The following is a 119811-nucleotide window of genomic DNA, read 5'->3' as shown; positions in this document are numbered from 1 at the left end:
ATTCAAAACATGAACCCTGTATCTGGGCTGTTGCGAGTGCTCGGGGGAACACGTTCTGTGCCCCCACGGGGGTGCAGCTGCTGAGCACAAGTTTGGGGTTCACTGTTGCTCGTGTTTGTCCCATTCCCGGTGCCCACAGCCTGGTTGTGCCCCAGCGGTTTGTGACTCCGCCGGCGTGGGGATGCTCAGCATCCGATTGCATTGATGCAAAGGGGTCTTGCCGCCCATCCCACCCCATGTCACGCACAGGGAATGGCAGAGTGGGGGAGCCACCCCGACCTGCCAGATTAATCACCTCCATTTCTCTCTGTGTCTCGGGAAAGGTCAGGAGGCTTTGCAAGGCCTGGAAATTAATTGAAATACCACTGGTCCTGTGCCGGATCCATACATCATCCCAGGAGCTGCACTGGCATGGAGGGGATGGGGGTAACAGCCTTCCGGGGTGCACACAAGGACAACGAGCCCCCGGGAGGTGTCTGGGTGCTGCACCCCATGTCCTGCCCACCCCTTGTCCCCACAAATGCGTCCCTTCACATCCATCTGCCCGAATCGCCTCCTCTGGCTTGGCAGATGCAGCGCTCGGAGATGGTTCTCCATCTCGAGGCAGGGAAATAAATGCATTAAACTAAACTGAACCATCTCCCCTCCCCAGCTGTAAATCAGCATAAATGCAATTTACATATTCATGGTATTTATCCAATAACTGTCCTGTCCCAGATTAAACGTGCCCTGGGGATCACCAGGGCTCCTTATCTGTGCCAGGGTGCTCCCGGGAAGCAGCAGCTCCGCTCGGGGATGGGAGCGGCGGGGGGAGCGATGCTCGGCATCCTCCATCTCTCCTGCTCCAGGCGGGTCCTGGGAGAGGCGCTTGGAGAGGGAGATCCAGGGCTGGGCAGCTGGCCTGTCCTGCAGCCCTGTCCGTCTGTCCAGGAGCAGCGGAGGGAAGGGCCCAAGGGAAGCCAGACAGGTTTGGGGGTGGGCATCCCCAGCTCTGGGGGTCCCCTGCAATGCGCACCCACTGGTGGTGCCGTGCATGGGACACCCCCCCGCCCCATATCTCCCACTTTGACAGGTCCTTGTCAGCAGTAATGACCAGCTCCGAGTCCAGCTGGGCCCCAGGGCTCAGTGCTGAGCTCGTTAGGGGGAATTTAATGAGAGCAGGAGGCAGGAGCGCCTCTGGCTGTTTGTCACACTGGCTCTGGCCTCGCAGCCTTGCTCAGACCCCGGGCCGTGCTGCGTGGTGCCCCCATGGCACAGCACAGTCACGGATGTGCCCCCGGTCCTGGGGAGGCTGCAGTGCAAGCGGTTGCACAGCTCAGATGTGCCCCCGGTCCTGGGGGGGCTGCAGTGCAAGCAGCTGCACAGCTCGGATGTGCCCTCGGTCCTGGGGGGGTCCAGTGGAAATGGCTGCACAGCTCGGATGTGCCCCAGGTCCTTGGGGGGCACAGTGGAAGGAGTTGCACAGCTCAGATGTGCCCCAAGTCCTGGGGGGCTGCAGTGCAAGCGGTTGCACAGCTCAGATGTGCCCCCGGTCCTGGGGGGGCTGCAGTGCAAGTGGCTGCACAGCTCGGATGTGCCCCCAGTCCTGGGGGGGCTGCAGTGCAAGCGGTTGCACAGCTCGGATGTGCCCCCAGTCCTGGGGGGGCTGCAGTGCAAGCGGTTGCACAGCTCGGATGTGCCCCAGGTCCTGGGGGGGCTGCAGTGGAAATGGCTGCACAGCTCGGATGTGCCCCCGGTCCTAGGGGGCCACAGTGGAAGGGGTTGCACAGCTCAGATGTGCCCTCGGTCCTGGGGGGCTGCAGTGCAAGTGGTTGCACAGCTCGGATGTGCCCCCGGTCCTGGGGGGGTCCAGTGGAAATGGTTGCAGAGCTCGGATGTGCCCCCGGTCCTGGGGGGGCTGCAGTGCAAGCGGTTGCACAGCTCGGATGTGCCCCCGGTCCTGGGGGGCTGCAGTGCAAGCAGCTGCACAGCTCGGATGTGCCGTCGGTCCTGGGGGGGTCCAGTGGAAATGGCTGCACAGCTCAGATGTGCCCCAGGTCCTGGGGGGGCACAGTGGAAGGGGTTGCACAGCTCGGATGTGCCCCTGGTCCTGCGGCCACCTGGTGCTCCGTGGCGCAGGGCTGTCCGTGGGCAGGGGCTCAGCCGCGTATCAGGGACAGCTCAGGTGCCCCAGCTCACCTGGGGGAGTTGAGTCGAGCTTTGTGCCTGGGGGGTCCCATTTGCAGTTTGCACCGTCTTTGCTCTGAGGCAGCCAGGAGTCTTTTCTTGGCTCAACAACAAGCTGCGTAAACAGGAGCCTGCGGGCAGCGTTAATTAGTTAAATATTTGGCAAAGGAGAAGGCACAGGCAGAATCTGAAAAAGCTGGGGGGGGGCTCTGCTGTCGCCTGTCCCACAGCAGCGCGGGGCAGCCCCGACGTGACAGGGATGGTCGCATCCTGCTGGGGACTGCTGGCATCTCCCAGCGCTGGGACCGTCATGGGCAGCTCAGCCTCCCCACCTCGATCTGCATTTAAAAGGTGAAAAAGGGGTCCCCAGGGACCCCCCGTCACTGCTTCGCTCCAGCCCTGACAGCCCCGAGTCCCTGGGTATCAGACCCCCCCGGTCCCCTGGTACGTGTGTTTGCCCCATCAGTTCGCCCATCACCTCTGTGGTCCAGCGACATCCCGCATGGGCGTTAATCGGGGGTAGCAAAAAGCCCTTGTGGGGAGCCCTGAGAGGGGTGGATTTGGCTCCAGGATGCTATGGGGAGGGCCGGGGGGATGTGGGGGGCTGAGCCTGGTCAGAGGGGCAATCCCTGCTCTACCTGCCCCCCCCCCCCAACTCCTGACCTGCAAACTGTGGGGTCCGCCCTCCCAAATCATTAACGGGGGCTGAACCGCCCCGAAGCCAAATCATTAACGGGGGCTGAACCGCCCCGAAGCCTGCCTGGGGAGTGACAACCGTGCACAGTGTCTGTCCCCACAGTCCCTGTGATGTGAACTAAATCCATCCTAATTAGCACTGATTTGCATGGGGAAATGAAAATTAATCTAGCTTGGGTTTATTGGAATTGGCGATTCTAGTTGGGCACATCAGAAAGGGGCAGACATGGGCAGGCAGGACTCGGGGTGGCAGAAATCCCAATTGCTGTCCCTCCCAAGCTCCCTTTTGGGGTGTGGGGGGCATCAGTGCGCCCCACATCCCCCCCCCCCCCCCCACCTCCCAAGTGTTGTAGTTTATGGAAAACAGCACCTGGGTGCCCCATGCCCATGTCTGGGCACAGTGGGCAGAGGAGGAAGGGAGCACATGCAGATGCACGTTCTCATTCCACAAGCGCCCACCAGGGACCGGGTGCCATGGAGGGACCCCCGGCTGTGCCCTTTGGAGACCTCTGGCCCCGGTTGTCCCCTGGCACTGGTGCTGCCAAACCCGGGGGAAGCACCGCAGCTCATTGTTATGGGGTCCGTGGCAACGCAGTGAGCAGAATTATCATTATGCTCATGAAAAATTAACGAGGAGACAATATCCACCAGGGCTGGGGGTGGCACAGTGTGGGCAGGTTGGTGTCAGTGTGGCGCCTGTCACTTCTTCACCCCTCCTTGGTGTGACCCTTCCAGCCCCAAAACCTGCCCATCCCTTTGGGATCAGCATCTCTAACCCCGGTAGGAGGACACAGCCCTTGGGCAGGTGTGTCCCCGTGCCCTGTCACCACCTCTGGGGCACTTCTGGACGCGGTGACACCCCGAGCTGACCCTGGGGATTTCAGGCTGGTTGACAGGAGCAAGACCTCCAGCTCCTGCGGCTGCATTTGCAAGTCAACCGCGGACTCCAGGGCTGCAGGTGGTGACGGTGGCAGCGGCCACCTGGCCTGTGTCCTGGGGACACCCCAGGGAGGACACAGCAACCCCCACAGCAAAGGGATAGGGCTCTCTGGCTGGGATAGGGGGGGTTGCTTTTCTGTAGAGCTGTTATTGTTCCCCCCACCTCACAGGGCTGTAAACACTCAATTAAGCATGAGCGCCTGGTCCTGCCTTCCCTGTCGCTGCTGGTAATTATGTAGGTTTTTCGGTGTCAGGCACCGCGGGGAAGCGCGATTACAGCTAATTGGAGCGGCTCTCCCCAGCCCAGGCCCTTCTGCAGCTGCTGGAGCTGCCGCGTGACAGCGGCTCCGTGTCCCCCCCTCCAAAAAATCTGCGCCCGCAGGACGCCTGGGTCCTTCCCACTCGCCTGCCCCGTCCTTTTGGTGCTGCAGGTTTTGGCACGGAGCCTGCAGGTGCCTTCCAGATGTGCGATGCTCCAGCATGGGTTTGCCCCCCACTTCCCTGGTATTTTGGGGACCTATTTGTGCTCCCCCAGCCCCACGGTCATCTCGGAGGGTGCAGCAGGATGGGGCGCAGCTGCGGGAGCCGCTGGCTGTGGCGCTGGGGGGGTTTGTGCCGCAGGTGGGAGCCAGCCTGGTGTCTGGGGTGCATGGAAGGGGGGTCATTGTGGAGCCAGAAGTGAGAAGGGAACCCCCCCTGCAGTGTGGGTCTGGCATGGGGACCCAAGATTTGCCAGGGGTGGGAGAGGACCTGCTGGCACCCGTCCCGGGGGAGACGCATCAGGAGTGCAGCGTCTGCCATTGATTTCTTATTATGGAGTTCAACAAGAAAAATGAGGTGCTGGGGCTGCAGAGCAGCGGCCGTGATTTGTCGCCTTCGCGCCGTGTCCTGGCGGGATGGGAATTGATTTTGGAGGCTCTGGCATCAGTCAGCAGGTCTGGGGGTGGCAGATGGGGAGCTGGGGAGGGGACGGCTGCCAGGGCTCAGCACGGGCGCCCAGGACGCGGAGACACGACCCAGAGCTGCCGGTGGTGCAGGGGGTGCTCCCCAGCCTGGAATCCCCCGCCACATCTGGAGCCACGGGGTTCTGGGGGGGACACCCGGGCGCTCGAGGGAGTTTTGGGGCTGGGGTCCGCAGCAGCGCTGCCCCATGTCCCTGTGTCTGCAGGAGGTTCCGTGTCCCCGGGCCCGATCCTGGGTCCCGCCGGCCCGACCCGCGGCCGCCAGAGGGCGCCAGAGGCCTCCGGGAGGGCCCGGGGCGGCGGAACCGGACACGGGGGTGACGGGCAGGGACCCCAACGGGTGTGTCCCCCGGGGGGGTGTCCCCCGAGGTGCGTCCCAGCAGGGTGTGTCCCACAGGGCGTGTCCCAACAGGGCGTGTCCCAGCAGGGCGTGTCCCAGCAGGGTGTGTCCCCCGGGGCGTGTCCCAGCAGGGTGTGTCCTCCAAGGAATGTCGCAGCAGGGTGTGTCCCCCAGGGTGTGTCCCCCGGGGCGTGTCCCAACAGGGTGTGTCCCCCAGGGCATGTCCCAGTAGGGATGTGTTCCCCAGGGTGTGTCCCCAGGGCATGTCCCAGCGGAGGCACATCCACCAGGGTGTGTCCCAACAGGGCGTGTCCCAGCAGGGTGTGTCCCCCAAGGCATGTCCCAGTAGGGGTGTGTCCCCCAGGTTGTGTCCCCCAGGGCATGTCCCAGCGGAGGCACATCCACCAGGGTGTGTCCCAACAGGGCGTGTCCCAGCAGGGTGTGTCCCCCAGGGTGTGTCCCTCAGGGCGTGTCCCAACAGGGCGTGTCCCAACAAGGCGTGTCCCAGCAGGGTGTGTCCCCCAAGGTATGTCCCAGTAGGGGTGTGTCCCCCAAGACGCGTCCCAGCAGGGTGTGTCCCCCAAGGCATGTCCCAGTAGGGGTGTGTCCCCCAGGGTCTCTCCCCCAGGGCATGTCCCAATGGAGGCACATCCACCAGGGTGTATCCCAACAGGGTGTGTCCCAGCAGGGTGTGTCCCCCAAGGTGTGTCCTCCAGGGCGTGTCCCAACAGGGCGTGTCCCAACAGGGTGTGTCCCCCAAGGCATGTCCCAGTAGGGGTGTGTCCCAACGGGGCATGTCCCAGTGGAGGCACATCCACCTGGGCGTATCCCAATAGGGCATGTCCCAACAGGGTGTGTCCCCCAAGGTGTGTCCCCCAGGTTGTGTCCCAGTAGGGGTGTGTCCCCCAGGGTGTGTCCCCCAGGGTGTGTCCCAGTAGGGGCGTGTCCTGGCAGGGTCGTGTCCCAGTAGAGGCATGTCCCCCAGGGTGTGTCCCCGCAGGGCGTGTCCTCCAGAGTGTGTCCCCATAGGGGTGCATCCCAGCATGGTGTGTCCCCCAGGGTGTGTCCCAATAGGGTGTGTCTTCCAGGGCGTGTCCCCCAGGGTGTGTCCCCGTAGGGCATGTCCCAGAAGGGTGTGTCCCAGTAGGGACATGGCATGTCCCCCAGGTCATGTCCCCCAAAGTGTCTCCCCCAGGGTGTGTCCCGGAAGGGTGTGTTCCCCCAGGGTGTGTCCCGCAGGGTGTGTCCCAATAGGGTGTGTCCTCCAGGGTGTGTCCCAATAGGAGTGTGTCCCCCAGGGTACGTCCCAGTAAAGGTGTGTCCCCCAGGGCGTGTCCCCCAGGATGTGTCCCTATAGGGTGTGTCCCAACAGGGTGTGTCTCCCAGGGTGTGTCCCCCAAGGTATGTCCCAGTAAAGGTGTGTCCCCCAGGATGTGTCCCCATAGGGTGTGTCCCCCAGGGCATGTCCCCCAGGATGTGTCCCCATAGGGTGTGTCCCCCAGGGTGTGTCCCCCAGGTTGTGTCCCCCAGGGTGTGTCCCACCAGGGTGTGCCCCCATAGGGTGTGTCCCAATAGGATGTGTCCCCCAGGGTGTGTCCCAGCAGGGCTTGTCCCTCTGGGTGAGTCCTCCAGGATGTGTCCCCATAGGGTGTGTCCCAACAGGGTGTGTCCCCCAGGTTGTGTCCCAACAGGGTGTGTCCCCATAGGGTGTGTCCCACCAGGGTGTGTCCCCATAGGGTGTGTCCCAGCAGGGCTTATCCCTCTGGGTGTGTCCCCCAGGATGTGTCCCCGCAGGATGTGTCCCCCCCGTCCCAGTGCACACGTGTCTCACCGTGCGCTTGTGTGTCTCAGGCTCGTGCGCGTCCCAGCCACGTGTCTGAGCCGTGTGCTCCGCTCTCGCGCAGCTCCGTCCCCACCTGTATCTTTGTCACAATGAGGGAAGAGGCTATTATGCTTATTAAATTGTATCAAGGCAGCATTACAGCAATTGGCAGCTGGTGACCCCGGTTATTTATAAAACAGCCTTCGGAAATCACAGCTCTGGGCTTGGGCTTTTCTTCGGAGAATTATGGAAAAAAAGAGTCGATATTGTGGGATGGGGCCAAGTCGGTGGTTAATTGCGGGGCTGGTTCCAGGAAACACCTCCCGGTGCCACGGCGGGTGTGGAAAAGCTGATGTTCCCCCCCCCAGCTCCCCAAAACCCCCATCCAGGGATTGTGTCCTGCAGCTGTGGGGCTGGGGGGACACCCCCCTGTCCTCAGGACCCAGCGCGGTGCTGGTGGGACAATGACGCTGCTGGTGGGGACAATGACGCTGCTGGTGGGGACAAGGATGGGCAGCATCTCGTCCATGTTTTGCAGCGGAGCGGGGGACATCAGGGTCCCCAATGCTGGTGTCCCCCGCCATCCCACAGCGGTTGTGGGTCAGCGATGGGTTGTCCCGGTGCTCATCACGCAGCGCCACATGATTAATGGGGAGAATTAGGATGATTATAGCCCTTTAAATGAAGGTGCCAGTTACAAACGCTGCGTGATGGATGGTGCGGGGCCGGCCCCTGGGTAAGCCGGCGCGCCTAGAGGCAAATTACGGCCAAGGCAGGAGCAAGGAGGGGATTGTGACGTCACAGAGATCAGTGACGTCATGGGGTGGGCGCGATGTCACATGTGCTCGAATGGAGGGGACGTGGGATGATCCCGGCGCTGCGCGGTCTGGCGTGGGGAAAGACCTGTGGTTGCTCCACCATTAACCGGCTGTACAAACCATCGCGATATGTCGTGACAGTGCTGCCCGGTGAGATTTGATGGAGCTGCTGGTGCTACCCGGTGTCACCAACCACGAGCGATCCGGACCACGAAAGTCCTTCTGTCCCCACGAGGGGCTGTGTCCCCCCAGGATCCAGCCCGTTCTCCCCACGTGTGGGCTCTATGGGGCGGTGAAATACACCCCCGTTTAATTATTGGCTGTTTGTTTATTGTTTGTTTGCTTTCACTGGTATGAATTTTTTATGGCGGTTTCCATCGCACCCCGCCAAAAGCCAACGAGATTTACAGCTCCGGCACCGGCGGAGCCTTAACGAGGGAAAGGTCCCTGTCGGCAGCGAGGGACGAGCCCGTGTCACCGTCAGATGGGGACGTGGGGTGGGGAGAAAAACCGGTGGGTGCTGTTGTGGGGCTGGGGAGGCTGTGGGGAAGCACTTGGGAGCTGTGGGGCAGCACTCCATGCAATGGGGTTGTGTGGAGAGTGCTTGGGGGGCTGTGTGGGGACGGGGGGGATGCTGAGCGCCAAGCTGCGAACCAAAGGAAACGGGCACGCTCAGGTGCAGCACGTTCCGCCCCGAGCTGCAGCATCTCCCATTAATGAAGCACTTCATCACTGCGGTGTTGCGGGGAGGGGGGGCACCCAATTCGGCATGATAAATTCCCCGCGCCGGCCCTGCGCTCGCTCGCAGCAGCCGTGATTCTCCTTCATCTTGAATAATATTTTTGGAGCGGTTGTAAAATAACCCGCCACGGCAGCTGCAAGCGGAGACACCGAAGCCGAGCAGCTCCCTCCATCCCCACCCACCCCACTCGTCTTTCCAGCTCCCCCCCCATTCCGGGCCAGCTCCCCAGTGTCACATCGGTGTCATCTTGGTGTGTGTGTGTGTGTGCACGTGTGCAAGCGTGTGTCTGCTCGCAACGGCATGTGTGTGTCCGTCTGTCGGAGCGCGTGTGGGTGCGCGCAGGTGTCCACGCACGTGTGTGTGTGTGTGTGCAGGTAGGAGCAGCTGTGCGGGCAGAGCTGCGTCTGCGTGAGCGCGGAGCCATTGGACGGGTGCGGATGTCGCTCCGCGTTGGCGGGTGTGCGTCCGTGCACGTGTGTGTGTGCGCTTCCTCAGGTCACCCACTCGCATTCTTGCCTCTCTAGGAAACGTTCGTGGGGTGTCTCGTGCGCCCCCAAAAGCGCTGACCAGATGTGCACGGTGCCAGCGAGGGGAGCCAGGACAGAGCAGAAGCTCCAGCGGTACCTGCTGGTGTTTAGGGTGTCCCCTGCTGACCCCCCCGTGGCAGCTTCTCCCGTGGGGCTGTGGGCATCGTACCCAGGGGGCTCCCGGAGCAGCGGGGCTGTAATCACCATGAAGAGGAAAGCACAGCACAATTAAGCTGTCTCTTAATTACAAGCATTAATGAGCACGGGGGATCTGTGGGCGGGGAATCCCGCTGCATCACTAGAGGTCCCGGGTGCATCCGCAGGGAGTCAGGAGCTTGCGCTGGGTGCAGAGCTGTGATGGAACAGGATCCCCAGGACACCTCAGGTCTCTAGAGCTGCCGGACACCCGCTTGGGATCCCTGCGAGTGCTCCCGTGCGGTGCTCCAAATGGGTTATGGTGAGTCACAGAATCACAGGATCCCAGAGTGTCAGGGGGTGAAGGGACCTGGAAAGCTCATCCAGTGCAATCCCCCCATGGAGCAGGAACACCCAGATGAGGTTACACAGGAACCAGGCGGGTTGGAATGTCTGCACAGAAGGAGACTCCACAACCCCCTGGGCAGCCTGGGCCAGGCTCTGACACCCTCACCCCAACAAGTTGCTTCTCAGATATAAGTGGAACCTCCTGTGTTCCAGTTTGCACCCATTGCCCGCTGTCCTGTCACTGGTTGTCACCAGCAGAGCCTGGCTCCATCCTCCTGACACTGCCCCTTTCCATCTTGATCCCCAGCAATGAGTCCCCCCTCAGTGTCCTCTTGTCCAGCTCCAGAGCCCCAGCTCCCTCAGCCTTTCCTCACACGGGAGATGCTCCACTCCCTGCAGCATCTTGGTGGCTGCGCTGGACTCTCTCCAGCAGTTCCCTGTCCTGCTGGAACTGAGGGGCCACAGTTGGACACAAGATTCCAGGTGTGGTCTCCCCAGGGCAGAGCAGAGGGGCAGGAGAACCTCTCTGACCTACTGACCACCCCCTTCTAACCCACCCCAGGATGCCACCATTACACACAGGTGCATGTGCACACACCCCACATCCCCACCCCACGCACCCCACTGCCGTCCCTGTGCGGTGAAGGACGCGCGTGCCGGTGCCGAGGGCGGGATGCTGTCTATCTTGGGGAGTGGCACTTAATCAATCCCATTGCCAAACTCTAATTATATCAACAAAGGCCCCAACACGGCGCTGCCGGCTGCAGTTCAGGTCGTGTTTATTTATTTCCACGCGCTCCAGAGAAGTTTCTCCCCTTTGTCCTTTTATACTTTGCTGAAGGAATGAGGTGAGGATGGAGCGGCACCTGTGCGGTGGTGGTGTTGTGGTTGAACCCAAGCTGGTGATACAACCACACAGCCACTCACTCACCCCCTGAATAGGGGAGAGGATCAAAAGGGAGAAACTTGGATTGAGATCAACACAGTTTAGGAAAATAACAAAATACTCACACACTACTAGTAAATATAGATAGAAAATAGAAATAAAAGATAGTCAAGGCAATTCCTCATGAACACGCTGAGCAGCCAGTGCCAGGAAACGGCACCTGGTCCCAAAGCCGATCCCAGAGAGAGAAAAGAGGAGAAAGGCAGAAAGGCTCAGAGACATCTGCAAAATGGTAAAAGCCGAACTAAACGTCCCGCATCAAAAACTCCCCCATCTGCACCCCATAGAGAGAGCGGAACAGACAACCAGAGGTTCCCGACTCTTCTTAAATAATGAGCAGGATGCTAATGGGCTGGAACAGTGTGATTGCTCCGTGTGGGTGCCAGTCCAGCTCTGTCCATCCATCCCCTTCCTCGCTGCCTCACCCCTGTGGGCAGAGCTCAGAGTGTCCTTGGCTCTCAGAGCAGAGCGATTCAAAACATGAACCCTGTGCTGGGCTGGTATCTGCTTGTTCTCCAACTGAGTGCAAATCATGAGCGTGCTGGCTGGGAAAGAGAAAGGTTTGTAATGCGGGAAGGAAATCAACCCGTTTTCAGTCACACCCGAATAAGTGTCAGGGACACCTAGACCCTCTGCTTTCGGCTGCCCATTCTGTCCGTCTCCCCAGTCTTTTGTTAAGAGCCAGTGGATACAAATAGCTGTTTTCCATATGCACAGCAGCATCTGTTACTGCCAGTGAGATTTGCATTGCTAAATGTAAATTGGGTGTTATGTCATTTATCATAAACGGGAGGGTGGAGGGGGGTGCTGAGGGGAGGCAGCAAACATCGGCGGAGTTGTCATAACAAATCACACAACTCATCGTTCGCGGGAAGGTGCGGAGCAACCTGCGCAGGGTTTGCACGTGGAGGGTAGGGGCTGGTCCGCTGTACAGAACGGGAAACTGAGGCACGAGCAAGGCTGGGGTGCAGCAGCGTGTGGGCACCTCGAGTGTCCAAACCCAAAGGTTGTCATTAAGCAGACGTTATGGGAGAGGCTGGAAGGGCGAGCGAGCAGCCACCGCTCAGCCTCGCTCTCCCCGTCCAGCCTCAGCATCCCAGGGCCCGGATCCCCATCCTGTCCCGCCCCGTCCCTCCCAGCCCCAGCGCAGACGCCTCCCTCGCGTCTCCTGCCCACCCGCCCTCATCGGACGGCGCTCGGGAACCACCGTCCAGCCGGACCTGCCCGCACCCTCACCATGATGGGCCCCCTGCTCAGAGGAAAGTTCTCCCGGCTTTGCAAGCGGCACCCGGGGGTGAGTCACCCCAAACCCTCTCCCTCCAAGGACCCCCCCCTATTCCTCCCCATCCTCCCGCATCCCTCTCCCCACCCCAGCCCCATCCCTCCCTCCTCGTCCTTGCCCTTCTCTTGCCACGTGCCTCAGTTTCCCTGTGCGTCCCCACATCCTTCTCCCTCCTTCCCACCCTCCCTCTGCTCCAGGGGCATCTTTGGGGAGGGGGTAGGCATGGAAATCAAGCCCCAGGTTTGTTGCACCAACTCTCATCCTTTCAACTCACATCTGTCCCCGTTCCCCCCGTCGTCAAAATTTCAAGCTCTGAGTTTTGTGTGTAAAGATGGTTAAACTCTCAAACTACAGAGACGGCAGCAGCTGGGTGAGTGTCCCTGCCCTGTGTCACAGGGTCCCCCCTGCCTGTCCCCACTGCCCTCCCTGGGGACCTGGAAGGGCTGGTGGCCTGGGGACGGTTAACGAGCTGAAAGTCACGTAAGCTGCTGGCAGTCGGTTGGTGGGTAGAGCGGCCAGACTGGAAAGGATGATGAGCCATGGCTGAGCATCCTACCCGGCTTGGGCAGGGAGCAGAGCCCAGGGCTGGAGCAGCACCCAGGGACGGGCTCTTGCAGGGTGCCCGGCTGCTTTTCACCTCCTTGCTGCGAGCGGACAGACAGACAGACAGACAGACAACACGGGCCAGGGCTCTCTGCAGTGCAGCCGCGTGTTTCTGAGCGCAGAGCGGGGACATCTGGGGCTTTGCTTCTTGTGCCATAGTGTCCCCAGCTGGCGGAGGATTGTGTGTGATTTGAGGGGCAGAGAGAGGCCCCCAAAGAGTGTGTAAATGGGGACGTGGTCCTGGGGGCCTGTATGTGACGTGCCTGGGACGCACCTGCAGGATTATTGCCAGCTGGGGCAATTCTTGATGTGTCATCCATTGGCTGTGATCAGCTGCAGCTGGTGCCGGGCAGGTACGTCACCGCTTTCACCTGGTAATACTGACCCACAGGAGCACACTCGGTTGTGATTAATGTCCCGGTCATGCTGGTGGTGAAGCACGGGAGCTTTGGCACGATGGCACCGCGCTCTGGGGACCTTTCGGCACCAGGTAGAGCCAGCACAGGTGCCACCGTCCGCCCGCCTCGGTGCGCGGTCCTGCTGCGGGGGGATGCTCATCCCTACCCTGGCATGAGGTGCTTGTCCCCCCGGTCCAGACACGGGGTCCCCGCCTCACCTGGTGCCTTCATGCGTTTGGTTTCTCCCTCCTGCTATTTTTGTGTTGTGGTTGAACCCAAGTGGGCAACACAACCACGCAGCCGCTCACTCACCCTCCAATAGGGGAGAGAATCAAAAGGGAGAAACCTGGACTGAGATCAACACAGTTTAATAAAATAACAAAATACTCATACGCTACTAGTAAATATATAGAGAAATAAAAGATAGTCAAGGCAATTCCTCATGAACACGCTGAGCAGCCAGTGCCAGGAAACGGCACCTGGTCCCAAAGCCGATCCCAGAGAGAGAAAAGAGGAGAAAGGCAGAAAAGCCCAAAGGTCTCTGCAAAATGGCAAAAGACCGAACTAAACGTCCCAACCAAACCCCCACATCTGCACCCCATAGAGAAAGCGGAAGAGACATCCAGAGAGTCCTGACTCTTCTTAAATAATGAGCAGGATGCTAATGGGCTGGAACACTGTGGTTGCTCCGTGTGGGTGCCAGTCCAGCTCTGTCCATCCATCCCCTTCCTCGCTGCCTCACCCCTGTGGGCAGAGCTCAGAGTGTCCTTGGCTCTCAGAGCAGAGCGATTCAAAACATGAACCCTGTGCTGGGCTGGTATCTGCTTGTTCTGCAACTGAGTGCAAATCATGAGCGTGCTGGCTGGGAAAGAGAAAGGTTTGTAATGCAGGAAGGAAATCAACCTGTTTTCAGTCCAACCAGCACATTGTAGCTGGGGCTGCGGTGGGGACTGGCCCCACTGCCAGCAGAAATGGGGGTCCCGGGGAGCAGATCGGCATCTGTGTCGATCCCAACAAGTCCCCACAAGCGCTGCACACACACACACACACAAGCAGCATTTTTACACTCTACACTCAAGGTAAAGCTCTCAATACATCTTATTTATTTTTGTGTGTGTTTTTGGGGGGGGGGGGGAATCAGACCCCACCGCCTGCACCTGCAGCTCCGGAGCCCATCGCCCGCTGCATGAGCGGTTCCCCCAGCTCCCCCTGCCCTTAATTCTTCCCAGGCATTAATTACCCAGAAGGTGTCAGCAGCAGATGGTGAGATGAACCTATCGCCCCGAATCTCCTCCAGCAGACACCACAATTCCCGGAGCTGTGGAGTTCATCTTGATTAGGCGGCGCGGTTGGGTAGCGGCTACTGCCAGATCCTCTTGGCACCCGGCCGCACGTGGCGCAAAAGATCGTTATCTGCTGATGCCTCTCACCTCCCGAATTGGCACCAGCATCTGCCGGGCGCTGGAGCCGCCAACAGAGCGCTGCTCGGCTTGGGAACGGGCACCGCGAGCGGGAATGGGGGCACTGGGGGAGAAATGGGGGCCCAGCTTGGAGGGGGACACATCTGAACGGCGAGGTGTCTTCCTCACAAACCCCCACCTCCCTGTGCAGGTCATCGCGGTGCTTGGGAGAGAACAGAGCGGGTCGGACAGACCCTTTTCATCACGTTTTAGAGACATCCCCTATCAGCCTCATCCAAGTGGGGAAACTGAGTCACCGGGTGGACAGGTTGGGGTTTGGAGGTGCTGAGAGCTCCAGCTGCCAAGCAGCACTGCAAATGTAACCCAGCTCAGGCGCTGGTGATGGAAACGATGCGGCGCTCCCGGCGCCCGCTCCCGCTAATGGGCACCGCGCGGCGCCGGCCGCGTTCGCCCTCCCAGGGGCACGAGCTGCCGGGAGGTTCATTACGCTCAGACCGTCTTCCCCGGCGCGGGGGCCGCGGCAATTTGGGGGAGGTCAAAGCAGCCTCGTCTCGGCTGCGATTGAGGCCGCGTCCCCCCGGGGCACCGGGGGATTGGCAGCTCGAGCGAGCGGGGAGCGCGGATGAGATTGAGCTGTTCGCCCTGCGAAGGCGCCATCAGAACCCCCGTGCGCATGGAGGGGGGCGAAGGGGCCTCCTGATCATGGCGCCACCCACCACAGAGCTGGGCAAGCAACAAGGGTTTGGGGTGCTCACCAAGTGCCCCCCATGCTCCATTGTCACCATGTCCCCAAGACCTGCCGGGCAGCACCCGCGTCCCTTGGGGCACACGGTGAGCTGCGGTTCAGCCGCTGCCCGGGGGCTGCGGCCCCTCCAGCCCCCGCGGGCACCGGGCAGCAGCAGGCGGAGGGGAAGTGATTTCTCATTCCAAATCCAATTCCTCTCCAATACGAGCCGATTTTTCTCTCCCTCTTTTAATTCAGTCACTCAAGCTGACAGCTACACTGTGTACCGCAGCCCAGCTACAGGATTGCTCTGCCATATTTCCCCTGTAAATCTCCCGGTGTGTCAGCTCTCCCTTTCACTCTCAAGTCGGCCTGATAAATATTCATTTTATTGGGGTATTTTTCATTTCTCTCTGTCTCTCTCTCTCTGCAGCTCATTCCCCTCATTGGCTTCATCAGTGTTGGCCTGGGCAGCGCTGTCCTGTACTTGGCGCGGCTGGCCCTGTACAGCCCAGACGTCAGGTACGGTTTGGGGTGCCCCGCGCACCCCTTGGGCGCTCACCCCCCGCTCCTGGAGCTGTTGGGGACGGATAGAAGCAGAACGTGAGCGACGGAGAGCGGGGAAAAGCAGCGCGAGCAGGGATGGGACAGAGGGACGCGGAGCCAGCGGCAGGGACGGTGGCATAAGGAACGGCCAGAGAAAGGGACGGACAGACATACACCCAGCGATGGAGGATGAATGGAGAGGGAGAGGATGGAGTGGGAGACGAGGCGCGCGGACGGATTGATGGGGACGGGAGGGTGGATGGATTGGCACAGGACGGACGAGCTGCGGCGCACGAGGCCGTTGGGTTTTTTCCCTTCTCTTTGCAGCTCAGTGGCCCACGGTCCCCGCAGCCCCATGCTGTCTAATGCCTATCTAATATTTGTTTGCTCCCGGTAAAACGTTCATTGATTTAATTTGATGCCAGCTGCCCAGGGTACTTAGCTCAGCAATTAGCAGATCCAGGCACCTTGTCTTTGATGGTGGAAGCGCAGGGGTGCGCGTGTGCAAGGCGGGGGGGGCGGATAAAACAACAGCAGCACCCCCTCGGCACATTAATGCTATTAAAGAGCTCCGGGGGGGCTGCGTTTGCAGCACATCCCCCAACACGCACACACATCTTCCCAGATGGAAAATTCTGCTCCTGGCCAACACCAGCGGATTGAAGGGGGACAGGAAGGGGGGGGGCGAGCTGCTGTCTCTAGGGTCCCATCGCACGGCTTCGCTGGCCTTGCACAGCCCCCCCGTGCCAGGATGGGATGTGTCTTCTTTGGGGAGGCTTAACCGGACCCACAGCAGCCCCCCCGTGCAGCCTTGCACGCTCACACGTCGCACGCTCACTAGTGCTGCTCGTGGTGTGTATGGGCAGCGGCGTCCCCACTGGGGCTGGTTCTGGGGGCACTAATGGGGGTAAAATGGGGCTGGGGGAGCTGTGGGATTTGGGGGGTGCGCCTGTCTCCCCCACCTCCTTCCAGGTGCTGATGGCCCCATCGCCCCTTGCAGCTGGGATCGAAAAAATAATCCTGAACCCTGGAATAAGCTGAGCCCCACGGACCAGTATAAAGTGAGCACTGGCTGAACTGGGGGCTTGGCGCTCTGTGGAAGCGGGGGGAATGGCCACGGTGGCATTTTCCTCGGGGAAGGGGCCCAGGAAGTGTCAGCCCTGCGGGAGGCTCCTTGTGCTCGGATTTGGGAAGGGAACGCTGTCCCCCCACCCTCTCTCACATCCCCCCCCTTCCTCAGTTTCTGGCAGTTTCCACGGACTACAAGAGCCTCAAGAAGGAGCGTCCCAGCTTCTGAGCACCACGGTGACCCCCACCCGCTGCCCCACAGCACCCACGGGTTGACCCGCTCCCCAGCACCCCCAAACCCGCAATAAACCTCGGCGCTCTGGGAACGACGCGACTGTGTCACCAACACTCCCCCCCACCGCCCCCGTCACGTCTCGCCCGCATTCATCTCTTAGGACAACAATGAATTATTGGGGTGTGGGGTCAGCAAAATGCTGTTTCCCAGGCCTAGAAATGTAGAAGACATTCCCCACCCCCCCCCACCCAGCACCGCATTTCCGTTCTCCCACGCTCCAGGGGCTCCTCGGGGACCCCCCCGGTCCCCACGGGAGGGGAGAAGAGCCGAGGGGTGCAGGGGGTCACGGAGACACACGTGCGCAGCTGCTGCGCCCCGGCGGGTGCCAGCGGCACCAGAGTCCTGCCCGGCGCTGTTTGGTTTGGCCAGGGCTGGAGCCAGTAAATACGGAATAGATGAGCCAGGCCAGCGGGACGTGCCGGGGAACAGGCGCCGCGGCGGCCACCGCCCCTCACGCCACCTTGTCACCGATGTCCCCTCCCCAGCTCAGCACACGCCAGCAGGCTCTGCCCTAACTTTTATTAGCGACGCCTCCCCCTAGAAAAGTGCTTGGACCAAGGGGGATGAGGCTGGAGCAAGGATGTTCCTCCCCCAATCCAAGTCTGGGGGGAAGGGGGATTCTATACCCTAATACTGAGAGCAGGATGGGGTGTGCTGCCCCCCACCCTGGGCAGGGTGTGCCCCATCCTAAAGGCGCTGGCGGGGAACAAAGGGGAGCGGGGAATGTAGAGAGGGGGGTTTAAGCCTCCCCTTGCCCCCAGGTAGTCCCAGCCCAGCAAGGAGGGGCGAGAGCCCGGTTCAGTGGTCGCTGAAGCCGGGCATGGGGAAGGCACGAGCGAAGGTCTCCACGCGCTGGCGCAGCTCAGCCAAGCGCTGCTGCGTCTCCGCGTCCTGCAGCAAGAACGTCTTGAACTCCTGGAGCTTTCCTGGGGGTGGAGGGGGAGCTGGTGAGAAGCGGGGGGGCTCTACAACAGCCCCATCCCTGCCCAGCAAGGGGTGACGCTGGGATCAACTTTGGGGACAGTCCCCGCACCCCAAAGTGAGAAGTCCCCACTGGCACCAAGGAGGGGGAAACTGGGGGCCCCCCGCTCACTCACTGGTTTTGCTCTTGACGTCCAGGGCCAGCGTGATGCCCTCGTCGATGAAAGCCACGACTTTGTGGAAATCCTCCTCGTAGAAGTGGCGGGAGGTCAGCGCGGGGGCTCCTGGGGGACGCGGCTCGTCAGGGCCAGGAGCTGCTCGGGGCAGCACCCGCGGAGCCCAACCCCACCAAGGGGCGTCCCGATAGGGCCTCGTGTCCCTCTCTGAGCCACAAACTGGCTCCAAATCCCCACGTGTCCCTCTCTGAGCCACAAACTGGCTCCAAATCCCCACGTGGAGTCCTCAGATGGGGTGAAACAGAGGGGGGATGCCCCAGGGTGACCCCCTAGAGAAGGGGCTGGATGGCAGCAGGACGAGCACCCCGAGCAGGGGGCGTTCCTCACCCAGGCGTAGCCCCCCCGGCGTGAGCGCGCTCTTGTCCCCCGGGCACGTGTTCTTGTTGGCGGTGATGGAGACGAGCTCCAGCACCCGCTCGGCCCGTGCGCCGTCGATGCCCTTGGGCCGCAGGTCCACCATCACCAGGTGGTTGTCGGTGCCACCTGGGGAGAAGGGAAAGGGGTGAAGAGGAACAAGCAGCACCAAGCACCCCCAGCCACGGAATCCCAGAGTGTCAGGGGTTGAAGGGACCTGGAAAGCTCATCCAGTGCAATCCCCCCATGGAGCAGGAACACCCAGATGAGGTTACACAGGAACCAGGCGGGTTGGAATGTCTGCACAGAAGGAGACTCCACAACCCCCCTGGGCAGCCTGGGCCAGGCTCTGCCACCCTCACCACCAACAAGTTTCTGCTCAGATTTAAGTGGAACCTCCTCTGTTCCAGTTTGCACCCATTGCCCCTTGTCCTGTCACTGGTTGTCACCAGCAGAGCCTGGCTCCATCCTCCTGACACTGCCCCTTTCCATATTGATCCCCAGCAATGAGTCCCCCCTCAGTGTCCTCTTGTCCAGCTCCAGAGCCCCAGCTCCCTCAGCCTTTCCTCACACGGGAGATGCTCCACTCCCTCCAGCATCTTGGTGGCTGCGCTGGACTCTCTGCAGCAGTTCCCTGTCCTGCTGGAACTGAGGGGCCACAACTGGACACAAGATTCCAGGTGTGGTCTCCCCAGGGCAGAGCAGAGGGGCAGGAGAACCTCTCTGACCTACTGACCACCCCCTTCTAACCCACCCCAGGTCCCATTGGCTTCCTGGCCACAAGGGCCCAGTGCTGGCTCATGGTCACCCTGCTGTCCCCAGGACCCCCAGCTCCCTTTCCCCTACGCTGCTCTCTAACAGCTCATTCCCCAACTTACACTGGAACCTGGGGTTGTTCCTGCCCAGATTCAAGACTCTACACTTGCCCTTGTTCTGTTTCATTAAATTGTTCCCCACCCAGCTATCCAGCCTATCCAGGTCTCTGGATGGCAGCACAGCCTCTTCTCACCACCCTCTCCTCCCCTCTCATCCCCCCTTGTCCTCAGTGCGCAGGAACGGAGGTGTTACCTGACACCAGGGTGTAGCCGCGCTGCAGCAGCGCCTGTGCCATGGCTTTGGCGTTCTTCAGCACCTGCTGGCAGTACTGGCGGAAAGCTGGCGAGTTGGCCTGGAGGGGGAAACCACGTCAGCACGCAGCCTGTGCTAACCACAGTCCCCAAGCCCCCTGGCCCGGCAGAGACCTCTTTGAGAGCCACGGCCACAGCAGCAATGGTGTGGTTGTGGGGCCCCCCTTGCAGGGAGGGGAAAACAGCAAAGTTGATCCTGTCCTCCAGGTCGTACAGCGTCTCCTTGCCCGTCTTCTTATCCACCGAGCGCACGCCCTTGCGGTAGAAGATCAGTCCCGACCTGGTGTTGAGAGAGGGATGGTACCACTGCTTCTACCTTCCTGTCATCACCCCGCAGCAAGGGCTTGCGAGTCGTCCCTGCGAACTGAGGCCAAGTGACAGACTGAATCCAGTCCCAGTTGGCCGCAGAGTCCAGTCCAGGACTTCGGGTGCCTGCCCTGCAGCTGCTGGGACTTTCAAGATGGGTTTTGTATATTTTGTATTACTTTTTCTATTTTATTAGTAGCATTAGTAAATAATTTTTAATTTTTCCAACTCTCTTTGTTCCTTCTTTGCCTTCTAATCACCTGTACTTAGTGGGAAAGGCAGGGGAAAGGGGGCTAAACCATCTGCCGCAGTTTATTGTCACTCTGCAATCAAACCTTGCCAGCACCCCGTGGGGAAGGGGCGGCCTCACCTGGCGCCACGCAGGGTCTTGTGCGTGGTGCTGGTGACCACATCCGCGTGCTCGAAGGGCGAAGGGATGGCCTTGGCCGCCATCAGCCCGCTGACGTGCGCTATGTCCGCCAGCAGGTACGCCTTCACCTCCTCGCACACCTGCGCCACGGGGAACGGGGTGTTACGGGCTGTCCCTGTCCCCGCGGATATAAGTGGGGTGTCACTGCCCTCCGCTCCGTACCTTCTTCATGCGAGCGTAGTCGATGAGGCGGGCGTACGCGGAGGCACCGGCGATGATTAGACGGGGACGGAAAAGCCGCGCTGTCACCTCCAGCTGGTCATAGTCAATCAGCCCCGTGGCTGGCTACAAAGGACAGACAGACAGACAGCTCGCCGAGGCACACGCACCTCCCCGCCCCCAGCTGAGCCACAGGCAGCTCCCAAGCTGGGACACGGGGAGAGCAGGGCAGGGGACCGCAGAGCAGCTTGGGCACCACTGGGATCAACAGCTCAGCCAGCAGATCCCTCCTTCCCCCAGGAACCTGCTCTCCTCTGCTCACATTAAGTTTGTAGGGCATTGACTCAAAGAAGATGGATGTTGCTGAGATTCTCTTGATGTCCGACATGTAACCGTGTGTGAGGCTGCAGCGAGAGCAGAGACGGGGTGAGGCTGGGCCTGGCAGGAGGCTGCAGGCTCCAGGCTGCCCCAGCCCGCTACGTACTGTCCCCCGTCGGGCAGGTCCAGCCCCATGAGGCGGTCGTGGGGCTGCAGCAGGGCTGTGTAGGCTGCAAAGTTGGCCGGAGACCCCGAGTAGGGCTGAACATTGACACCCCAGCAGGCAGGATCCAGGTCGAACGCCTCCAGCGCCCGCTGCTCGCACAGCAGCTCGATCTGGTCCACCACCTCGGCTCCCCCATAGTACCTGGAGGAGAAGGGAGCGGGTTACGGGGTGGTCAGCCCAACAGTCGACCTCGGTGGAGAGCACAGCCTCCCTCTGGAAGCACCTGCTCTCTCCTTAATCCTTCCTGCAGCCAAATCCTGGCTGCGGGAGGATCTCTGGTGCCACCACTGCTCTCCCGCCCCAGAGCTGCCTCCCCACTTTACCTCTTGCCAGGGTACCCCTCCGAGTACTTGTTGTTAAGGCAGGAACCCAGAGCTTCCAGTGCTGCCCGGCTGCAGAAATTCTGGGGGAAAAACAGGGTCAGAGCAGGGACAGCAGAGCCCCCACCTGAGCCGGGGTCCCCTCAGCACCCAGGACCCTGCACCCACCTCCGAGGCGATGAGCTCCAGCCCCCGGCACTGCCGATCCTTCTCCTTCTGCACCAGCGTCCACATCTCGGGGTCGCTCTCGGCCAGACTCTCCTGCCCCGTCCAGCCGGGTGTGTGGCCGGTGGCGGCAGCCGCCGCGGTGCCGTGCTGTGCCCGCTGGCCCACGGTGGCCACGCGGCCACCGCATCGCTGCAGCGCCTGCGCGGGACGAGGGGCTGACGGGACCCAAAGCGTCCCTGTAGCAGCAGGACCCAGTACCAGGAGCGAGACCCCGGTGTTGTGTCTCCAGCTGCTGGTGTTACCTCCCAGGTGACGCAACGGGGGATCATTCCAAGATGGGACCCACCCCCTCGCCTCGGTGCTGGTGTGTGTCCCGGGTGATGTAACCGCCGCTGACCCATTGCATCACCCGGGGGGCCGGGCAGGGGCCAAGGGGGGCGGTGGCTGCGCCGGCCCGGGGACTTTGGGACGGACGCAAAGTCCGTGGGGGGGAAACGGGCCGGGGGGGCGGCGGGACCGGGCACCGCTGCCCCGACACCTGCCGGGCAGGAGCTGCCGGTTCAGGGTGCAGAGGAGCGCTGGGGCGGGCGGGGGCCGGGAGAAACGGGGACGGAGGGAGCGACCCCCGCCACCCCGGCACCGGGACCCTCCGAGCACGGGAACAACCCGGGGAGCGGGACACCCTGCGGGGTGCGGGACACGCTGCGAGCACCGAGACACCCTGCGAGCACCGGACACCCTGCGAGCACCGGGACACCCTGCGAGCACCGGGACACCCTGCGAGCACCGGGACTCCGCAGGGTACCGGGAGCCTCCCGGGACCTGGTGCCCTCTGCGAGCACCGACACTCGCTGGGCACCGGGACTCCCCGGGCACCAGCGCCCCGTCCCCGGGACCCCGCGGGCGCCGGGAGACGCTGTCCGAGCTCCGAGACTCACCGTGCCCAGGCGGAGCGGCCACATCGCGACCCGCGCTCCACGGGGACCCCGGCCGGGTCCGGGTCCCGATCCGAATCCCGATCCGAATCCCGGTCCCGGTCCCGCCCCCGCCCCTTCCGGCCCTGACCCCGCCCATGCCGCGCGAGCGCTGCCGGGCCGTGGCCAATGTGATGCGGGGGAGCGGCCGAGGGGTGGGGGCGTGGCCGAGGGGCGAGGGGCGTGGCCAGGGCGCTGCGGGTTCCGCGGGAGCCGGCGGGAAGCGGGACGGTCTGGGTCCCCCCGTCCCCCCTCCCTCCGTCCCCCCGCGGGGTACGGGATCAGCACACTCCACCGCTTTTCCTTTTTCTTGTTCTGTTTTTCTTGCCAATGTTTTGCTTTATTTTCCACTTTTTTCCATTTTAATTTTCTTAAAAAAAATATGAAGCAGCCCCTGCCCAGAGCCAGGGGGAGGGCAGCCCCCCCACACCCCCGTCCCTGCTCCTGGGGGCGCTTCTTCCCGGCCAAGAGGCTGCAGGTGGGGGTGACGGGCGGTGAATCTGGGCAAGGTCCCCACCCTGGGGGGCTCCATGGGTCACCAGGTTTGGTGCCTGGGAGGGGCCGATGGGGAGGGTGCCCACGCACAGACCACTGTGTACATGCAGAGACACACACACCCCCCCCATGGCTGCAAAGACACCCCCACCCCCAGCAGCACACGGGGGGCGCCTGAGCTCCCCCCCAGCACCGTGACCCATTGGCATGTGGCAAAATCCCCGTTACAACCATCCCGGAGGTGCCACACACCCAACCAAAGCCACTGCATGGGGCTGTGCCCCCCACCAGCTCACCCCACACCCCGGGGATCCCCTCTACAGCTGGGGCAGGGTGCAGGACCCCCCGGCCCCCATCCAGCTCCGGCACCCACCGCCCCATCCCGCGGCCATCAGCCGAAATAGGGGTTGTCGTGCTGGAAGTTGTAGTCGGGGCAGACCTTCTGGACCAGCTTGTAGTCGATGCTGAGGAAGGAGATGAAGATGCAGATGACCTTGAAGGGCTTGGCGCACAGCCATGCGGCGTGGCTCTGCGTGTGCTCCGTGAAGCACACCTTGGACGGGTCGTACAGGCACGGCTTGTTCTTCCGCGCCCGGTTGGTCTTCTCGTACTCCACGTGGCAATTGAGGGCCTTGGCCGGGCGCCCCTCGGACAGGGTGCTCTGCTGGGGGGGCGGGAGCGGCAGGGCGGCCGGCACCAGCACCTCGAAACCCACCGCCTTGGAGGGGGGCACGATGCTGACCGAGACGTTGCCCAGGCTGGAGGAGTTGTGGCGGAAATAGACGCTGAAGGTCCCGTTGATGTGGTCGACGATCTTCCCCGTCACCAGCAGGCTGAACTTGAGCGTCTTGATGTTGAAGTAGAAGTCGCCCCAGCCGAAGATCTTCTTGGCGCGGCCGGATTTGAGCGAGGGCTTGCGGCGGGCGCGGGAGCTCGGCGGCTCGCCGGCCGAATGGTTCTTCTGCCAGTCCCAGGGGCTCTGCGCGGCGCCCAGGGCCGTCCCTGCGCCCCGATGGGGCTCGGCCGGGATCAGCCGCCCGGGGTCAAGCACTGGGGGCTTCAGGGTGCCGTAGGGGACATCCTTGAGGAGGCCGGAGGTGTCGAGCTCCAGGTAGCCCAGGGTCTTGGCGATGTGGCCTCCAGCGCACACCATCTAGGAAAGAGGGCAGAGGCTGCACCCGCGTCCCCTTGCGTGTCCTCCTGTGCGTCCTGTGTCTGTGGACCCCTCCTGCATGCCTCCTGTGGCCAAGCACCCCGCCGGCACCGTGCACCCCTTTGGCACGATGCCCCCAGCACCCTGCCGGTGTCACCCCCAGGGCTGCTTCTCCAGCGTCACCCATGTCCCCGTGACAGCAAGAAGCAGGACACGGGACAATTCACGCCTGCCTGCCCCACTGCAGCTGAGGCCCATTGAAATGCAGGGGGGTGGGGGGCAGCAGCGTGTACCAAGAGGGGGAAGCGCCAGAGCCCAGCGCCGCCTGCCAGAGAAGCCTAATTGCATTACCCGCTGCCTCTGATCTGCGGCTGAAATTACAGAGACCCCCGCCAGGCTGCACGGCAGCCGCTCCGCCCTCCAGGATAATTACCACGGGAGGACTGGGGTGCATTGTGTGCAGGGGGGGCACACAGGGAACCAGCGGGGAACCCCTTGCTCTGCTGGAGGGGTGTGGCCGGGGGTCGCTCTGTGCATGCTGGAAAGGGGGAGAATTTGCAGCAGAAGTAGAAAAGATGGGCAATGGAGCAGGAGGAAGACGCCAGGCAGCAGCCAGCTCCCTGCACGGGTACAGCAGCAGCGTCCCCTCCGTCGCGCTCCCCACGGCCATCGCTCTGTCCGGCTGCCGGGTCTGACACCGCGTGGCTCAGCAGAGCCAGCTGGCAGCTCTTCAGCCCCGGGACCCCGGCTCTGACATGTCCCTTGTCCCTCCCTGCCTGCTTCCCCATCCCTCGGCCTGGCTCTGCACCCCAGCGTGCCCCCGCCTGCCCTGCCAGCTGCTGCCGGCACGCAGGATGCTGCTCCGGCAGCCCCGGCCTCGTCAATCACTGTCACCGCGGGCTGGCAGGTGCTCGAGCTGCTCTGGCAGCTTTTGCTCCCGACGACCTGTTCCCCGAGGTGGCACCGAGCGGAGGCACCGGCTGGAAGGGCCTGGGGGGAGCACAGCGGGGGTTGTGTTCCCAAAGGAAACTGAGGCACGTGGCAGCGCTGAATCACAGCCGGAGCGGCTGGACGAGGGGCAGGAGGTGCTGGGGGGGGTCACCCTGGCTCCAGCCACTCCGCAGCCACCCACGCCGTTTCCCCCTTGGAGCACAGTGTGACCCTGATTGGAGAGGGGTGACCCCCCGGGACCCCTCCTGTGCAGGGGCTGCTCTCTGCTGGGGATGCAGCAGCACCAGGGGGCTGCTTAGCCCATGGGCCCCCCCGCTCGCCCCCAGCCGCTGAGCCGGATCCCCGGCCAGGCTGCGCACGGCTGTCTCCGGGATCTATCGCCTTATCCCCCCGGTGCCGCGGGCGCCCGGCTGAGCCTGTAAATCTGCTCTGGCGTGCGCTCGCCCTGCCTGCGCTGCACCAGCAAAGCGAGCACGCTGGGCAGGGGAGAGGATTTAAGGGGTCTCAGTCCGGGGTGGGTGAGGGGACAGGGAGCCGTGCGGTGCGAAGCTGCGGCGGAGCATCCCTGCAGCCCCCCGCTCCCTCCCCAATCTCTCTTTGAGCGCGGCTGCTGCTTTCGCCCTTATCTATATTTCAACGCAGCTTCAAAGCCGGGTGCCTTCACCAGCCGGAGAGAGAGGGAGCGAGCACGGCAGGACCGCAAGATGGAGAGATACGTGGTGGAGGGAGAGATGGGCAGCCCCCAGCACCCCCTCTCCGGCCAGGGGAGCGGCGTTTGGCGGGTTGGAGGGGCCGGTGGTCCCTCCCCGGGAGCTGCTGGGGGAGCGGGGATGAAAGGGAATTGCAGAGCAGGGCAGCGACTGCTGATGCAGCCAGGGCTATCGATCGCACCGGAGCGCGGGCCGGGGCTCTGGGTTACAGACCCTCCGCACCCGCACCCCGGTGCGGCCCAGGGGTGGCTCCCCCCGGCCGGGGGGCTCGGAGCCCATGCCAAGGGGTGCGGTGGAGCGGGGGCCGTGGCAAAGCCGTTCCAGCACAGCACCGCGGGGACCCAAGGTCACCCCCCTGCACCCTGCCAGCGCCGTCGGCATTCAGGGCAGGTCCCGCTCACACCTCGCGCTAAATATTAATGGTTCTGCTTGTGAGCGAGCGGCTGGGGTGCAGCGTGCACACCCGGGTACGTGAACCTCTCGGATACACTTGGAGGGTGCGCATGGGGGTCCCAACATCTGGCCCTGCACAGGGGTGTGCGGAGCCCCCTCCCTCCCCGGCCACCCCAGGATCCGGCCCCTGTGCCCGAGGAGGACCAGGCTGGTACGCTTGGTTTTTTACTGTTACGCATCCACGCGCTGCTGCATCCACATAGACATCCCCGAGACAATGATATATATATTTTGCCACTCTCCATCCCCTTGTGCACTTCTCTGTGCGCGTGCAGGGCTGCCATGCGTCTGCAGCACCCGCGTGTCACTCCGGTGTGCGCAGGCAGCCAGGCAAGGATGCAGGAAGGGCTGGGGGTGGCTGCAGAGGGACTGCGAAGGCGCTTGGTGCCGGTATCAATTTGGCTTGTCAGGCCCAGCGGTGATGGCCACTCACATCCCATTTGCCGGCGGGGCCAAGCACCGTCAGCTGCTCCCCCGAGACCCACGGTCACCTTGGCGAGGGGAGCGGATCAGCATGGGGAGGAGCGACGGGGACCGGCTCCCAGCACCCCCACAACTGACAGGGTACCAAAGCAGAGCACTCATCACCAAAACCCCATCCCTGCAGAGACACTGTTCCCTGTCCCCCCGCCTTGGTGTGGGTTGGTGGCAGAGCCGTTCTCCCGATGGGGATCTGCCGATCGGGGTCTCCAGCTCTCCCCATGGGCGCACGGTCAAGCCGGTCTCTCCCCTGTCACCCTGCCGCCTTCGTTAGTGCAAGGAGATTAATTGGAGGTGGTGAGCAACAATCCCCGCGGGCCCGCTCCCCCCGGCGCGGCGCAGCCCGGGGCGGTGTGGCATTTCCAAAGGTTAGCAGCAAACAAGGTGCCTCTGACAGCTCCCATTTATCTCGCCGGCGCCGCGCGGGTGCTAATGCGGTGGCAGGGTGACGCGGTGACGCGGTGGGCTCTGCCGGGCGCCAGGGAGGGACTCCAGCCCGCGCCCGAGCGTGCAACGGGTGCTCCCGCGCCCATGCGGCTGTGCACGCCAGCGGGTGCGCGCACCAAGCACCCCTGCAGCGAGCGTGCGGGGGGATGCAACACACGCCAGCGCCGCACACGTGCGCACCAACGCCTTCACACGCCCCTGTGCGCACGTGGGTGTGCGCGCACGGTTCCGCATGTGCGTGTAGCTCTGCGTGTGTGAGCACCCTGTGATGAACGTGCCCATTGCAGGATCGTTTCTGGTTGGGACTAAGAGTTGCAAGACCTTTCCACGTGTGGTTTGGCACAGTGTTGTGCGGCGCAGAGGCTGTGCCCTGTTTCTTGCACTGCGGCGGGGCTGCTACAACTCTCAGAGGGACTGGAAATGCTTCTAGCAATGCCCCGGCTATTTCCCTTGGACCATTTGGGACGCGCACACAACATCTTAGTACCCTGAGCAGGGTTTCCTGCCTTGCTACCTTGTTTTAAGCCTCACCGCCACATGCTGGAGCATTTAATCGAGGCAGCTCCAACAGCACAACCCGCTTTTCTAACGTGTTTTTGTGAAGGCAAATCCCGCTGTAGGGACATTGCGGCCCCAGGTGTGGAGGACGTGGCACACGCGGTCACTCGCGGCTGAGACGTCGTCTTCAAGACAACCTCCCCCATTAAATTGCAGGTCTGCGTAGAAAGAGCGATACAAATGATCCCAAGGGTGACGGTGTGAACACCTGCACCCCGGGATGTGCCGGGTACAACCGCATCCGTGCCTCTGGGCACAAGCGAGCGGCTCCGCGCCCGCAAGCGCAGATGGAGCCGGTGAGCAAAAGGCTGATAATTAAAGTCCCCGCAAGGCAAAGCTGCGGTGATGGTGACAGTGACGGTGACGGCTCCGAGCGAGCCGGCTGCTCGGGACACCTGTGCTGCGTCCAGGGCGCGGGGTCGCAGAGCCGAAGCGATGCCAAGCGGGTGACAGGCGGGGACAAGTCACGACGCGCTTATGTGCCACCACCCAGCCGCACACACGCGGCGTCGCGGTGACGGCCGGACAAACCCTTCCCCAGGGGTGAGCTCCGTGTCACCCCCCAAAGGACCCCGCGGCCGTCGCTGCTTCAGCGCCGCCACCACAACCGGCACCGGTGACACCCACCCCAAAGCAACGCCGGTGTCACCGGTGTCACGACCTGGAGAAACCGGCTTCGCGCGGACACGTTTGCCTTCACCCCCTAAGCAGACACCTCGCTCCTTGCAGACAGAAAGAATATGCAAATGCTCCGGCTTTATTAACGCGCTCGGCACGCGCTGGCTAATAAATATTTCATAGCCCGAGTAGGACTTGGGTTTTTTTTTCCCCCCTTCTTCTTTCTTTCGTTTTGGTTCCTTTTCCCTGTCACTCGTTTCCTGCCTTTTCTTTTCTCGGCTGTTATTTTATTTATTTATTAGTTTTAAGGGCTTCGTGGTGAGACGGGAGCTGGTAGGTGGTTGAGGGGGAGCGGGAAGGAATGTACATCCCCAGTCTCTCCCCCCACGGGTGGAAAGAAAAGTGCTGTTAAGAGCAAAGCAAGAAATATAATAGAAGGGAGGAGACGGCACCAGGCAAAGGATTCAGGGCTTGTGTGACTCATTGGACTCGAGGAAGAAAAGGGATTGAATGAGGAAACGAGGAGATAAACGGAGCGGGAAGGGGGAGACGGGGTGCGGGGGGGGCCGGGGAGCTAGTGGGCTCGGGGGAGATTAAACCCCACTCGCCCAGTCAATGCGTCGCCACCGTGGCCTGAAGCGCTGCCTCAGTTTCCCCACACAGGAGTGGGTTGGGGGGCTCCCTGCGCCCCCAAGGCCCCTTTGGAGGGTGAGATCTTTGCAACGGGTGCAGCGGGGTGACAGATTCCCCCCCAACGCCCCTCAAAGCGGAGGGTCCCCAACCCCCCCGGGGGACACGGCCCCCACCTCCTGCCCGGCCGCCCCCACCCCTCGCCTCACCATTTCACTTTATTATTGCAATAAATGTAGCCATAAAAGTGGCAGGTATCGGCGTGCGAGGAGATCGCTTCTCCTGAGCTATGGAAATGTAATTTCGAGTGTGCCCGGGAAATTTTATAAGATCGTATCAGGCGGGATCATAAATTGCATTTCCAGCCCCCCCTCCCTTTCCCCACCCTGCACCGCATCCCCCCCATCCTCCTCCAATGAGGCGAAGGTCACCGCAGAGAGGGGCACACGCGGGGCTGTCCCCTCAGTGGGGACACGTCCCCACGGCCCCCCCAGTGCTGTGTCCCCCCCGGGCACATCCCCAGCACCATTTATTGTCCCCAGGAAGGGACGAGCAGCAGCAGGGACACAACTGTCCCTGCATCCCCAGCCCTGATTAAAACCCCCCGGGGGACCCTCAAGGACATCGCTGGGGTGGAGAAGGGGACAACAGGTCCTCACCGTCCCCCCATCCTCTTGGAGCCCCTCAGGACCCCGGGGACAGATTCGGCGCCGCTTTGTACCACCCTGCCCAGCTCCTGGTCCCCACTGGGCGCAATGGGGTGAAGCATCGCAGCGAACGCAGCGGGGGGACGGGAGGAGGAATGAGGGGGTCATTGCTCATGGTGACACCCACTGAGGCCAGTCCAGCTGCTGGGACAACCACAGGGCCCGTGGTGCTGGTGGCACCGTACAGCAGCTCCCGTCCCAGCAACAGGCTCCGAGGGGGATTTATTTGGGGAGGGGAGGATTAATCCCCACCACGAGCGCCGGGCCCTGCAGGCTCCTTGCAGCTGATGGTTCCTGCAGGCTGGGTGCTCATTTCCACAATGATTTTCCTTTTGCAACAGCGATCAGGGAGAAAAAAAAGGCGGGGAGGGGGGACCACGGGCACAGGGACGTGATTATTTCTTTAGCAGCAATCCAAGCGGCTGGAGAGGAAGCTTCATCTTTCTTGGGCCATTTACCTTCAGCGCCCGAGCGCGAAGGCTGAGCCGGGCGGCTCTTCAGAGATGCTGGAGCTGGTCCAGTGCAGGGGGGGCGGGAGGATTCGGCTTGGGGGGGGTCTCAGTGCGGCATCACCCCATTGCTGGGACTTGGGGTCCGCGGGAGGAGGAGCTGCGGATGCAGGGAGGGGGCACAAAGGTCATTCATCTGCGCAGGTGAATTGGCAGGGGTGTTATTAACAGTGGGGTGCTCAGATTGGGGTTGCAGAGGGAAGCGCCCGCTTGGTCATTTCCCATCTCGGGCCACCCCCCCGGCAGCAAACTGGTAATTAAAAACAAGGGGAGCCGGGGGGGGAAGCAATAAAGCAGCCCCCAGATTGCAGGCAGAACAACACAGGGGAAGAGGAGGAGTGGGTCTGGCTGGGGGGCATCCCTGCGCGCCCCCCCGTCCCCAGCCGCCGTCCCCCCCTTGGCGCAGGCTGAGCCGCGCCACGCTCCAGGCTCCAGCCTTATTGAATCTCCCAGCTCGGGGTGCAAAGGGCACCACGGGGAAGAGTTATTAAAAAAAGGGAAATGAGTCGCTTGGAAACCTTCTTTCAGAATAACAGCGCGTGTTTGTTTGGCGATAGATTAGCTCAGCCATGCTGAGCACACAGCACCCACCGCAACGCTGGTCACCTCGGGAGATCTGCGGGAACAGGGAGACAGGGACACGGAGCCGCTCGGTCCCCCCGTCCTGCCCTGTGGGGTCAGTCCCTGCGGCTCCGCACCCACAGGGACCCCAACCAGAGTGGGCTTGCAGGGCTGTGCCACCACCCGCACCCCATTTCCCAACAGGGAGGCGTGAAGGGGTTAATTCAGCCCATTAATGGGAGCTGGGAGGGGGCCCGAATAAGGGGTGTCCTTGCACCAAAAGGCCGGGCAGCATCTGCTTAAGAGCAGAGCCATCTGTCAGCCACCAACCCGGCAGCCGTGTGCCAGCTCTTGGGTGACAGCGACAGGGACGGGAGCTGCTGTACGGTGCCACCAGCACCACGGGCCCTGTGGTTGTCCCAGCAGCTGGACTGGCCTCAGTGGGTGTCACCATGAGCAATGACCCCCTCATTCCTCCTCCCGTGCCCCCGCTGCGTTCGCTGCGATGCTTCACCCCATTGCGCCCAGTGGGGACCAGGAGCTGGGCAGGGTGGTACAAAGGCTCCGCATCCCTGTCTCCCTGTTCCCGCAGATCTCCCGAGGTGACCAGCGTTGCGGTGGGTGCTGTGTGCTCAGCATGGCTGAGGGGCGACTTTCCCCGGGGTCCCACAGCACCAGCCTCCCACCGCAAGGCAGGATTTTCCTCGGAAGGGTTAATCCGGGGAGGCAAAACCTGCCAGCAACACTCCAGGTGCTTCACAGACAACCCGCTGCCCGCCGGCAAGGAAGGAACCCGAGGCGAGGTGCCGGGGAGGCGCCTTCCTGCAAAGTCACAGCAGCTCAGCGAGGCCAGAGCGGGGGTGAGGAAAGACACCCCCATAACGCGGCTACACCCCGCTGCTCAAGCCCAGCGCCGCACACTGCCATCCTGCTTGTATCTGCTGCTCCTGCCCGCTGGCCCCTGCACCGCCGGTGCACACACAGGAGCGGGAGGGCTGGGGCACGGAGCTCACCTGCTCATCGCTGTGCCTGCCCGAGCGCTGCACCCGCAGCCCCGGCGCGGCGATGGAGAAGGCAAACGCTGAGCTGTGAAGGGTGGGGGGCGATGGGGAGGTGATGTGCACACACTCACACACACACACAGCGGGGACGGGCACCCGCTGGGCCAGGACAGCTCGTCCGTCCCAGCGGGGAGATGCACACCCAGCAGGGACAATCGGCAGCGTGGCGGGGGGACACCCCGGGGGTCCGGCCTCTGGCAAACACACACCTTGGACCCTCCATGCGAGCGAACGCACCCATAGGCACCAGGTGCTTGTCACCGGGGGGATGCGGCCACATCTGCCTCCTCGCCCCTCGCTCCCGCCACCACCCCGGCCCCGCGGGACACAGCGCTGGGAGCTCAGCTCCAGAGCAGCACATGGGGCTGGGGGAGCCGGCGGGGACCCCCTCACCCGCCCCAAGAAGGGCTGGGAAAGTTTCTCCCCTGCTGGCATCTCCCGGGGTTATTCCCCACGCACACAGCACGAGGCTCCTGCACCCACACACCCACCCTGCGCCCTGGGACGGGCCCGATCCCCCCGCCACGAGCCCCCACGTCCCCCCAGCGCTGCTGCCCGTGCAGGGAGGGGGCCGGGGCAGCGCCCGGCTCCTGGTTCCATCAAAACAAAACCATTTGTCTTGAAGCAGCTCCAGCACCGACAGATGCTCCGCGTTAGATGGACATGGCGGGGGGGGTCACACAGAGCCACCCCCACGCTCAGATGCGCACATCTATCCATCTATATCCATACAGAAAGGAGAGTGCCAGAGAAAGACAAGTTGCAAGAGCCTTCGCCTGGGGGGTAGGGTTGTGCGGGGGGGGGTCCCTGATGTGCATCCAATTCCCGAGAGGGAATTGACTCGTTTGATTTTATTCATGAAACACAGAAAGTAAAAATGGAGTGTCAGGAAATCAGATCTGCTGGGTGATGAGCGCGGCCCCCCCGGCAGGGCTGGGGGGGCACAATTCCCCTCATTCATGACCACCACAGATGCTGGCGCCAGATGCAGCTGGAGCCCCCAAACCCAGCGGCTCCCACTGGGGGAGAAAAGCCTCATCGGGCTCCAAGAGGAGGTGGCGGAGCGGGGGACACATGGGGGTGAGTGGCCTTGGGAAGCATTTAGTATCGGGGAGCGGGGGACATCATGGGGAGGGCTCTGCGGGTGGGGAGGGTGTCTCTGCATCCGCAACCGCTCAACCTCCACAGTCAGGCGAAGGGGCAAGAACAGGCAAAGCCGCCCACCCGGCTCAGCAAGGCCAAGCCTGGGCCTGGGGTAAAGCCCAGTGCGCCCAGCCCCCGGCTGAGGGGACACCCTGGAGCCGGGGGGACGGAGCTGGCGGGGCCGTGTCCCCCCGGGCGGAGGTGAAGGCCACCTCGGCGCTGGAGCTGAGCCCGCGCCAAGTCAGGACAGCAACGAGGCGTCACCTCTGCAGGTGGTTTCAGCGCTCACACCCCTGGCAGAGCCGCGGATCCTCGGTCCCCCCAGCTCCGCTCGGGGTGCAGCGAGAACCCCCGCCCTCCCCAGTACAGTGAGCAGCGGGGCGGGGGGGGGTCTCCTCCCGCCTCCCCCCGCAGGTGCGATGCAGGTGCGGGGTCCAAGCGCCCCGCACAACGCACAGGGAGCCCCCAGAGCGCCCCCCCCGGCAAAGGGCCCGACCTGCCCACGCGCGGCCGCCCCCACATTCACGCGCGGCTCCGTCTCGCGTGTCTTGTCACCCCCCACCCCCCCGCACCTGCCAGACGGCGCCTTCCACGCTCTGCAACGAGGGGGGCGGCTCGGAACCGGGGGTGTACGGCGGCTGCTCTCCGCCCCCCCCCAGGTACCCCCCAACTCCGCCCGATGTCCGAGCGCAGTGCGGGACAGCCCCGAGCCCGCTCCAACTTGGGGCGAGCAGGACCCCCCCCCCCCCGCCCCGCTGCGCAATCCCTGCCCGGTGCCCCCCCCCGCCCATACAACTCTCCCTGCAAACGCCCGCGTGTGTGTCCCCCCCAGGATTGCACAAGCCCCCCACAAATTGCCCGTGACTACCTGAACCTCCGCGCAATTGCACGCCGCCCCCCCCCCCCACCAAACGCACGTCTCCCCAGTAGCCGCACGTCCCCGCTTCTGCACGACTCGCCGGGGCTGCATGTCCCCCCCCCTCACCCCCAATAGCACAGACCCCCCGGATTTGTACCACCCTCCCAATAACTGCACCTCCCGCAAATGCATTCCTTCCCCCGGTAATTGCTTCCCCCCCCCCCACCCCGCCAGGAACCGCGCACCCCCCCGGTGGCAGCAGCAACTTTGCCGCCCGCGGGCGCGCCCGGTCCCCCGGTACCTGCAGCAGCAGCCAGGGCCCGAGCAGGGGCAGGCGGCGGCGGAGCATCGCGGGGCTCCCGGGATGAGGGAGCGCGGCAGGGCGGGCGGAGGAGGGAGGCGGCGGCCAAGGGGAGGCAGGAAGAAAGTTGGAGACTTGCTGGGGCCGGGCGGCGCCTCCGCGGAGCCCCGCCAATCCCGGCCCGCCGCCCCCGCGGGGGGGCACCGGGCGGCGGGCACCGGCAACCGTGCGCGCCCAACCCCTGAGCGCAGCCCGGGGCGGCCCCCGCGGCCGGGAGGGGCGGGAGCGGGCGCAGCGGCCCCATCTCCGGTGACCCCAGCACCCCGGGGGTGCCCCTGCATCTGCCCTCCTCTCCTGGGTGACACCAGCACCGCGGGGTGCCCCCGGTTCTGCTCCCCGTCTCCTGGGTGACACCGGCACCCCGGGGTGCCCCTGCATCTGCCCTCCTCTCCTGGGTGACACCAGCACCGCGGGGTGCCCCTGCACCTGCCCTCCTCTCCTGGGTGACACCGGCACCCTGGGATGCCTCCAGTTCTGCTCCCCTCTCTCGGGAGACCCCAACACCCTGGGGGTGCCCCTGCATCTGCCCTCCTCTCCTGGGTGACACCAGCACCCCGGGGTGCCCCCAGTTCTGCTCCCCTCTCTCGGGAGACTCCAGCACCCCGGGCTGCCCCGGCGTCCACCCTCTTCTCCTGGGTGACACCAACACCCCGGGGTGCCCCCAGTTCTGCTCCCCCTCTCCTGGGTGTCACCGGCACTCTGGGGTGCCTAAGGTTCCGCTCCCCCTCTCCTGTGTGACCCCAGCACCCTGTGGAGCCCCCACATCCGCCCTCCTTTCCTGTGTGACCCCAGTACTCTGGGGTGCCCCTGGTTCTGCTCCCCCTCTCCTGGGTGACCCCAGCACCCCGGGATGCCCCTGCATCTGCCCTCCTCTCCTGGGTGACACCAACACCCCGGAGTGCCCCAGTGTCCACGCTCCTCTCCTGGGTGACACCAACACCCCAGGGTGCCCCCGGTTCCGCTCCCCCTCTCCTGTGTGACCCCAGCACCCCAGGATTCCCCCGATCCTGCTCCTGGCTGGGGGCGATGTTCTGGCATCTGGGGGGGGACAGTCCTGCCCATCTCCCTCCTGTCCAGCTGCACCTGGGCAGGGGAACGGGGTCTCCTGCTGTTGGCCTCCCCAAAAGGCTCCAGCAGAGAAGGAGGACCACCCTACAGGAGGGTCGTTGGGGGGGCAGCCCCCAGGCCCTGTACGCACCCAGGAGTGTGCAAACCCCCCACCTGCAGCACACCCCCCCCCTGCATCTCAGGCTGGCCGTGCAACCTGCACCGCCCGCGTGCACACGTGTGTGCGCACATGCACATGCGTGTGCTCATCCCTTCCGCCTGGTGCTGGGCTCCTCTCAGAAGGGTCTGCCAGGTGTTCTCATCCCCCCCCCCCAGCTCAGCGGGGATCCCTCCCCAACACCATCACTTTATTGTTATTACTATTATTGTTACTGTTATTACCATTATTATCTACTCGCCTTCCCCGGGAAGCTGCCGGCGGGGGCTTCGGTATCAGCAGGGCTGGGGGCAAGCGCAGGATGGGGGGAGCATTGCAGAACCGCGCGTACGTGTGGAGACAGAATGAATAAAAGGTAAAGGAGAAATAAGCAACGGAAAAGGAGAGGGAGAGAAATGAAGGGAAACGGGAGAGAGAGGCAGGGGAAGGAAGAGGGCAGCGCCGACGCGGAGCTGGGGATCTGGGATCTCGGCTCTGCAGCTCTGCTTGCGGGGCTGCCCCACGCAATCCCCACAGCCAGCCCCACAGCAGCACGGTGCCCCCAGCGCTCAGCCGCAGCAGCTCGGGGTTCGTGGTGGGGGTACAGGGGACCCCTCCCTCCAGCCGCACTCTGGTTGCGGTGCCGGCGCTCCTGGCCGGTGTGAGAGCCACAGCCGGCCCCACAGCCCACGCTCCTGCTCCGGCAAGAGCCTCCGTGCACGACCCCATCACAGTCCCCCCATGGACCGGAGTGCTGGTCACCCCGCAGCGCTGCATTTACCCCATTTGCCCCAGGGATGGGGCAGCTGAGGGATGGGGGGGTTTGTGGGGCCAACACGGCCCCCCAGACCCGATACTGCATGGGACTTGCCCCACATGGCCCAGCAAACTGCTGGGGGGGTCCTGGGCTCCCTGACGGTCTCATGGGTGAGCAGAAGGACACAGGGTCTGCGACAGGTCCAGAAGACCCTTCCCAAGCAATCAACAGCCCACGGGCCTAAAGATGTAGGAGAGTGGGGGCATGGTGAAGGGAAAGTAGGGACGGTTTAAAAAATAGAAAGATTGAAGGAAAAAGAAGAGGAAGGGGGGGGGGAGAGGAAAGGGAGAAAAAAACCTCTAGAGGAGATATAAGAAACCGATAAGTGAACAAAGAGCCAGTATTGAAATAGATCTGAGGGCTGTGCCGCGCTCGGGCCGCACCACATCCCTTTGCAGAGGAGTTTGGGGCTTTTCAAAGGCAGCAGCCGCGTCCTCGGCTCGGCAGCCGCGGGGGGCCGGGGGGGGCCGGGGGGGGGCTGGCAAGGAGGGGACCGGCGTCACCCCGCTCTGCCGAGCCACGGGCTGGGGGTGCCAGTGGGTCCAGTCACAGCCACGGGTCCCCCGGCGACCCGCAGCGCGGCCGTGGCACATGGCGGGGCTCAGCGTGGCTGGGGGACACACGGGGAACACGGGGGGTACAGCGGGGGTACACGGGGGTGCGAGTGCAGCCCCCCCCGCTCCGTTCGCGAGGGCGGCGGCGCCACCTGGTGGACATTTTTGGGGACTGCTCGGTGCTCTGTGCCCGGTGATGCTCAGTGCTCCGTGCCCGGTGATGCTCAGTGCTCTGTGTCCAGTGATGCTCGGTGCTCCGTGCCCGGTGATGCTCAGCGCTCTGTGCCCGGTGCTCCTTGCCCGGTGGTGCTCGGTGCTCCGTGCCCGGTGGTGCTCGGCGTTCTGTGCCCGGTGATGCTCGGTGCTCCGTGCCCGGTGATGCTCGGTGCTCTGTGCCCGGTGATGCTCAGCGTTCTTGCCTGGTGGTGCTCAGTGCTCTGTGCCCGGTGGTGCTCGGTGCTCCGTGCCCAGTGATGCTCAGTGCTCCGGCACCGCTGCTGCTCAGGGCTCTGTGCCCCGTGGCGCTCGGTGCTCTGTGCCCGGTGATGCTCGGCGTTCTTGCCTGGTGGTGCTCAGTGCTCTGTGCCCGGTGATGCTCAGTGCTCCATGCCCCGTGGTGCTCGGTGCTCCGTAGCCACTGATGCTTAGGGGTCCGTGCCCAGTGATGCTCAGTGCTCTGTGTCTGGTGATGCTTGGTGCTCCGTGCCTGGTGATACTCGGGGTTCCGTGCCCAGTGACGCTCAGGGCTCTGTGTCCGGTGGTGCTCGGTGCTCCATGTCGGTGCTCCATGCCAGGTGATTCTCGGTGCTCCAGTCCCACTGCTGCTCACAGCACGGAGCCCGGTGATGCTCAGGGCTCCGTGCCCAGTGATGCTCGGTGCTCCATACCTGGTGATGCTCAGTGCTCCGTGCCCAGTGATGCTCGGTGCTCCACACCTGGTGATGCTCAGGGCTTCATGCCCGGTGATACTTGGGGTTCTGTGCCTGGTGATGCTCAATGCTCTGTGCCCAGTGGTGCTCAGTGCTCCATGCTTGGTGCTCCAGTCCTGCTGCCGCTCAGGGCTCCGTGCCTGGTGACGCTCGGTGCTCCGTGCCTGGTGGTGCTTGGTGCTCCATGCTCGCTGCTGCTCGATGCTCCATGCCCAGTGGTGCTCAGTGCTCTGTCCCCAGTGGTGCTCAGTGCTCCGTGCCCGGTGGTGCTCAGTGCTCCATCCCCGGTGATGCAGAGTGCTCCGTGCCGGTGCTTTGGGGTGTTCGTGCTCCCCGCAGCACATGGGTAGCAGGGCGGCAGCTCAGGGCCCCGGGGCGCTCAGCGAGGGGAGCAGCCGCACACACACACGCGTCCCCCCAAGTGGCACATGTGCCAGCACCCCAGAGAGCCCCCGCGCAGCACCACGTGCACGCACAGCTCTCCCTGCCCAAAAACCCCCATGCACCCCCAGGGCACCGTGATGCAGGAGCCCCCCACCCGTGACCCCCCCCTTGCGGCATCCTCAGCACGTCCCCACCAACCAGCAGCCTGCTCTTCGGTTTTTACAAATTTTATTTATAACAATATCTGTTTTGTTTAGTTGTAAAGTAATCCAGCAAAAATTATTAAAACATTTTCCCCCCAATAAAAGGATGGGGTTGCCCCCCGCCCTCCCCCCACATGCGTTTTCTTTATTTCTACTATAAAAGCTAGGTCATTTCCATGGGGTTTTTTGTGGGTTTTTTTGTCTTTTTTTTTTGTTTTCCTGTTAAAAAATGTGCATGTTGGAGAGCGGGCGAGGTGCAGGAAACAAGCCGGAGCGAGGGGCCGCGGACCCTCCGCACCACAGCAGGGCTGGGGGCAGCGGTGGGGCCATCGTCCCTGCCCCCTGTAACAGTCAGGGGGGGAAACAGTGGGGAAAAAGGTAGGGAGGGGGGGCCAAGCTGCAGGAGAAAGGAGGAGCCGGGGAGCAGCAGATTTGAGGGGGGAAGGAAACAAGGAGCTGCAGGGGCTGGGGGACACGGAGCCGAGAGCTGGGCGTGCATGCGGACCCCGACCCGCCTCCCTCCCTGCGCCCCACGGAGCCGTAACCCCGCGCGTCTCCATCAGCCCCGCCGAGCTGGTCCCGGCACAGCGACCGCGGCACCGTCCCTGCTCCGCAACGCCGGCGCGACCCGCGGTGGGGGAGGAGGAGGGAGGGAGGGGGGGGCCCAATGTAAAGAGATTTAAAATAAACCAAAGCCGGATCTGGCAATGAGAGGCGCTGAGGCCCGGTACCGGGGAATATACAGGTAATAATACTGCTCACATAGAAAAGTAATAATCCTTCATTTGTACATTTATACAGTGGCTCTCGGCTCCCCCCGGCCCCCGCCCACCTCCTGCAATGGGTGTCTGTGCCAGGCCTGGGCGCCGCGGCCCCGCGGCCCCTTCGCCCCCGTGCCGTCCCTACGCCAGGGGGTCGGCCAGGTCGTCGTCCGCGCCCCGCGACAGCAGCTCCCGCTTCTCGTCCGTGCTGGCCAGCGAGTTGCGGCTGTTGTGGGCGCCCATGTACAGCGTGGCGTACACCGGGTTGGTGAAGTTGGTGGGCTGCGGAGATGGGGGAGCGGGTGGGAGGGGGCACGGACACCCCCGTCCCCAGCAGAGCGGTCCCCAGGGGTGCCCTGCGAGAGCCGCGACCTCCTCCCCGTACAGCAACCGCTGTCCCGCCCCGCAGCCTCCAGCGCCAAAGCCTTTGTGACTCCTCAGAGCCCCCCAAAGCTTCTCTGCTCCCCGGGGAGCTGCTGCAGTAACGTGCCCCCCATCTCAGCATGTAACCCCCGCTTCATGCCGGACCCCGCGCAGCCGCCGTCCCGCTCCTCACCTTGTCGGGGTCCAGGGCGAAGTCCGCGTCCAGCAGCTCCCCCACGTCATCGTCGGGCTCCCCCTCGTACATTTTGTAGGTGGGGTTCCCGATCTCCACGTTCATGGCACCGTTGGTCATCCGCTGGTGCTGGAAGCCCTTGGCACTGGGTGGGGGGGCGGGATGGAGGGTCAGTGGGTCAGTGCCAGCGATGTGGGGTGCAGCAAACAGGGCCCACACCCCCCCAGCGGTCCCCCCTGTTTGTCCCACGTGTTCGAGTCCTTCAAGCCCTGCGAGGACGGTTTCCCCCCCGGCCCCCAGCAGCCCAGACTCACCCTTTAATCCTCCACTTGTACCAGACAAAAGCCACCACGGTGAGGAGGATGAGCAGCAGCAGGATGGGGATGACGATGGAGGCCGTTCCTGCGGGAGGAGAAGCGCAGGTGAGGGCAAAGCGTGGGTGGGGGGCAGTGCCCTGAGCCCCCAGCGCTGCTCCTGCCTCATGGGAAACGACCTGTCCCCTCCCCACCAAAGAAAAGGGGTCAGGAGTTGTACAGGGTAACCCTGGATTAACAGGCAAAGGCGCGTCCCTGACCCCCTGTGCTGGTTGGACTGAAAACGGGTTGATTTCCTTCCTGCGTTACAAACCTTTCTCTTTCCCAGCCAGCACGCTCATGATTTGCACTCAGTTGCAGAACAAGCAGATACCAGCCCAGCACAGGGTTCATGTTTTGAATTGCTCTGCTCTGAGAGCCAAGGACACTCTGAGCTCTGCCCACAGGGGTGAGGCAGCGAGGAAGGGGATGGATGGACAGAGCTGGACTGGCACCCACACGGAGCAATCACACTGTTCCAGCCCATTAGCATCATGCTCATTATTTAAGGAGAGTCAGGACCTTCTGGTTGGCTGTTCCATTTTCTCTGGTGTTGGCTCTTGTTATTGAGCCGGGGGAGTTTTTGGTGCGGGATGTTTAGTTCAGCTTTTACCATTTTGCAGAGGCCTCTGAGCCTTTCTGCCTTTCTCCTCTTTTCTCTCTCTGGGATCGACTTTGGGACCAGGTGCCATTTCCTGGCACTGTCTGCTCAGCGTGTTCATGAGGAATTGCCTTGACTATCTTCTATTTCTATTTTCTATGTATATTTACTTATAGTGCATCAGTATTTTGTTATTTTCCTAAACTGTGTTGATCTCAATCCAAGTTCCTCCCTTCCCTTTTGATTCTCTCCCTTATTGGGTTGGGTGAGCGAGCGGCCGCGTGGTTGTATCACCAGCTCCGGTTAAACCATGAAACCCGCCCCATTTGGCATCAGGCCCCGCGGTGTCGCCGAGGCAGGACTGTCCCATACGTACGGCTGCTCTGCTGCTCGCTGACGATAAAGGCCTCGCAGCGCGGCCCCGTCATCCCCACCGGGCACCTGAGAGTGCAGGGAGAGCACCGGGGTTAGCGAGGACAGGACAGCATGCGGGGCGGGGAAAGAAGTGGGGGCACAGACCTGGGGCCAGGGGGACACAGATTGCGGTCTGTCAGTCACCTGCTTGCGCGGTGCCAAGTAGCCCACCCGTACCACCCCCAGCCCCACTTACAGGCACTCGGGCATCTGCGTCTTGTCGCTGATGGAGCAGGTGCCGCCGTGCGCGCAGTAGTTGTCGCAGGTCAGGCAGCTGGGCGCGACCTTGCCGTCCTGGCAGCTGCGGGGCAGAGAGGATCAGGCACACGTGGACCCCCCGTTCTACCCCATATCCCCCCCAGCACTCTGTTGGAGGCTGTTATATCATCCCTGCAGCACGGCTCATGGCCATGAGGATGGGCTTGGAGGAGAGACACCCCCATCGCCTCCTCCCAGGGCCCTCAAGTCACCCAGATTTCTTCGCTGCCCTGAATTACCAACCCAGCATCTCCCAGCCATGCACAATCCCCAGTGATGTGGCCCATAGGGACATATAGGGGCTTTTTTCTTGACTCATCTTGCCCACCATCCCCTCTCCCTCCCTCCCTCGAGTTCCGCGCCCCCGGCACCTACAGGCAGGAGACTTCTCCGCTCTGCTTGTTGACGCTGCACTTGCCCCTCTGGCATCGGGTGCACTTGTCGTCCTCGCAGCGGGCGCCCTCGAACTGCGCGGGGCAGCGGCACTGCTTGGTGCCACTGGCCGTCATCTGGCACACGCCCCCGTTCTCACAGTAGTCAAAGCACTGCCCTGCAGAGCACGGCGGGGTCAGGGTGGGCAGCCCCCCCGGAGCGCCGCACCACACAATCACACAATCCCAGAGCATCAGGGGTTGAAGGGACCTGGAAAGCTCATCCAGTGCAATCCCCCCATGGAGCAGGAACACCCAGATGAGGTTACACAGGAACCAGGCGGGTTGGAATGTCTGCAGAGGAGGAGACTCCACAACCCTCCTGGGCAGCCTGGGCCAGGCTCTGCCACCCTCACCACCAACAAGTTTCTGCTCATCTTTAAGTAGAACCTCCTGTGTTCCAGTTTGCACCCATTGCCCCTTGTCCTGTCACTGGTTGTCACCAGCAGAGCCTGGCTCCATCCTCCTGACACTGCCCCTTTCCATATTGATCCCCAGCAATGAGTCCCCCCTCAGTGTCCTCTTGTCCAGCTCCAGAGCCCCAGCTCCCTCAGCCTTTCCTCACACGGGAGATGCTCCACTCCCTCCAGCATCTTGGTGGCTGCGCTGGACTCTCTGCAGCAGTTCCCTGTCCTGCTGGAACTGAGGGGCCACAGCTGGACACAAGATTCCAGATGTGCTCTCACCCCATGTCTCTAGAGAGCATCCCCCACAAGACATCCCCATGTCCCCAGCCCCGTGCCGGTGGCACTCACGGTACTGGCAGCGGTCGCCGATGAAGGGTGCCGGGCAGCGGCAGTTGGGCTGGTTGCCCTGGTTGACGGTGCAGCTGCCGTTGTTCAGGCAGTAGTCGGTGCACACTTGCTGGTTGCACCGCGGCCCCGTGAAGCCGGTGGGGCAGCGGCAGGTCGGCATGCCTGAGAACAAGAGGCCGTCAGCGTGCCGTCCGTCCGTCCGCCCAGCGAGCAGCCCCGGGCCCCAGGCTCACCGGACGGGGAGGCGGCACATGTGCCCCCGTTTTGGCAGTAGTCCCAGCACTGGTCGATCTGGCACTTGTCGCCGTTGTAGCGCGGCTGGCAGCGGCACTTGGCCTGCTTGCGGGCGTTGAGGAAGCAGCTGCCGCCGTTCAGGCAGACCAGGTCGCAGGTGTCGGTGGTGGGCACTGCGAGAGAGGGAAAGAGGGATGGGGGTGTGTCCTGGGTTTGTTAAGAACAAGTTTGTCTTTGAGTGAATTTTCCTTTCAGCTAAAGTCTTCTTACTAACCACGCTTTTCTGGAAGCTAGATACATGTTTTGGTAGACATAGCAATGGAATGCAAGGTCGCTGATAAGGACGCACATCCCACGAGAGGGGCAAGCAGTGAACTGAACTGGTGACCAAACTGACCAACTAAGTATTCCATCCCATTCACGTGCTACTTCATATAAAAGTGCGAGATCACGAGGATCTCGTCCCTTTTTCCTTATGGCCAACATTAGGATAGGACCTTGCAATGCATCCCTGCGAACTGAGGCCTCATGACAGACTGAATCCAGCTCCGCTTGGCTGCAGACTCCAGTCCAGGACTTTGGGTGCCTGCCCTGCAGCTGCCGGGACTTTCAAGATTGGTTTTGTATATTTTGTATTATTTTCTCTATTTTATTAGTAGCATTAGTAAAACATTTTTGGTTTTTTCCCAGCTCTTTCTCCCTGTCCTTTTGCCTTCAGATCGCCAGCCCTTAGTGGGAAGAGGGAGGAGAAGGGGTTAGCAAAACATCTGCCATGGTTTATTGTCACCCTGCAATCAAACCTTGACAGATCTGTTGGCGGCCAACATGGGGCGGAGAAAGGGTTAAAATTTGGCATTAAAAAGAGGTGAGCGGGACCTTGCCGGGTGAGACCCCCCACCCAGCCCAGCCCACCTACCGACAGGGGAGACGGTGGGCGAGGGAATGACCACGCAGGTGCCGTTGTCCAGGCGTTTGCCGTTGGGGCAGGTGCAGACGGGGCCACTGGGGCTGAGCAGGCAGAGCCACTCGCACTTCTTGCGGTCGCACGGGTTGGTCACTGCCCAGAGGGAAGGGGACGATGTGGGGTGACCCACAACGCTCCTCTCATCCTCCAGCACCCCATTGATCAGGCCCCAGACACCCCCCTCCCACCCCGGGCGCAGGGTGGGGGTCCCGGGCCCGGTACGTACCCTCCGGTTGCTTGTACTGGTGGTAGAGCACGACGTCGGTGGCGTGGTTGAGGCCAGATGTCAGGTTGGTGACAGCCTTGTGGCCAAACTTGTGGATCTTGAAGATGCGGTTGTTGATGTAGGTGACCCCGTAGATGTAGTCCTCGAAGATGTCGATGCTGAAAGGGTGGCTCAGCCCTGGGAAGCAAAGAGGGGACAGGTGCAGGCAGAGGTGACACAGGTGCCTTGGGCAGGGCTGCTTTGGGATTTTGAGTGGATGTGAGGTTGAAGGACAGTGCTGGGGGGTGTGCTGGTTGGACTGAAAACGGGTTGATTTCCTTCCTGCATTACAAACCTTTCTCTTTCCCAGCCGGCACGCTCATGATTTGCACTCAGTTGCAGAACAAGCAGATACCAGCCCAGCACAGGGTTCATGTTTTGAATCGCTCTGCTCTGAGAGCCAAGGACACTCTGAGCTCTGCCCACAGGGGTGAGGCAGCGAGGAAGGGGATGGATGGACAGAGCTGGACTGGCACCCACACGGAGCAATCACAGTGCCTTTTTCCTCTTTCTTCTCTCTGGGATCGGCTTTGGGACCAGGTGCTGTTTCCTGGCACTGGCTGCTCAGCATGTTCGTGAGGAATTGCCTCGACTATCTTTTATTTCTATTTTCTATATATATTTACTAGTAATGTATTAGTATTTTGTTATTTTCCTAAACTGTGTTGATCTCAATCCAAGTTTCTCCCTTCCCTTTTGATTCTCTCCCTTACTGGGGTGGGTGAGCGAGCAGCTGTGTGGTTGTATTGCCAGCTGGGGTTCAACCATGACCAGGGGACAGCAGTGCCCGCAGGCTTCGTTCCTGCTGTGGAGCATTTAACGAGGAAAACCCGCCTTTGTTATCATCTGCTGAGCATCCCGTGGGCACCGTCCCCAGGCAGGTCCCTCTCCTCCTCGCTGCTCCATGGGGCTTGGGCGCCACTCACCCTTCTTGTTGTCGATGGCCACGACGGGGTCGGTGCCATTGAGCCGGATGCTGCCGATGACGGAGAGCTTGGCGTCGGCCCAGTACAGCCGCTCGTTGTGGTAGTCCACAGCCAGGCCTGTGGGGACACACACCCCCGGTGAGGTACAGGCCTCCCCGCCAACAACGTGTCCAGCAGAACAGACCCCCACCACCCTTACACACTCCTGAGCCCCCAGGCTGAGCCTCCCCGACATGAGCGGGTTCTACAACCCTCCTATCGAGGCTTCCATCACCCTCGTGCCCCACCTGGCACCGTCCCTGCTCACCTGTTGGCCACTGGATGTTGTCCTGCACCAGGGTCTCGCGCAGCGTTCCGTCCATAGCAGCTGTCTCGATCTTGGGGTGATTACCCCAGTCTGACCAGTACATAGTTCTGCAAAGGACACACACAGGTCATTCCCAGCGAGGGAGCAAGGAGGGGATGAGCAGGACAGTTCGAGAGCTGGGCAGAGGGAAGGGAGAAGGGGCTCAAATTTCTCACCCTCTAAGCGGGTCGACTACGATGGCGTGGGGCTCATCAATCATGCCCGAGATCAGCGTCTTGCGATTCTCGCCTTTCATCTGCGCCACCTCGATGACATCCCGCCCCGAGTCTGTCCAGTAGATGTTCCCGGCAACCCAGTCGACGGCGATTCCCCGCGGCATCTTCAGCCCCGAGATCTGCGAAGGGCAGAAAGTGGGGAGAGATGAGGGCAGAGCACACGGCCAGCCCGGCCTCGGCGTCCCCCGCACCCCACGGCGCTCACGTTCAGGTGGGTGACGCCGCCGTCGATTTGGCGCCGGTTGCGGTTGGAGGCGGTGGAGGCAGCGGAGGAGGCGGGCAGCTCCCGGTACGAGATCCTGCCCGTGTGCCAGTTGGTCCAGTAGATCTTGTTGCCCTTGACGTAGATGTCCATGGCGTCGATGCGCACGTTCTCGTCGCCCTGGAAGGCCGGCTCGTAGGCCGAGTTGGGGTTGAAGGGGTACATGCTCCGGATCTTGTTGTCGTCCGCGATGTAGAGGATTTGGTGCTCAGAACCTGCAGAGGGGCAGAGGAGGGGGGTCAACTCAGCTCCGCGATGGGGCCACTGGGAGCTTGGAACCCCCTTGGGCTCGTTCTGCCAGGGAAGGACGGACAGACGGACGGTGCCCCCTGTTCCCTCCTGACCTTCTGCTTTGCACATGTTGTCCGTCTTCATGAAGTTCTTGGCGCAGCTGCAGATGTGGGAGCCCTTGGTGTTGTTGCAGAGCTGGGAGCAGGTCCCGAAGCGCAGGCACTCGTTGACATCTGGGCAGCGGGGACGGGAGTTGGGGGGAGACCAGGAGGGCATCCCACACCCACCCCATTCCCCATATTTGTGCCCCAAGGACACCAATTCTGATGCCCCAGAGGTGCAAAGACACATCTCATTGGCAAAAACCAACCGTAATCCCAACAGTGCAACCCCAACCCTCTCCGGCAGCGCCAGGACGTACCTTGGCAGGAATTCTTGTCCGGCACCTTCTGGAAGCCTCTGCGGCATGTGCAGTACGTGGTGGAGCGTGACCGAACGCACTGGGCCTCGTCTCCGCACATGGTGGCGTTGGTCGTGCAGTCGTACGACTTGTGGTCTGGGGTGGGACGCACCGTCAGCACCGGCGCCAACCCCGATTCCCGCCTCCCAACACCCCAGTCCCGCCACCCACCGTGGGAGCAGGAATCCTCGTCGGAACCATCTCCGCAGTCATCAAAGAAGTTGCAGCGGAGGTTGGCGCTGATGCACTTCTTGTTCTCGCACAGGAACTCGTTCTTGTCCTGGCTGCAGCTCTTGGGCTTGGCTGTGGGTGACTCTGCGGGAGCACGGCCAGCGGTTGTGACGCTCTGTGTCCCCCCACGGGAGCCATGGGGTGCAAACGGGGGGCCAGGCAGGGACCCAGAACGCCTACACTCACCACCCAGTTTTTGGGAAGGAGTAGGCAAAGCAAACCCCAGCTCCTGGGCTAAAGCCGGGCTCTGCTAGGACCAGTCCCAGGGCCGGGCCAGAGCGGGGCCCGCGAGCATCCCCACTCACCGCAGTCCTTCTCGTCCGTGTTGTCTCCGCAGTTGTCGATGCCGTCGCACTGTCGACCGATCCACAGACATACCCGGTCGTTCTTGCAGCGGAACGGTCTGTTGGGGGGACACTGGAATTTCACTGCACCAGCAAACAGAAACAAATGGTGACGGTGAAAGGAGACGCCGTAGCCAGGCTGTCACGCTTGTCACGAGCCGCCGCTTGGCCTCTGCCCGCTCTCCGGGATGGCCTGTCCCACGAGGGCGAGCAGGCTCTGGAGACTAAAGCAAAGAGACTGAAGCAAAGACAACTGCCCGGTTGCTGGCCCGGCTGCGGGAGGGTCAGCCCTCTGCCCCCCAGCCCCTGCCCCACGGCCAGCCCAGCACCTGTGTGACCCTGCGTTCTGACCGGAGCCACCTCCCGTCCCCCCCCATGAGGGGACCCATCTAGAGGGGACGTGCGGAGCTGCCGGAGGTACCCACGGCCCCCCAGGTTGTCACGGTGTCACTCACAGCACTCCTCGGGGTTCTCGTCCGAGTTGTCCCCGCAGTCGTCCTCCCCGTCGCACTTCCAGGCCAGGGGCTTGCACAGCGTGTTGTTGCACTGGAACTCGTCCAGGGGACACGTGCGAACTGTGAGAGTACGAGGGGACACGTCAGCCTGGCTGCCAGGACACGGCGCTGGGGCCACAGCTCCAATTTCAGCACAGCCGGGCGCTCCGCAGGGCTCGGGTATGTCTGTGCATGCCCAGGGACCGGTGCTGACACATGCACGGGGAGGGCATCCACCCACAGCGGGGACACAGGACACACGAGGGCACAGGGGGTGACAACCAGCCCCGCGGAGCCGCACGGCGCTGCCGTTACCTCCAGTGCCGCAGTTCTCCTCGTCGGTGCCGTCCATGCAGTCCGCGTCCGCATCGCAGCGCCAGCGCATGGGGATGCAGTGCCCGTTCTTGCACTGGAACTGGTCGAACTCGCAGCGCGGCGTGCAGTCCTTCTGCAGGGGACAGCGGCGAGGGACAGCGGTCAGCAGGGACACGACTGCACCCAGGACCCGGCTCAGCCCCGGTGGCCGGGGGTCACTGGGACGTTGTGCTGCTTGGACTGAAAACGGGTTGATTTCCTTCCTGCATTACAAACCTTTCTCTTTCCCAGCCAGCACGCTCATGATTTGCACTCAGTTGCAGAACAAGCAGATACCAGCCCAGCACAGGGTTCATGTTTTGAATCGCTCTGCTCTGAGAGCCAAGGACACTCTGAGCTCTGCCCACAGGGGTGAGGCAGCGAGGAAGGGGATGGATGGACAGAGCTGGACTGGCACCCACACGGAGCAATCACACTGTTCCAGCCCATTAGCATCCTGCTCATTATTTAAGGAGAGTTGGGAGTTGGGATCTTCTGGGTGTCTGTTCCGCTCTCCCTCTGGGGTGCAGATGTGGGGGTTTGGTTGGGACGTTTAGTTCATCCTTTTACCATTTTGCAGAGGCCTCTGAGCCTTTCTGCCTTTCTCCTCTTTTCTCTCTCTGGGATCGGCTTTGGGACCAGGTGCCGTTTCCTGGCACTGGCTGCTCAGCGTGTTCATGAGGAACTGCCTTGACTATCTTTCATTTCTATTTTATATTTATATTTACTAGTAGTGTATTAGTATGATGTTATTTTGCTAAACTGTGTTGACCTCAATCCAAGTTTCTCCCTTTTGATTCTCTCCGCTATTCGGGGGGTGAGTGAGCGGCTGCGTGGTTGCTTTGCCCGCTCAGGTTCAACCACGACACAGACGGGGTGTGATGTCCCCCCCACCACCACGTGGCCAGTGCGAATGTGCCAACCCGGAGTGCTGTACCTCGTCAGAGCCGTCCGCACAGTCGTGGTCCCCGTCGCATTTCCACCTGCCGGCGATGCAGCGCCCGTTGGCGCACGAGAACTCGCTCTCCGAGCAGGGCCGGGGCGCTGGGGACAGAGAACACGGGGTGTCCCCCTCACTGCCAGGTCAGCAGCGCGGGGGGCACAGGGTGACACAGACACGCGGCGGTGGCGCTGGGGACAGGTTGGGGTGCAAGCAGAGCTGGGGGAACTGCCGGCGAGCGGCGCAGCTGACACCACCTCCCAGCGCCCTCCCCGTCCCGCAGCTCCCTGCGAGGAAATGGGGTGTTTTGGGGATGCTTCTGGCTGCACGTGTCCCCAGAGTCGTTCTCCACAGGTCCCTGCTGCCCCACGGCACCGTAGGGAAGAGACGGGCAGGGGGATCCAGCCGGAGCAGGAAGGGTCAAGTGGGGACACATTTTGGAGCCAAGTACGAGCCATGCACAGGCCCCTCCCCGACTGTGGCTCCAGTGGAGGAAGATGCTGGTGCTCAATAAACCTGCCTGGGTTGTCCAGTCCCAGCCCCTCTGCCCTCACCTGCAATTAATCGTCTTCATTTATGTTAGCGAGACTGTATGTGGGAATTAAAAGATTTTGGCAGAAACCTACCTCTGAGCGCCCCATAACGACAGTGTGAAAATGGAGAAAAACGGAAGATGAAGTGAAATGGCACAAACTCAAAAAACACGCCATGAAATCAACAGAAAAGGACAAAAAGTTGCACCCCAGAACGCTGCAGGGACACAGAGGGACCCAGGCGGGCGCTGTGTGGCGGGAGGGGGTCTGGCTCTGTCCCTGCAGTTGCAGCGGACCTGGGGACATCCCATGGGCAGCTCGGTCCCTCTGTAGGGCCAGGACCTGCCCGCAGCAGAGCCACAAGTGTCCCCACCGCCCTCCCAGGCCGAACCGGTTCAGAATGGGGTGATGGACCAAAGCAAAGCGGCTCTACCACCAGTAGGACGAGGTGCCCCAGCCCAACGCTCCTGCCCATTGCTGGGGACAGGCAGAGGGGCTGGGGGGACCTGAACCGCTCCCTTCCCCACCGCATGGGCGCTCCCCGGATAGCGAAGGCTGGAGGGCGGTACGTACTGCAGCTCTCCTCGTCGGAGTTGTCTCCGCAGTCGTTGTCGTAGTCGCACTGCCACCGGCCCGGCACGCAGCGGTTGTTCTTGCAGCGGAACTGGTAGGGCTCACAGGTGCGTTCGTCTGGGAGGGACAAGGGACAGGAGTCAGCGTTGTGACCATGCAAGGGGAGGGATGGTGCACACGCGGTTTGGAAAAGGAGCAGCTAAAACCCCACACTGGGGAGGGAGATGGGCAGACAGCGCCAGGGCAGCTCAACCCCTGGGGAAGGGGGGACAAAAGGTGCCCCCAGGCTCGTCTCCAGCCCCACTCCCTGCTCACCGCATTCCTCCTTGGGCTCGTCGGAGCCGTCCCCGCAGTCGTCCTCCCCGTCGCACTTCCAGCGTGCCGGGATGCACCTGCCCGAGTCCTTGCAGCGGAACTCATCCACGCCACAGGTCATTTGTGCTGGGGGGAGATGGGGATGATGTGGATCACAGGATCCCAGAGTGTCAGGGGTTGAAGGGACCTGGAAAGCTCATCCAGTGCAATCCCCCCATGGAGCAGGAACACCCAGATGAGGTTACACAGGAACCAGGCGGGTTGGAATGTCTGCACAGAAGGAGACTCCACAACCCCCCTGGGCAGCCTGGGCCAGGCTCTGCCACCCTCACCATGGAGAACTTTCTTCTTGTATTTAAGTGGAACCTCCTGTGTTCCAGTTTGCACCCATTGCCCCTTGTCCTGTCACTGGTTGTCACCCAGAAGAGCCTGGCTCCATCCTCCTGACACTGCCCCTTTCCATCTTGATCCCCAGGAATGAGTCCCCCCTCAGTGTCCTCTTGTCCAGCTCCAGAGCCCCAGCTCCCTCAGCCTTTCCCCACACAGGAGATGCTCCACTCCCTGCAGCATCTTGGTGGCTGCGCTGGACTCTCTCCAGCAGTTCCCTGTCCTTGAACTGAGGGGCCCACAATATTCTAGACACAATATTCTAGATGTGGTCAATATGTGGAGGGGAGGCACATTTCTTTCTCCGCAGGGCTGTCTCTGTGCCAGAGGGCGACTCCAGACTGAGCAGGGACCGAGCAGGGACCCGCCACCCACCGGCAGACACACCGATGTGACCCAGCTGCAGAGGAGCCCCCAGTTTTGGTGTGGCCAGACCCCCCCATAATCCCCCCGCCAGGATTCTTACTGCAGTTGGCGGGTTCATCGGAGCCATCCACGCAGTCGTTGTCCCGGTCGCACACCCAGACGCGGGGGATGCAGCGCTTGGTGATGGCGCACTGGAACTGGTTGGGGGCACAAGTCACCTCCGCTGCAAGGGGGGACACAGAGTCAGGAGGGACCGTGGGGCTGGCAGTCTGCTCACCACCACCCCACAAAACAGCCCCCCAGGGCAGAGAGGCGCCCTGGGCATCACAACAAGGGTCTGGGCATCACAACAAGGGTCTGGCCACGCTTGGTGACACACGCACAACAGAGTGGAGCCCTATGGTGGCCCCAATAGACTCGACCAGCTGCAGGGAGACAGTGCAGATGCCACAAGATCCCTCAGCTGCACAAATCCACGGCAAATATTGAACCTGCCGCTCTGCGGGATTTAAGGGGTTTGTCTCCATTAGGAAATGGGACTGTCTGTGCGAGCAGCAGGGTGACGGTGGACAGCGGGTCTGTGCGGAGCGGAGGTGAGGAGAAAGCCCCATGTGCAGGGATCGGCCAGCGGAGAAGCCGATACCCAAAGCCACGGATCTGATGTAGCACTGAGCTCCTCAGCCCGACCCGTGCACGCTCCCCATCCCCAGCTCCCCACTCACGGCAATCCTTCTCATCCTCGCCGTCACCGCAGTTGTCCTGGCCATTGCAGCGGAAGATGCCAGGGATGCAGCGGTTGGTGTTGGTGCATTTGAACTGGCTGGGCAAGCAGACGTGGATATCTGGGAAGATATGGATTAAAGCTGCATCTCTGCTCCATGAGATGCTGCAGCGCTGCCGGGGCTTGAGGGGCGCCAGGGGAACCCACCACAGTTGGCTTCATCCGAGTTGTCCTGGCAGTCGTTGTCCCCATCGCAGATGAAGGCTGGGTTGGTGCAGATCCCCGTGGAGCACTGGAACTGGCCCGGCCTGCATTTGAATTCAGCTGCGGGGCGAGCAAGGGTGAAATGTTTGCTCTGGGCAACGTTTTAATTGCAAACCTCAACCTCCCGCTTTCCCCTCTGGGGTCTTCAGCAGGGACTGAGCAACCAGCCCCCAGCCCTGGGGGTCGGCACCCCCGGGCGCGCGCGGTGCCGCTCGGCACTCACGGCAGTCCTCCGGCTCGTCCGAACGGTCCCCGCAGTCGTCCTCGGTGTCGCATTTCCACCAGAAAGGGATGCACTTGTCGTTCTTGCAGACAAACTGTGACGGAGAAACGGGCTTCTTAGGGTGTCTTGGAATGGGGAAGGAGGACCCCGGATGGCTCTGCCCCAAGGGGACTCTGCCAAGGGCACTGATCCCCATGCTGTCCCTGTCCAGGCAGCCCCAGGACACTTTGTGTCCTGACCTGGAGCAGCCTCAGCCCTAAACCCACCAGGGTGTGGGGGACAGAGGGGACACTCAGAGGGTCATTCCAGAGCCAGAGAGTCCCTGCTCCCCTGGGCACCCCCAGATAACTCCGGGTTGTACATGCTGGGAAGTGCCACAGGAGGGAGGTGTTGCCCACGCACCAGCACCCAGACACATCAGAGGGGCTGGGACACGGTGACACCGCGGCAGGAGGGACACGGACGGCAGGAGGGACACGGATGGCAGGAGGGATACGTCCATGCAGCCCGTTACCTGGCTGGCCGTGCAGTTGGAGACGCAGGTTTTGCCGTCGCTGCCCAAGTAGAAGTTGGTGGGACAGGCGCACTTGTGCCCCCCGCCCGGCGAAAGGAGGCAGAGGTTGCTGCAGCCGGCGTTGTTGGTCTTGCAGGGATGGTCGGGAACTGGGGGGAACAGGGAGACAACCACGAGTCGGACCAAAGGAGGGGACCCTCAGGGTGGCACGGTGAGACCCATCTCACCGCACATCCCCTCCCGCACCCCGTGCCCGAGTCGGCGTCCCTTTGCCATCGTGCCGGGGACTCACCGTCAGGCTGGCGGAAGGGGTGGTAGATGTGGATGTCCATGGGACGGTGCAGCGTGCTGATCAGCAGCGTCTTGTTGGCTCCCGTCGTCTTGTGGGCCCGGTTGATGGACTTGGTCTCCCAGTCGGTCCAGTAAATGTAATCCTCAAAGAGGGTGAGCGCGAAGATGTGCGGGATGTCCTGGCTCAGCACTGCGAGGGGGAGCGGGCGGCTCAGGGCGGGCTGCCCCACACCATCACCTCTCTCCAGGGACAGCTCGGCCTGGGGGTGCCCCGGGAGGCCCAGAGCTCTCACCCGTGTGCCGGTTGGAGCCGTCCAGGCTGGCAAACTCAATATAATCCTCCCGCGCATCAGCCCAGTAGATCCGGCTGTTGATGTAGTCAAGGGTGAGGCCGTTGGGCCAAGTGATCTTGGTGTCAACGATGACGCTGCGGTTGGTGCCGTCCATGCCGATCTTCCCGATCAGGGAGTGGTCCCCCCAGTCTGTCCAGTACAGGTAACTGGGGATCAAACAGAAAAGCAGAGGGACGCTGAGCCCGGCCCAAGACACAGCAGCGGCCACACTCTGCCCATCGCGCGGCTGAACCGCGGCGCTGGGCAGCGGTCTCATCCCACCTCCCAGCCGCTGCGACTCCGGCAAGGTGGCGGAGGGGCCGCGGTCCCCTCCCTGCGCAGAGGGGCAGGTCCGGGTCCCCGAGGCTCTCACCCGTTCTGCACGTCCACCACCAGCGCCCGCGGCTCGCGCAGACCCGAGTTCACCAGCACGGTGCGGTAGGCACCGTTGAGCTTCGACACCTCGATGGTGTCCCGGCCCTTGTCGCACCAGTACAGGTTGCCTCCCACCCAGTCCACGGCCAGCCCATCGGGGTTGCTGAGGCCAGTGCGGTGCAAAACCTGTGGGGAGAAAATGAGACGTGCTGGGGCTGGACAGAGAGAATCAGACAAGGATGGTGCTGCAAAACATCCTGTAGCAGTGTGGGGGAAAGGGAGCTGGGGGTCCTGGGGACAGCAGGGTGACCATGAGCCAGCACTGGGCCCTTGTGGCCAGGAAGCCAATGGGACCTGGGGTGGGTTAGAAGGGGGTGGTCAGTGGGTCAGAGAGGTTCTCCTGCCCCTCTGCTCTGCCCTGGGGAGACCACACCTGGAATCTTGTGTTCAGTTGTGGCCCCTCAGTTCCAGCAGGACAGGGAACTGCTGGAGAGAGTCCAGCGCAGCCACCAAGATGCTGGAGGGAGTGGAGCATCTCCCGTGTGAGGAAAGGCTGAGGGAGCTGGGGCTCTGGAGCTGGACAAGAGGACACTGAGGGGGGACTCATTCCTGGGGATCAATATGGAAAGGGGCAGTGTCAGGAGGATGGAGCCAGGCTCTGCTGGTGACAACCAGGGACAGGACAAGGGGCAATGGGTGCAAACTGGAACACAGGAGGTTCCACTTAAATCTGAGCAGAAACTTGTTGGTGGTGAGGGTGGCAGAGCCTGGCCCAGGCTGCCCAGGGGGGTTGTGGAGTCTCCTTCTCTGCAGACATTCCAACCCGCCTGGACACCTTCCTGTGTAACCTCATCTGGGTGTTCCTGCTCCATGGGGGGATTGCACTGGATGAGCTTTCCAGGTCCCTTCAACCCCTGACACTCTGGGATCCTGTGAACCTGGGCTGATGCCCTGAACCCACTGATGACCCACAGCGAGGGCTTGTCCCCTCCTCTTCCCGGTGGCCCTGGTGCCAGTCTGGCTGCTCCAGGAGCCTCTTGGTGAGGAGGTGGGTGAGGAGCAGCTGCCCGGACCGGGGGTACCCAAGGGTACCTCAGACCCCCACCTGAACGTTGCTCCCATTGATGTGCATGCGGCGGATCATGCTGCCCTGCGTGGTGACATCTGTCCAGTAGATCATCTGCTCCCGATAGTCGAAATCCAGAGCCACCGCGTTGTTCAGCCCCTGGGAGGAAGGGAGAAGCGTTGGAACAGCCTGAGCTGTTGGCACAGGCTCACGGGGGCTTTACAAAGCCCCTTTCCAGCCCCAAATCCCAAGCACGGGGTGCTGGTGCATCCTCCTGTTCCCCCCACCTGCTTGAGCAGCGTGTAATTGGAGCCGTCCAGGTTGAGCTTCCTCAGGTAGTAGCGGTTGGCGAAGATGAGGAAGGGCTCTTCATCTGCACAGGGAAACCACCAGACGTGTCAGGAAACGCCACCGGGACATGGGCAGATCCCCTGGGGACCGGTCGCCCTCCCTACCCCGCTGCAGCCCAGCCTAAGCTTAAGCTAAGCTTAAGCCTAAGCCAGAAGAGCGTCCCCACCTCTCACCTGTGACAGCCTTACAGCTGGTGGGGTTGTCGGGTTTGAGTTTGTAGCCCTCTGTGCACAGGCACTTGTAGCTGCCCAGGGTGTTGATGCACTTCTGGCTGCAGGGGTAGGTGGTGGAGCACTCGTCAATGTCGATGCACGTCTTCCCGTCGTCCTTCAGCCGGAACCCGGGACGGCATCTGCACTGCAGGAGGCAACCGGAGCTGTTAGACACCCCGAGCCCGCACGCTGGGACGCTGCGCTGGTTGGACTGAAAACGGGTTGATTTCCTTCCTGCATTACAAACCTTTCTCTTTCCCAGCCAGCACGCTCATGATTTGCACTCAGTTGGAGAACAAGCAGATACCAGCCCAGCACAGGGTTCATGTTTTGAATCGCTCTGCTCTGAGAGCCAAGGACACTCTGAGCTCTGCCCACAGGGGTGAGGCAGCGAGGAAGGGGATGGATGGACAGAGCTGGACTGGCACCCACACGGAGCAATCACACTGTTCCAGCCCATTAGCATCCTGCTCATTATTTAAGGAGAGTCGGGACCTTCTGGTTTTGGTTCTTCTGATCTCTTGGGTCCTTCTCTTTGCACTTTTTGGCGCAGATGGGGGAGTTTTTGGTTGGGACATTTAGTTCGTCCTTTTACCATTTTGCAGAGGCCTCTGAGCCTTTCTGCCTTTCTCCTCTTTTCTCTCTCTGGGATCGGCTTTGGGACCAGGTGCCGTTTCCTGGCACTGGCTGCTCAGTGTGTTCATGAGGAATTGCCTTGACTATCTTTTATTTCTATTTTCTATCTATATTTACTACTAATGAATTAGTATTCTGTTATTTTATTAAACTGTGTTTATCTCAATCCAAGTTTCTCCCTTCTGATTCTCTCTCCTAAAGTGCAGGCTGGGGGGTGGCGAGCGAGCGACTACCGCGGTTGCATCGCCAGCTCTGGTTAAACCGTGCCAAGGAAGGAGGGAGCGGGAGAGCACCCCTGAGCACCCTCCCCTACCTTGTACCCGATCTTGAGGTCCTCACACTCCTGGGAGCAGCCGCTCAGCTTCTTGTTGAGACACTCGTTGATGAAGCAGTTGAGCTCGTCCGAGCCGTCGGCGCAGTCGTTGTTGTTGTCGCAGAGCAGCGCCTCGGGGATGCACTTCCCGTTCTTGCAGAGGAAGAAGGAGTCGTTGCACTTGTTCTCTGCGGGGAGGCGGCGCGGTGAGCGCAGCGCGGGGCGGCCGGCGGCCCCTCCCCGGCGCGGCCCCCGCGCTACCTGGGCTGCTGCAGCGCGGGTTCTTGGGCGCCTCGTCCGAGTGGTCGTGGCAGTCGAACTCGCCGTCGCACTCCCACTGCCGGTTGCTGAGGCAGCGGCCGTTGGCGCAGCGGAACTCGTGGGGGCCGCAGGTGGGGTACTCTGCGGGAGGGCAGGGCTCAGGGACACCGCGGGGGACACAAACCCCTCCTAGGGTCCCATTTCAAAGCCTGAGGCTCAGGGGACACAAATCCCTCCCAGGGTCCCATCTCAAAGCCTGAGGCTCAGGGGACACAAACCCCTTCCATGGTCCCATCTCGAAGCCTGAGGCTCAGGGGACACCGCGGGGGACACAAACCCCTCCCAGGGTCCCATCTCAAAGCCTGAGGCTCAGGGGACACCCCAGGGGACACAAACCCCTTCCCTGGTCCCAGTTTGAAGTCTGAGGCTCAGGGGACACCGCGGGGGACACAAACCCCTTCCATGGTCCCATCTCGAAGCCTGAGGCTCAGGGGACAACATGGGGGACACAAACCCCTTCGCTGGTCCCATCTCAAAGCCTGAGGCTCAGGGGACACCATAGGAGCCACAAACCCCTTCCATGCTCCCACCTCGAAGCCCCAGGCTCAGGGGACACCACGGGGCACACAAACCCCTTCCAGGGTCCCATCTCGAAGTCTGAGGCTCAGGGGACACCGCGGGGGACACAAACCCCTCCCAGGGTCCCATCTCAAAGCCTGAGGCTCAGGGGACACCCCAGGGGACACAAACCCCTTCCCTGGTCCCAGTTTGAAGTCTGAGGCTCAGGGGACACCGCGGGGGACACAAACCCCTTCCATGGTCCCATCTCGAAGCCTGAGGCTCAGGGGACAACATGGGGGACACAAACCCCTTCGCTGGTCCCATCTCAAAGCCTGAGGCTCAGGGGACACCATAGGAGCCACAAACCCCTTCCATGCTCCCACCTCGAAGCCCCAGGCTCAGGGGACACCACGGGGCACACAAACCCCTTCCAGGGTCCCATCTCGAAGCCTGAGGCTCAGGGGACACCCCAGGGGACACAAACCCCTTCCAGGGTCCCATCTCAAAGCCTGAGGCTCAGGGGACACAAACCCCTTCCCTGGTCCCATCTCAAAGCCTGAGGCTCAGGGGACACCACGGGGGACACAAACCCCTTCCAGGTTCCCATCTCAAAGCCCGGGAGACCCAGCATGGCTGTCAGGGCCAGGGCTACAGGAGATACGGCCCCTGCTGTCCCCTGGGTCCCGGGACACCCACCACACTCCGGGGACTCGTCTGAGCCGTCGCCACAGTCGTCATCGTGGTCGCAAACAAAGTGCTTGGGGATGCACTGGCGGTTTCCACACATGAACTCCCGCTCATCACACGTGTTGTTGTACACTGCAACGAGGCATCGCCGTCAGACCTCGCGCTCTCCCACCTGCCCCCCAACCCTTTATCTCGCCCCGCAAAGGCAGCTCTGCCTGCACCCCGCTCTGCCCCACCGCACACCCAGCCCTGTGGGGACTCACGGCAGCCGGCAGCGAGGGTCTCGTCGGCTCCGTCCGCACAGTCCTTGTCCCCATCGCAGAGCCAGCGCTCCGGCACGCAGACGTAGGTTCCCGGGCACTGGAAGGATCCCGTGCTGCACGTGGTCAGCCCTGGGGAGGGAGAAGCAGCCGGTCAATCCCCACCCAGAGAACCAGCACTGGGGGAGCCCCAGGAAAGCAGCGGGGAGCACGGCACAGCAAAGCGAAGGGGGAGGAAAGGATGGGCAGGGCTGGCGCGGACTCACGGCAGCGGCTGTCCTCATCAGAGCCATCCCCGCAGTCATCTGCCCCGTCACACACCCACAGCTTGGAGATGCAGCGGTGGTTGTTGCACTCGAACTGCACCGGGTAGCAGAACTTGTCTGGGAGAGGAGGAGAGGAGGGGTCAGAGCTCGGGTGATGCTGGGGAAGGACACGGCAGCAGAGCCCGGACACCGCGCTGACGGGCGCAGCAGCTGCAGGGCTGGTGTAGGGATGTTCCCCAGTTCCTGAGCACCGTCTGGGGTTTGTTCAGGGAGCTCGGAGCTAAAAGCATAACTCAAGCGAGCCGTAACTGGCCGCCTTCCATACAACTACAGACATCCACACTCATGCTGAGCAAACCAACGCAGCAGGATACTTGTGTTGGTCACAGTTACAAGCCCCAGCTGGTGCAATAAGACCCCAGAGGGGGAAGAATCTGGAGTGTGGTGCTTGGCAAAGGGATGTCAGAGAGAAGACGGGGTCCTGCCACACCTCCAGCGCGCCCGCCGCCCCCTGCCATGGGCCGGACCCCCGTGCTCTCCCCACCCTGCCGCTCACTGCAGTGCGTCTCGTCTTCTCCGTTCTCGCAGTCGTCCTCTTTGTCGCAGGTCCAAGTCATGGGGATGCACCTCCCGCTTGGGCAGGCGAAGTAGTTGGCTGGACACTTGGGTTTCCTCCCGCCTGCTTTGTGGGGGAAACATCAGCGAGGGTGGTGGCACAGATATGCCCTGCGCCCCCCCAACCTGAGGATTCCGCCCCAAAATCCCGCTGTGACCCCGCACCCTCCGTGCAGGAGCCACGCGGGCGAAGGACGATGGTCCCGGTGCACAAACAGAGCACCCACCACCCAAATCGACCCCAGCGGGTTGGCGCGATGCCCCCGCTGAGCCCCATTCCCTCTCCCCGCCTCACCCGGGCAGTTGCGCTCGTCTGAGTAATCTCCGCAGTCGTTCGCCCCGTCGCACACCCAGCTGGGCGCGTAGCACAGCGAGGTGTGCTCGCACTTCTGGAACGTGGTGCCTTTCACCCCCAGCTTGAAATAGCTGCTGCAGTCGGTGGCAGCTGCGAGGAGGAACAGCGTGAGCCCCGGGCTACGGTGCTGCGCACAAACCCGCTGCTGCTGCCCTTCCCTCCCCACGGCTGCGCCGCGCCGACCCGGCCCCACGCACGCCCCGAGCTGCTGGGACCGTGTTAAACCCCTCTGGGGGGCTGTGGGTGCTGAGCGTTGTGCGGAGGCTGCGGTGATGGGCTGGGATGGCAACCAGAGCCCTTCTCCCCAACATAGCACAAGTCCCAGACACCCAAACAAGGTGCAGGGACCCAGACCCAATCCCATAGGAGCATCTCCAGAGCTCCATCCGGGCAGAGCTGAGGGGGCTGCGGAACGCGGGATGGCAGCCGGGGCACTCACTGCAGTTCATTTCGTCCGAAGCGTCCTCGCAATCGATGAACTGGTTACAGCGGCTGGAATTCCCAATGCAGCTCCCGTCTCGGCAGCGGAACTCGGTGGCGGCGCAGCTCGTTTCTGCAAGGGGGAAACCCCCGCTGTGGATGAGCCGGGGGACGCGGAGCACGCAGCCACCCCACGGGCCCCACTCGAGGTGTGGATGTGCATGAACACCCCCCCACAGCTACGGATGCCCCCCCGGAGCTTGTCTCATCCTGTCACCCGCAGGGCCGGACGGGCTCAGCGAGCTCCTGACCTTCCCCATCAGTTCTGAACCAGGCAAACAGGCTCCTGCAGCGATGCTGCTTTTGGGGATGCTTGGGTGCCCTTTTCCCAGGAGTGGAGGAGCAGCGACACCATCGCCTCGTATCCCTCTGCCTGCCAAACCTCCGTCCTTGTGGTCTCTGGGTGCTGCATGGCAGCTCCCCGGGAACAAGCTTTATAAGTGCTCAGCGGCAGCAGCAGCAGAAGGAGGATTTAGCCCTTGACTCAGCCCCAGCTCCGCTCCGATCCTGTCAAGCTGAAGGTAACTCCTTCCCGGAACGCCTGTCCCCGTCCCCGGCAGCTGACAGCCCAAGGGCTGGCCGGGAGCCAGCGCCCTGCTTACTGTTGCATGGCACTTCGTCCGAGTTGTCCCCACAGTCGTCCACGCCGTTGCACCAGTAGCGGCTGGCGATGCAGCGCCCGTTCATGCAGTGCAGGTAACCCTTCTTGCACTTGCGGCTGCCTGCGAGGAGGAGGAGGAGGAGGAGGAGGAGGAGGAAGAGGTGAGCACGAGGGGAGGACCAGCACCCCCGGGGGTCTGAGCTCCTCGGGGACCCTTCAAAAGGAATGAAACTACACAGGCAAGCAGAGGAAACAGGTGCTGGCAAAACTGCGGGGCTAAGCATGGCCTTTGCCCAGTTGGTGTTAGCGGGGGTGCTGCAGCCCCCACCGGCTTGGCTCAAAGTGTCACTCTCCAGCCCCCCAAAACTGGGAGGGATCTGGAGCCCTTAAAGCCTGACCTAGCGGGACCGATCTTTGCGGGGCAAGAGGGACTGTGAGCGCTTGAGGGACATGAGAAGACACCCCGGAGTGTCCCTTTGCCGTGCGGATCCAGCAGCTCGAGCAGCGTGCCGGGGGGCGCTTGTGTCTGAGCAAAGCAGCAAGAGGAGGAACCTTACTGCAGTAGGACTGCTTCTCATCCGACTTGTCCTTGCAGTGGACCACGCCGTCGCAGGTCCGGCTGAAGTCAATGCAGTCGCCGTTGCCGCACTCGAACTCGTCGTGCACGTTGCAGGTGGAATTCAGGGCTGGGGAGGGCGCAGGGAGCGTCAGCTCTGCCAGGCTGAGCGTGGACTCTGCTCGCCCTCCCTGGCCCGTCCCCACCGGCTCCCACTTCCACCTTTGCAGGTGAAATCCTCCTGCAGGACTCGCTCGCCGCGGCAGGAGCAGTTGACGTGTCCCTTGGGCGTGAGCAGGCAGAGGTCCTGGCAGCCGCCGTTGTTCACCCTGCACGGGGACAGCTCGCCTAGGAGGGACAGAGCAGTCACACCAGGGACGGGCTCAGCGGTCCCGTCCCTCTGGGCAGAGGAAAAGCAGCAGCTCCTCCCCAAGATCTCCCAATGGGGCTGCGGGGGACACACAGCGTCGGGGACACCCAGTTTCCCCACATTTTGCAAGGACAATGCCCTAGGAAGAGCACAAATGGGGCAAATTCTCCCTCTCTTCAGCCTGCACAGGGTTTGGAGATGGATGAGGGTCCCGAGGGGCAACGCCAGCCCAGGAGGGATGGTGGGACGGGTTCCCCTTCCCCTGGTTGCAGACGCGGTGGACGAGCAGGGGTCTGGCAGGGGGGTCTGCAAGCATGGGGAGCAGGGGCCCACAGCGGTGACACTGCAGGGACAGGGGACCGGGGGGGTCCTTACAACTATCAGTGTCGTTGGCCACAGCGATGATGCCCATGGGTTGCTGCGGGATGTCCACACGCAGGAGCTTCATGTCGGTGCCCACGTACTTGTTGGCCCGTTGCACGGCCCTGCGCACCCAGTCTGTCCAGAAGATGTAGTCGCCATAGACAGCCAGGCCAAAGGGGTGCACGGGCTCCGATTTCAGGATCACCTGCCGGACACGGGCAAACCATGAGCACGAGGGAACGCGGGTGCGGGGCTCAGCCCATCGCCGTGTGTCCTCGGACACCGCGCCAGCCCCACGCTCGCCCCTCTCCCCCCATTCTCTCCCCCCAGGGCCAGGTCTGGACTCACGTGGCGGTGCGAGCCGTCATATTCGCAGCGTTCAATCTTGTCCAGCGTGGCATCAGAGAAATAGATCTTCTCAGCCTTGTGATCAATGGCCAGCCCGTTGGGCGTCCGTATGTCCTGGTCGATGATGATGAGGACGTTGGCACCGGAGAGGGTGGCGCGCATGATGCTGGGGTGCTGCTCGTTCCAGTTGGTCCAGAACATCAGGCTGGGAGGGGAGAGACATATGATGCCCTTTGCAAGCCCAGCTCTGCCCACCCCTCTGCTGCCGTGGGGCTTGTGGGGACTTTGGGAGGGACAGGACGCGTCCCTGTGTAAAAAGGGCTGGGAGGGGAATGGATGAGGCCACTACAGCCACCGACGGGCCACTCACTTCTGACACTCGTCCAGCACGAAGGCGCGGGGGTGATCGTCCCCCGACATGGTGATCACCGTCTCCCTCTCGAAAGCGCCCAGGCGGCTCTGGTCCACGGTGTGGCGGGTGATGGTGGAGGTGGTGTAGCTGGTCCAGTAGAGCGTGTCCCAGCCACGGTGGTACGCCAGCCCCTCCACCGAGCCCACGTCTGCGGGGGAACAGGCGGCGGTCACATCCAGCCCAGGCTGCCGGCTGCTCCGCACACTGACCGGGATGCTGGGACGCGGCTTCCTTGGCAGCCCGAAGTCATTTCTTTTAATTACCACCTAATGAAACCCCTCGGAGGCTTTGGCTGCTCGCTAACACCGCGCAGCGCCCGGGGGGGGCTGAGCTGAGGACGAGACCCCAGGAGCCTCCTGGGCAGGTTTCTGCTACCAAGTGGTAATGAGACCTCCGTATAGGAAGGCTGAGGGATGTTCACCTACGATTAAATGAGGACTTGAACTTGGCTTTCAAGTTCATGCTTTGATCATCTCCCAGGTGCTGGCCGGGACTTGCCCGGGTCCCTGCAGGAAGGAGAAGGGAAAGGGAGAAAGGGAAAGGGAGAAAGGGAAAGGGAGAAAGGGAAAGGGAGAAAGGGAAAGGGGAAAAGGAAAAGGGGGAAAGGGAAAGGGAGAAAGGGAAAGGGGAAAAGGAAAAGGGGGAAAGGGAAAGGGAGAAAGGGAAAGGGAGAAAGGGAAAGGGAGAAAGGGAAAGGGGAAAAGGAAAAGGGGGAAAGGGAAAGGGAGAAAGGGAAAGGGAAAGGGAGAGAGGGAAAGGGAAAGGGAAAGGAAGAAAGGGAAAGGGAGAAAGGGAAAGGGAGAAAGGGAAAGGGAGAAAGGGAAAGGGAGAAAGAGAAAGGGAGAAAGGGAAAGGGAGAAAGGAAAAGGGAGAAAGGAAAAGGGGGAAAGGGAAAGGGAGAAAGGGAAAGGGAGAAAGGGAAAGGGAAAGGGAGAGAGGGAAAGGGAGAAAGGGAAAGGGGAAAAGGAAAAGGGGGAAAGGGAAAGGGAGAAAGGGAAAGGGAGAAAGGGAAAAGGAAAGGGAGAAAGGGAGAAAGGGAAAGGGAGAAAGGGAAAGGGAGAAAGGGAAAGGGAGAAAGGGAAAGGGAAAGGGAAAGGGAAAGGGAAAGGGAAAGGGAAAAGGAAAGGGAAAGGGAAAGGGAAAGGGAAAGGGAAAGGGAAAGGGAAAGGGAAAGGGAAAGGGAAAGGGAAAGGAAGAGTCCTCTCTGCCAAGGCCCAGAGCCACAAAGAGACAAGGCAGACTCGTAGCCAACCAAGGAGACCTTCCCTTCAGCTCCCCAGCCAGGAACTTGAACTATAAACCCATCTTTCCTCCCTCGTTAATGATCAGCAAAAGGTTTAATGAACCAGCTACGACAGATGGGCCCTGCTCTCCCGATCTCTGCTAACAGCCATCCGAAGTGCCAAATGTAAATCCACTCATTAGCGAGCACATCCATAACCCTTGCTGGAGGTGCTCCCTGGTGACACGGAGCGGCGGCCGCGGTCCCTTCAGCCGCCGGAGGAGCCAATAAACCCAATGGAGCGCACGCCGCGGCTGGGGGTGCCGGCGGGGCACGGTTTGCCCAGGCTCTGCGGCTCTGCCGCGGGTCGAACGCAAACACGGAGCGGAGCGCGGGTTTGCTGCAGCGCATCGTTTCTAGAGCAATGCAATGCGCCGGAGCCCGGTGAGGCGCCCGCCTTGCCAAACGAGCTCTGCGGGCTCCTCCTGGCACGTCCTCTACCACAGGTGCTGCTACAAAGCTCCCAGCTGAAGCTTGAACAGCGACCACTCAAAACAGCTCTCGAAAACACCAAAGAACCAAGAAAAGGACCAAAAAGCAATTTGGTGAAGAGGCGGAGAGTTCAAGAAGTGGGGATGGACAGAAAAGAGGGGCCCAAGGGGACACGCAGGCAGAGAGAACCCCGTGACACTCACTCTCCACGATGGTCTTGCGCCCCGTGCCGTCGTCGTTGATCTGCTGGATGTTGCCAAAGTGGATGTCACTGTAGAAGATGCGGTTGCTGCCCTTGGAGCCGTAGCGGTAGTCGAAGGCCAAGGCGATGACGTTCTTCATGTGCTCGGCGTCCTCGAAGGGCTTGATGGGCGCGTTGAGGTTGTTCTCGTCCGACAGGTGGATGCTCTTGAGGATGGTGCGCTCCGAGTAGAGCAGGTAGCCGTCGTAGTCGCGGCAGCCGACGCCGTCCTCGGCCAGCATGCCGTGGGCGCAGGCGCACGTGCGCTGCCCGCCGCCGCGGAACAGGCACAGCTGCTGGCAGCCCCCGTTGTTCTGCGCACAGATGTTGGTGCCTGGGGAGGGAAGCGGAGGGTGTTTGAGGGGCTGTGGATGCTCCCGCTCGGTTGCTTTTCGCCTCTCCCCACCCCGAGGGTGAAGAAACAGGATCATGTCCATGCAGTGATGTGGCCCTTTGGCAAGGTGTGCTGGTTGGACTGAGAACGGGTTGATTTCCTTCCTGCATTACAAACCTTTCTCTTTCCCAGCCAGCACGCTCATGATTTGCACTCAGTTGGAGAACAAGCAGATACCAGCCCAGCACAGGGTTCATGTTTTGAATCGCTCTGCTCTGAGAGCCAAGGACACTCTGAGCTCTGCCCACAGGGGTGAGGCAGCGAGGAAGGGGATGGATGGACAGAGCTGGACTGGCACCCACACGGAGCAATCACACTGTTCCAGCCCATTAGCATCCTGCTCATTATTTAAGGAGAGTCGGGACTCTCTGGGTGTCCCTTCCGCTCTCTCTATGGGGCGCAGTTGGGGGAGTTTTTGGTGTGGGACATTTAGTTCGTCCTTTTACCATTTTGCAGAGGCCTCTGAGCCTTTCTGCCTTTCTCCTCTTTTCTCTCTCTGGGATCGGCTTTGGGACCAGGTGCCGTTTCCTGGCACTGGCTGCTCAGCGTGTTCATGAGGAATTGCCTTGACTATCTTTTATTTCTATTTTCTATCTATATTGACTAGTAATGTATCAGTATTTTGTTATTTTACTAAACTGTGTTTATCTCACTCCAAGTTTCTCCCTTCTGATTCTCTCCCCTGTTGCGGGGGGTGAGTGAGCGGCTCTGTGCTTGTATTGCCAGCTGGGGTTCAACCATGACATGAGGCCACAGCAGCCCATTTGTTTCTGTCCCCATCCCAAGGGGGGACCCCCCGCACCTTTCTGCCTGGCCCGGTTGAAGACTTTGATGTCCTTGAGCTGCACGCCGATCCCCGTCCGCAGGGACACCGACTCGGTGGCGTTGTCCTTGTTGCCTCTCTTGATGGAGCCATTCGCGTGGGTCCTAAGAAAGCAGAGAGTCACTCAATGGCCACCGCAGGGACCGCCAGCAGCACCCGGCTCTGTCACCCCCTCAGCAGCGCCCGAACCCTGGGGCTCCATACCTATCGCTCCAGTAAATGTACTCCTCGAAGACCGACACCGAGAACATGTCCATGTTGTTGCTGGACAGGACGACCTCTCGGTTTTCACCCGTCTCCAGGTCGATCCGTTCGATCTTGTCCGTCCGGGCGTCGCACCAGTAAAGCTTCCCGTCCTGAGGCGATAGGAAAGCAGCCCCGTCAGCGATGGAGCAGCACGGTGGCACCGTCCCCAACTCCCGCCACCCTGCACAACCCTCCTGGCCCTGGGGAGGAGACTCCAGGGCCCTGGGGATGGCAGCGGCTCCCCACGAGGCCCCAGCCGGCCCCCGCACCTCGTAGTCGACAGATATCCCATTGGGCCAACTGATGCTGACGTTCACCAGCACCATCCGCTCCGTCCCGTCCAGGCGCGAGCGTTCGATGCGGGGGTACTGGCCCCACTCCGTCCAGAACAGATACCTGCAGGGGACAGCAGGGACGTCACCACGGGGCTGGCCAGCAGCAGCACCTTTGGGGCTTTTGGCCACGGGACAAACACTTCTCCCCATCATCCATCCACACCGGGGCCTCAGTCCAGAGGCTGTCACGGCGGAGACCCGTGAGTCCTTCTTTCCTCCGTGCAAACTGGGGGTCCCCGGTACGTGGCCACCCCCCCAGCCAACTGCCCCTCCATGCAGCTTCGTGCGGTGTCTCACCCCTTCTCTGGATGGACCGTGATGGCGCGTGGCTTGTCCAGCCCCTGTGAGATGACCACGTAGCGGAAGGAGCCGTTCAGCCTGGCCACCTCGATGACATCGAAGCCCTGGTCCGTCCAGTAGATGTTTCCTGCAGAGAGCGGCCGGTGAGGACCCCGCGTGAGCCCCGCTCCCCATCCACCCTGGCCCCGGAGCCCCGGCTCACCGGCGATCCAGTCCACGGCGATGCCCTCCACGCGGCCAATGCCGTTGGTGACCACGTCCTCCCGCCACGTCTGGTCCCGCTTGGCCCGGCTGATGGTGCTCAGCCCCATGTCCACCCAGTAAATGGTGTCGTTCTCTGAGAGGGGCCAGGCAGGAGAGGGGGTGTCAGTGACCGTCACCCCACAGACGGCACAAAGCTGGGCTGAGCTGCACCCACAGCAGTGGGGACTTGGGACCTTCACCCCGAGAGGAGATGCCGCCAAAGGACAGTCTGGTGACATCCCCCTCCCACCTCTCCAGCCCTGCTGTCCCACTCCCAGCCCCGCGTCACCTGCGTGGAAGTCGATCCCCACGGCCAGCGAGGTCCCTGACACGGGCACGAGCGCATCCGACTTGTCGTTGGGGTCCAGGGGAATCCCACGGATCCCCTCGTGGACTGAGTACAGGAGGAAGGAGCCAACACCTGCGAGATGGATGCGGGGACGGTCAGACGCATCCCGCAAGCCACACGCTGTCCCTTCAGCAGCCACAACTCGTGGCAAAGGCTTCAAGCCCCCGAGCAGCCTGTTCCAGGGGTCCTGACCCACAGCAGGGAACGGGGGAGGCACGAGCGGGGCCTCTTCCCAGAGCCGCCTCCGTCCCCGAGCGTTGGCAAAGGCTCCGGGCTGCATCTGGGTCAGGGCAGCGCTTGTTATTCAGTCCCTGCCCTGACCCAGATGGCGCAGCAGCTCTGCCAGCCCCCTCCAAAACCACCGAGAACATTTTGCACACAAACAGCCTTTGAGAGGCCCTGGCAGCAACCGGGGAGCGAGGGAGCTCTTCCCTCCCAAGGGAAACAGCGCCAAAACAGGGCAAGGATGTGCGGAGCAAAGGGACACGCTCACCTTCGCAGGACTGCTGCCCGCTCTTCAGGCTGTAACCGGCCGTGCACATGCAGGAGCGGGAGCTCTCGGACGTGGGCAGGCAGAGCTGCGAGCAGTCGCCGTTGTTGAGGCTGCAGGGGTTGGTTCCAGCTGCCGCGGAGAGAAGGGGGGTGAGGGCACCGCGGAGCGGCCGCTGCGGGGCTGCGGCGCCGGCACCGCGCGCTCACCTTGCTGGATGCTCTCGTCGTACACCTTCATGTGCATCACCAGCGTGGTGCTGTTGCGCAGCACCGTCACCTCCGAGCCGTCCTTCTTCTTGCAGGTGCCCATCCTCTCGGAGGCCTGGTCAGCCCACCACAGCTTGTCACCTGCAAGGAGAAGGTAGAACATGCAGCAGCTTCCCCCGTCCCCTCCCATCGCAGCTGTAAAGATTTACACATGACGGCCTGCAAGAAGCGGGTCTGAACCCGGTCTTTGGTGGAGAAGCATCCCCTCCACAGCTGCTCGAGGTGGCAAGTGTTTGGGGAGGGTCAGGAGAAAGGAAAGGGCTCCACGAGCCGTCCCCGTCACCCTGCCAGCTCTCACCCATGATGGCCAGGGCGGTGGCCTTGCTGAGCTGACCCCGCACAGACTCGATCACCTCCAGGTTGCTGCCGTCCAGGTTGCAGCGGTTGATGGTGCCGTTGCCAGAGCTGATCCAGTACAGCTTGCTCTCTGGGTAGTCGATGGCCAGGCCTGGAAAGCACGAGGCCATCAGTGACCGGGCAGCACACAGGGACCGTCACCAATCGGGAGGCGGGACAATACCGGCCGAGCAGATGGGGCGATGGACAGAATGGAAGACCCAGCACAAACAAGCCGCCAGGCCCATGGGGAGCTGGGGCTGCCAGAGAGGGAACCGCAGGTTTTCAGGGCCCTGCAAGGCAGGGTGACACCGGGGGACACCGGGGGGTCCGTACCAACAGGCCCTTTCTGGTTGGTGAAGAGCAGAGTGCGGTTGCTGCCATCCATGTTGGCCACGCTGATGTTGTCCCCGTCTGTCCAGTAAAGTTTCCTGCGCCGGGGAGGGAACACTGAGCACGGCAGCACCGTGGAGATGTCCCCCTCAGCCTGCCAGCACCGTGTACATCCAACATACCCCCGGAGCGGGTGAACCACCAGGCAGTGGGGCTTGTCCAGCCCCTGGATCACCGCGTTCTTGAAGGAGCCGTCCAGCCGTGCCACGTTGATCTGCTTCTTGTTGGCGTCGTAGCTGGTCCAGAAGAGGTTTCTGGAAACCCAATCCACAGAGAGGCCGTGAGCGTTGGGCAGGTCTGGAAGGCAAGAGAGGAAGGAGACGCGTCAGTTGTGCAAACAGGGTTGCGGTGACACCCAGAGAAGGGCTGATCTCATGGAGCAGCCGTGCGGCGGGTTCTCCCGCACACCCACCCGCGGACACGACGGTCTCCACGCCGGTGCCGTTGATGAAGGCTCTCTTGATGGTCTGGGTGCGCACGTCGGACCAGTAAATGCGCTGCTCCAGGGCGTCGTAATCCACCACCGTGACGTTGTCGATGTCGGGCACCGTGAAGGAGATGATGTAGTTGTAGTAGGGGTTGTCGATGTCCACGCCGCGGATCTCCATCTGCCGCGCGTACAGCAGGAACTTCTTAAACTCTGGGGAGGACGAGAGGGGCAGCGCTGGGACCGCAGCCCGGGCGGCGGAGCCGGTGCCGCTGCCGCGGGGTGGGCTGGCAGCCCCTACCATAGCAGGTGGTGTTGTCCTTGTCCAGCTTCATGAGGTGGGGACAGGCGCAGGACAGTGTGCGGTTGTAGTTGATGAGGCAGAGGTGGGAACACGGCCCTTTGCCCCCATTGGCTTCGCAGGGATTAGGAGCTGCAAACGGGACGAGACTCAGCAACATCCCGGTTCCGGGGACACCGAGCGCCTGTGCCACCTCCCCATCATGCATCCCCCGTCCCATCCCACCGCCTGCGCGTCCCCAGGCCTCACCCAGGGGCTGCCGGGACGGGTGGTAGACCTGCAGGTCGAAGGGCTGCGTGTTGGTCCTCTGCACCACCGTCACGTTGTGCCCCGTCCACTTGTTGGCCTTGGCCAGCGTGTTGGTGCGCCAGTCGGTCCAGTAGACCTCCCCCCCGTACAGGGTGACGGCGAAGGGATGCGACAGGTACTCGTGTCCCCGCAGCACCTCGATGTGCCCTGTCCCGTCGTACAGCGCTGAGTAGATGGCGTCTGACCTGCGCCCGGCAGAGACGAGGGGTGAGAGCAGGCAGGGGACGGGCCGGGGACAGGGAGCGGGGCCGGAGGGGACAGGGAGGCGCAGGGCAGAGACGGGTTGTCCTGGTCCCACCTGGCGTCGATCCAGAGGATGCGCTTCTCCAGGTAGTCGACAGTGAGCCCGTTGGGCCAGCCCCCCGAGCCCGTCTCCTTGTGGATGGTGCGCCGGCCCGCGCCGCTCATGGAGGCGGCCTCGATGCGCGGCAGGCTGGCGTCCCAGTCCGTCCAGAACAGGATCCTGTGGGGGACAGCGAGGGGGACGGGCAGCATGGGGACACTGACCTCTGCCCCAGCCCAGTCCCTGTGCAAGAGGCCAAAGATCACAGAACCCCAGAGTGTCAGGGGTTGAAGGGACCTGGAAAGCTCATCCAGTGCAATCCCCCCATGGAGCAGGAACACCCAGATGAGGTTACACAGGAACCAGGCGGGTTGGAATGTCTGCACAGAAGGAGACTCCACAACCCCCCTGGGCAGCCTGGGCCAGGCTCTGCCACCCTCACCACCAACAAGTTTCTGCTCATCTTTAAGCGGAACCTCCTGTGTTCCAGTTTGCACCCATTGCCCCTTGTCCTGTCACTGGTTGTCACCAGCAGAGCCTGGCTCCATCCTCCTGACACTGCCCCTTTCCATATTGATCCCCAGGAATGAGTCCCCCCTCAGTGTCCTCTTGTCCAGCTCCAGAGCCCCAGCTCCCTCAGCCTTTCCTCACACAGGAGATGCTCCACTCCCTGCAGCATCTTGGTGGCTGCGCTGGACTCTCTGCAGCAGTTCCCTGTCCTGCTGGAGCTGAGGGGCCACAACTGGACACAAGATTCCAGGTGTGGTCTCCCCAGGGCAGAGCAGAGGGGCAGGAGAACCTCTCTGACCTACTGACCACCCCCTTCTAACCCACCCCAGGGTGCCACCACATCCCGGTGACGAACCCCCCCTCCTGCCGTACCCATAGCGGGGGTCCAGGGCGATGGCACGGGGATGCTCAATGTCCCCAGCCAGCAGTGTGGTTCGCATGGTGCCATCCAGTTTGGCCACCTCGATCTGGTCCAGGTTGCTCTCCACCCAGTAGATGTTGCCGGCGATCCAGTCCACAGCCAGGCCCTCGGGGGTGGCCAGCCCGTACTGGATCACCACCTCGAAGCTGGTCAGAGCTGCGGGACAGCACCAGGGGGGCTCAGGCTGCTGTCCCCTCCTGTCCCACTTGCCACCATCACACCTCAGTCTAGAACAGCTCCCAGTGCGCTGGACTGGGTTCGCCGGCAGGGACACATGGTCCTGGTGCCGGGTCCCGGTGTCCCTGTCCCACAGCACTGATGGGGAGGGGACCCAGTTTTGTGCTCCCAGCTGCTGGGATTAGGAGCTGCAAATGGGACGAGACTCAGCAACATCCCGGTTCCGGGGACAACGAGCGCCTGTGCCACCTCCCCACCATGCATCACCCGTCCCATCCCATCGCCTCCGCGGGCTGCAGTTACCATTAGGGAAGTGCTGGGAGTGCTAATTAACTCCTGCATAACAAGCCACTTTGGACGGGATCACTACAGGGGCTGTGGGCTCCAGCAGCCACCCTACCCCAGAACCGTCCCATTCATCTGGCCCCCACCCAGCGCCACGCACCCCCGTTCTCCAGCAGCTTTCCCCTGTAGATTTTGTCCTCCACCACGTCGGTCCAGTACAGCGAGCTCTGGTTGAGGAGGAAGTCCAAGGCGATGGTGTTGCGCAGCCCGGGGACCAGGACGCTGTAGTCGCCCCGGTGCAGGTCGATGCGGCGGATCTCGTGGCGGTTGGAGAAGATGATGAACGGCTTGAAGGGGTCTGGAGAGAGCAGAAAAGGGTCAGAAGGGACACGGGGAGGCGGGGGTGACTGGCAGGGGTTGCAGGACCACCCGCACCCCCAAGGGCAGCTCGTGCTGCGGGGGGACAAGCAATGTGGCCACCATCAGCAGGCAGATCCTCCCAGGACCCGGCTGTGCCCATCGGCACAATCCTCAGCTCCACTGCTGCTGCCCCCGAGAGCTGGGGGACACGGGGACGCTCTGTGACAGGCAGTGGGGTAGTGGCAGCCCTGCAGCCCCACACGCACCCAGGCTGCGGCAGCTCTCGCCGTCGGGCTCCAGCATCCAGCCCTCGTAGCAGGAGCACTTGACGTTGTACTTGTCCTGCTCGCACTTCTGGCTGCACTTGAGGTGCTTGGCGCAGTAGCTCTGGATCTGGCAGGTCTTGTTGTCCGCGCCCAGCTCCATGCCCAGGGGACAGGAGCAGACGATGCCCTCGCCGGGGGCCACGGTGCAGTTGTGGCTGCAGCCGCCGTTGTTCAGGGAGCACTGGTCTGTGCAAGAAGAGAGGACACGCTCGTCAGGTCCTCGTCCTGCTGCCAGCTTGGGGACACCCTGCACCCTGGGGACACCGCGTGTACTGGGGACACGCCATGTCCTGGGGACACTGCGTGTCTTGGGGACACCGCGCGCCTTGGGGACACCGCGCATCCTGGGGACACTGCGCATCTTGGGGACACCGCGCATCCTGGGGACACCGCACATCCTGGGGACACCCCATGTCCTGGGGACACCGCGCATCCTGGGGACACTGCGCGCCTTGGGGATACCGCGCGTCTTGGGGACACCGCGCATCCTGGGAACACCGCGCGTCTTGGGGACACCGCGCATCCTGGGGACACCGCGCGTCTTGGGGACACCGCGCGTCTTGGGGACACCGCACGTACTGGGGACACTGCGCGTCTTGGGGACACCGCGCATCCTGGGGACACCCCATGTCCTGGGGACACTGCGCATCTCGGGGATACCGCGCGTCTTGGGGACACCATGCGTCCTGGGGACACTGCGCATCTTGGGGACACCGCGTGTACTGGGGACACCGCGCGTACTGGGGACACTGCGTGTCTTGGGGACACCGCGCATCCTGGGGACACCCCACGTCTTTGGGACACCCCACGTCCTGGGGACACTGCGCATCTTGGGGACACCGCGCATCCTGGGGACACCCCATGTCCTGGGGACACTGCGCGCCTTGGGGATACCGCGCGTCCTGGGGACACCGCGCATCCTGGGGACACCTCGCGTACTGGGGACACCCCATGTCCTGGGGACACTGCGTGTCTTGGGGACACTGCGCATCTTGGGGACACCCCACGTCTTTGGGACACCCCACGTCCTTGGGACACCCCATGTCCTTGGGACACCGTGTATCCTGGGGATACCGCGCATCCTGGGGACACCCCACGTCCTGGGGACATTGCGTGTCCTGGGGACATTGTGCGTCCTGGGGACACCTCATGTCCTGGGGACACTGCGTGTCCTGGAGACACCTCGAGTCCTGGGGACACCCCATGTCCTGGGGACACCCCACATCCTGGGGACACTGCGCGTCCTGGGGACACCGCGTGCTCACCGCAGAGCTCGCCCTCGTCGGAGCCGTCCCCACAGTCGTCGGAGCCGTCGCAGAGCTTCTCGGGGGGGAGGCAAATGGACGTGTTGTTGGCGCAGGTGTGCGAGGGGGGTTTGCACACCAGCGACTCGCAGTTCTCCTCGTCCGAGTTGTCCTCGCAGTCGCTGTCCCCGTCACAGACCCAGGCCTTGCTGATGCAGCGGGCTGCCGAGGGGGGAGATCACACACAGAGATGTTATTTCAGTTACCTGGGGTTCTGGCTGCCCTGGAGCTGGTGTCACCCCAATGCCTCCAAGCTCCAGAGCCCCAGCTCCCTCAGCCTTTCCTCACACGGGAGATGCTCCACTCCCTCCAGCATCTTGGTGGCTGTGCTGGACTCTCTCCAGCAGTTCCCTGTCCTGCTGGAACTGAGGGGCCACAGCTGGACACAAGATTCCAGGTGTGGTCTCCCCAGGGCAGAGCAGAGGGGCAGGAGAACCTCTCTGACCTACTGACCCCCCCTTCTAACCCACCCCACGTCCCATTGGCTTCCTGGCCACAAGGGCCCAGTGCTGGCTCAGCCCACAGCACCCGGGATTCCCAGCTGGTCTCCCATCCAAGTACTGACCGGGCCCGACCCTGCTTAGCTTCTGAGATCAGACGAGATCAGGCATTCTCAGGGTGCTATGGCTGCGTATATTATACATATATATATGTACGCATATATATATGTTCACCAAGCACATCCCGATAGTATCTGAACTAAACCCTTTTCTCAAGGGCAGAGCAGAGGGGCAGGAGAACCTCTCTGACCTACTGACCACCCCCTTCTAACCCACTCCAGGTCCCATTGGCTTCCTGGCCACAAGGGCCCAGTGCTGGCTCATGGTCACCCTGCTGTCCCCAGGACCCCCAGGTCCCTTTTTACCGCTCCAACAGCTCATTCCCAGCTTATACTGGGACCTGGAGTTGTTCCTCCCCAGGTCACCCCTCCCCTGCTCTCACCTGAGTCCTTGCAGCCAAACTTGACATTGGGGTCGCAGACGTGGGTGACCCCCTCGCAGTTCTTCTCGTCGCTGGAGTCCATGCAGTCCGTGTCGCCGTCGCAGCGCCAGCGCATGGGGATGCAGAGCCCGTCCAGCCGGCACTGGAACTCATCGGTGTGGCAGCCCCCGGGGGGGCGCGTGGCTGGTGGGAGGACACAGCACCCGGTCACCAACCGTGCCTGGAGGAGCCGGGGGGCTTGGGGGGCAGGAGGAGAACTGGGGGTACCCAGAGGGACTACTTGGGTGGGCAGATTCCCTGTTTGGAAGTGGGGGCTCTACTGGGGGGGCTTTTGGCTCTCCAGGCAGGATGGCAGCAAAGCTGACGCCTGAGAGGCTCCATTGACCGCGCTCACCCCCCCATCGCCCGCAGGACCTGGGACCCCCGTGGGGACACCGAGGGCCAGCCCAGCCTCACCCTGGTTGGTGCAGTTGGCGTGAGTCTCGTCGCTGTAGTCCCCGCAGTCGTTGTCCCCGTCGCAGGTCCAGTGCACGGGGATGCAGCGCCCGCTGTTGCACTTGAACTGGTTGCTGGAGCAGGAGTGGCTGCAGCCCGCCTCGTCACTATTGTCCCCGCAGTCGTTGTCTGCGGAGGGAACAGCAGCGGGAGGGGGTTCAGGGGGTGCCCGGCCGGCCGGGGGGGCTGGCGGAGCCACAGCAAGAGCGACGAGGCACAGACCCCTCGCCAGAGCGGGGAAGCAGGAACAAGAGGGATGGGATGGAGCAGTTCCACACCGGCGGCAGGAGCGGGGCGACGGGCGGCCCCTCGCAGCGGGACCCCCGTGGGGAGGCCAGGATGAGCAGAGACCCCCCGGCCCTCCCGCCCCCCCGCCACAGCACCAGCAGCGCACAGAGAAAATGAAACACAGAAACTGCATAGATCAGCCATGAACCTGGGGGGGCCGGGAGGGCGCACGGGGCCGCTCCGGGTGTGGGGGGCTGGGGACGGTGCGCTCCCTACGGGGCACAGCTGGGGGGCTGGTATGGCCAATTGGGGGGTGTCGCTTGCCTGAGGGTGCTGCCACACCAGGCAGGGGCTGGAACCACCACAGGGCTCCACTCCATTGCAGCTAAAGGCTGTTTGCACAGGGGAGCTGGTGACAGACGTGGGGACAATGGCACTGGGGCTGCTGGTGGCTTCGGCAGCTCCTGCTGCGGTAGAGCCCGAACTGCTCCAAGATCCCACCACCAGCAGCTTCACCAAACACACTCGGTGAGCCAGAGCTGGGGGGCACTGCCAAACATGGGGGGCACTGCCACAGCTGGGGGGCACTGCCAAAGATGGGGGGCACTGCCGGTGTCTATAGGAGCACCCCCGGAGCTCTCAGCACTTTAGGGGGGCAGGTTTGGGGGCTGCATGGGGCCAGGTTGGGGCTGGTGCATGTTGATCTATGCACTAACCGGTAGGTTTTGGACAGTTCTTTTCGTCAGAGCCATCCCCACAATCTTTTTCTGAAACACAGAACCAACCAGACAGGAGAGTGGGCACAATGACAAACAAAACACCACGACACGGCACACGCACAGAGAGCGGAACGAAACCACAGTGACGCCGGGACATGGAGAGGGACACAGAGGCTGCGCAGGCACCGCGAGCGGCCGGGGGGTGAGAGCAGACGCAGGGGAGGGACTGGGGAGCCTTGGGGCAAACCCTCTCTACCCAGCCTGGTCCTGGGAACAGATCCAAGGCCAGACCTGAGACCTCTCCTGCCTGCCCGGGGCTCTGGGACGGCTCAGCATGCGGCAGCACAAGCCGCTCGCCTTGAAAACTGGGGCAGGGTTTCGGCCACCTTGCAAAGAACACCAAGGTCTGCTGAAACAATCCCTGCAACGTGCGCTCCCCCAAGGGCAGCCAAGGAAAACGCGGGGCTCGGTGCTGCAGGATGTGCTCACAGCTCCAGCTAAAGCCTCCTCCCTGCAGGGCCGGGCTCTGCGGGTCAGCGCAAGTGGCTTTTGCAGGGATGGGGTCTCCTGCCAGGCTGGCACCCCTGCGTCTGATCTCGGCTGCGCCCCCTCGGCAGCGGCACGGCCGCGGTCCTTACCGTTGTCACAGCGCCAGTTGATGTTGATGCAGCGGCCGTTGTTGCAGGTGAACTGCGTCAAGGGGAAGCAGGTCGGGTAGGCTGCGAGGAGGTGGAGGCACCGTCAGCATCGCGGAGACACCCCGCGCCCCGATCTCACACCCGCTCCATCGGTGGGGTGAGGAGCAGCGCTCCCAGTGCTCCCAGTGCTCCCAGCGCTCCCAGTGCTCCCCATCCCAGCTCACCGCATGATGCAGACTCATCGGAGCGGTCCCCGCAGTCGTCATCCAGGTCGCACGTCCAGGAGATGGGGATGCAGCGCCCGCTGGCACAGGAGAACTGGTTGGGGGAGCAGGTCCGAGCTGGCCCGGGGACAGACAGACAGACAGAGCTTTAGGAGCTGGCGGTGCCAGGGGCCAGCGAAGGCCGTGGCGTGGCACAGCGGCGCAAGCTCTCCCGCTGCTCCCCGAGGACGGGGCAGGTTCCTCACCCGAGCAGGTGGAGTTGGACTCGTCCTCGTTGTTCCCGCAGTCGTTGTCCCCATCGCAGAGCCAGCGGTTGGGGATGCAGCGGTTGTTCTTGCACTTGAAGCGGTCCGAGGGGCAGGTGTGCTGGTCTGTGGGGAGACACACTCAGGACCTGCCCTTCTCCATCCCACCCCCAACTCCTCTCCACGGCTGGTGGAGAGAAAAACAGAGAGCAAAGGAGATTGGCCATGGCGCTTAGTGCCATGATCTAGTAAACGGACTAGAGTTGGACCAAGGGTTGGACTCGATGATCTCTGAGGTCTTTTCCAACCCAGTCGATTCTGTGATTCTGTGTGAACCTCCAACATCCCCCCTCAAGCGCTCCAGCCCACTCCCCTCCTAGAGCTGGGGAGGCGACACAGGGCTCCTGGCTGCCCAACCCCAATCCAGCCACTGTTTCCACATCTGGAGAAAGCTCAGCCCCAATCCTGCTGTCCCAGCAGCACATGAACCGCTGTCGCAGCGGGCAGGAGGTGGTTACGCACGGCAGAGCTCAGGGGCCTCGTCGCTGTTGTCCAGGCAGTCGTTGTCCCCGTCGCATTTCCAGCGCTCCTGGATGCAGCGGTTGTTCTTGCAGGCGAACTCCCCGGGCTGGCACTGCGGAGGGGGGATGTAGGACGGGTTGGCTGGCAAGGGAAAAGCAGAGGGAAGGGATGATTTTAACCAAGTGGAGGGCAGCAGGGACACTCCTGTGTCCCCAGGGTGTCTACACAACCGCCCAGCAGCCCTGAGAGCGTTCACAGACACTCGTGCCCACGTGCACCCGCTCCAAAGCGCCGAACGAAGGTGGAGCCCACGAGCAAGGGGCAGAGCTTCACCTCTCTCATTTAAGCTGGCGAAGCACAGCACCACGCGGGCTCGCAGCCCTGGACCGGCTCTGCCCTGTGCTGGCTGCAGAGCAGAAACCTGAGCCGGGAACACAACTCGTCTGTGGGCACGGGGAGCACTCACCTCCCCAAACCACCCCCCCCAGCACATTGCTGCTGATGGGACAGAGCAGAGCCGCACACCCCATGTCCCCCATGTCCCCAGCCTTCCCTTGTGGGTCCCCAAGGCCGCCTACCCTGGCATGTGACAGAATCGGCCCCCAGGATCTGGTCCTCGGCGCAGGCGCACTGCCGTCCCCGCGGGGTGGCCAGGCACAAGCTGCTGCAGCCGCCGTTGTTGACGCGGCACTTGTTGGATCCCACTGCGGAGGCAAGACGGGGGGTGAACAACCGGGACTCGGCACCCAGAGCAACCCACTGACCCACGAGGCTGCCCCCAGCCCCTCGCCGCGGGGTCCCTGCCGTGCCGGGCACCTTGTTGCTGCTGCGCGTCGTACATGCGGATCTCGAAGATGGGCGGGCGCTCGTTGCGGAGCAGGCTCACCACCTTGGAGGTCTGGTCCAGCCGGTAGATGCTGCCGCTGCGGTACTCGGTCCAGAAGAGGAAGCTGCTATAGTGGCACAGCCCGAAGGCGTGATTGAGCTCGGGTCCCTCGTACACGATCTGCGGGCACAGAGAGGCTCAACGTTAGCTGGGGGACACCCCGAGTGGCAGGACAGGGCAAGAGACCGCGCTGATTGGACTGAAAATGGGTTGATTTCCTTCCTGCATAACAAACCTTTCTCTTTCCCAGCCGGCACGCTCATGATTTGCACTCAGTTGGAGAACAAGCAGATACCAGCCCAGCACAGGGTTCATGTTTTGAATCGCTCTGCTCTGAGAGCCAAGGACACTCTGAGCTCTGCCCACAGGGGTGAGGCAGCGAGGAAGGGGATGGATGGACAGAGCTGGACTGGCACCCACACGGAGCAATCACACTGTTCCAGCCCATTAGCATCCTGCTCATTATTTAAGAAGAGTCGGGACTCTCTGGTTGTCTCTTCTGCTCTCTCTATGGGGCGCAGCCGGGGGAGTTTTTGGTGCGGGACATTTAGTTCGGCTTTTACCATTTTGCAGAGGCCTCTGAGCCTTTCTGCCTTTCTCCTCTTTTCTCTCTCTGGGATCGGCTTTGGGACCAGGTGCCGTTTCCTGGCACTGGCTGCTCAGCGTGTTCATGAGGAATTGCCTTGAGCATCCTTTATTTCTATTTTCTACATATATTTACTAGCAGTATATTAGTATTTTGTTATTTTATTAAACTGAGTTGATGTCAATCCAAGTTTCTCCCTTTTGATTCTCCCCCCTGTTGCAGGGGGTGAGTGAGTGGCTGTGTGGTTGTATTGCCTGCTCGGGTTCAACCACAACAGGGACACCAGGAGGGACAGGAAGGGACAGGGGAGCGTGGCTGAACGTGACCAGCAACAGCTTGGCTGCCCCCGGCCTGATCAGCGTCCAAGGGGCCTCCACTTGCCTTGCGCTCGGTGCCGTTGAGATAAACCATCTCAATGCGGTCATAGAAAGCGTCCACCCAATAGAGGATCTTAGCCGGGATGTCCAGGCTCAGCCCGTTGGGCCACAGGACAGTCTTGGAGGTGATGAAGATGTTGCGGTTGGAACCATCCATCCAGGCTCTCTCAATCTTGCCCCTCTTGCTGTCCTTGGGATCCTCCTCCCAGTCCGTCCAGTACATCCACCTGCCACAGACACCGCGCTGTGACAGCGGCGGACGAGCCGGCTCGCAGCTCCCCCATCGCTGCTCCGAGACGTGAGCTCGGGCGGGAGAGGCCATTGTCACCACCCTGTCCCCCCCGGTCACCCGCACCCGTTCAGAGGGTCCACCACGATGGCTCGGGGGTGGGTCATCTTCCCCTCGATCAGCGTCTTCCGCATCTGGGCGGCCTTTTCCAGTCGAGCCACACTGATGGTCTTCTTGGGGCCGTCGTCCGTCCAGTACAGGTTGTTCCCCATCCAGTCCACGGCGATCCCTTCCACGTTGTGGATGCCTTGGGGAAAAAGGAGGAGCGGGCGCTCATCACCAGGGCTGACAATAAGTGGAAGTGAGAGCTCCATATGATTCACGGGGTGTCCAGCACCACCCGCTCCCAACTCAAAGCGACAGTGATGATGGACCCCCCAGCCCTCCCAGGGTCCCACGGCCACGTGGAGCACAGGGCATGTGCTCTGTAACTCTCTCTAGCTACACACAAACCCAAACAGCAGCTTCAGAGCTTAGTTTTAAGGGTCAAAGACACAGGGAGACATAAGGCAATGTGCTGACAGCCGTCACTGCGGCTCCCGGGGGCTGCCAGCGCTGGGCTGGACCCTCGGCCACGCACCGTCCTTCAGGATGGTCTCTCGCTCCGTGCCGTCGATCTTCTGGCGCCCGATGAGGTAGCTCGTGGTGTCGGCGAAGTAGATGAAGCCGGTCTCGGCGTGGAAGTCCAGCGCACGGGGGTTCATGAGGTTCTCGATGGGGATCATGTGCTCATCCGGCACCTTGGCCCCCATGTCCATCCCGCGGATGATGCCCGGACGCCCCTTCCCGTACACCAGGAACAGCTCGTGTTCGGGCTCTGCAGGGACACGGGCACAACCGTCACCAGGGTAGCACCGGGACAAGCGCCGGCCCCCTCGCGCTCCACGACTCACTTTTGCAGGACTTCCCATCGCTGCCCAGGCTGAAGCCAGAGCGGCACCGGCAGGTTCGGGTCTTGTGGCTGTTCCCGAGGAGGCAGATGTCCGAGCAGCCCCCCGGCTTGCCGAACTGGTCGGGCTCGCAGGCATGGCTCCTCACTGCAAGGCAGAGCGCGGGCTCCAGCGGCAGGGCAGAGGTGGCCTGGCCACGCTCGTCTGCAGCCGCAGGGATGCGGGAGATGGTCTTGTGGGTGCTGCCAGCCTGACAGCGGCTCTCTGGGCTTTAGGGGGGTCCCTGCCCCCGAGAGATCCCAGCCATTGGCCAACGGAGGCTCCAGGGCAAGCAAACCCATCTTTGGTGTCCGGCCCCGTGAGGCGAGGGAACTCAGAAGGTGCAGCCCATCCCCATCCTCATCCTCATCCCCATCCCCATCCTCATCCTCATCCCCATCCCCATCCCCATCCTCATCCTCATCCTCATCCCCATCCCCATCCCCACCCTCATCCTCATCCCCACCCTCATCCTCATCCCCATCCCCATCCTCATCCTCATCCCCATCCCCATCCTCATCCCTATCCTCATCTCCATCCCCATCCTCATCCCCATCCTCATCCTCATCCCCATCCCCATCCCCACCCTCATCCCCATCCGCATACCCATCCTCATCCCCATCCCCATCCTCATCCCCACTCTCATCCTCATCCCCATCCCCATCCTCATCCTCATCCCCATCCCCATCCCCATCCCCATCTCCATCCCCACTCGGCCTTTGGGCTCCAAGCAGCCGCTCGTCCCTTTTCAGGGTCCCACCTGTGGGCTGTCGCCGCTGGTGGTAGATGTGCAGGGCTCCCCCCTTGTCCACTCGCGTCACCACCTGGTACTCGGTGCTGTTGAAGCGGTTGACACGGATGACGCTGGTTTTCTGCTGGGCGTTGGCGTTGTCCGAGTTGGTGGCGTAGAGGTAGTTCTCGAAGACGGTGAGCCCGTAGAGGTGTTCGATCTGGAAGGCACCGTGCAGGCGTCCACGAGGAATTTAGGAGACATAGAATCATTGAATCATTTCAGTGGCAAGAGACCCTCAGGATCACTAAGTCCAACCATAACCTCACCCAACTCCAGCACTAAACCATGTCCCTAAGAACCTCGTCGAAACACCTTTTAAACCCCTCCAGGGATGGCGACTCCGGCACTGCCCTGGGCAGCCTGTTCAATGCCCCACAGCCCTTTGGGGAAGAAATTGTCCCCAAGATGAAATTGGGGATGAAATTGTCCCCTGAGGGTCATCAATCCAACCATAACCCAACTCCAGCACTAAACCACATCCCTAAACCTCATCTAAACACCTTAGAAACCCCTCCAGGGATGGTGATTCCACTACTGCCCTGGGCAGCCTGTTCAATGCCCCACAGCCCTTTCCATGAAGAATTTCTTCCTAATATCCAACCTCAACCTTCCCTGGCGCAACTTGAGGCCGTTTCCTCTTGTTTTATCACTTGGGAGCACAGACCAACCCCCTCCATGCTCCAAGCTCCTTTCGGGCAGTTCAGAGATCAGAAGGTCTCCCCTCAGCTCCTGTTTCCAGCTGAACCCCCCAGGTCCCTCAGCTGCTCCATCACACTTGTGCTCCAGCCCCTCAATAGCTTTGTTGCCTCCTCTGCACCCTCTCTAGTACTTCAATGCCTTTCTAATGATGAGGGGCCCATGAGAACCTGTGGCCCAATGCCCTCCAGCTCCGATGTGCCCCCAGCCACTCTGCATGAGATCCCCCTCCGGTCCTGCTCACCAGGATGCCCTGGATGATGGTGTGTCTGTTCTTGCCTTCGTAGTCCACCACCTCGATGTAGTCCAGGTAGGCGTCAGCCCAGTAAACCAGCCGGTTCACCAAGTCCAGGGTGATGCCGTGGGGGAACACGATCTTGCTGTCCACCAGCTTGGTGCGGTTCTGCCCGTCCATGTCGCAGCGCTCCACCTTGGGGATCTGCCCGTAGTCCGTGAAGAACACTTTGCTGTGCAAGAAGGGCAAAAGCGAGAGCTCAGAGCCAGGATGCCACGTTCCACCCAGAAAGAGGGTGGACACAGACGTACGGACGGCTCACGCTGTCACCTCCCAACCCCGAGCAGGACTCTTACCCCATAGCTGGGTCCAGCGCGATCCCCTTGGGGTTGTACAGCTCCAGGTCCAGCAGCGTGACGCAGGTGACTCCGTTCTTGTTGCAGACAAAGATCCTGTCGTCGATGTCGTCCACGAAGTAGAAGTTGCCCGTGAGCCAGTCGATAGCCATCTGCTCCACGTCTTGGGGGGGAAGAAGGCGTGGGGTTATGCAGGGAGGGGGCAGCCAGGAGCCAGAAGCCCCACACGCGGGGTCTCTGACCACATCCCTGGCCACTGGGCACCCCACAGAATCCCAGAATGTCAAGGGTTGGAAGGGACCTGGAAAGCTCATCCAGTGCAATCCCCCCATGGAGCAGGAACACCCAGATGAGGTTACACAGGAACCAGGCGGGTTGGAATGTCTGCAGAGAAGGAGACTCCACAACCCCCTGGGCAGCCTGGGCCAGGCTCTGCCACCCTCACCACCAACAAGTTTCTGCTCAGATTTAAGTGGAACCTCCTGTGTTCCAGTTTGCACCCATTGCCCCTTGTCCTGTCACTGGTTGTCACCAGCAGAGCCTGGCTCCATCCTCCTGACACTGCCCCTTTCCATATTGATCCCCAGCAATGAGTCCCCCCTCAGTGTCCTCTTGTCCAGCTCCAGAGCCCCAGCTCCCTCAGCCTTTCCTCACACGGGAGATGCTCCACTCCCTCCAGCATCTTGGTGGCTGCGCTGGACTCTCTCCAGCAGTTCCCTGTCCTGCTGGAGCTGAGGGGCCACAACTGGACACAAGATTCCAGGTGTGGTCTCCCCAGGGCAGAGCAGAGGGGCAGGAGAACCTCTCTGACCTACTGACCACCCCCTTCTAACCCACCCCAGGTCCCATTGGCTTCCTGGCCACAAGGGCCCAGTGCTGGCTCATGGTCACCCTGCTGTCCCCAGGACCCCCAGCTCCCTTTCCGCTACGCTGCTCTCTAAAAGCTCATTCCCCAACTTACACTGAACCTGGGGTTGTTCCTGCCCACATTCAAGACTCTACACTTGCCCTTGTTCTATTTCATTACATTTTCCCCGCCCAGCTCTCCAGCCTGTCCAGGTCTCTGATGGCAGCACAGCTCCCAGTGTCACCACTGCTCCCAGCTTGGTGTCACCAGCAAACCTGTTGACCGTCACTCTTCCCTCATCCAAGCCATTGATGAACATACTGACTAATACCGGTCCCAGCACAGACCCTCAATCCTCAAGCACAAACGCAGCCGAGCAGCGAGGCCAGGAAAGCATCCTGGAGCAGTGGCTGAGCAGGGAGATGGCTCCAGAATCGGGCAACGCAGCGGGGAGGAGGCAAAGCCCCGCAGAGCCGAGCAGCGGGGGGAAAAGGCACAACCCGCAATGTGGGGACAGCAAACGCCTGGGCTGGGGGACACGAGCCCCACGGCAGAGCCCCGCTCGGGCAGGACTAATCCAGAGCCGCCAGGACGCCCTGAAGCAGGTGAGAGACGGCATCTGGCACGCCGCAGTGGAGTATTTAATTAAACCAGTGAAAGCCTGTTAAATCGGATAAACCCAATGAACCCAAATTCCTTCCTCGCAACCAGGCTGGCATTTGGTGCTGCTCAGCCCCTTCCCACCAGGCTGCGGCTCCCGGAACCTCTGGGAGACGCCAAGTGCTCCGGCGCTCCATCCTTTCGGTTGGTGCCCCCCGAGACCCCGCGGCGGCACCGTGGCCGGCACGGGCGAAGCCGAGCAGGCAACCCGCCCACCCCGAGGACAGCGGGACCCAGACAGCCCCGGCGGAGCAGGGCCAGACGCTGCTGAATTATTAACCAGCACACAAGCTCGGGAGGGAAAACATGAATCAAGCCAGGACATTTTGCAACGCCCCGCGCTCCCCCTGCTCGCCTGATGGTATCAAGCCCTTCCCCGCCGCAGCGCCGCGAGGCGCTCAAGAGGTTCTGGCACCCAGCGGTTTGGGGGTTCCCCTGTCCCAGCGCAAACCCAAAGCCCAAGAATTATCCAGAGGCCACAGGGATGGGGATGGGGACATCGTGGCGATCGCCGCTGGTGACCAACTGCCCTGCGCCCCGCAAGGGTGAGGCCGCGGCGCCCGCGGCCACCGCCCAGCGTGATGCATCTCGTAAGAACGAGTGGAAACAGCCAAAGCTGGGGAATTCGCATCAAAGCAGCCGAGCCAAAGGCCCCATGGGGCTCCCGCTGTGCCCAAAGTGCCAGAGCTGGCAAAGCCGGGGATGCTGCGCCCCCCCACAGAAGCGCTGGCACAAAGCGCCCCTAAAACGGTGCGCGGGGGGCGGCGCGGGGCAGGCAGGGCCGCGCTCCGTGCCGCCGCGGGGCCGCCTGAGGCACGCTGCGCAGAAACGCCGCGGCAAAGGGATGTGCAAAGAATTCCCCAAAAAAGCAGGTCCTGGCTGGCGCCTGCGCGGCTGAGTCAGAGTCACAGGATCCGGGGAGCGATCCAAGCAGGGGCGGACGGACGGACAGACATCCCTAGCCCCACAGGGACCCCCGGTTGCCCCGGCCGTGGGCGCTCAGCACTAACACCCACACCTCAATCCACCATCAGCGTCCCCCAGAACCCCAGCGTCGCGGGGGCACGGCCAGGGAGGAACGAGCTCATTGACACGGCACCCAAAGGCTGGGCAGGAATCAGACGAGAACGCGGCCAAAACAAGCTGCAGCTTTCCAGCCGCTCGCTGCCCGACCGCGGTTTTCCTCTCCCCGCCGGGGGTCCCGGCGCTCCCGGGGGGCTCCGCTCGGGCCCCAGCTCCGAGCAGGGGTGACGCAAGCACTTGCTCTTCTCCCAGGCTGTATTTTTGCAGCTGGAAAGCATTACCCTCCTCAAAGGCTTTTGTTTTTCAGCCCGCTCCTTCTCCCGGCGCTCGCCATCCTCCTCCCTCCTCCTTCGCAGGAATCGGGTTTTATTATCATTTGCAGCTCTTTCTTGTAGCCTCGGCTAAACCTGGATTTCCTCTTGAACTTGCAGTGGAAGCTCATTTAGCAAATGTCTATTTTTAAGCCCGCACAGAGCTCTCCCCCCACTCACTCCTTGGCATGGGAGCCAGGGACGCGGTGTCTCCCCCCACGGTGCCGCGTGTCCCCGCAGTGTGACCAGGGACCGCGTCCCATGGCGAGGACACAGCTCAGGGGTACCCTGGCCATGAACGGCTCCTGTGAACAACATGGATAGAAGGAGATGGGGGCAGCGACCACCCCCTCCCGCCCCAGCTCCCGGTGCGGCGCTGGTTGACCAGTACATCCCCCCCACCAATTCCCATCGCGGAGTCAAGGCCCCCTCCTTGCTCAACCATCGGCGGGTGTCGCAAGCAATTGCAACACGCACAACTCATTTCCCAACATTTCTGTGTTTGCTCGTGGTTGAAAATGAGCTCGTGGGGGCACAGAATGTCAACTGGAAAGCTGGAAGGAGCCAACGCGCCCCACCGGGCTGGCGATTCGGGGTCCGAGCGCTCGCTGCCCATGAACGCTGCTGGTTGAACTGGGTTTGACTGGGTTTGAGAGGGATGAAGACAACGGGAGGGCAGAGGGAGCGCCAAGGGGTTCATCAGCGTGCACGCAGCGCGTTGCTCAACAAGGGCGGGCTGGCAACTTCAGCAAACTCCCAAACCCACTCGGCACAGATGTTTCCTGGTTTCGCACTCACCGCGAACCGAGCAATCCTGACCGAGCTTGTGCTGAAATCCCTGCCGCAAAAGAAGCCGCGGGCTCGGATTTTCCTCGCCGCAGCCACCGCTGTTGGAATCTGAAGGTTGAGGAGCCACGTCCAGCTCCCACGTGTCCTCCTCCAGCACCCACCGACATCTGTTGTCACAACAGGACAAGGTGCTCCCAGCCCCACCGGGTGCAGGATGAGGTTGGACCCCTCTACCAGGGTGCACTTGGGGAGAGGCAGAAGCCTCCAGCCTCAATCCAAGGTGCTCTTGGCCCTGATAACTCTTACAAACCTTCCCAGGCACTCTCAGCATGTTTATTATCGCCCTGAAGTAAATGGTGAGAGATCTATCGGTGCCCAACGTGGGGCGTGGGACACAGCAATAACATTCCCCCCACCCAATCCAACCTCATCCTGCACCCGGTGGGGCTGGGAGCACCTTGTCCTGTTCCTTGACACCAGTGGGTCAGCAGCTCAATGGGTGTTCACAGGAGCTAATGCCGGAGGTTCTCCCCCATTAACCCAGACCTTGGAGCATCTGATGTGCCCCACACCAAATTCAACCTCATCCTGCACCCGGTGGGGCTGGGAGCACCTTGTCCTGTTCCTTGACACCAGTGGGTCACCAGCTCAATGGGTGTTCACAGGAGCTAATGCCGGAGGTTCTCCCCCATTAACCCAGACCTTGGAGCATCTGATGTGTCCCACACCCAATCCAACTTCATCCTGCACCCAGTGGGGCTGGGAGCACCTTGACACCAGTGGGTTAGCAGCTCGATGGGTGTCCACAGGAGCTAATGACAGAGGTTCTCCCCCCTTAACCCCGGCCTTGGAGCATCTGATGTGCCCCACACCAAATCCAACCTCATCCTGAACCCGGTGGGGCTGGGAGCATCTTGACACCAGTGGGTCAGCAGCTCAATGGGTGTTCACAGGAGCTAATGCCAGAGGTTCTCCCCCCTTAACCCCGGCCTTGGAGCATCTGATTTACCCCACACCGCTCAAGCACTGCAAGGCTGTGGGTTTTTTTGCAGAAGCGGCTTTGCTGACCCAGCACATAACTTTCCTCTGCATGAATCAGTTGTTGTGCAGTCTGCAAATACATCAATTGCGGCCTGACACGAGGAGGAAGGAAACGCGGAATCTTCGCTTAAACACGCATTTCGACACAGCCCTGAAACAGCTGCAATTAAGATGCGTGCAGCTCAGCAGCTCGCCCCGGCCCTCGCGCAGCGGTGAAGGTGCAAAGGGCTCGGAAATCAGTGCTCAGCACAAATCCCACCTCTGGGTTGGGATTCCTAAAGGGAATCCATGGGGTGTCTGCAGGGTCCAGGCTCTGCTGGGGACCCTCATTGCAAAACTCCCCTTTGAGGTGGCTAAAACCATCACCAAGCGCGGTGCTGTCACCAAAGGTCCCCGCTGTGCTGCGGCACATTGTCACCCAGCACACGGGACAGATGGAAGCCGGACTGAGCTCTGCTGCTCACATTCCACCTCGGTTTTCAATAATGTCCCAGCGCATCCCCTAAGAACAGCCCGCGTTTCCCGCTTCAACCCTCACACAAACCCCCGTGCCCAAAGCGTTTGGGCTGCAGCGACCGTGCGGAGGTACCGGTGCAACCCCCGAGCAGACACGCACACCAAAACTGCCGGTCCCACCGGGAGAGCAGCCTCTGGGGCAGCCAGCGCCGCGTCCTGCTGCTCCGGGTGAGGGGAACGTGCCCAACTCACCCCCGCGGCACCGGGAGAAGCAGCGGTGCGCGGCACCGGGAGAACCAGCGACATGCGGCACCAGGAGAACCAGCGACACGCAGCACCGGGAGAACCAGCGACACGCGGCACCGGGAGAACCAGCGACATGCGGCACCGGGAGAACCAGCGACACGCAGCACCGGGAGAACCAGCGACACGCGGCACCGGGAGAACCAGCGACACGCGGCACCGGGAGAACCAGCGACATGCGGCACCGGGAGAACCAGCGACACGCGGCACCGGGAGAACCAGCAGTGTGCAGCACCGGGAGAACCAGCGGCACGCGGCACTGGGAGAACCAGCGGCGTGCGGCACCGGGAGAACCAGTGACACCGGGAGAACCAGCGACACGCGGCACCAGGAGAACCAGCGGCACGTGGCACCAGGAGAACCAGAGAGATGCGGCACGAGGAGAACCTGCAACACGCGGCACTGGGAGAACCAGCGGCACACGGCACCGGGAGAACCTGCAACACACGGCACCGGGAGAACCAGTGACACGCGACACCGGGAGAACCAGTGACACGCGGCACCAGGAGAACCAGCAGCATGTGGCACCAGGAGAACCAGTGACACACGGCACCGGGAGAACCAGCGAGATGCAGCACCAGGAGAACCCGCGGTGCGTGGCACCGAGGGAACCAGCAACATGTGGCACTGGGAGAACCAGTGACACCGGGAGAACCAGCGACATGTGGCACTGGGAGAACCAGCGGCGCGCGGCACCGGGGGAACCAGCGACACATGGCACTGGGGGACCAGCGACACGCGGCACCGGGGGAACCAGCGACACCGGGAGAACCGGCGACGCGCAGCACTGGGAGAACCAGCAGCACCAGGACAACCAGCAACATGTGGCACCGGGAGAACCAGTGACACGGGGAGAACCAGCGACACGCGGCACTGGGAGACGCGCGGCACCGGGACAACCAGTGACATGCAGCACTGGGACAACCAGCGACACGCGGCACTGGGAGACACGCGGCACCAGGACAACCAGTGACATGCAGCACTGGGACAACCAGCGACACGCGGCACTGGGAGACGCGCGGCACCAGGACAACCAGTGACATGCGGCACTGGGACAACCAGCAACACGCGGCACTGGGAGAACCAGCGACACGCGGCTCCTGCGGAAAAAAGGCTTGGAAAAACCACCGAATGTTTCGGTTCAAAAGCGCCTCCAGACGAGGAGCGGAGGCTCGTCAGGAATGCAGTCCCCAGGGCTTCTCAAATACATCGCTTTCCTACTTTCCTTTTTATAGGGAATGATCCGTTTGATACATTTACATAATACCATAATCTGGAGGAATTTCTGCCTCTTCCCCCCGCAGCCGTCCCCTCCCCTGGAGAACAAGACGCTCTCTGTAACGGCAACACGCTCCGCGGATAAACACTGCTCCTGGGGACAATTTGCCTTAATTAGAAGTGTGTTAACAGGACAGGCACAAAGACAAACTCCAGCGCCCACGGGGCCGTGGGACGGACGGGCACCCCTCGGGGGTCCCGCACAGACGTGTCCTTGTGCGGAAGGGACGGACACCGGCGCACGCGGCCGCCGCCATCACGTCAGCCTTGTTTCCTCCGAAACATGGGCTAAAACACACCGAAAATCCACCCCCCCGCCATTCTGTTAAGCTGTTTAGCCCGGCGGAGGAACCGCTGGGTGGAAGCCGGTGGCCCGTGGCCAGCGCGGCTGACTCGGCGCTGGGACGGATCCTGCGGCCGCCGCGCGCACGTCAAATGCACCCAGGGGGGTGGTGCGGCCCCCACAAGGGCTGAGCGGCCCCCCCAGAGCAGGGAGAGATGGAACAAGCACCCTCTGGGCTGCGTGGAGGGCAGCCAAGGGACCGCTAATTACTCTGCCTTAATGAGGCCGTTCCATGGGCAAAAGTATTCAGCGGAGGGACAGGGCGCTTGGCTTCCTGCTGGGTGAGGGGAGAGACACAGGGAACGCGGGGACCCGCCATGGGGATGATTTGGGGGGGTGGAGGGATAGGAAAGTGGGGACCCGCCATAGGGATGATTTAGGGGGGTGAAGGGATAGGAAAGTGGGGACTCACCATAGGGATGATTTGGGGGTTGGAGGGATAGGAAAGTGGGGACCCGCCATGGGGATGATTTGGGGAGGTGGAGGGATAGGAAAGTGGGGACCCACCATAGGGATGATTTGGGGGTTGGAGGGATAGGAAAGTGGGGACCCGCCATAGGGATGATTTAGGGAGGTGGAGGGATAGGAAAGTGGGGACCCACCATGGGGATGATTTGGGAGGTGGAGGGATAGGAAAGTGGGGACCCGCCATAGGGATGATTTAGGGGGGTGGAGGGATAGGAAAGTGGGGACTCGCCATGGGGATGATTTGGGGGGTGGAGGGATAGGAAAGTGAGGACCCGCCATAGGGATGATTTAGGGAGGTGGAGGGATAGGAAAGTGGGGACCCGCCATGGGGATGATTTGAGGGGGTGGAGGGATAGGAAAGTGGGGACCCGCCATGGGGATGATTTGGGGGGGTGGAGGGATAGGAAAGTAGAAATGGGGCCAATATGGGCAGCGATGATCCCAATGGGGCTCAGGCGCAGTCCCCACAGCAGATCTGCCCCTGGGTTCAACAGAAACCAGCACACACTTGGTTAACAGGTTTAAACCATCATGGCCATCAACAGATAGAGCTGATGCGCCGGTGCGCGCCCGTCACCGCTCCAAGAACGGCCACAAACAGTTAAATATTAAAAGAAACGGAATCAGTAGATGAAATTACCAATCATCCCGCTTTCTTGCCAAGTAAGTTCACATCGGAGCCTCTTTCTTGGATGAGGCGGCAAGGAAGAAAAATAGCTTTCCATGCAAAGCGGGGAAAGAAATGTACTTGGATTCCTCCGCAGAGCAACACGGCCCTGAAAGCAATTTGTCCCAAAGCCTTCAGCTCTTCTGCTCGTTGGCAACGGGACAGGTCATTACGAGTAACGGGGCTGAAGTGGAGTCAAGGAAAACAACCTCCTAGACATGCTTGTTTAGATAGATGCTGCCCAGGAAGGTATTTTAATAACGGCCAGATTGCTATCGTTTAGGGTTTATAATACACCCGGGATCAAATGTCCTGATATTTCAAACCCCTTCCTGGGGGCTTGTTTTAGGAAAGAAAATAGAGAACAACAAACCTTCAAACGAGGAATAATAAATCAAGGAGACTCCGCAGCCCTTTCCCAGCAGCCCGGGATGTGTCCCACCGAGCGGCGACATTCCTGCACCAAACCCGTGGAATTTTGCCCCAAATGGGGAAAAGGGATGAGAAAAACAAGGGAGCGGGAGCTGGGATGGGTCTGTGTATCCCAACACACGTTCTCTTTGTTTCTCTTAGGGAAACAAAAAAACCCAACCCAAAAACCCATCTCTTATTGGAATTGAGTTATTTCTCTCCGCCATCAGTCGGAGCCAACTGCGGTGACTGCGGAGCCATGGGCACCGTTCTCATGTGGAGGTGATGGGAAGGACGTGATGCTGGTGATGGCGGGTGGGGGTCCGGCCTGTCCCTGTCCCCATGGGGAGCTTGGCGGTGGCACCAGCCCCTGGAGCTCAGTCTCCCCTGGAGCTCGGTGTCCCGCAGAGCTCCGTGTCCCCTGGAGCTTGGTGTCCCCCGGAGCTCCGTGTCCCCTGGACCTTGGTGTCCCCCAGAGCTCGGTGTCCCCCAGAGCTCGGTGTCCTCCGGAGCTCGGTGTACCCTGGAGCTCAGTACCCCCTGGAGCTCGGTGTCCCCCAGATCTCAGTGTCCCCTAGAGCTCGGTGTCCCCCAGAGCTCGGTGTCCCCCGGAGCTCAGTGTCCCCTGGAGCTGGGGGTAGGGAACCAGCCAGCTCAGATCAGCTGAGAAAATCACTGCCTGTGAAAAACATCCACGGGCATTTGGGAACCGAGGGACGGTCACCGTGAGCAAGAGCATCGGTACACGAGACCGCGGAGAGCAGAGAGGGTTTAGCAGTGCAGGGAGAAGCAAAGCTCCAGAGTGCAGCAGGTCCTGCCAAGCCCTGTTAGCAGTACTTCCATGGGGAAGAACCCAGGAGCTGCCCAGCCCCATAGGGATCCCCCTGCGGCACCTCGGGGGGACCCAGCGCCGACCCAGTGCCACCCGAGAGCACAAGGGCTTGGAAGCCCTTTCGGTGCGTTGTTTTGCTTTGGAATTCTTTGGAAGCCCAACTCCAAACAAACGAGGACATTGTGTCAGGAAACACGGGGAGGTTGGAATCTGGCTGAGCAAACCCACGGGATCACAAAGTCCCCGGGGGTCGGGGGATCGGCCGCCGAGCGCGGCAGCTCCGCGGGGCTCCGCTCCTATGTCGTCGTGTCACAACCCACCCCGGCCACCAGCTGGGATGGGGCTGTGGGTTTGTGGGGAACCCCCGTGGGGTCCCGCTGGAGACGCTCTAGAGAGCAGCTCTGCCCTGCGCGGGGTGTGTGTCCTTGATCCTGCCGGATCCTCCCCGCGCAGGAGCAGAGCTGGAGTTCCAGCCGGAGCAGCGGGAGGGAGAGCGGAAAGGGAGGAAGAACGAGACAAGCTCCCCTTGTTGCCATTCGGCGCTGGCAGAAGGACGAGTCCCCCCCTGCGCCGCTGCTGCACATGCCATTGTGTCCTGGACTGTTCACCGTGCTGAGCCGGGAGGGGACATCGAGCTCCGGGGGTCACCGAGATCCGGGGGACACTGAGCTCTAGGGGACACTGAGATCCAGGGGACACCAAGCTCAAGGGGACACCAAGCTCCAGGGGGTACTGAGCTCCGGGGGACACTGAGCTCCGGGGGACACCGAGATCCAGGGGACACTGAGCTCCAGGGGACACTGAGCTCTGGGGGTCACGGAGCTCCAGGGGACACTGAGATCAGGGGACACCGAGATCCAGGGGACAATGAGCTCTGCGAGACACTGAGATCCAGGGGACACCGAGCTCCGAGGGACACCAAGATCCAGGGGACATCGAGCTCCAGGGGACACCGAGCTCCAGGGGACACCGAGCTCCAGGGGACACCAAGATCCAGGGGACACCGAGATCCAGGGGACACCGAGCTCCGGGGGACACTGAGCTCCAGGAGACACCAAGATCCAGGGGACACCGAGCTCCGGAGGACACTGAGATCCAAGGGACACCAAGATCCAGGGGACACCGAGATTTGGGGGACACTGAGCTCCGGGAGACACCAAGATCCAGGGCACACCGAGATCCGGGGGACACCGAGCTCCAGGGGACACTGAGCTCTGGGGGACACTGACCTCCAGGGGATACTGAGCTCCAGGGGATACTGAGCTCCAGGGGACACCGAGCTCCAGGGGACACTGAGCTGTGGGGGACACTGAGCTCCGGGGGACACCAAGGTCCAGGGGACACTGAGCTCCAGGGGTTGGTGCCACCGCCAAGCTCCCCATGGGGACAGGGACAGGCCGGACCCCCACTCGCCATCACCAGCATCACGTCCTTCCCATCACCTCCACATGAGAACGGTGCCCACGGCTCCCCAGCCACCGCAGTCGGCTCCGACTGATGGCGGAGAGAAATAACTCAATTCCAATAAGAGGTGGCTTTTTGGGTTGGGTTTTTTTGTTTCCCTAAGAGAAATGGATGGGAGACGTCACCGGCCTGTGATTTTTAGCGTGTCCCTGGAAGAGGAGCTGGGGGTAGGGAACCAGCCAGCTCAGATCAGCTGAGAAAATCACTGCCTGTGAAAAACGTCCACGGGCATTTGGGAACCGAGGGACGGCCACCGTGAACAAGAGCATCGGTACACGAGACTGCGGAGAGCAGAGAGGGTTTAGCAGTGCAGGGAGAAGCAAAGCTCCAGAGTACAGCAGGTCCTGCCAAGCCCTGTTAGCAGCACTCGTTCAACGCATCCCCTGCAACACAAGTGACACTGATCTCCCTGCGGGACGGAGCGGGGACACGGGAGCCGGGTGGGACAATCCCCAGCCCAGCCCCACCGTGACAGCTGGGGGCTGCTCATTTCCAGCCCTTCAGCATCCTCCCCATCAGATGCCAACTGGAGCCCCATTAGCAGCAGGCGCCAGGGAAGCCCGACTCCTGCTGCTAGCAGATAATGCCATAAAGAAGCAAATAAAGAGGGGAAAGCACTAATTGGATTCACAGGTCTCTCCGGTGTCCTGACAGAGAGGAGCTGGGGAATGACATTATCTCCTTATCACAACCCCCAGGCCTGGGGGAAATTCATTTCTCCGACTCGTTTGTGCGGATGAACAAACCCGGCCCTGTGAGGATGTTTTCCCACGTGTCTCCAGCCCACGGCGAGTCCAAACCTGGTCCTGCACCAACACCGAATCTGGAAGAGATCCACCAGGATCCCAGACCCGGGCGACAGATCCCTTGATTAAATTACAGAATGTCAGGGGTTGAAGGGACCTGGAAAGCTCATCCAGTGCAATCCCCCCATGGAGCAGGAACACCCAGATGAGGTTACACAGGAACCAGGCGGGTTGGAATGTCTGCACAGAAGGAGACTCCACAACCCCCCTGGGCAGCCTGTTCAGGCTCTGACACCCTCACCATGGAGAACTTTCTTCTCAGATTTAAGTGGAACCTCCTGTGTTCCAGTTTGCACCCATTGCCCCTTGTCCTGTCCCTGGTTGTCACCAGAAGAGCCTGGCTCCATCCTCCTGACACTGCCCCTTTCCATCTTGATCCCCAGGAATGAGTCCCCCCTCAGTGTCCTCTTGTCCAGCTCCAGAGCCCCAGCTCCCTCAGCCTTTCCTCACACGGGAGATGCTCCACTCCCTCCAGCATCTTGGTGGCTGCGCTGGACTCTCTGCAGCAGTTCCCTGTCCTGCTGGAACTGAGGGGCCACAACTGGACACAAGATTCCAGGTGTGGTTTCCCCAGGGCAGAGCAGAGGGGCAGGAGAACCTCTCTGACCTACTGACCACCCCCTTCTAACCCACCCCAGGTCCCATTGGCTTCCTGGCCACAAGGGCCCAGTGCTGGCTCAGCCCACAGCACCCGGGATTCCCAGCTGGTCTCCCATCCAAGTACTGACCGGGCCCGACCCTGCTTAGCTTCCAAGGGCATTCTCAAGGTGCTATGACTATACATATAATATACATATATATGTTCCCCAGGTATATCCTGATAATATCTGAACTAAACCCTTTTTCCAAGGGCAGAGTAGAGGGGCAGGAGAACCTCTCTGACCTACTGACCACCCCCTTCTAACCCACCCCAGGTCCCATTGGCTTCCTGGCCACAAGGGCCCAGTGCTGGCTCATGGTCACCCTGCTGTCCCCAGGACCCCCAGCTCCCTTTCCCCTACGCTGCTCTCTAATAGCTCATTCCCCCTGGCTGCACCCTCGCTGCACACAGCCAGAAATGCAACCAGAAAGCACCGAACTCAGGCCGGGGAAGCCTTGGGAGAGGAGTCAGAAGGAGCGCAGAACAGCAAACCTCAGCAGAGCTCCTTAAACCGTCGGGGGGGAGCAGAGAGCAGAGCCCAGCCCTGTCCTGCCTAATTTCAGGCTATCGCCTGCAAGAGCAAAGGGTGAGGCCTCTCCCTAAAAATACACACTGCCCTAAAAATACACAGTGCGAGCTCGAGTTAACCGCGCTGCACAGTCCCTCGGCATGGCCAGCGGGTCCCCGCCGGCATCCCGGCTCAACCGGGGCTCCGGATGATATCCCCTGAGCAGCTGCAGCACCACGACATTGCCCGCGGCTCCGAGATCCACCCAACACCTTCACTCATTTGTAAAAATGGATTTATCCGCATTGAGAAGCACTGAAATCGCTCTCCTTGCCGTCCTGGAGCCAGCAAGCCCCAACAGGAGCCGGCGCCATCACCAGAACTCTCACGGCCGGGGAGACACAAGCGGAATGAATCCACCATCCGCCGGTGACTCACGCTGCTGATTTCTGACCGGAGGCACTTTCTGTTCCCAGTCACTCCTGGGGTGGGGACCAACGCCTGGTTTGGCCAACACGGGGTGAAAACCAAAAGAGGAAGCGCTGTCCCCAAACCCGCCGCACAGGCTGTGCCATTGTACCGAGATACTCCCACCAAGAAACCACAGAACTTGCTGGCGATAATAAGAGGGAAGGAGAAGGAAAGCCAAAAGGTACATTTGCGCTGAAGCCCCTGTGGAATCATAGAAGCATTTTGGCTGGAAGAGACCCTCAGGATCATTGAGTCCAACCATAACCTCACCCAACTAAACCACGTCCCTAAGAACCTCGTCTAAACGCCTTTTAAACCCCTCCAGGGATGGTGACTCCAGCACTGCCCTGGGCAGCCTGTTCAATGCTCCACAGCCCTTTCCAGGAAGAATTTCTTCCTAATATCCAACCTCAACCTCCTCTGGTGCAACTTGAGGCCGTTTCCTCTTGTTTTATCACTTGGGAGCACAGACCAACCCCCTCCATGCTCCAAGCTCCTTTCAGGCAGCTCAGAGATCAGAAGGTCTCCCCTCAGCTCCTGTTCTCCAGCTCAACCCCCCAGGTCCCTCAGCCGCTCCATCACACTTGTGCTCCAGCCCCTCACCAGCTCCATCACCTCCTCTGCACCCTCTCTAGTATTTCAACGTACTTCTGATGATGAGGGATCCAAAACTCAACACAGGATCCAAAGTTTGGCCTCCCCAGTGCCCAGAACAGCAGCACAATCTCTCCTCTAGTCCTGCTGGCCACACTATTCCTGATACAAGCCAGGATGCTGGTGGCCTTTTGGCCCATGTTCAGCCGCTGTCACCAAAACCCCCAGGTCCCTGGCAGCTTTCCAGACGCTCTTCCCCGAGCCTGTAGCGCTGCCCCTACCAAAACACAGCCCAGCTTGACCCGTCGCTGGTTGGTGGTGTCCCCAGGAGATAGGGACGGGGATCACGGCCCCGAGGGGAGCGGCACTCACGGTGCAGGCTGAGCGAGATGTTGATGGAGCGCTCGTCCACGAAGCCCTTCAGGTTGGGGATCTTGGCGCACTTGAGGATAGTCTGAGAGGCGCTGTCGCCTACGTGCACCCAGCACACCGTGTCCTCCACGTAGTTGAAGTCCATGGCTGTGGTCTGCTTGGCGCTGGTGGGGGTGATGTTGGGCACAGGGGCCCCGCTCAGGTAGGTGGCCAAGATGTTCTGGGAGTTGGCGATGAGCAGCACGGGAGGACGGTCCACGGGCTCTGGTAGGGAAAGAGAAGCGTGGTCACGGCAAAGCACCCAAAGCCCGCGGTGGCAACGCCGCGTCAGCTGGGCCTCCTAGTGAAAACAAGACTGGGGGGTTAAGGTGGCAGCTCAGGATGGTCCCCAGGGAAGAGCCTGAGGTGACCTGGACAGGCTGGAGACTTGGGCAGGGAAAAATGTAATGAAATAGAACAAGTGTAGAGTCTTGAATCTGGGCAGGAACAACCCCAGGTTCCAGTATAAGTTGGGAATGAGCTGTTGGAGAGCAGTGAAAAGGGACCTGGGGGTGGTCAGTAGGTCAGAGAGGTTCTCCTGCCCCTCTGCTCTGCCCTGGGGAGACCACACCTGGAATCGTGTGTCCAGCTGTGGCCCCTCAGTTCCAGCAGGACAGGGAACTGCTGGAGAGAGTCCAGCGCAGCCACCAAGATGCTGGAGGGAGTGGAGCATCTCCCGTGTGAGGAAAGGCTGAGGGAGCTGGGGCTCTGGAGCTGGACAAGAGGACACTGAGGGGGGACTCATTGCTGGGGATCAATATGGAAAGGGGCAGTGTCAGGAGGATGGAGCCAGGCTCTGCTGGTGACAACCAGGGACAGGACAAGGGGCAATGGGTGCAAACTGGAACACAGGAGGTTCCACTTAAATCTGAGCAGAAACTTGTTGGTGGTGAGGGTGTCAGAGCCTGGCCCAGGCTGCCCAGGGGGGTTGTGGAGTCTCCTTCTGTGCAGACATTCCAACCCGCCTGGTTCCTGTGTAACCTCATCTGGGTGTTCCTGCTCCATGGGGGGATTGCACTGGATGAGCTTTCCAGGCCCCTTCAACCCCTGACATCCTGTGACTGTGTGAAGCAGCAGGGACAGGGGACACAGGAGAGGCCGCAGTTCACAGAGCTGCCCAGCAGCAGCCTCACCATTCTTGGCTTTGCAGGATCTGTTATCGGGCTGCAGCAGGTATCCTTCAACACAGCTGCACGTGTAGGAGCCCTCCGTGTTGGTGCACGTCTGGCTGCAGGTCCCGTAGACGGTGCATTCGTCAAAGTCTGGAAAAGAAGGCAAAAACCCCATGGTTTGGACCAGCTGCCTGAAAAAGGAACAAAACACCCCATTTTCTCCAAGGCAGAGCTGTGGGGAGGACACGATCCCAAAGCCGAAGTGACGGTCACAACAGCCACCACAACACCCGGCCAGCGTCACCCGCGGGCAGCCCCAGCTTTGTGCTCCAGCATCAAGAGGACAATCCTGCCTCGGTGCTGAGCCTCGTCAAGGCCTAATTACCCGCCGTCCCACCTCCCCGCTCTGCAAATCTACACCTAACATTTCCCGTCTGAATTCCTCTCATCTCCAGCTTCCCAGCCCCCGGCTTGCACGCCGCTCTTTCTTCTGCCAGATGAAAGAGCCGTCTCCACCGCAGAGCTCGAGCCTCAGAGGTGCGTGCGGGAGCTGATAACGGCCCCTTTCACCTCCACGCGGATAAATGAAAGAGCCGGAGCCGCCGCAATCTCGCGCTCGCAGACTCGTCTCCGGGCATCGCGCTGATCCGATCGCCCCTCGTTCTTGTTCTCCGGCGCCCTCCGAGGTGCGGACACGGAGCACGGACAAGCCTCTGGCTCCGTCCACAAAGGCAAAGCGTCTTCCTTACTCCCTCCCTATATTCCTCACTTGGGCTTCCAGGAGCCACGTCCACATAACAGCCCAATAATCCCCCCCGTCCCCCCGCAAAGACCGGGGTCTGCCAAGCCCCAAATGGCTTTGGCCACCCAACCAAACCCCGAGATGGTGGCAGCGGCCGCAGCCCCGGTCGTACCGACCTTTGCAGCTCCGCCGGTCCTCGGCCAGCTGGAAGGAGTTGTTGCAGTAGCAGGCGGGTCCGCTCAGCGTGGGCACGCAGTGGTGCTGGCAGCCCAGCGCCGTGCAGTTCGCTAATTGCTCTGGGGAGACAGGGAGCAAAGAGGACGTCACCGACACGCCAGCAGGGATGCACGGTGGGGGATGGAGTGGAGGGGACCCCCCGGGACCCCCAGGCAGGGAGGCTGTAAGGGATGCGGGGGTCTGAGCAGCCCCAACCACCCGCACTTTGCACAAGTGTGATGGAGCGGCTGAGGGACCTGGGGGTTGAGCTGGAGAACAGGAGCTGAGGGGAGACCTTCTGATCTCTGAACTGGAGCTTGGAGCATGGAGGGGGTTGGTCTGTGCTCCCAAGTGATAAAACAAGAGGAAACGGCCTCAAGTTGCACCAGGGGAGGTAGAGATTGGATATTAGGAAGAAATTCTTCATGGAAAGGGCTGTGGGGCATTGAACAGGCTGCCCAGGGCAGTGCTGGAGTCACCATCCCTGGAGGGGTTTAAAAGGCGTTTAGACGAGGTTCAGGGACGTGGTTTAGTGCTGGAGTTGGGTTATGGTTGGATTGATGACCCTCAGGGTCTCTTCCAACCAAAATCATTCTACGATTCTACAACTCGCTGCCACGTCCCCGGGAACCGGTTGCGGCCGCAGCCACGGGATGGGATTTGTCTCCAGGTCCCCGGGCTGCCCGACCCGCTGCAAACAGCAGCAGCCTCCAGCTTCACCAAGGGAATTCAGCAACCGGGGCCGCGTCGGCACGGCCCACGTCCCGCTTTGCAGCGGCACCATAACCCTGCCCCTCACATGTGGAACCGTTTAACACGCCAGGCAGGGCCGGCAGAGATGTTTACAAGGTTTATCAGCTTTGGCAGGCCCTGCTATTCATTTCAGATTCTTATCTCTCAGCTAAAGCATTGCATGCATCCTAGGAAGAAAAGAAACCCCCGCCCCGGGCAGCATGGACCTCGGGGAGGACTCAGTGACGTCCCCAACGTGTCCGAACCTGCCGCGGCAACGGTCCGGACACGGGGCCCGCCGGCACGCGGCCCCGGCCTCGTGTGCGCCCGGCACGTGCTGCCCGGCTGGGGAAAGTCGGAGCCCGGTTAAGTAATGAGAATGATTAGCCAAATGTTAATTGTCAGCTCCGGCACAGCTGCAGGAGCCGCCCTGCGGCAGCCACAGGAGCTCCCGTCACCGCCCCGGAGCCACGTGGGGCCGGGGGTCCCAGCCCCAGGTTGGGGAACCCAGCTCTGCATGGGGTGTCCCAGCCCCAGACCAGGGGTCCCAACCCTAGATGGGGTGTCCCAGTCCCAAATTAGGGGTCCCAACCCTGGATGGGGTGTCCCAGCCCCAGATCAGGGGTCCCAGTCCTCAATGCGGGGTCCCAGACCCAGACTGAGGGTTCCAGTCCTAGATGGGGTGTCCCAGCCCCAGATTGGGGGTCCCAGCCCCAGATCAGGGTTCCCAGCCCCAGATCAAGGGTCCCAGCCCCAGATCAGGGGTCCCAGCCCCAGATTCGGGGTCCCAACCCTGGTTGGGGTGTCTCAGTCCTAGATGGGTTGTCCCAGCCCCAGATCGGGGGTCCCAACCCTGGATAGGGTGTCCCAACCCCAGATTGGGGGTCCCAGCCCCAGATCAAGGGTCCCGGCTCCAGATCAAGAGTCCCAGCCCTGGATGGGGTGTCCCAGACTCAGATCGGGGATCCCAGACCCAGATCAGGGGTCCCAACCCTGGACGGGATGTCCCAGCTCCAGATCGGGGTTCCCAGCCCCAGATCGGGAGTCCTAGCCCCAGACTGGGGGTCCCAGCCCCAGATGGGGTGTCCCAACCCTGGATGGGGTGTCTCAGTCCTAGATGGGGTGTCCCAGCCCCAGATCGGGGTCCCAGCCCAGTTTAGGCTGAGCGGGCAGGGGAAGGGCCGGGGGAGCAGCCGCCCCAGCGCCGGGGTCAGCCTGGGACACGCGTCTCTGAGCCGCTAATCTGCACCAGAGAGCGGGCACGGCGATTTAGGGCGAGTTTTGCCGCGGGATTAGCACCCCGGGGACAGGCCAGGGGGGGAACAAAGCTCCTGGAAATTAGGAAAAACACCATAGGGGTATATCTTATCTGAAGCAGAACCCCGGCCCTGCAGGCTTTTAAAGCCAGGAGACAATGCAGCTATTTAACAGCCTGCAGGCTCAGGAATGACGGGCATTTCACTTGCAAGCGGCTCTGGCTAATCTCTGGATCTGCCACCAGCCGTGGGGCCAAACGGGGACCTCCTGGGGACCTTGGGGACCTCCTGGGGACCTCGTGACTTGTACCATGACACCCCACGGCCCCTCCGTGCCACCTACCCCGGCAATGTGGCCCCTCGTCGGAGCCGTCGAAGCAGTCGTGCAGCCCGTTGCAGAGCTTGCTCATGTGGATGCACAGCTCCGTGCCCAGGCAGTTGTGCTCGTTGGGCTGGCACCGCGACACCTTGCTCTGGGGACCTGCGGGGACAGCAAAGGGTAGAACCGTCACCAAAAGACACTCGTGGGGAGGTTTCGGCAAGCGTGTGAATGCGCTTTGATTCCATCTGGCCAGGTGGATGTTAAATGCTCCTTGGTTTGGGTTCTCCCGCTCAGTACGTGTCCCGGAGCCAAAGCTGCACCCACCCTGACTGAAAATGGGTTAATGCGGTTACAAACCTTTCTCTTTCCCAGCCGGCACGCTCATGATTTGCACTCAGTTGGAGAACAAGCAGATACCAGCCCAGCACAGGGTTCATGTTTTGAATCGCTCTGCTCTGAGAGCCAAGGACACTCTGAGCTCTGCCCACAGGGGTGAGGCAGCGAGGAAGGGGATGGATGGACAGAGCTGGACTGGCACCCACACGGAGCAATCACAGTGTCCCAGCCCATTAGCATCCTGCTCATTATTTAAGGAGAGTCGGGACCTTCTGGTTTTGGTTCTTCTGATCTCTCTGGTTCTTCTCTTCGCTCTTTTTGGCGCAGCCGGGGGAGTTTTTGGTGCGGGACGTTTAGTTCGGCTTTTACCATTTTGCAGAGGCCTCTGAGCCTTTCTGCCTTTCTCCTCTTTTCTCTCTCTGGGATCGGCTTTGGGACCAGGTGCCGTTTCCTGGCACTGGCTGCTCAGCGTGTTCATGAGGAACCACCTTGAGCACCTTATGTTTCTATTTTTTATACATACATTTCCTAGCAATGTATTAGCATGTTGTTCTTTTATTAAACCACATTGATCCCAATGCAAGTTTCTCCCTTCCCTTTCCATCCTATGGGGGGCTGGGGGTGAGTGAGTGGCTGTGTGGTCCCATTGGTTCAATCACAGCCCCAAACCCCCCTGGCCCCATCCCTGGAGGAAACTCGTTAACAGCCACCGCTTTTCCCTTTCAAAGCACATGGGATCACTCACTGGGAGGAACAACCTGACCCGGTTGGGGTGAACGTCTCCCTTCCCATCACAGCCCATTGTGCAAAGAGAAGAGCCGGAGCACCAGGGACCGTCCCAGCCACGTGTCCACATCAGCTTGGGGTCCCAGGAGGTGACCCCAAACCCCAGCACGCCCAGCACAGCCCCCCCAGCCCCCAGCGCGCTCGTGGGGGGTCACTAAGAACCCGGGCTCCGCGACACAAGGAGACTTAATCCCCGTTATTAACCAGCAAAATCACAACGCAAGCGAGGATTTACTTTTAAGCTTCTCTGAAAAGCGGCGCGGCATCGAGACAAACAACAACACCCACCGTAAGGCTGTTAACAACCTGAAAGCCTGTTAAAGGCTCCGCCGAACCCTGGCCGAGCGCCGGCGGGTGATGCGGCGATGGTGCGTCCTGGCACGGTGACCGGCACGCGGAGCGGAGCTCGGCAAAGCCTGGCTCACCACCCCGGCCCAGACCTAAGTCTGGTTTTGGGCTGAACACATTGGTCACACTAGCAATTAAATTCTCCTGATAAATGAATTCAGCACCATCAGGCTAAAGCTTCACCCCCATCAGAACCCCATTGGGAGCACTGGCTGACAACAGCACCCCTCCAGCAGGTTCTTTCTGAAGTCTTATCATCAATAAGTCTTGAAGTCTTATCATCAATAAGTCTCCCAGCCACGCAACAGCGGTGGGGTTGCTATCTCTGCCTCTAACCCTGTCACCTACAAGGTTTCCATACCACAACCCATGCCATAGTCTCCGTCATTATGGCATAACACAAATACAACCACGCTACGGTGGTTTGGTACGTCAGGTATTGCTCTTGAGCAGGTCTATGAACCACCTCTTGTCTCTATCAGCGCAGCAAGGCTCAGCCATTTCTACTCACAGAGATGTCAGTAGGATCAGCGAATTGCACAATCATAGAGTAACTGTTGGAAAAAACCCTCAAGATTGAGTCCAATCATTAACCTGACACACAACCCAACTACCATCAACCACAAAGCGCCGGGTGAGCGCCCAGAAAGCGGCAGCGCATCCGTCACCAAGCGCTTTGATGGGCACGGTCCCTTTTAGCTCTTGAGACCGTTGTGGGAAAGCAGGATGATAAAGGAAGACCAATACTAACATGGCCATCTGGACCGTCAAAGCAATAATATTGACATAATCAGATCATAGCAAAATATAAAGGGGCTTGGATGGATTGTGTTGAAGTACGTTTCTCATCATTCTAAAGAGTTATAGCCCGGACTTGTGAGAATGGGCAAGATAACCGCCCCTAAGTGCATGGGATGCGTGAATGTCCTTAGGCCTGGCCTGTGAATGAGCGAGAGCAACAAATATAACATGAGTGTGGTGTGTTTTTAATAGCAATTACTGGAAAAACGTCTTATGTCACATCTTAGTCCAGGCCTGTATCTATAAATCCTATAGATTATCACTGACTAATAGAGGAGGTCTTGGCCTCTGCTTTGCGCCCCTTCCTGAACAAGATCTGTGTCCCATATGCATCGTTCCAATCGCCGCAACCACAGTTTGATCACAACGTGATACCACAAATAGTTTTAGACGCCCTTAGTTTGTCACGGTAGAATCTGATGTGTCTTCTCCTCCTTTTGGTGCGTTATCTTTTGACCGTCAGCTCTAGTAAATCCATGGGTATTATCATACATCTCAATGTCGGGATATTTACCGGGTTTTTCTATGGGAGAGCGTCTTGCCGTTTAAGAACAGTTAGTTCTGGCTTATGGGATGGTTTTTAGCCCATCCCTTTATTAGAAGCTTTGAGACTGTAATACCGGCTCAAGTTTGCTTATGGAAGTGGAGCTCTGGATCCACAACGGGGGTTCCTCCTCTTCCCCAGCGGAGAATTCCCCATCACGGGCTGCGTTACGGCTTCTGCTTCGCACAGTGCTATCCATGCGCCGAGTAATTGCAAATTAAGGGTTAATTAAGTAGTATCAATATACGGGCCAACGGAATGAAGGCAGCGAGATAAAGCGCACAGTTCATCAGTCAAAACGGATCCGCCGTGGCCGTTATTCCCCGGCAAAGAGCCCGGATCGAGCTACTTATCGCAAACAGGGCAGGATTAATTTACAAGCCACTTTGTTTGCTTTTGACTGTGTTGCTGCGCTAATAAATGAGCCAATTTATTACATGTGACAAGCTTGTGGTCCACCCCAAGGAGCTGAATCCGACGGGGATTTTCAACCTCTAAAACCCTCTTGGCGGGGGGGAAATAAAACCCACAACCCAATGGAGTGAAGAAATGACCAGTTGGGCAAGAAACGGGTATGAGATGGGAACTCTTCCTCTGCTCGGCAAAGCCAGCACGTGCTTAAAAGGATTCCCCAGGGAGGAAAACCTTGCATAGAATAGACGGCGCTTCAAGAGACTCCGACATGAGCGCATTAGCGCAGTGTAAATAGCGCCGTGTGCTGCTGGGGCACCAAGGGGCGCCCGAGCCGGACGCGAGCGCCGCGTTTGCAGCCCGGGCTTAAAGGAGAGATTAAATAATAGTCATAAAAGTCAATCTCTCCCCGGCAAAAAGATAAGGGGGATGAGAGGCCGCTGGAAGCCCTGGTGCCGAAGCGGCGTGAGAAAAGCTCGCCTGGCAATGCCGGAGATACCGGGATGCGCGTGTGCCGACAGGTCGGGCTCCCCGGCGCGAGCCCGGGCAGAGCCGCCATCCACAGCCCATGGGGAGGCACAATGGGCGCCGGTGAGCGCCAGCACCGCGTGCCGGGGCAGCCGAACACATGCCGGGGTCACCGCGTCCTGCTGCTCCATGCGGGACATCAGGGAGGTCGAGTCCCCCAGGTCCCCAAACCTCAGCGGGGAAAAGAACCATCTCCAAAGCGGTGGGGGTGGAACTTGGGGGGTCTGCTGAAGGAACAGCAGGAAGGGGGCGGGGAGCAGCGCCGCAGGGTCGCCCGTCCGGTGATGGGGACGGTGAGGTGGGCGCGGAATGCGGCAATCGGGACGGATTTCAGCCACGGAAAGGGCTCTGAGTCCTCCCGCTGTAATTTTCCAGGGCTGCTGAGTGAGTGGAGCCAGCCAGCCCGTCCCAGCCCCCTCATCCCTCCCACGGAGGGGACGGTTGCATCATTTTGCCTTGGGAAATAAATATCCCCAGTGCCGAAGCAGAGGATGCTTTGGAGGAGAGAGCGTTGTGCCATGGGAGGATGGAGGATGGGAGGATTCTGCTGCTGAGCATCGGCACCGGCGCTCCTGGATGGCGGCACCAACACTCCTGGATGGTGGCACCAGAGTTCCTGGATGGTGGCACCGGCGCTCCTGGATGGCGGCACCGGTGCTCCTGGATGGCGGCACCAGCGCTCCTGGATGGCGGCACCGGTGCTCCTGGATGGCGGCACCGGTGCTCCTGGATGGCGAAACCGGCGCTCCCGGACGGCGGCACCGGCGGCACAGCCGCCCTCATGAGACAAATCTGGACCATGTGGAGAAGCGGCACCACCAGCCCCAGGATCCTATGCCATCTCTAACCCATCCTGGTATCCCAAGAGACCCGACTGTCCCATCACAGCGGTTCCGCCAGCCCGGGGCAAAACCGGTGAAACCAACACAGCACCATAACCCACACACATCTGGGGCCAGCGGTTTGGGTGGGTTCTCATCCTCCAGGACCCCTCATGGAAACATGGATGGAAACAGGAAAATAAATCAGTGCTACCCCATTCCCAAGAGGGTGTTTTGTTAGGATGGATCCCACCCCAGAGGAGGATGGACGGACACACGGACGCTGGGACTCCTGCCCCCAGCGGGACCCCCCACCCCGGTACTGAGCAAAACCAGGAGGTGAGGTAGAGTGGTTGTGAGATGCTCGGGACAACGGATGAAAGCAAAGCAAAGGCACATTATTAGGAAGGAAAAGCATACATACATATATCGGGTGATTCATCCGAGCCATCCGGACAATCCTTTTCCCCGTCACAGCGCCAGCCCTTAGATATGCACGTAATCTGATCTTTGCATGCAAACTGTTTAGGGCTACACGTCTTCGATGCTGGATGGGAAAAGAAATAATGAGAATAAACAAGATCAGTTTCTTCCCCAAGACAAGTTATTTAAAAAAGAATAAAGATTTAAATTAAGGACTCGATTGCTTTTGGTTTGATTTCCTTCTAATGGCTCAGCAAACTTTCAGCCTGGCGTCAGATCCATCAGCTTTGCCCCTAAGGAAAGGAGAAGATTTAAACCGAAGCATTAATTACACCGCGAGAAAACAGGAGGCGAGATCCACGATGCACTAACAGATTTTAAAGATCATTTAACTTGGATGAATTAGCTCCTGGGAGCCGACGGCGGTTTATTTTCTATGCTAGACAGTAAAAAAGACAGGGGGGAAAATAAGAGGACAGATTAAAAAGCAACACTTTTAAATCACAAAGACAGCGGCAGCTGGTGGGTTCTCCATCTATTCTGGGCAATGGGGAGGGCTGGTGACCCCGACACCCCCTCCCAGGACACGCAGGAATCAAAGTCATAACCAAACGCAGCAAGAAAGACACAAGGGAGCCCTTGGGGATGCAGGAAATCTTGACAACCCAACCACACGCAACCGGGAACGTTAAAAAGGCAAAGGGAACACATGCAATTCCCCAAAGGTTTCTCGTCCTGTGCCGGCGATGCCACAAGGGACGGCGATGGGAACGGCCCGTCCCCAACCCAAATCTCAGCTCCTAAGGGCGAGAGGGAACTCGGCGGCGTAACGACACTAATTATTCCCCAGAGCTGCCAAAGGGTTTGGTTTGATGTCACTTGGTTTGATTAGAAGGTGCCACCAACCCCTCCAGACCCCGCGGTCTCTAAAGCGCCGGAGCTCAGAGGGGAAGGCTCGACGCCACCGCAATCGAGATGGAGACTGGGTGCATCAAAATGGACGAAGCACCCCCGGTTATGAGCAGACGCCTCCGCCGCCCCCCACACCTTCTTTAGGCAAGAGGTGACTTGACACCAAGCCCGTTGCCTCGGGTCGGGAGCTCGGGGACACCGGCTCTGCCACCGCCTCCATCTCCCAGCTCTGAGTGCAAGATTCATTAAGAAAACCACAGCAAAGCGCCGGCGCTCCCTTGGTTTTCCTGCTCTTCCTCCTCCTCCCAGGCGTCCCGCAGCCACAACGTGACCGCGGTCGCCACAACCCCCGGCTGACCGCGGAACCCACCGGGCCCAGGGCCAAACTCCCCCCCGAGCAGTTCCCAACCGCATCCCGGCTGCTCACGCATCCGCATGGGAGGAGGAACCAGAGCCAGGACAGGAGCTTGTTTGGCAGCAGATGCTCCCCAGCAGCTCGACGGCATCACCCCAAAATCACAACGCCCACCCCTTGTGGTGTAGCCCCATCCATGGGCTCCAGCACTGGCAGCAGCTCCCCGTGAACAAGCAGAACGCGGGGGATCCCTCCCGCGCACCGAAACATCACCATGCACACTTGGTCAGGATGTCACCCCTGTGTAAAGGGACCTGGGGACAGCAGGGTGACCATGAGCCAGCACTGGGCCCTTGTGGCCAGGAAGCCAATGGGACCTGGGGTGGGTTAGAAGGGGGTGGTCAGTAGGTCAGAGAGGTTCTCCTGCCCCTCTACTCTGCCCTTGAGAAAAGGGTTTAGTTCAGATATTGTCAGGATATACCTGGGGAACATATATATATGTATATAATATATACAGCCATAGCACCCTGAGAATGCCCGATCTGGGAAGCTAAGCAGGGTCAGGCCCGGTCAGTACTTGGATGGGAGACCAGCTGGGAATCCCGGGTGCTGTGGGCTGAGCCAGCACTGGGCCTTGTGGCCAGGAAGCCAATGGGACCTGGGGGGGTTAGAAGGGCGGGGTCAGTAGGTCAGAGAGGTTCTCCTGCCCCTCTGCTCTGCCCTGGGGAGACCACACCTGGAATCTTGTGTCCAGCTGTGGCCCCTCAGTTCCAGCAGGACAGGGAACTGCTGCAGAGAGTCCAGCGCAGCCACCAAGATGCTGGAGGGAGTGGAGCATCTCCCGTGTGAGGAAAGGCTGAGGGAGCTGGGGCTCTGGAGCTGGACAAGAGGACACTGAGGGGGGACTCATTGCTGGGGATCAATATGGAAAGGGGCAGTGTCAGGAGGATGGAGCCAGGCTCTGCTGGTGACAACCAGGGACAGGACAAGGGGCAATGGGTGCAAACTGGAACACAAGAGGCACCAAACCCACCTCAAACCACCGACCATCCCCAAGCACAACAGCGGCCTCGGCAGCACGAGCCCACACGTTTTCTAGAGCAGCTTTCGCACCACAGTCACCAACATCACTCCCCACCAGGGCAGCGGCTCCTCGGTCGCCCCACGCGCCTCCCGGCGCATTAAACGGCCCCAAAGCCGAGATGCTTCAGCGCCAGGTGGACAACTCGAGAAGGTGCCTGTTAACGCAGCCTTCAGGCCGAGCCAAATCCCCTCCGCACCGGCAGAAGCGGCGGCGCGCGGAGCTCCGGCTCGGCACGGGGAATAAAGGCGCCTTCATGTGGCACAATGGGCGGCTCAGAGCGCGGCCGGGCAGCTGCGAGCAAACACATCCCTGCTCAGAATTGATTCAAAGGGGACGGGAAGGGGGGAAAAATGGCCAAAAAATGGCTATTTGGGTGCAAGAAAGGGGGTCGTTCTTCTCCGGTTCGGGGTGACGTTCCCCGGGTGTCCCGCAGACACCGAGAGCACCGGCGCTTGGGGGAAAGGTCCGATAAAGCAACACAACCAAACGCATCGTGGTTTGGCAAGAAATAAGGCTCCAAGGGGTGCTTGGCGAGGCTGGTGAGCAAGAGGGTTCACCTTGAGGAGCCAAGTTGCCTTCAGCGGCGTCAGAACACAGACGGGAGCAGAAATACGGAATACAGAAAGAAATACATAACAGAAACGCGACAGAATCTCCCCAAGCGAGGCGAACGTCGCTCTTCAGCCCAACTCCTCCTCCTCCTCCTCTTGGCGGCCGCCGCTTCACAAAGGAAACGGCGTTGGCCATAAATATGGGCTGGAATGAGCGTGATTTGCAAAACAGATGTTCTGGTTGGGGGGGGGGGGGAAGAAGAAAGCTGGAGAGGGAGCAAAATAAACCCAGAGCGCATTCCGGCCAGGTCTCCGTCCCCTGCTACGAAACACCAGGGGTTTGGGTCAATTTGGGCCACTTTGGGCCAATCGCCGCTCTCAGGGGTGAGCTGGCCCTGCCACCTTCATCCCGCCCGCCCTCCTCTTCATCATCTCCCTTGGCCACAGCACTCAGGTCACTGTCCCCCTGCAGCCCAATGAACCCCGCACAGAGTTACCTTAGACTTCCATTTTTCTCCCCCACACCGTCCATCCTTTGCCCTTGAATTTCAGAAAGAAACGGTGATTTTGTGCCTTTTCTGCCCTTTCAGGACTCCTCAAATCCCCCCATTTCTCTGCAGCTTCTCCCTCGTGTCCCCTGGTCTGGGTTCGGTTCATGAGGCTGATGCTGAAACCCCAAATTGACACCTAATGCAAATTCCCCAGCTCCAAAACGCTACACAGGGTAATAGAGACATTTCGAATAACAAAACCTAAAGTTCGAAGCGCTTTTTTCCCCAAGGGGAAGGGGAAAGGACGCCTTATTTGTTTGGTTTGCGTTTAAACGCGGGATCTGTAAACAGCTCCACCGCATTTTTGCAATTCTTCCAGCTGGCCCCCCCTCGAACGGGAAGATTCAAACCAGACCCGCCGCTCCATCCCCGCGCCCGTGAACGGCGGCGCTGTGCGGTGCGACCGCAGGTATGCGCGGGGGGGCCGGCCGGTCGCTAAGTCAATATTGACTTGAAAATCATAGAATCACAGAATCCCAGAGTGTCAGGGGTTGGAGGGACCTGGAAAGCTCATCCAGTGCAATCCCCCTATGGAGCAGGAACACCCAGATGAGGTTACACAGGAACCAGGCGGGTTGGAATGTCTGCACAGAAGGAGACTCCACAACCCCCCTGGGCAGCCTGTTCAGGCTCTGCCACCCTCACCATGAACGAGTTTCTTCTCGTCTTTAAGCAGAACCTCCTGTGTTCCAGTTTGCACCCATTGCCCCTTGTCCTGTCACTGGTTGTCACCAGCAGAGCCTGGCTCCATCCTCCTGACACTGCCCCTTTCCATATTGATCCCCAGCAATGAGTCCCCCCTCAGTGTCCTCTTGTCCAGCTCCAGAGCCCCAGCTCCCTCAGCCTTTCCTCACACGGGAGATGCTCCACTCCCTGCAGCATCTTGGTGGCTGCGCTGGACTCTCTCCAGCAGTTCCCTGTCCTGCTGGAACTGAGGGGCCACAGCTGGACACAAGATTCCAGGTGTGGTCTCCCCAGGGCAGAGTAGAGGGGCAGGAGAACCTCTCTGACCTACTGACCACCCCCTTCTAACCCAGCCCAGGTCCCATTGGCTTCCTGGCCACAAGGGCCAGTGCTGGCTCAGCCCACAGCACCCGGGATTGCCAGCTGGTCTCCCATCCAAGTACTGACTGGGCCCGACTCTGCTTAGCTTCCCAGATCGGGCATTCTCAGGGTGCTATGGCTGTATATTATATACACACATATGTATATTATATACATATATATGTTCCTCAAGTATATCTTCATAGTATCTGAACTAAACCCTTTTCTCAAGGGCAGAGCAGAGGGGCAGGAGAACCTCTCTGACCTACTGACCACCCCCTTCTAACCCACCCCAGGTCCCATTGGCTTCCTGGCCACAAGGGCCCAGTGCTGGCTCATGGTCACCCTGCTGTCCCCAGGACCCCCAGCTCCCTTTCCCCTACGCTGCTCTCTAATAGCTCATTCCCCAACTTACACTGGAACCTGGGGTTGCACCGGTTATCAGGACCGGCCTCCCCAAGCCTGACAAAGGATGGAGGAAGATGATGGATAACGGGATGGGAGAAGGCGGAGGATGCCCAGGAGCGTCGGGACGGGGAATAAAACCCCATCACCGCTCCCAAGAGCCGCTTCCATCAAACAACACGGCCAAACACGTCCAGGGGGAGACGCCTGAAACGCCAACACGCATCAGGAAGTACGGAGGCACCAGGAGGAATGTGCTCCCCCCACAGCCCCTTCCTTCGGATGAAACGCATTAAAACAAAGCAATTAGCATTTTAAACCAAATTCAGAAGCTGGAGATGCCCGTCCGGCCTCCAGCCCCACCGAGAGGTCGGCAGAACGAGCCGAAAAATGGTAGGAGATGGAACCAGATGAAACGAATCCACAGTAACACGGAGGGGAGGGGCAGGAGGGGCAGCCCGGGCGGTTTGGGGGAAGAATCCTGCTTTTTCTTTCTTTCTCTTTTTGCGGCTTATCTGCAATTTAAATGAAAAAAGAAAAAGGAAAAGAAAAAAAAGCATTTGCAGCCAAGAGAAAGGGGCTTAAGTCCTCCCGGTGCCGTTGGATGGGATGCAGGCGGCACTGGCCGGTGGCCACCACTGCTGGGGGGCTGGTGTACACACAGGAGTGCCCCGTGTACCCGCAGGGGTCCCTGTTGTACCCACAGGGATGCCCCATGTACCCACAGGGGTCCCTGGTGTCCCCACAGGGGTGCCCCGTATACCCACAGGGGTCCCTGTTGTACCCACAGGGGTGCCTGGTGCCCCCACAGGGGTCCCTGTTGTACACACAGGGGTGCCCACCATGGATGCCTGTTGTCCCTATCGGGGGTGTCTGGTGTCCACACAGGGGTCCCTGTTGTACCCACAGGGGTCACTGGTGTCCCCAGAGGGGTGCCTGGTGTCCCCAGAGGGGTGCCCACTGTGGATGCCTGGTGTCCCTATTGGGGGTGTCTGGTGTCCACACAGGCGTCCCTGGTGTCCATGACAGGGGTCCCCAGTGTCCCCATGCCCGTCCTCACCAGGGTGCCTAGTGTCCCTATCGGGGGTCCCTGGTGTACCCACAGGGGTGTCTGGTGTCCCCACAGGGGTGCCCTGTGTCCCCAGAGGGGTGCCCACCATGGATGCCTGGTGTCCCCATCGGGGGTGTCTGGTGTCCACACAGGGGTCCCTGTTGTACCCACAGGGGGCCCTGGTGTCCCCACAGGGGGCCCTGATGGGGGTGCCTTGTGTCCCCACAAGGGTCCCTGGTGCCCCATGCCTGTCCCCACCATGGACGCCTGGTGTCCACACAGAGGTCCCTGGTGTCCCTGATGGGGGTCTGCAGTGTCCCCATGCCCGTCCTCACCAGGGGTGCCCGGTGTCCCTGCTGGGGGTGCCTGGTGTCCCCACCGGGGGTCCCCAGTGTCCCCATGCCTGTCCTCACCAGGAGTGCCTGGTGTCCCTACTGGGGGTCCTTGGTGTCCCTGCTGGGGGTGCCTTGTGTCCCCACAAGGGTTCCCACCGTGGATGCCCAGTGTCCCCACCAGGGTGTCTGGTGTCCCCACAGGGGTCCCTGGCATCCCCTCACCTGTCTCTGCCGGGGGTGCCTGGTGTCCCCACAGGGGTCCCTGATGTCCCTGCACCCATCCCTGGTGTCCCCTCACCCGTCCCTGCTGGGGGTGCTCGATGTCCCCACACCCATCCCCACCACAGGTGCCCAGTGTCCCTGTCAGGGGTGCCTAGTGTCCCCACAGGGGTCCCTGGTGTCTTAATTGGGAGTCCCTGGTGTCCCCACACCCGTCCCCACAGGGGGTGCCTGGTCTACCCCCCGGAGGTGCCCAGTGTCCCCACACCCATCCCTGCCGGGGGTGCCTGGTGTCCCCACAGGAGTCTCTGGTGTCCCCTCACCCATCCCTGCCTGGGGTGCCTGGTGTCCCTGCTGGGGTCCCCGGTGTCCCCTCACTCATCTCCACCAAGGGGTCCCCGCTGCCCCCGACCTCTCTGCCATGCGAGCGATGGGCCAATGCTGCAGAGCCCCCCACCTCCTCTACCTGCTCAGCACCTTTTATTCCCTTTACCACCCCAGCACTAAGCAGCGGGATGTTTATACCCTGGCCAGTCGGGAACCCAAACAGAATGGAGTGTTCTGCACCGGAGGCCGTTATTTATGGCTTGTGGCTAAAGCTGATAACGCTTCCTCCAGAGACCTGCTCTGCGTTGTGCAATAAAGCAATTGCACATTATAGATTAATAGGCATTTCATCTGGGCGGCTGAAACAGGGCAGGAGGCTGTGATGCTGCAGCGCCGGGGCAGGAGCTGCTGCGTTTCCTCCCGCCCGGGACGGGCAGCAGCTCGCCAAGGCTTTCAAAGCGCTGGAGCCCGGCCAAAACCATTGGCCTTAATTCATTAGTCAACTCAATTTCGCTGGCTTCGCAAATAAGGACTTTGTCTGAGATGGGGAAACGGAGCAGAGCGGCTATTGTGCCCCCGGAGCGGGCAGAAAGGGCCCTTTGAGAGGACACTCTGCTGGAATAAAAGTCACTTTTATCCCGGAATAATTAGCATGCTCTGAGTACACTAATTATTCCGGCATAAAGGGACTTTTATTCCCGAGCAGCGGGTCCGCACGGGGAGCTGCTCTGGATTCTGGTCCACCTGCCCGTGTGAACGCGGCCCCCGCGCCAGGGACGACGCTGGACGGGGGGGACCGGGAACATGGGGACCCAATGGGCACTGGGGGGTCCCACCCCAGCTTTGCTCACCCATCCTGCCCCCCTGGAGGCCGCAGAGCGGCAAGAGGGGGACAAGGAACTGCAGACCCATCAGGTCCCCTCCCAGCATCGCCTGGGTACCCACAGGGAGCATCTCCCGGCTCCGGAGAGGACAAGGTCATGGAGCCACCGCACCACAACACCGGCTCCTGTTATTTCAAGGTCTCCCCGGGGGAAAACAACCCCCGGCAGCACCGCGGCCCCCTGCTCCTGCCAGGGCTTTTGGTCCTTACCGGCTCCCGGCCCCAGTCCCCAAAATCAAACCCATCCAGCCACGAGGACACGGTCCCCACAAACCGCTGCCTCCGGACGCCACGCAGAAGCTGCCACACCGAGCACGTGCGGGGCCGGGAAGGTTTGGGGTGGCCGTAACAGCGCACCCGGGAAAGCCACATGCTGCAGCGGCTTTGCAGAGATGCAGCACCCTTGGGCGCTGCACGGCCCCGCGGCTCGAGGGGTCCCCATGGATCCAGGGGTCCCCAAGGACTGAGAGGTCCCTGTGGCTCATGGGGTCCCCATGGATTGAGGGGTCCCCATGGTCCAAGGGGTCGTTGCAGCTCAAGGGGTCCCCATGGATCCAGGGGTCCTTGCAGATCAAGGGGTCCCTGTGGCTCAAGGGGTCCCTGTGGATCCAGGGGTCCCTGCAGCTCAATGGGTCCCCATGGATTGAGGGGTCCCTGCAGCTCAAGGGGTCCCCATGGATCCAGGGGTCCCTGTGGCTCAACGGGTCCTCATGGACTGAGGGGTCCCCATGGACTGAAGGGTCCTTGCAGCTCAAGGGGTCCCCAGGGATCCAGGGGTCCTCATGGACTGAGGGGTCCCCATGGACTGAAGGGTCCTTGCAGCTCAAGGAGTCCCCATGGATCAAGGGGTCCCTGTGGCTCAAGGGGTCCCCATGGATCCAGGAGTCCCTGCAGCTCAAGGGGACACCCATGGATCGAGGGGTCCCCACAGCTCAAGGGGCTCCTGTGGCTCAAGGGGTCCCTATGGGTCAAGGGGTCCCCACCGGAGCTCATCCTTCCCACCAGCTCCAGCCCTGGACTCTCCACGCGCCGTCCGTCCCCGCAGCACCCGTCCATCCGTCCATCCGTCCGCGCTGCCGGGAACGCGGCCACCACGGGAAGCATTAAACCCAAGTGCTTCCTTTTGCAAACAATAAAAAGTCACCGCGCCGCCGCTCCCCGGTGCCGCGGCGTCACCCTCACGGCACGAGCGCGTGTCCCCACGTGCCGCCCATTAGGCCACGATACTCAAACCCCCAGCACGGCACCAACGGCAAACGAGCGGGTGCACCCGCAGGGCGCATCGAGGGGCTCCGTCCCCCCAGGTGCAGCCAAGCAGAGGGAGGGGACAGTGTGGGGGGGCCACGGCGCAGCCCGTCTCACCGCGGCGCGAGCGCCGGAGACGCTCGGCTTGTTCTTCAGCCACAATGAGCCGCTGTGTGAACGCAGGACCCGCCAGCGCCGGGTCCCCGCGCCCAGACGGCTGCGGCAGTGCCTGCGAACAAAGAGCCGCACCATATTAAGTAAATGGATGAGATTGATGCGTTTCAAAGCTCTCGGCAGATTAAAACAACAATTTGCCCGGCGGCCCACGGCAAACAAAACGCAGCCGCCCCCAGCAAGGCCGGGGCGGACGAGCAGCAGCGCGGCAATTGGGAGGAAAAGCCTTCATCCCGCCCAGCTGGGATCCTCATCCTCAGCCCCCACGTCCCTTCCAACACTGTGCTGTGATTGATTACAAAAAGCAGCGGGTACCCCCGTTGCCCCCCCACACCCCCCAATATTGACTGAGCGGTTCACCTCGCCCTTCACCTGCTCACCATGCTCGCCGCGGCCTCGTTTGGAGAAACAGCATCGTGCAAGAAGCTAATTAGTCCACTCAATTAAAGATGCGGCTTCCAACTCAATTAGGCTCCCTCCCGGCCATCCTCAATTGCCGCTGATGCCTCGGCCCACGCGGTTTGGACCCGCGGACACCGCGGCTGCTCCTCCCGCAAGGTCACCCCCCAGCATCCCATCGCCAACCCCACCAGCCCCCCGTGTCTGATCCTGCAAAGCATCCGCACCATCTCCGTTCCGCTCCCTCGGCTAAGAAAGGACATCGCGAGTCTATATTTAGCCCTAGAAATGGCTGGACGGCGTTGGGGAAAGCGACCTGGCACAACAGAGTAACATCCAGCGAGAGTCCGCGCGGCCCACACGGCGCTTTTCCTTCTTAAAATAAGGGCGAAGAAAACAAGAAGTTGGAGCCGAATTGGAAAAACGCTGCAAATATTTGCCGCCGGCGGGTCGGCCTGCCAAGGTACATTAAAGCGAAGTGACTGAAACGTTAAGTCAACAGCAAAACCTGGGCTGTAAATAGCGCCGGTTGGCCTCGCAAAATCCAAAAGAGAGGAGAACGCATCCCATGGATAATAAGGCAGGACCAGGGTGGGGACAGTGAGGCCATGGTGGTGGGGACAGAGAGGACAGGACGGCGGGGACCCCGTCCCGTGGCTCCCGGTGAGAGCCAAGCGTCCTGCATGGAGGGGGACGCCCGCGGTCGGACGCTTCTCCGGGGGGTGACAGCGGTGACATTGAGCGCCAGCACAAGGAGAGTCTTGTCCACCTGGCAATGCGGAGAGTGCAGGGAGGAACCGGGCAGGCGCACAAAGGGCTCGCTGGCAGAGTCAAGGAGCCCATTGCCCAACCTTGGAACCGCTGGATTCACGCGGTGTTCCAGCCGGGGGTCCGGGGGACGCGGAGCAAGAGTTTGACCCGCGGGTCGGCACGGAGGTGCCGCTCAACGCGGGTCTGGGAACCGAAATCATTGCAACGCCTGGAAGAGGAACCTCCAGCCCCCACGATGAAGCTGCGGTCTCGCCCGCTGGTTAGCGCCAATTGTGCTGACTCAGCAGGACGTGGCCTCGGCTCCCGCTGCCTCCCGGGGCGGCAAAGGGACGCGTTCCCAGGGACGAGGCGCCTGGAACGGGAGCGCAAGGGCAGCCCTGTCCCCGCGGAGCTTCGCCGGCGCTCGCAAGATGGTGGTGACACCTGATCGGTGGATCCACCTGCAGCACGAGCAGCTCCCTCAGCGCCGGCCGCGCAAAAGCCCGCGGCACAGGCGCCCCAATGTGCCCAGCGCCCATGGATGGTGGCGATGCCGCTGGTTTCTGCCCAAAAGGCCCCATCCTCAATCGCCCTCCCCATTCTCAGCCCACAACCGCAGCAAAGCCCTGATGGCCGCGGTGTCACCGCAGCCCCTGTGTCGGGGGGAAGAAGAGCAGCTCAACCTGCCCATGGTCCTTCACCAAGCACCCCGGTCCCAGGCAGCAAGAGGATGGGCTTGGGGGTTCAAAGCTGCTCATGTCACCGCCCTATCCCCCCCACCGGCACCGCGTTTCTGGGGCCCCCACGTAGCAGCTGTTTGCCACAGCTTGAGCAGCCCCCGCTCCTTCCCGGAGCACGTGGAAGCGGCACGGAGAGAAGACGAGGGGCGAATGGTGGGACTGAGACACCGAAGGCGAAGGGGACGCCGCAGCTGTTCCCACCTCCGCGCCGCCCACGGCGCCTGCAAACAGCTCGGGAAGCAGCAAGGAGGCAACACGGTGGTTTCACCCCCAAAACGCGCTGCTGCCCCTCCTCTCAACGCCACCACGTGTCACCGCACGGCGAACACGCGGGACCCAGCTCTATGTTCTGGACGCCCCGGTGGCATCGGGACACAGTGACATCCCTCAGCACGTCACCTCCTGGGTCAGGGCAGAGCCCCCCAGGAACCCCAAGCTCTGCAGAGTCTCAGAGCTCCTCTCTTCACCTCTGCTGCACCCAGCGGGGCTCCGGGCACGTCCACGCACGCACACGTGGGCACACGCGCTGCCCTCGCACGCGGGAGACGCGCCAGCCCGGCCGGGCGGCCGGAGGGAAGCGCTGCACCAAACCACCGCAGCCACCCTCAACCACAGCGATTTCCAAAGGAGCAAGTGGGGCAACTCCTGCCCTGCTCTCCTCCCCGGGGCCGCATGGCTCTGCCCGGGGAAGCGCCACATCGCCCCGGATCCGGGCGGACAGGAGCCAAGCGCAGGTGCCCTTTGTCCCCCTGGAAGAGCTGCCCCTCTGCTCCCTGCTGGACTTTGCTTCCCCCTTCTCCTGCGGCCAAAACCAGGAACGAACGAGCAGCTTCCAGCACCACAAACCCCGGCACCTCTTTTGGGGTGCAAAGGGAGGCGCTGGAGCCAAGGCACCGGCTCAGCCGCATCCCTGAGAGACGGGCGGCTTTGAGGGTCACCTCCGCACTCCCCCAGCGCTCCGGAGCTCAATGCCCCACGGAGCCACGATGGCCCCTTGTCCCCACCATCCCTCCCCTTGGATGCCGCTGGAAGGAGGGGGTGGCTCTTTTGCCCCGCTCCACTTCACAGGGTGGAGAAGAGGATGGAGGAACTTCCCTCCCGCACATCATCACCATCATCATCATCGTTCTGCAGCCTCGTTTCCAAAGGCAACGCGGCTTATGCAATGAGTGATGCCCGTCCCTCCCGCCCCCTCGAACTTCTGGAGCCACCGGCTGCTCCAAGCAGGGACGATGCTGCCGAGACGGGGGTCCCGGGAGCAGGGTGGGGACACAACCCAGTGGGCTCAGCTGTTGGCCAGCAGGTCAATCAGCCCCGTGCTAACGAGCGCTGAGCGGTGTCAGCTGAGCAGCGGTGGCTCCAGGGCTCAGGAGCTGCTCTGCTCCTGCCACCTCCCTACAAGGGACGCTAATTAAGCACCTAGACCTGCAGTGGGGCAAGAAAAGGCTGGAGGGCTGGAAACCACAGGCTCCAGCCTCCAGACACTAATCTGGGGCAGGGATCTGGCGTTTGGCCGACCCTCCTCCTCCTCCTCCTCCTCCATCCCGCTGACCGGGTGACGGGTCAGGCGCTGCCACGACACCAAACACCAGCAGCTTTGCCCCGTTCGCTCCGAGACGGGCAAAGAGCAGGGACACAAAAACCTTCCCCGAAAAATGAATCACTCCAGCCTTTTGCCACGCCGTTCCCATCAGGATGGAGCGAATCCATAAGAGAGCCGAGCAAGCCAGCTCAGAACCCCCATCTCTCTGCTTTTAACGGGAAAAACAGCCTCCTGCCCCACACATTGAGGCGTTGCGAAGGAACTTCGCCGCCGCCGGATCCCGGCTCGTTCGGCTGCCAGCTCCCAAACGCGCTCCCGCTGCCAAGAGCAGCCCCTTGTACATTCAAAAGCCCGGCCATTGAGCTGACGAGCTCGCTAAAGTATTTACTGAATAGATCAATAAGAGCGGGGAACGAGACGTGCGCAGCTTGGAAAAAAGCAGCTGGCAGGGGAGGCTGGACAGACAGACGGACGGACAGAAAGCCCCATCGCTGGGTAAACATTTTCCCGGTGCCACCAGCCCGGCCACGGGCCAAACTCCGCAGCCGGGCTGCGGTGGCTCCAGGGAAGCGGCCCCTGTTATGCAAGAGCAGGGGACCAGGCCGGGCTGTCACCGTGTCCCCAGGGAGCGGGGGGGACCCCGGCCCGGGCTCCCGCAGCGGCGCCGAGTTCCAACTTTCCTGCTTGGCTGCGGGGAAAACTTTGGATTCCAGAGGAAAATGGGCCGCGGGTGGGCGGAAAGTCACCAGAAACCGGCAAAAAACGGGCCGCGCGAGCGCGCGGCCACCCGCGGCTGGGGGGGGGGCGGACGGGGGAGGGGGGGGGGCGCATCTTCCATTGCGGCGGGCGCGGGGAAGGACGCGCCGCTCCCGGTGCCCCCCGGTGCCCCCGCGGCGCTGCGGGGCCGGGCTGCGCCCGCTCTGCTTTGTCACGGCGGCGCCTCCCGCCCCCCTCCCCGGCCCGGCCGAGCGCTGCGGCCGCTCCCGGGCCCCCGCGCCCCCGACAGCGGCCGCGGGGCCGCGCAGCTGCGGCGCTGCCTCCCCGGCCCGGCGTCCCCGCCGCCCGCTCCGCTCCGCACCGGCGCCCGCCCCGCGCGGCCCCGCACTCACCTTCGAGGGCGCGGGCGGCGGGCGCGGCCAGCAGGGCCAGCAGGCACCCGGCGAGGGGCAGCAGCGGCCCCATGCCGGCGGCTCGGCGGCGGCTCCTCACGCCGTGCTGCCCGCGGGGCGGCGCGTCCCGGGCCCGCGCACCGACATCCGCGGAGGGAGGGAGGGGGCGCGGGCGGGGGCGGGCCGGGGCGGGCGGACCCTCCGGGCTGGGCGGCGGCGGCGGCGGCGGCGCCGGGGGCGGCAGGAGGGGGGCGGGGGCGGGGGGGGCTGCGCGCGCCGCCGCCGCGGCGGAGGGATGGATGGAGCGCGC

General features: G+C 61.6%; 4 protein-coding genes across 5 annotated transcripts; 1 reads left to right on the top strand and 3 right to left on the bottom strand.

Moving 5' to 3' along the window:
• Positions 1-11678: 11678 nt before the first annotated feature.
• Positions 11679-16712, top strand: NDUFA4L2 (NDUFA4 mitochondrial complex associated like 2; the record flags this gene model as incomplete). Its single annotated transcript, XM_080360687.1, has 4 exons — positions 11679-11735; positions 15303-15391; positions 16416-16476; positions 16656-16712. The coding sequence occupies 4 exons, from the start codon at positions 11679-11681 to the stop codon at positions 16710-16712; spliced, it is 264 nt and encodes an 87-aa protein (XP_080216813.1).
• A 601-nt stretch (positions 16713-17313) lies between these two features.
• On the bottom strand, positions 17314-22826 carry SHMT2 (serine hydroxymethyltransferase 2). Of its 2 annotated transcripts, none has more exons than XM_080360622.1 (12): positions 22282-22826; positions 21344-21558; positions 21179-21258; positions 20796-20996; positions 20634-20715; positions 20315-20437; positions 20093-20232; positions 19531-19696; positions 19358-19457; positions 18263-18418; positions 17876-17983; positions 17314-17704 (listed from the first exon to the last, which is right to left on the bottom strand). In XM_080360622.1, exons 1-12 carry the CDS (start codon positions 22415-22417, stop codon positions 17577-17579), a joined length of 1635 nt encoding a protein of 544 aa, XP_080216748.1. In that variant the 5' UTR covers positions 22418-22826; the 3' UTR covers positions 17314-17576. The 2 variants fall into 2 exon arrangements, with proteins under 2 accessions (XP_080216748.1, XP_080216749.1); XM_080360623.1 differs by having other exon boundaries at positions 21344-21541; positions 22282-22434.
• Positions 22827-23203: 377 nt separating this feature from the next.
• Positions 23204-34001, bottom strand: NXPH4 (neurexophilin 4; the record flags this gene model as incomplete). Its single annotated transcript, XM_080360606.1, has 2 exons — positions 23204-23965; positions 33954-34001. The coding sequence occupies 2 exons, from the start codon at positions 33999-34001 to the stop codon at positions 23204-23206; spliced, it is 810 nt and encodes a 269-aa protein (XP_080216732.1).
• Positions 34002-39006: 5005 nt separating this feature from the next.
• On the bottom strand, positions 39007-119574 carry LRP1 (LDL receptor related protein 1; the record flags this gene model as incomplete). The annotated part of the gene is made up of 89 exons (XM_080360587.1): positions 39007-39147; positions 39422-39566; positions 39736-39823; positions 40752-40816; positions 40986-41090; positions 41423-41597; positions 42234-42395; positions 42467-42640; positions 43384-43524; positions 43658-43834; positions 44623-44739; positions 44930-45036; positions 45145-45323; positions 45410-45681; positions 45811-45930; positions 46119-46253; positions 46329-46472; positions 46694-46816; positions 47188-47307; positions 47542-47674; positions 48518-48624; positions 49627-49743; positions 49942-50067; positions 50795-50917; positions 51417-51536; positions 51623-51739; positions 51903-51996; positions 52417-52565; positions 52709-52897; positions 53001-53206; positions 53413-53600; positions 54520-54639; positions 54768-54853; positions 55005-55188; positions 55993-56180; positions 56254-56394; positions 57511-57633; positions 57765-57893; positions 58028-58144; positions 58572-58706; positions 58938-59087; positions 59437-59550; positions 60080-60199; positions 60636-60764; positions 60857-60982; positions 61380-61572; positions 61716-61920; positions 62086-62275; positions 64045-64416; positions 65279-65403; positions 65504-65655; positions 65815-65941; positions 66178-66307; positions 66383-66517; positions 66713-66844; positions 67266-67394; positions 67472-67612; positions 67830-67979; positions 68204-68298; positions 68383-68557; positions 68673-68900; positions 68989-69120; positions 69238-69482; positions 69596-69760; positions 70463-70667; positions 71134-71331; positions 71600-71845; positions 72925-73125; positions 73906-74088; positions 74362-74529; positions 75986-76066; positions 76210-76326; positions 76455-76580; positions 76977-77117; positions 77555-77680; positions 77793-77982; positions 78830-79052; positions 79181-79361; positions 79695-79931; positions 80008-80151; positions 80804-80993; positions 81777-81999; positions 82124-82286; positions 96408-96671; positions 97580-97708; positions 98477-98596; positions 100848-100985; positions 105826-105948; positions 119502-119574. The coding sequence occupies 89 exons, from the start codon at positions 119572-119574 to the stop codon at positions 39007-39009; spliced, it is 13632 nt and encodes a 4543-aa protein (XP_080216713.1).
• Positions 119575-119811: the final 237 nt, after the last annotated feature.

Source organism: Nesoenas mayeri, assembly GCF_963082525.1.
Source record: "Nesoenas mayeri genome assembly, chromosome: 28".
NCBI lineage: Eukaryota > Metazoa > Chordata > Aves > Columbiformes > Columbidae > Nesoenas > Nesoenas mayeri.
This window is presented reverse-complemented; position numbering and strand designations above follow the sequence as displayed.

Bases quoted from the DNA above. Each gene is read 5' to 3' on its own strand.
- SHMT2 (XM_080360622.1), bottom strand. From the start codon at position 22,417: ATGGGCGGGGTCAGGGCCGGAAGGGGCGGGGGCGGGACCGGGACCGGG. The intron at 20,716-20,795 runs GTACGTAGCGGG...CTCTCGCTGCAG, and splicing joins GACCTGCCCGACGGGGGACA to CCTCACACACGGTTACATGT. The intron at 19,697-20,092 runs GTGAGGCCGCCC...TCTCAACACCAG, and splicing joins AAGACCCTGCGTGGCGCCAG to GTCGGGACTGATCTTCTACC.